Source organism: Adiantum capillus-veneris, chromosome 17 (assembly GCF_014529385.1).
Source record: "Adiantum capillus-veneris isolate H3 chromosome 17, ASM1452938v2, whole genome shotgun sequence".
In the NCBI taxonomy this organism is placed as follows: domain Eukaryota; kingdom Viridiplantae; phylum Streptophyta; class Polypodiopsida; order Polypodiales; family Pteridaceae; genus Adiantum; species Adiantum capillus-veneris.
Window position 1 is genome coordinate 80,790,662 of NC_140947.1, and position 144,179 is coordinate 80,934,840.

Below are 144,179 nucleotides of genomic sequence, written 5' to 3' on the forward strand. Positions count from 1 at the left end.
CTCAAGTTTGGCCTCGTGATAGTCAAGTAGATTAGACTACCCACAATCTTCCTGTACATCTTGACATCCTCAACAACATCACCCTTCTCTGCACTCAACTTTGCATTCACATCCAAGGGAATAGAAATTGGCTTACAACCAGCCATACCATACTTTGACCACATGTCCAAAGCATACTGTCTCTGTGACAGCCATACACCCTCTGGAGTCTTGATCACCTCAATGCCAAGAAAGTAGCGCAACTCGCCCAAATATTTCATTTCAAACTCCTGTTTGAGAAGACCCTTCACATGGTCAATCTCCATAGGATTGTCACCCACAATAATAAGGTCATCTACATATATGGTAATGACCACAATCCCCACATCACTCTCATGTACATAGAGTGAATGATCAGCATGAGCTCTCCTAAACCCAATACTAACAAGATACTTGGCAATCCTGTCATACCATGCTCTAGAGCCCTGCTTCAAACCATACAAAGCTTTGAGAAGTCTACATACATAATCTAGGTAACCTGGATCGACATAACCAGGTGGTTGATCCATATACACTTCCTCTTGCAACTCACCATTCAAGAAGGCATTCTTTACATCTAGTTGATGCATAATCCATCCTCTAGATGCAGCCACTGCTATGACAGCTCTCACAGTCGTCATCTTTGCCACTGGAGCAAAGGTCTCCTCATAGTCTATGCCATACGTCTGTGCATAAACCTTTGCGACCAGCCTTGCCTTGTAACGCTCAATGTTACCATCAGCCTTATGCTTGGTTTTATACACCCATTTACAACCAATATCTTTCTTGCCACTTGGCAATGGCACCAACTCCCATGTGTCGTTTGCTTCCAATGCAGCCATCTCTTCATTCATTGCATCATCCCAATGCACATTTCCAACTGCATCCTCAAAATATGTGGGCCCCACATCTTGTATCACCTTAGCCATGTAGGCTTGGTGATGTGCTAGATACCCATCATAAGTCAATTTTTGAACTGGATTTCTGACTCTGTTAGATCTGCGGGGTCACTCCTTTGCTCTCTAGCATCTTCTTGTACTTTCCTTACACCAGGTGTCCTGACAGCCGGAATTCCAAATTCCTCATCAAGACTTTGTTCAGAACCATCTGAATCCATGTCTACATGTGAAAAACCTGATGATGGATCAACCATAAAGGGAGGTTCATCAACCTTTCCTTTCCTTTTCGTGATACATTCCCTGTACCTGTTGGTGGACTAACCTGCGTACGTAGTCTACCATTCCATGGATTCTCAATAGAGCCACGAGAAGACGACTCTTGTGGTCCACTCAAAACCTGTGACTGTGGCCTCACATTTTGTACAACCACATCATCTTTTACATCAGCCCCAATAGTGCCATGTGCATTACTGTACCAGCTGCTCATCTCATCAAAGACTACATCTCTGCTCACTCGTAATTCTCGTGTAGTAGGATTGTAGCACCTGTACCCCTTTTGTTCAAGGGAATATCCCACTCTGCTTTAGGATCCAATTTCCTACGCAACTCATCTGGTACGTGCACGTAAGCTATGCAGCCAAACACTTTCAAGTGTGTCAACTAAGGCTTTGTAACTGTAAACTTTTCCGCAGGTGTTACATCATGCACCGCAACTGTAGGTTTCCTGTTCATAATGTACACAGCTGTATTTACAGCTTCAGCCCAGAAATGATGAGGCATGTTCTTCTCATTCATCAATGCACGTGCAACCTCTGCAATGTGCCTGTTTTTCCTTTCTGCGACCCCATTCTATTGTGGAGTATATCTGCATGTAAACTGCCTGCGTATACCATGCATTCGCAGAAAATCTGAAAAATCGTTGGAGAAGTACTCTCCCCCTCCATCTGACCTCAATGTCTTGATTTGCATATCTGTCTCCTTCTCAATCATGACTTTGAAGTCCTGAAAGTGACCAAACACTTCACTTTTGTTACGCATGAAGTAGACCCATACTTTCCTTGTATGGTCATCAATGAAAGAGACATAATACCTGCAACCATGTATACTTGCAGTATCGGTTGGACCCCAAACATTTGTGTGCACCACCTCAAGTGGCTTTTTACATACATTGCGCTCATGTGGAAATGAGCCCTTTGACTGTTTTCCAAACTAGCATGCTGCACACACTTTATGCATACCATCCACCTTGAATTTGGGCAAACCTTTTACAATCTGTTTTGATTGCATGCTGCGCAATCTCTGCTCATTGACATGGCCAATGCGTTTGTGCCAAATGTCAACATCAGCCACAACACCTGTGCCCTATGAAAATAATGCAGCTTTTACCTCAGGCATGTCTACATTCAGCGTAAACATTCTGCCCACACATTTTCCCTCTGTGATCAGCTTACAGCCATTCTGGAAATCTTCTACATAATAGCCATTTGGATTGAAGCGAACCTGCAAACCCTGCTCAACCATTTTTCCAACAGAAAAAAGATTCTTTTTAATGTTTGCGACATGAAGTACATTTGCTAAGTACTTTGATTTCTCACTCTTCGTATTTAGAGGTATGTCCCCGACTCCCCCTGCCTTGAGACTGGTTTCCCCTGCCACCTGTATTGTTTTGATTTGATTGACCTTTTTGAAATTGGCCCCTGCAACCACTTGGGCCTCGACCACGACCTCTACCTCTACCTGTGTTGGAGTTAGAATAGAAGGCATGTTCAGACCTATTTCTGCACGAGAAGTAGATGTGTCAAGACCAAGGTTCTTCTCCTCAAGAATAAGCATAGAAATCAAATCTTGGAACACGGGGATGTCGTTTCTTGTATTCATGGAAGACCTGAAATGTACATACTCATCTCATATACCATCCAAGCATGCACGGACAATGTCATCGTCTTCCACTGAGACTTTAATAGATCCAAGAGCCTCAATGATACTCTTGATCTTCAAAGCATAATCATTGATGGAGAGGTTGTTCCTCTTAACGTGATTTAGCTCCGACTTTAGTTGAAGATTCCTGGCCTTGGTGTTCACCTCGAACACTCTGCCTAAGTTTTTCCATGCAATGGCGGGGGTTTCAGCATCTTGTAGATAGCCCATCATGCCATCTATGATGCTCATAGAAAGCCAATACATCACTTTGCTCTGGCCTTGTTGCCAGTCCCTCAAATCTTTCCTTTGTTCTGCTGTAGCATTTGCCTCGGGAATCCCTGATTCCTTTTCATTGTCTCCTTCTACATAGTCCCAATAACCTTTTCCGTTTAGGAAATTTGTTATTCTGAACTTCCATGCAGGGTAGTTATTTTTCTCAAGCTTCTCAGTGACAATCTGACTGAAACCGTCAAACATCTTGAAGCACTAAGACAAAATAGCTGCAATCTGCAAAAACCTGCAAATCTGTTGAACCTGCTATCGTGGTACCTGTAACGCTTTCTACACTCAACGAGTGTCCACAATCAAGCGTACATACAACCACTGTACTTGTACAGTAAATCTCTGTGTACTGCACTTTGGAGACCTGTTCAGAAACTTGTCGTGGATTGCGAACGAAGGGATTGTGATGCTCTTGCTCTCTTAGCCTCTCTTGCCTGCACCAGGATCTGATACCATGTAAAGAATGAGGATGCAAGAGAGCTACACAAGACAAGCACAAAGCACACAGAGATGGAAAGCTTCTTCTTCTTCTTTTGCACAGAAAAGAGAGTACAAAATGACTAAATGCTAAAACTGAAAAGTAGCACATATGTACATGCGGTCACTAAGTGTGAACTCGCTAGAAGCGTACTAGGCTGGCACTATAAGTGTAGTCCAGCTGTAGAATCACTGGCAGAGATCCTCCGTGTCAGTCACCTAACGCGCCAGTGAGTAAATATCGTAAGCGGCCAAGACCCGTAGTGGATGCCAGCTCAAGATGTAGAGCTCGACATCTCAACAAAAATGACACATGGACTTTATGTGATTTGCCTCTTGGCAAAAAGGCCATTGGTACAAAGTGGATTTACAAGTTGAAACACAAGCCAGATGGTGAGATTGATCGCTATAAGGCTCGACTTGTTGCAAAGGGTTATACACAACAAAAAGGCATAGATTATGAAGAGACTTTTTCTCCCACTTGTCATATGACGATTGTGCATTTTCTATGTGCATTGGCATCTCATTTTGGTTGGAATGTACATCAACCAGAAATTGTTACTGCTTTCTTGAATGGTGACATATTTGAGGAAGTTTATGTAACGCAGCCTTGTAACTTTGTCAAGAAAGGACAAGAGGATAAGGTGTGTAAATGTAACAAAGCTTTGTATGGGTTGAAGCAATCTCCTCGTGCTTGGTATGAGAAGACTGACACTCATTTGGTCAAACAAGGATTTTGTAACATTCCAACAGAAAGCACATTGTATGTCAAGCGTGAGGGTTATGTACTTCTCATTGAGGTTCTTTATGTAGATGATTTGTTGATCACTGGACCAAATGAGAGACATATTTCTGAATTTAAGGCTGATTTGAATGCTACTTTCAAGGTGAAATATTTGGGGGTGTTGCATCATTACTTGGGCATACAGTTTAAGCAGTGTGATGGTGGTATTGTCTTGTGTCAGAATAGTTACATAGAGACATTGCTATGTAAGTTTGGACTTAAGGATTGAAAACCCATTGCCACTCCCGTGGAAACAGGTTTGAAGTTGAGTCTACATGATGCTGGTGATCCTAGTGATGTCACTCTTTACCACACTGCTGTTGACTGCCTCATTTATGTATGCAACACGAGGCCGGATATTGAGTTTGTAGTCTCACAGGTTAGCAAATTTATGCATAGCCCAGGGTCTAATCAGTGGTAGGCAGTCAAGACGATTTTTCACTACTTGAGTTGCACTTTACATCTTGGCTTGTTTTAGGGCCCAGGGGGGATCATTGCCACCAGCCTTACATGCTTTTTCGGACTCAGATTGGGCTGGTTGTTTTAACACACGAGTGTCCACAAGTGGTTTTTGTTTCATGCTTGGTAGTTCATGTATATCATGTTTGAGCAAGAAGCAACCTATTGTGGCCACTTCTAGTTGTGAGGTTGAGTACAGGGCAGTCTTCACAGCTACAATTGACTGTGTATGGCTCAAACGCCTTATGGCTGATTTGGGTGTTGGACAAGACACTACCAACACTATCTACACTGACAACCAAAGTGCATTGGCAGTTGCAAGGAACCTAATTTTTCATGCTCGCACAACGCACATTGAGGTGCATTACCACTATGTCAAGGAGAGGCTCTTAGCAGGAGATATGAGCTTGGCTTATGTGTCAACCCAGGACAACCTTGCAAATCTTTTCACAAAGGCATTGTCTCATGAGAAGTTTGAAGATTTCCGCAAAGCTTTGGGCTTACTCCCCTTTGTGGAATGATCATGTCCTCAGGGCATGGCACTTCCCTTTACTCATGTGCCAGCTGTCGTTCACCGCATCACTCTAGGGGGGATTGGTTACCATAAACATGTGGTAGTGATGTGTGTGAGCACACTTAGGACCGCCAGGGCATTTTTTCCCTCTTTAGGAGGTTTTTTCCCACGAGCATTGTATATACGTCCATTCATTCTAGGGCTATCGATCTTTCCATTGCACACTAAGTAATACACTCTCTGTTGTGTGCCTTGAGCTTCCTTCATCTTCTCCAAGATTTTTGTGTTTTCTTGCAACCCTAATTCCAAAAACCTCTTGCTGCCACTTCTTCCAACATAGCAATAAGAGGGTGGGTGTGGCAGCAAACCAAAGAGGAGCTAAGGGGCAACCTTGACGAATAGATCTCTTGACTTCAAAACAACCAACTATTCTTGAGTTGAATAGAAATTCTGAAGAGATCCCTTCTCCAAGGGTACTAACAGCTTGACAAATTCGTGGACCAAACCCCAAAGTCCATAGTGTTTCTTGCACAAAAGACCAGGTTATCCTATCATATGCCTTGTCCAGGTCCAATTGGAGCAAGACAGACACGTTCCTATATCTTGAACCTAGCATATTCCATACCAAACATGGCCGCCACAATGTTTTTTGTAAATTGATCTTCCTTTAATAAACCCATGCTGATGAGGAGAGATAGCATCAACCAAAATCGGAGACATTCTTTCCGCAATGAGTTTAAACAACACCTTGTAGACCACATTCATCATTGTAATTGGTCTCTAATGTTTGAGTTGAGAGCAAGCAAGTTTCTTGGGGATGAGTTTAATCAATCCTTTCTTCACCCTTGATTCAAGCGAACCTTCTATAAAGGTTCTGAATACAGGAGCCAAGAAAATCCCAGAATTCTTGACAAAACTTAACCGTGATCCCATTCCACCCTAGCGCCTTCTCTTCACCCAGTTTTTTAAGGGTCCTCCAGCATTCATACAAGGTAAATGGCCTTTCCATAAAGTTCACTCAATCAGGGTCTACTAAAGTTGGGGTGGCCGAGATTATGGGAGAGGGGGAGTCCTCATTTCCAATGATTTCGCTAAGGTGATCTAACATGACTTTTCCCATCTGATCAAGGTTATTAATATGAGCTCCTTGTTGGTCGATCAAGGAGGAGATGGTAGTCTGATGTTTTCTCACCTTGATCGCTCTGAGTAAGGTGTTTTTGTCAACATCCTCGGTTTTGATGTGACTTTCCTTGGCTTGAAGTCTAAGGAGATACGTCGCCTCCATATCCCTTTCGCGCAGGGTCTACTTGAGCTTCAATCATTTAGTGTGCTTTTGATTCGAAGCCTTTTCTTACATTTTTTTCTAGCCAAGCTCTTCAAACCTTGATTTGCAGATTGATATTGTGTGGTTATTACTTCTTTTCAGCATTGGACCCACTCTCTTGATTGCTAATTGGATTATTTTACTAAAACTCTTCCATGAGTCGGTCCTTTCCTTAACTATGTCTTGGTTAAGCTCTTTCGAATGGCGAGACATCAGAGCCTTGAAGTGAGCATTTTTAAATAGATTAGGGTAGGTGATAAGAATTCTATTGCCACCCTGTGATTGATGTGATTTTTGTGAAGAAAATATCAAGGTTCTAAGCAGAGGAAAATGAACAAAGAGATTTTCACTCACAAGGACTTGCATAAGTAAAGAAGACGGCACCCAATCTCCACCGTGAGAAAAATAGAGTCTATCAAGTCCGGCGTTTGATTGGGCGGCTTGGAGACACTCGTAAGTGAACCCCGTGTCATCCTTCCAAGGGCCAGCTTTCTAGGCATCCACTAGAGCCCATTTTTCTTCCAAGGAAGACCACTTCTTACCCTCCTCCCCAACAAAAATGTGGGGAGGCCCCTATCTATCTTGTCTGAAACAAACCATGTTAAAATCCCCCATCAAACAAAATTCTCCTTCTATTTGTATTTGTGAGAGGTCATACCATAACATCTTCCTACCCTTGGAGTCATTAGGCTAGATTTTGCACCATACTCAATGTTAAGAAAATAGGCCCATTGAGTATGGGCCTACTTTTCATCAAGTCGATGATTAGAAAAATCACGTTTAAGACCAATCCAATTATTTTATGCAATCAACACACATAGTTGAGAACATAAGTCGTGTTTATGAGAATCATCAAAGCAATACTTAATACTCAAATAGTATCGGACAATATTCTCTAAATACTATACTCCAATACGAGTTTTAAGGCTTTGTGAACTAGTATAGAATTGTGTGGATGACTTTCATGCGAGTAGTTCAAAAAGAACAAGTCCTTGCCTAAAATAAAAAACTTCAATATTAGATACAAATTGGCATCGCCTACTTCTTGAAACCAGCCAAGTCAAGGGACCAAAATGACTATGAATAGGAACCCCAGTCCAAGGTCAGGGTCTAGACCACCTAACACCTATCAACCAAAAAGGAAATAACAATAGTGGGCTTGTCAAAGACCTAACACCAAACAGTATTCCAAGTCATCATGGTAGCCACCCGCCTTGCCTGGGAAGGCCTTGTGTTTAGGAGGTGTGTGTTTCTGCTTTAAAAATAATACTTATACATAAAAGAACACATTATTCAAAAGAAAACGGACTTGAGACATTAAGAAGAAGATTAGTACAAAAACTTTTCTGCCTTTGAATCGTTTTTGTACAATATGGTCAGAATGAGATATCATTCCCAATATCAAGAGAAATAACTAGTCTATAGGTGAAATACACCATTATCATCAAGGTTGCATTGCAACAAACCTAATTCTCTTTAAGCAAGGATAGCATTCTCACCATAAATAGAAGAAGAGATCAGTGTCAACTTCTAGCATCCGCATCCACATCCACATTCACCAATCCAAGTCCATCATGTCCAGCTATAGAATTTGGAATGGGGAGAAGTGTGGCAAATGGCATGACCTTCAATGCAATACCTTGTGTTTCAGATCAAGCAGAGGAAAAGGCTTGACCATGACCCCACATAGAGCAGATTTTCATGCAGAGTAATTATGAGGGCAAGTTATGCAAGGAAATAGTACAAGAGAAGAAATTCAAGGGGAGGTCAAATTCACCCAAACCTATAGGCAATCTTCTAAGAAAATTTTGATGAGGGACAGGCATTAGTAAAAAACTACAAAGTACAGGGTGGAGAGACTACTTTCCTAGCCATGAGGAGCACTGCACATTAGATAGACTCCCAAAACTAAGGCAAATTCAAGACCAAATGTTGTAAGGACAATGAAAAAAGAGTCAATTTGGAAATGCCTCTGTGTGTGTGTGTGTGTGTGTGTGTGTGTGTGTGTGTGTGTGTGTGTGTGTGTGTGTTGTTGTTGTTGTTTTAAGTTATATAATAAGACATAAATGAACTTTTACATTCAAAAGACAACTGACTTCAGAGAAAAGGCAAAAATTAGTACAAAAACAACTCAGTCTTAAAATTATCTTTGTACATGGCATATGAGAATGAACCCTCATTCTAGTATACAATGATAGTGATCCAATATAGAATTACTTTCCAAGTGGTAAGAGCAAGTGTACTATGTGATAGACAATAGCTTTAGCCAAAAAAAGAAATTCCAAGAAAGGATAGACTCAGTCTTAAAATTATCTTTGTACATGGCATATGAGAATGAACCCTCATTCTAGTATACAATGATAGTGATCCAATATAGAATTACTTTCCAAGTGGTAAGAGCAAGTGTACTATGTGATAGACAATAGCTTTAGCCAAAAAAAGAAATTCCAAGAAAGGATAGAGTCCTCAGCTCCATCCATCCAAACAAGACAACAGATTCATTAGCCTTGGATGTGTATTACAGGTGTCAATGGACTATATGAGTTACTATCCATGTCCAAATTACAACCCTTTTTAAATTAAAACCACTGTCCAAAATGTTTGTCTTTTAGTTCGTTTTAGTGAAAAAACAATTCATTTATCTCATTTAATGTCAGTAATTGTATGGTTTCTTTATAGCCCAATGTTTTGAGAAACCTTCAAACAGATACTTAACATATATATCATTTTGATCAAAAGGCCATTACCCCTTTTGATCCAAGTATCCTATTTTAACCCATAGGTTAGTTTTTTAGATAATGTTTTGCCAATTTGTCAGGCCCAGATTCCTAAGTACCATAAAGCATAAAGTAACCTACTTATCATCTTGAGATATGTACCAATACCAGAACAACTTTGCCAATTTTGTCAGGCTCTAGTTTCACTAGATTTACTAAGTAGGTCATGAAGCCATAAAGTGTCCTCAATGCCATCTATAGATTCCTTCCATTTTTTTTTTTGAAAAAAAACTCTCGGCTTTTGTCAAGCCAAATCAACATTCTCATATTCATTTGGGCTTACGAATATCAACGTACCATAGTTTGTAAGTTTAATGAGAAGGAAACACACTAAAAGAGCCCAAGTTAAGAAGATAAGTAAGGAGAAAAAACCCATATATGTTACCAGTACTGTCAACGTCATGCAATATAACCTAACATGTGAGATCCTTTGCAAATGTAACAATCCCAAAAGTGGCATAAGGGAGGACAAAACCCCTTACACTACGCAACAGTATGCAGATATTTCCATGCGTCTGATACAGAGTCCCAATAGCCCCGACTCTAGGGCAAAAAAACAACAGTATCAAGTATAAGGTCTTCCATTTTTCATTGTCCGAGTATTGCCACATTAAGCAGCACTATACTGGTTTGTACATTGGTTACAAAATAATCCAAAATGAGTTACAGGCGATGTACAAGCTTTAAAAAAACAACCTTTTGTTCACAAGAAACTAAACCCCTTTATAGTATGCAGTAGTATGCAGATAATTCCATGTGTCTGATATAGTGTAAAACAACCGCGACACTAGGCTAGACAAACGACAGTATCACGTATAAGATCCCCAATATTTTGTCTGAATAGTGCCACATCAAGCACCACTTCATTGTTTGTGTATGAGTTATCAAAATACCCTCATAAAAAATGATTTACAGGCATTGTACAAGCTAAAAAGGCCAGAAACTAATTACCCTAAAATAGCCAAAAAACCCTACAGTAATCAGTATGATCATCAAACAATCATGCAAGCCATCTTCAATTGCCTAGTTATGCAGTTGCAAAAAAAATATCAAAGGAAAAAACCAAGTACAGTCAGTTTGGTAACTGCATGTTTTAGCGGGAAAGACCATTCATGTATGTCATCAAGGTATCAAGGTGGCACCTACCTGAGATGGTAGCTCAACAACTTCCATAGCTGCTTAGCATCAAAAAAGCCCTCACACCTCTCCTTGAAATACACACGTAGAGGAAAATAAACCCATAGACTAAGTGAGGAGCCAGAGCACCCTCACCTTATATAGCACTTCCTGGCATGAAGACGCCCACGATCAAGTACTCAGTAGCTATAGCCTCCCAATCCACCTTTATGGCCACTCCTGCTTATATACGAGGAGTTGAGAGGGAGAGAGACCCAGTGTAGGAGGTATCATAGGCATCGCACTGTAGTTAAGTGAGACAGACAGAGCGCGGGCGTGAGGTTTAAGGTAATGAAAGCAACTACCTCAAAAACTCCCCCAAGGGATGGGTTCCCATGGGGTGTTTGGAAGGAGGAGGGTTACCCCCCATTTTTTTTTAAAAAAACCACACCAACTAATTCCTTTTTTAAAATGAATAAGAATTTTCACAAGAGATCTGTGTATGAAAAAACTATATGTTTTTTTGTTCTATATAGATAATCAAACTACTGTATAGGTATGCATGTGTGTGTGTGTGTGTGTGTGTGTGTGTGTGTGTGTGTGTGTTGGAGGGGGGGGGGGGGGGGGGGGGGGGGGGGGGGGGGGGCAAATGATGTGGGTCAATCGATCAATGTGCAATTGGGATCATGTGGTACTACAAATGGTCTACATTATTCTCCTCAATTTAATGAGGTCATATGCTCACGCCACAATTTAAGCAAAAGCTTATGGAACAATCCCAACAAGTGTTTTTTGGCACACAAATGAAATGTATCATGGACACCCATTGGGAACTCTCACAGTGTGATTCATTCAGATGCCTAGTATGGATTATAGTTGTTGTTTTTCCTACATGTCTGGGTGTTGCCTTGCCCCAAATTGCTTCTAATTTATTTTCTACCCTACCCTAATCTATTGTAGATAGAATTTTGAGATTTGTCTCATAGGGATATTAGCCCTCTGCCTTTGACGATGTTTGATGTTGATGAGATTCCCAATTTTGGACATCGTATTTTCATCCAAAATAGGGAGTTTTTGTGGTGCATGTTTGACTTGTAAGAAACTTGGACAAATGTATTATGAGCATCCTCAAACAATGTTGCAGCCCATTCCTTCTCTCATACCCTCTGAACCATCTCAAAAGGAAAACAAGTTGCTCTAGATATATTTCTTGCGATACAGGGAAAGGTAAGGCATTGGCAAATCCATTGTACCTCCTCCTCCCATACAAGAGGTGGTGAAAGAATGCAACGAGGGTTGGTACCATCCCAAACATTCCTTTATATGAAGCGATGCACAATCCCCAATCATGGTTGGACTACTTTTGTTGCTTTTAATGGGAAATATAGTACCATTTCATCGCTTGTTGAACTTGGATTGTTTTTTGGTTAAAAAAGGTTCTTTTCTTGTGAGTTCTTTTCTTGATAATACAAATTCTTCTATGTTACATGGTGCTATAGAGTAGCCCCTTGGTGATGGAGGAAACCAAACTTCTATGTGGTACTTGAGAATGCCTCCTCTTCTTTTTCCTTTTATCATGTGCATACCTCTTACCTGCTTTAGTTTTAATATTCGAGGGTTGTGTGACCTTGCAAAATGGCGTTTGTTTTGGGAATGTGTGTGTGTGTGTGTGTGTGTGTGTGTGTGTGTGTGTGTGTGTGTGTGTGTGTGTGTGTGTGTGTGTGTGTGTGTGTGTGTGTGTGTGTGTGTGTGTGTGTGAGAGAGAGAGAGAGAGAGAGAGAGAGAACAACCAATCAAATCCATATTCGGCCAGTCGAGAAACGAACATCCAAGAGCAGTGCCAAGGTGAGGCTCACAATATATGCCAAGAGTTCATGCCCATTATAGGTTCCAAAAGTTCTAGGCCAATTCAGTTGCCACCCTATCCTATATGGTGAAATAACCAGGCTCATAGAGAGCAGCATTGATGTAGCTCAGCTCCACTCATTGATGCAGCTCAGCCCTCCAAACAAAACTGTACATGTCAAACATTAACCTCAAGAGCACTATTTTATGAGCGGCCATAAATGGCCGATACTATCAAAAACCAATTCATAAAGCATGACTCATCTACCACATTCAAGTCAAAATATGAGTGTTGAACCAACACCCTATTTAAGTAGGGCAATGTGTGCTTTCCAAATGACTCATCCGTATTAGAGACAATATGGGGCAAAGGAAATACTCATCACCTAAGACAAAGTCTTAGCACCACAATACCTTGCCAATCAATGCCCTTGTATATAGTATTAGTCATACTAGTCAGCTCATAACACTACAGATAAACAAAAGCTATTACAAACGAGGCCAGGAATCTCAAATCCACCAACCCTGTCAGTCAAGCCATAATGAGGGGGAGCAATAGATAAAACAAACCAAAACCCTATCAAAGACCAAGGCTACCAATAGGAATGCATGTGTAACCTAATTAATCATTGTAAGTAGATTGATGTGATTGCAGACATTAAAAGCATCAAACAGCTCTAGCCTTATCCGGCCATACAGAACTCACAGTCAGACATATCCGGCCCCAAGAGAGAACCACAATCTTAACTATAGCACAGTAAAGTAGACAAAGGTCCGCCATGAACGGCCTTTCAGGACATATGAATCCAAATATACCCTTTAGCCATGACATGATTAAGTGGAATAGCAGCAAACCCTACCACACAAAGCCTTGTCAAAGCAGATAGTTACCAATATGTTCTCAACACATTATACCATACACAGTCGAGACTGTAAGCAAAAAGGATTTGAATCATCCTGCATAGAGGCACAAATTACATGAGACTAAGTTGGAACAGCCAGCTCCACAATAGCATATTTCTCTTTCCCTTTAGCCATAGTACTGATAGCGGGAAAAAGAGCAGTGCAATCGGGTGGCCTTTGTACTCGTGCACACTCCACAAACCACGCCTCATGAAAACAAGCAAAGAACAAAACAACGGGGGCACCACCCTAAATTAAGAGGTTTAGGGACCTCACACATAGTGCACATAGGCAAATGAGACTTCTGGCATTATGATGGCATCAAAAAATATGGCAAAACACATAGAAGCGAAGCTTAGGGACCTTATGTAGCATATATATACACAAGACATCAGCTTAACAAAACAACGGCATCTGATCATACATAACAAGGATATAGAGAAGCAAGCCAAGGATGGCATAATCCCTTGTCAAAAACAATCAACCCAGCAAGTAGGTATGATCCTACTAGCAGCACATCAATACCTTAGAGAATGATGGCGAGGATGGTGGCCATGGAGCATGAGAGAAGACTCCTTATTTAGGTTTTAGGGCTAGTAATGTAGCATACTAGAGGGAGAGAGAGAGAGGGAGAGAGAGTAGAGCTCCATCCATAGCTCCTCGTTGTGAGCAATGTCGTCATAGCTTCATTGCTTGGTGAAGGGGGTGAAGTGTTGTTTTGAGTGAGAGAAGGCCTCCTTATATAGGTTTCTGAGAGGGTTTAGGATTAGGGATAAACATGCTTAAATCCGCTGATTGGGGTTACTTTTTGCTTAGGGTGGTCAACAGATTGAGGTCACCTGATATGTCACCATCAAGATATTCTCTAGAGTGATGTGAGAGGGGAGGGTAAATGCTGATTTTTCTGATTGTGACACATGGGGATAAGGCCTTGACCAGCATTTAAGAGCAGGTAAGGTGGTTGTTGAAACTGGAGGTTCTGCACATGTCAGGGGGGGACCTGCTGGGTCCTCCTGAATATCAAACTCTCAAAAAATCCTCAACCATGGCTTCTTTTGACATGTGTTCTTTGAAAAAATCAGCATGTCTCTTTTCAACTCAAAAGTCTTTATCCCTGTTGACTCACCTTTACCATAAGATTTTCCCCTTTTCTCCTCCTGTAACTGCATTGTTGATGCCCAATCACTGCTTCTAGTAACAGTGAACTGTTACCTACCAAATACTTATGGTGCAGTAAAAAATATTTACCATGGGTAAAAAAAGTTACTATAGGTAAAAAGTGATTTGTATTTACCATGTAGGTGAAAAATATTTACTGTAGGTAAAAAATATTTACTGTCGGTAAAAAAGTGAAAACGGAGTATGCTGTGCTGTGAGTCCACACGAACATCCTCGTGTAAATTTCACTAGAAATTCACACCTAGAATGGGCTATTCTGTAAGATATAGGTTGTAGGCATGCATAAGAGCTCGTTCCCACGTATCTTCTGTCCATGGCACTTTTTACTCTTTGGTGCTTGTGAAGTAGATTTTTCTTCTCTTTCGAGATCCCTTGGACTAGAGTATCCTCATCTCCCCAACAACTGACTGTGCCTTTATTGCATCTTCAGAAGGGGTCCTAAAAACCATGCATCATATAGCCCTCTCCCTTAAGCTAGAGGTATTTGATGCCTCTAGCTGTAGGTTGTGCTACAATAGGGTTCTCTTGAATACTTACCCACCTGGTACCAATTGAATTCGCCATGTTACTGCTTTCTTGGTTGATGCACCCTGTTTAGTCCTTTCTGATGAATAATTGTATCCATCCATGACTAACAACTGGTCTCCTAGACCCTTGAAAGCCATACCCCATCCATTGTCAATATCCGCTTTCACTGGTAGCATTCTCTTTTTTTCTTTTTTTCTTCTCTTTTTTCCTCTTTTTTTTTTTTTTTTTTGCCCAACCCCTCGTTGAGCATTCATGCTCAACCATAGTATTATTTAGGTAAAAGATGACTGTATAGAGAGAATTATATAACATAGAGCTATAGACTGCATAAGAAAAATGATAGTATAGTGGCTATATAGATAGGATAGAGATAGAGAAAAAAGCATCTGCTACTGCATCACCCTCCAGGGTCAAATGGAAAGCTCAAAGCTCCCCCACGCATGGTGTAGAATCCACCTGGATCAAAAGTAAAGCATTGCTCATTGCCATCAACCTGTAAAACATGTATATCCAAGCCTTCCTTTGCACTTGTAGGCCAATAGACAGGCCACCCTTCCAGCTCTTTATAGCACGGAGCTTCGTCACCCTGCATCCATAATCCTTCGTGTCCACTATAAGCATACTTGCCATCACTTGAGAAACCTGAATCATAAGCAGCTATCCTACCATCTGCTACAGAACCCTCCATGGTATAGTCCACTTCAAAAAAACCTCGCCATTGACACAAAAATATATGTAAAACAACCTCCAATAACACATGTATCCATAGCATCACATAACATAGCAAGACCCTGCCATTTGCCTCCACTTGCTGCATAGCCAAGCAAACCTGATCACTTTTCAAACCTGTATCCAAACCCTCTGTAAACGTCTCCACAACCATCTCTTTATACTCAGAAACATGACCTACTAGAGCTTCAACCTGTGCAAATACCTCATCACCAACAAGGTTGACGGCACCTTCCTTTAATTGGATATGGTGTTGGGTTACCGTCACTTCTTTAATGTGCTCGTAATCAGTTATAAAGAGGCCAGCATGCTTCTTTAGTACCTGCAAATAGGGTTCTCTCTCTTCTTCTAGTAGGTCCTTAGCTAGCATCTCCTCTAAGCCTGTGGCTTCTTCCTTGTTTAGAGAGTCTTGACCACCTACTCCTTCTGGGTTTCGCAGTATTATACCCATGACTTCCAAAGAGCTAGCATCCTCCTCAGATGACTCTTCCTCAGATGAAGAGCAGCTGCTTGTGCTCCATTCATCCATAGAAGTCTCCATCTCTAGGTCTTGTTGTCTACCCTGCTTCATGTCATACACAATTTTTTGTTGCTTGCCATCTACCTTATGATTTGGTCGCAACTCAAGGGAACCTGTCTCCCAATCTTGCCTAGCTTTCATAGCCATAAGCCAAGGTCTTCCAAGGATTAGCGGATAGCCCTCCCCCTTAGTTGGGATCACATAAGCATCAATTGAGATTGCCACACCAAAAGCTGAAACCTTCACTCCATTAACCTTTCCCACACAAGCCACCCTTACATTATTTTCCATCTTAGCTTGTAAGGAAGTTTGCTCGTTTACTTCCAAACCCAACCTGTGCATTAATTTCTCTGTCATAACACAAATCTCGGCTCCACCATCTACGTACACATTGGAGACTCGCTGACTCTTAATCTCTGCATCAATGACTGGCACGATATCCTTCATGCCTCTTGCACTAATAGACCCAACTGACTTTGCCTTAGCCCTCCTGGTGCTGACCATCTTAGACCAGGTTCTACGCATCTTTGGGGAAAGGTGGAGGAGTTGTTGCCATGAAATCTTTGGTCCTTGCTTACTCACATCTGCTACCAGGTCGTAAGGTATGGATCCTACCCAAGTGGAAAGTCTTCTACTCCTATGTGCCTCCTTGACCTACTCTTCCTTTTCTTGTCTCCTATCACTTGGGAGGAACCCTCATTCCCTTTATCCGGCTCTGAAGCTTCCATTTCATCAGTTCTTTGTCTCCTAACTCTCTTTATTGGCATGGCAACAGCTTCCTCCATTTTTTCTTTCCCTTTATCCTTACCATTGTCAAGACTTATGACAGAGACAACCCTGTCCTCCCCTCCCGATGGTAGTGGAGGGATCTCTGCTGGTGCTTGTGGTGGTGGAGGAGGGGGTCTCAATATTTGGATTGGTGGAGCCACGTGTGCATTTTGTCCATTTAGTGGCTTAGCTCGAGGAGGAGTGACTTGCTGGCGAGGAGGCCGACTTTGATTACCATTTCCTTGATAGCATCGTGGATGGGGGCAATAATACATGCCGTGACCTACCTCTCCACAGTTGTAGCAAATGTACTCACGTGCTTGCCTTTGTCCTTCTTGTCTATTTCGTTCATTTCCTGGCTGGGGAGCCCTTACACCTTGAACCAGATTGATGGACAGGCTCTCTAGTTGATTGGTGATTTGTTGAAGTAATTCTTGTTGAGAGGACTCTTGGTCTATTGCTCCTGTCCCTGCTACTACCCTTGCCGTAGGTTGAGCTAGCGGTGGAGGCTCCATTACCCCTTGTAGTTGAGCTTGGAATTTTAACTTCCTATCCTTCTCCCTTGCATAAGTCATAGCTTTATCAAAGGTATCTGGGAATTTACCTTTTACCTTTTCTCGAAGGATGGGGTAAAGCCCTGCCAGGAAACAGTCCTTCTTTAGGCATTCTGGCGCCCTTTCTCCTTCACCTAGTGATGCACACCATTTCTCCCACAGGTTGGAAAACTTTCCTTCATAGCTTCTATAGTCATTGGGTGATGTTTGGCGTAGCTCTAAGAGCTGTCTCCATATCTCCTCTGGAGGCTCATGGCGGCGAAATTCTTCGATGAAGGCCATCTTTAAGGACTCCCAGTCTCTTCTTTCTTCAGGTGCCAAAGTTTGATACCATAATTTTGCACCTTCCCTCAAGACCAAAGGAAAGGCCCTTAACTTAGTAGCTTCGTCATCCCTTCCGATACAGAAAGGCCATTTCCAAATTATCCAAAAAGTCTGGAGCAACCTCCCCAGGCTTACCATAAAAATTAGGGAAGGCCATAAGTGAGAGAGTAAACAATTACACAAACAGCTCCAATTTATTTTAAAATAGAGTATGGTAATTACAATTTGGAGCTTTAGCACAACTTAGCTCAAAATAGGATGAAGATCGACACATCAAAGGAATGGTAATAGTCTAGTAAGGGTAGAATGACAGGATGAGGAGAGCGCAAGATGGTTATCTTCTACATGGCAATAGGCTATGTGTTACAAATTCCCTTCGTGAGAAAGTTATGTATGAATCTCATGCTCCTCCCTATGCGGGGCATAGAGGCATTTGACCTACTCTTCAAGGAGTTGAGACGTACTTCTATTGGCCTACCATGAAAGTGGATATCACAAGAGTATGTTTCAAAATGTGTGGTATACCAACAACTAAGTATAATAGAGGGAAGCAACCTGGATTACTTCAGCCATTATCAATCCCTAGTTCACCATGGGAGAGTATATCCATGGATTTTATCTTTGGATTACTCAAGTCTATCCATGGGAATATGGGAATATGGACAATAGTAGATAGGTTTAGAAAGCAAGCACACTTTATTCCTGTCAAAAAGACTATTAAGGTACACCAAATGGCAACTGTCTTCATATCTCAAATTTCCAAACACCATGGATTGCCAACATCCATCGTGTGAGATAGAGATCCTAGAATGACTAGTAATTCTTGGAATGGTCTCTTTGAAAATCTAGGTACAAGATTGAATTTCTCTTTGGCCTATCACCCACAAACGGATGACCAAAGTGAGCTAGCCAATCTTAGGATTCTTGATCTACTAAAGATTTATGTTACAAAAGTAGACCAACGCTCATAATGGGAAAAGTACTTATCTCTTGTAGAGTATGCATACAATAATACTTTCCATACTTCTACGGGAAAAGCACCTTTTGAAATCATAGAGGGAAGACATAAAAGTCCCTTGCTACTTAAAGTACATGGGAAGATCTTCACTACCGATGAGTATAGCCATGACCTACAAGAATCTTTGCAAAAGATTAATGAGGCTATATCCATCTCTCAACAAAGGCAATAAGTTGTTGCTGACAAGCACAGAAGGACCTTAACATTGAAAATGATTGGGTCTTACTTAAGTTTCCCAAGGCTCGATTGACGCAAACCACAGGCAAAATCGTACGGGCCATCAAAATTATTATGCTAAACTAGCAAAAAGATACTATGGTCCTTTTCAAATTTTGAAGCCAATCAATGAGGTGGCTTATCAACTCAATTTTCCCAACCATTGGCTCATATACAATGCTTTTTATGTGAGCCTACTTAAGACAAAGGAGAGCCACCAAGTAAACCAATTATTGAAGACCCTCGCAAAATCGAAGACCAAGAAGAGGTGCTACAACCCGAAGCTATCCTTCGGCATGAAGACAAGGTACTACAACATGGTAAGATTATCCGACGGTATCTTATTAAGTTCAAAAATTATCCTTTTAAAGATGCTAGATGGATGCAAGGAATCCAACTTAAGGATAGTATGAACCTTGTCAATGCTACATTAGAGTAAGCAAATATACATGTTTCTTTTAAATGATCAATGTTTTTGTCTTATAAGACTAATTCTCTTTTTATTGTGCACAAATTTAAGTAGTATGCATGCTTAGAATCATGTTTGTGATGACGACGTCTCTCAAACACTAAGTAGAATTTGTCACTCTACTTGGGAGAATGAAATGGACTAAAGAGCAGACATGCTTGCGGCAGCTATGTCTCCCGAGTACCAAATGGATTAATCATCTATCTTGGAATGATGTTGTAGGGTAAAAAGGGATCCTCTACCCGCTAAGAAACATTTACTAAGGACTAAGGCTTTATCTCTTCTACCTTATAGTCGAAGACGACTATGATTTCAAGGGAGAGGTAATGTCATAAAATCTAATATCTAACCAACCCAAATGATTTTCTCATATTAAACTGATCATTTAATGTGGAAGAATAAACGAGAACAAGGGTTATAATATAGACATGTGCTTACAGATCTATCTCAACACGGGGCCAATGGTAAAGGAGTCTTGTCAAAGAGAAAGGCTAGCTAATGGAGCTTAAAGACCTTAGGGTTAGGTTCATTAAAGACCAACAAAGGTTAGTGTTAAAAGTCCTTTGACCTTAGGTAAGCTAGGGCTGTGCTTGAGGTGGGAACCCGGCCCAAGCTTGAGGTGCTTATCGTGCTTGCTGACTAAGGTGCTTGAGGTGCTTAATGACTAAGGTGATAAGGTGCTCCATGACTAAGGTGCTTGAGGGGCTAAGGTGTTCCAAAAGTCAATGCACCACCTTGGGACCAATGAGCCTGATCAGCCACAGAAGGTCAGCACCTCGGATCACTTCGACTCTTCCTGATGCATCTGTGAAGACGTAAGGCGTGATGGCAACACTTTGTACAATGCTGAGCCTTTTAGCAAGCAACAATTGGATGCTATTACCATAATCAGCATGACGAATGAAAGTGACACCATTAATGTGCAGCACATCATCAACTAAGATAGTTTCCTTAGATTGAGATAACTTCTTGAAAATTAGCAGCAAAGGTAGGGCAGGGAGGCTTTTCACCCGGTCTCCAAAGCACTTTGGACAATATCCAAAGTGATCTTCACCTGGACAAGAGGTTGGCTTGGGATTGGTGGTGTCTGGATTCACAAAGTGCACTCGGAGCACTCGCAGACGGGCGGCAATCTTGTAGGCAAGCCTTCGCCTCTTTGCTTCAGGAGGATTTAGGGGTGAGAGTCGTGGTTGCAAGTTGGAGGTTGAAGTTGGTTGCTCACTAGCGTTTTTCTTGCCTGTAGTGCTCATGTAATCCCTTATTAATGAGATTAATCCAAATGTTACCTTACGCTTGAGCATGCGCTGCGGCCTTGGGCCACTTAGGTGTAGAGGTGATCTTCCTCCTCTTAGTCGGCTCCTCAGGAAAGAGAGGTCTGGTGATGCTTTCTCTTCCCTTAATGTGTGTCACAGCACCTTCGTGTATGTTGATGTAGAATATTTCAAGCTCGTGTGCGTTGGAGGTTTATTGAGCACTCATAGGTTGAGAGGAGAGGTATATCAAGCTCTTCTTCTTACTCTCCTTCGTTGGCGACGATCACGAACAAGGCATGTAGAAGAACTTACTTCTTGAATTTCAATGACACTGCAACCTGGTAACAAGACCTCGATGAAAGCTTTTAAGGCCTCTAAAGCCTCCTCCTCTTCTGTTCTCCAATTTGCAAACTCCTCACGCCATTCCTCCATGTTGTAGATTGCACATCTTCATTGCTTGTGGACTGAAGGTCTGTGTAGCCCTCCTCAGTGGGGGCACCAAAATGATAGCGGGAAAAAGAGCAATGCAATCGGGTGGCCTCTGTACTCGTGCACACTCCACAAACCACGCCTCATGAAAACAAGCAAAGAACAAAACAAAGGGGGCACCACCCTAAATTAAGAGGTTTAGGGACCTCACACATAGTGCACATAGGCAAATGAGACTTCTGGCATTATGATGGCATCAAAAAATACGGCAAAACACATAGAAGCGAAGCTTAGGGACCTTATGTAGCATATATATACACAAGACATCAGCTTAACAATACAACGGCATCTGATCATACATAACAAGGATATAGAGAAGCAAGCCAAGGATGGCATAATCCCTTGTCAAAAACAATCAACCCAGCAAGTAGGTATGATCCTACTAGCAGCACATCAATACCTTAGAGAATGATGGCAAGGATGGTGGCCATGGAGCATGAGAGAAGACTCCTTATTTAGGTTTTAGGGCTAGTAATGTAGCATACTAGAGGGAGAGAGAGAGAGAGAGAGAGAGAGAGGGAGAGAGAGTAGAGATCCATCCATAGCTCCTCGTTGTGAGCAATGTCGTCATAGCTTCATTGCTTGGTGAAGGGGGTGAAGTGTTGTTTTGAGTGAGAGAAGGCCTCCTTATATAGGTTTCTGAGAGGGTTTAGGATTAGGGATAAACATGCTTAAATCCGCTGATTGGGGTTACTTTTTGCTTAGGGTGGTCAACAGATTGAGGTCACCTGATATGTCACCATCAAGATATTCTCTAGAGTGATATGAGAGGGGAGGGTAAATGCTGATTTTTCTGATTGTGACACATAGGGATAAGGCCTTGACCAGCATTTAAGAGCAGGTAAGGTGGCTGTTGAAACTGGAGGTTCTGCACATGTCAAGGGGGGACCTGCTGGGTCCTCCTGAATATCAAACTCTCAAAAAATCCTCAACCATGGCTTCTTTTGACATGTGTTCTTTGAAAAAATCAGCATGTCTCTTTTCAACTCAAAAGTCTTTATCCCTGTTGACTCACCTTTACCATAAGATTTTCCCCTTTTCTCCTCCTGTAACTGCATTGTTGATGCCCAATCACTGCTTCTAGTAACAGTGAACTGTTACCTACCAAATACTTATGGTGCAGTAAAAAATATTTACCATGGGTAAAAAAAGTTACTATAGGTAAAAAGTGATTTGTATTTACCATGTAGGTGAAAAATATTTACTGTAGGTAAAAAATATTTACTGTCGGTAAAAAAGTGAAAACGGAGTATGCTGTGCTGTGAGTCCACACGAACATCCTCGTGTAAATTTCACTAGAAATTCACACCTAGAATGGGCTATTCTGTAAGATATAGGTTGTAGGCATGCATAAGAGCTCGTTCCCACGTATCTTCTGTCCATGGCACTTTTTACTCTTTGGTGCTTGTGAAGTAGATTTTTCTTCTCTTTCGAGATCCCTTGGACTAGAGTATCCTCATCTCCCCAACAATTGATTGTGCCTTTATTGCATCTTCAGAAGGGGTCCTAAAAACCATGCATCAAGTACCACACCACACTAACACCTCACACTATACACACGCAAACAAGTGCAAGGATGCCAATGCTAAGTGAGTAACAAGACTCACCGTTTAAATAGGGGATGGAAAGTTCTTGTTGAGTAAGCTTCATCACTTGGTAGGGTAGGTCCAGAGCCATGAAGAGGTGCTGAATAGGCGCCGCCTCCAGCCAGGTTGAAGCCATCGGGTGTAGCCCGTCTGCAAAGAGAAATAGAGAGGTTTCGTTGTGCCCAGAGGCATATGCCAAGAGATAGACAGAGTGCACGGCCACGAGTGAGAAGCACCAGCCCCAATTGTGTATGGCTACCAACCAAGGAATGGGTCCCTTTCTTGACGGCATTTAAAAGCCATACCTACCCTCCACTTACTAGGCAGAATTAATGAAGGAAAAACTTATATATAAATACATCCTATGAAATTCACAAATCGTATTTAGGATACTGGTGTATCCAAGGGCAATTGTCCAAGGTAGCTTAGACACAATAGAAAGTGTGTGTGTGTGTGTGTGTGTGTGTGTGTGTGTGTCTGTGTGTGTGCGTGTGTGCGTGCATGCGCACGCGCGTGTGCGCGTGCATGTCCACCCTTACCCAAGGAGGACCCACTAAGGTCGATAGTTGAATGTGTGCACGTAGGTAGGACTGTGTGTGGGTATATCCAAGGAGGACCCACCAAGGTAACTAGAGCAACTTAGAGATGTGTGTGTGTGTGTGTGTGTGTGTGTGTGTGTGTGTGTGTGTGTGTGTGTGTGTGTGTGTGTGTGTGTGTGTGTGTGTGTGTGTGCGTGCGCGTGTGCACCCACCCTTACCCAGGCACCATATCAAACGAGACAATAGGCCCATTAGATATGGGCCTACTTCCTTAGTAATAATTAAGTAAAGTGACATCAAACTTAACACCATGCCATTCCTTCATACCCAAAACTGTTGTTAAGGTATAAATTAGATCTTTTTTATGGAAGCCATTAGCTTGAAACTTCCTAATGAGCACCCCAATTTCTTCAAGAGCTGAAAATACATTAGAGAATGAATAGATAATCAGATCCAAAATACTTAAACAAGTTTTAATTGCCATCTTGAAAGGTCTGCTACTTTTCTTCACGACAAACTCGGTAGCAGTTAGCTGTAGGTGATCTCGTTTCCAAAAAAATCTAGTGGAAATTTCACCCCCATAGGGATTTAGAATAGATAATTCAAATGATAAATAATTGATACGTTTAGTGATAGGACTACCCTCAAAGGAATATTGTTCTAGAAAGGTTGTCTCAATAGTTAGATATATCCAGAACTGTTTGAGAAAAGCTAGGATTGTTAATACTCAAGATGTCATCCATAAATCGAAATGTGTGATAAAATCGTATAAGTGTATGAAGTCCTTCTACCTGAGAGGCTTGTCTAAGAATCCATTTATACTCAAAAAATAGTAAGTGAAGGTTACACATTGTCGGGGAGCAGGAGAAACCCATCAGGATTCCACACATTTTCCGGAGCAGTTGTTTCCTAGTAGGATATAGCAGTGGTTAAGAACCCATTGAATAGCTTCTTGAAATTGAATGTGACTCATGTGAAGAGGTGTCTTGCATAATTTTTTGACCCATCTGGCAGAGTTAACAAAGGAAAGGCCTGAGAACCCATCTTTGGCCTTGTTAGCAAAGGCCAGATCTACAAGAGAATCCAACACATTTATAAGGCCAACTTCACCAATAAGTGGGATATTTTCATAGCATCGGGTAATATCAACTGTAAAAACAGAGTAAACCATAGAAGGGAGATTTAAATAAACTTCGGTTGAGTTACCCACAAGCCAAAAGGTATGTATCTCAACCCCAAAAAATTGTCTTACGTCTTCCTGTTTAAGAGGAAAAATATTTTTAAGCTCTCTAGACACCAAATTAAGTCCCTCAGTCACATTATTAGTGATATCATAGAAAATACAATTAGAAGCATCCAAAATCCATCAGAACTTGTTTTATGACTCTTAAAAGTAGGGAATAGGATAGGAAGTTTGATTGTGCTAACCTGATATCCCAAAGTAGTTAAACTTTCACATGTTCTTTGAATGACAAGATCTAGATTTTCACCAATACATTGAAACTCACTTCCTTTGAGCCGAGTTTCTACTGCATCAAAGGACAGCCCCTTGCAGATGACAGAAGCCATATTAGAGGCTTTGTCCAGACTGACAATGAACCATTTTGTCTTAAGCCTGCAAAAGGCAAGGGAGAGTTAGGAGGTGAGCCATGTTGACTCTATTGATAACCATTCATGTGGAAAGCATGAGACCGGTTTGGAAAAGACCGTATTCAAGGTGTTGCTTAACTCAAGATGAGTTGTCCACTCCAGTTGGAGTTTACTGACCAAGTCGGCCAGACAATCAGTAAGTGCTTTTAAGGAAATTTGAGGGTTAAGTTGGTGAGGTGGTATGTGATTGAGCCCTTTTAAAAGAAGGAATCTTATAGCTCTATTCTTAATAATGGAGAGGTCTATGGTACACACATGATTACCGAGATCACCAAATTCCCTTGTGAAGCTTTCCCACTGATGACTTTCACATGTTAGTGGTTTTGTCTTTCAAAGGAACCCATTAGAGTAGACAAACTGTAGGATGGGATCAGTAAACTTCTAGCCTTTCAAATGAGCCATACTCGGCAATGCAGAGATGAATTTAGGAGTAGTAACTAAATGGGTTACATTATGTAAGCCTTAGTCTTAAGGCATTCATAAAGTATCTAAACATATATCTAATAGTCAGCATTAGTCCTTCTGTAATCTAATAAACAAAAAAGTAAGTCTGGTCTGAACTGTTGATAGTCACGAGCCAGCAAACACGAAGCCCTGAACCATATATTAGAGGAAATGTGCCAAAAATTAGTGTATCATCTTCAAAAAAAGTTGTCAGCCAAAGATACCCAAAAGACCAAGTGAAGAATCCTCATCATATCAAAGACCTTCAGTCATGACAGCAGATTGCATGTTACCTTAAGCCCAACCATACCATCTCTAGCTACAAGTCATAGCCTTATTCCTCTTGTAAGAGTGTAATGAAAAAAAGTTCATGACATGTGATGTATCAGTCAAGCCAAATCATTCAAAAAGTGCATTCCAAATGAGCCATACACAGCAATACAGAGATGAATTTAGGAGTAGTAACTAAATGGGGTTCATTATGTAAGCTTTAGTCTCAAGGCTTTCAAAAAACATATAAACCATATATCTAACAGTAAGCATTAGTCCTTCTGTAATCCAATAATCAAAAAAGTCAATCCGATCTGGACTATTGATTAGACATGAGCTAGCCAGTACGAAAGCCATGAACCATATATTAGAGGAAATGAGCCAAAAGAGGTAACATAATCCATCATGAACCAGGCACAACGAGAACATATCATAAACAGCAAAGGACTAAGTGAGTATAATCCAATAGAGTCAGGGTATTTCAGTAGAGAGTACCCAGAAATATGATTGGCTAGTTTAGCAGATTCTCATGCCCAAAACATAAATGTAAGCGAAGTAAGGCAGGGGATAATTTCTCCAATTAAACCAATTTTAGTTTTAAAAGCCAATCAAATCCATATTCGGCCAGTCGAGAAACCTCAAGAGAACTATTTTATAAGCGGTAAATGGCCGATACTATCAAAAACCATTTCATAAAGCATGACTCATCTACCACATTCAAGTCAGAATATGATTTTTGAGCCAACACCCTATTTAAGTAGGGCAATGTGTGCTTTCCAGTTGAGTCATCCGTATTAGAGACAATATGGGGCAAAGGAAACACTCATCACCTAAGACAAATTCTTAGCACCACAATACCCTGCCAATCAATGCCCTTGTATATAGTATTAGTCATACTAATCAGCTCATAACACTACAGATAAACAAAAGCTATTACAAACGAGGCCAGGAATCTCAAATCCACCAACCCTGTCAGTCAAGCCATAATGAGGGGGAGCAGTAGATAAAACAAACCAAAACCCTATCAAAGACCAAGGCTACCAATAGGAATGCATGTGTAACCTAATTAATCATTGTAGGTAGATTAATGTGATTGCACTTTAAAAGCATCAAATAGCTCTAGCCTTATCCGGCCATACAGAGCTCACAGTCAAACATATCTGGCCCCAAGAGAGAACCACAATCTTAATTGTAGCACAGTAAAGAAGACAAAGGTCCGCCATAAACGGCCTTTCAGGACATATGAATCCAAATATACCCTTTAGCCATGACATGATTAAGTGGAGCAGCAGCAAACCGCACCATACGAAGCCTTGTCAAAGTAGATAGTTACCAATATGTTCTCAACACATACCATACACAGTCGAGACTGTAAGCAAAAAAGATTTGAATCATCCTGCATAGAGGCACAAATTACCTGAGACTGAGTTGGAACAGCCAGCTCCACAATAGCATATTTTTCTTTCCCTTTCGCCATAGTACCACACCACACTAACACCTCACACTGTTACACACGCAAACAGACACAAGGATGCCAATGCCAAGTGAGTAAGAAGACTCACCGTTTAAATAGGGGATGGACAGTTCTTGCTAAGTAAGCTTCATCACTTGGTAGGGTAGGTCCAGATCCATGAAGAGGTATAGGATACACGCCGCCTCTAGCCAGGTTGAAGCCATCGGGTGGAGCCCGTCTGCACAGAGAAATAGAGAGGTTCCATCGTGCCCAGAGGCATACGCCAAGAGATAGACAGAGTGCGGGCCACAGGTCAGAAGCACCATACCCAATTGTATACAGCTACCAACCAAGGAATGGGTTCCTTTCTTAAGGGCATTTAAAAGCCATACCTACCCTCCACTTAGTAGGCAAAATTAATGAAGGAAAAACTTATAAATAAATACATCCTATGAAATTCACAGATCGTGGCAAGGCTACTGGTGTATACAAGGGGAATTGTCCAAGGTAGCTTAGACACAGTAGAAAGTGTGTGTGTGTGTGTGTGTGTGTGTGTGTGTGTGTGTGTGTGTGTGTGTGTGTGTGTGTGTGTGTGTGTGTGTGTGTGTGTGTGTGTGTGTGTGTGTGTGTGTGTGTGTGTGTGCACGCGCGCGCGTGTCCATCCTTTACCCAAGGAGGACCCACTAAGGTCGATAGTTGAATGTGTGTGCGTAGGTAGGACTATGTGTGGATATATCCAAGGAGGACCTACCAAGGTAACTAGAGCAACTTAGAGATTTGTGTGTGTGTGTGTGTGTGTGTGTGTGTGTGTGTGTGTGTGTGTGTGTGTGTGTGTGTGTGTGTGTGTTCAAAAACAAATTTACCTCTCTTTGTGAGTTTGAGTGGTATGTTTGCAGTCTCTTTATTGAGGTATCTTTCATGGGCTTTGTGTCATGATATGTAGTGAATTGTGGCCATGTGTTTCTTACAACAATCCTCATGGGTATTGGATAGTAGTGCAATGTTTGATTGAGGGAGAGATTGCTTGTATATATTCCTCTTATCTTCACATTACTGAGCTTAGTTGTGGAATTCTTTGAGGCATTATCCTTGGGTGGCCAATGCTTTCTGAAATCGTGATATTAATAACTCCTCTATTCCCACTAACAATTCCTCATGTTGATCGAACATGTTGATGAGGAATGCATGGATTAGAAGTGTTTTCTTTTTGTTTTTATATGCAACTAATCTTTGAGATATACTTATGTCTTCTCCTTGATTTCACATTTCAGGTGAATGCACAACATCATTACTTTACTTGCTTGGATCGATGGTATTTGCTAAATGCACATCAATATGGTGCATATACATCAGTTATGGATTGACCATTCATTGTCTTTCTTATCATGCTCCTCTATGTTATAATTACATTTTGGTGTATCCGCTCATGATCTCTTGTTGCCCCAAAAATGATTGCTTCTTGTATGTTATCAATAGCATGATTCTTTAATTGCAATCGTTCATCGAGTAGTGCATCCTTTCTTCTCACAAATTTATCAGTGTCTTGACTTTAGATGGCACATAGTTTTTGCTAATGTAAATAATCATACTTAAGTACTATAAATGGTATTTCATGCATCTTAGAGAAATAGTGGTGACTGCAAAACATCTTAGAGAAATAGTGGCGACTGCAAAACATTTGGTGTAAAGTTACATTGAACATAATCATCTGAGATCCTATATATAAGAACAACATGAAGCTTTTATGGATGTTAAATCCTATAATATCAATGATGACTTGCATAAACTTGATAAATGGCCATTCTGGGCTCATCATACTATTGGTTCACATAAGGGTTCTTCATCTGGATCATTTTTCAAAGGACTCCATGCTTCTAGATATATGCAAGGTATTGCATGTGTCAAAATTCATGGGGTACATGGACAAGCACTAAGCCACAGCCAGCTAACATGTGCTTCAAGTATCATCAATTTGTATGTTTCTCCTTCTTTTCCTTACCTCAGAGGCTCAGCATGTGCACAATGTATTTCTTGCAAAATTCTACCTCTTTGTTTCCTTTATTGAAGATCAATATTTGGATAATTCATTTCCTAAATCAGAATTGAATGTGGTACTTTGCAGTTTAGGTAAAGGTTTTAAAGATAAGCTTCATTCAAGTTTACATTTTTCTCATTAAGGTTGTGTACCTAGGATTCAAATTTTGGTTTGTGTACATGGGGATTGAATATAGAAAATACCCTAAGAAGGATGTTTTGATCATACAAATTGACATTGCTAAGCCTTTGATACAATCAATTGGGACTTTGTTACAGCTATTATGAAAAAAGGTGAGGTTGCGGCGCTTGAACTTTGTGATGTTATCCATCGGCTTTATGGTGGGGCAGCACTATGCATTCATTGTGTGACTTCCAAAGTCTTGGAATTTGGGATCCTTGGTGCATAAAGGTTGTCCACATAGTGCATTTTTTTCTGCCATTGCAACGCAGTTGATGTTATTATATGTGGATAAATTCGCTTGGCAAGATAGTTTATAAGGTCATTTTATGCCACATGGCTCATGTTTTGTGGCTGGGACTTATAAAAAAGATTCATTAGTTTTTTCACAAAATTCACTCAGGGATGTACAAGCAATTATGGATACATTATCACTTTATGCTCTTGCTTCTGGTGTAAATTTTTCCTCCTAATCAATGAATTTAGTATCTTGGTTACCCAATTATTTGGGATGTTTCATTGAAAGAGGAAATTTCTAAAGTTTTGACTCATTTTGACAAGATCAATTATTACATGCATGTACGATTATAGATAGTTCTATCTATTATCATGGTTACATACAATTTCATCTTAGTGTTATTGGGTTGGGATGCAAAGCATAATGATTGCTTTATGTCCAAGGCCATATAATGTTTATGGAAAACCCAATGTGATAGCTGTTGGAATTAGGGTTGCAGAGAAACACACACAGCTTGGAGAAGACGAAGGAAGCTCAAGGCACACAATAGAGAGTGTGTTACTTAGTGTGCAATGGAAAGATAGATAGCCCTAGAGTGATGGGCGTATGTACAATGCACGGGGGAAAAAACCTCCTAAAGAGGGAAAAAATGCCCCGGCGGTCCTAGTGTGTTCACACACATCACTACCACATGTATATGGTAACAAATCCCCCCTCGAGTGATGCGGTGAACGAGAGCTGGCACATGAGTAAAGGGAAGTGCCATGCCCTGAGGACAGGATCAGTCCACAAAGGGGAGTAAGCCCAAAGCTTTGCGGAAAGCTTCAAGCTTCTCACGAGACAATGCCTTTGTGAAAAGATCTGCAAGGTTGTCCTGTGTTGGCACATAAGCCAAGCTGATCTCTCCTGCTGAGAGCCTCTCCCTGACATAGTGGTAATGCACCTCAATGTGCTTTGTGCGAGCATGAAAAACTGGGTTCCTCGCAACTCCCAATGCGCTCTGACTCTCAGTGTAGATAGTGTTGGCAGTGTCCTGTCCAACACCCAAATCAGCCATAAGGCGTCTGAGCCATACACACTCAACCATAGCTATGAAGATTGCCCTGTACTGAGCCTCACAACTCGAAGTGGCCACAGTAGCTTGCTTCTTGCTCAACCATGATATACATGAACTGCCAAGCATGAAACAAAAACCACTTGTGGACACTCACGTGTCAAAACAACTAGCCCAATCTGAGTCTGAAAAAGCATGTAAGTCTGGCGGCAATGATCCCCCCTTGGGATAAAACAAGCCAAGATGTAAAGTGCCACTAAGGTAGCGGAAAATCCTCTTGACAGCCTGCCAATGCTTAGACCCTGGGCTATGCATAAATCTGCTGACCTATGAGACTGCAAACTGAATATCCGGCCTCATGTTGCATACAGCAGCCAACAGCAGTTTGGTAAAGAGTGACATCAGCAGGATCGCCAACATCATGTAGACTCAACTTCAAACCTGTTTCCATGGGAGTGGCAATAGGTTTGCAATCCTCAAGTCCAAACTTACATAGCAATGTCTCTATGTAACTTTTCTGACACAAGGCAATACCACCATCACACTGCTTAAACTGTATACCCAAGTAATGATGCAACAGCCCCAAATCTTTCATCTTGAAAGTAGCATTCAAATCAGCCTTAAATTCAGCAATATGTCTCTCATTTGGTCCAGTGATCAGCAAATCATCAACATAAAGAACCACGATGAGAAATACATCACCCTCATGCTTTACATACAATGTGGTTTCTGTTGGACTGTTACGAAAGCCTTGTTTGACCAAATGAGTGTCAGCTTTCTCATACCAAGCACAAGGAGATTGCTTCAACCCATATAAAGCCTTGTTACATTTGCACACTTTGTCCTTTTATGACATAACCGCGAGGCTACGTTACATAAACTTCCTCAAATATGTCACCATTCAAGAAAGCAGTAACAATGTCGGATTGATGTACATCCCAACCAAAATGAGCTGCCAATGCACATAGAAAACGTACAGTAGTCATACGACAAGTGGGAGAAAAAGTCTCTTCATAATCTATGCCTTTTTGCTGTGCATAACCCTTTGCAACAAGTCGAGCCTTATGGCGATCGATCTCACCATCCGGTTTGCGTTTCAACTTGTAAACCCACTTTGTACCAATGGCCTTTTTGCCAGGAGGCAAATCACATAAAGTCCATGTGTCATTTTCTATAAGTGCATCATATTCTGATTGCATGGCAGCCATCCAATTTTTTGAATTTTGTGCTTCATCAAAAGTCAGAGGCTCCTCAACATCATGTAAGCTAGACACAGCCAAAGCATAACAATCTGATGCATAAGATGCATGGCGAGAGCCTGAACGAGTACGACTAGACAAAGGTGCATCCAATTTACTGTCACGCAAAGTGTGCACCAGCCATTTTGGCATACCTCTAGCCTGCTCATTTTCAACCCTTTCCTCATCAAGTACATCATGTACATATGCATCAGTAATAGGCTGATCTAAAACATTTTCAGAAACCCTCATAGGCTATACATTTGCCTCATTGGAACTTACATTCGTATTTCCACCACTGAAAAGAGGCAACAAAGTGCATAAATGTCATGTGAGCTTACATTATTGTCTCTAGTACATGACAGCAAGGGCTGAACAGAATCTTCCACAAACACTACATCCCGAGAAACCAGAATACGTTTTGTTTGCGGATGATACAACCTGTAACCTTTGCTTTCAGCACTATAACCAACAAAAATACATTTGACAGCCTTATCATCCAATTTTCTGCGCTACACTTGTGGCACCAAAGCATATGCCAAACAGCCAAAAACACGCATGTGCTCAATAGAAGGCTTTCTATCATGCCATGCTTCATATGGAGTAATAGACTGCAAAGCTTTCGTAGGACACCTGTTAAGTACATAAGTGGCACACATGATGGCCTCAAGCAAAAAAGAATGCCGTAAAGCTTGACTTTTGACCATACATCGTGTCATTTTCGTCAGTGACCTGTTTTTCCTCTTAGCAACACCATTTTGCTAAGGCGTATAAGGCACTGTACATTGGTGTTTTATCCCACGACTAGCCAGAAATGCATTAAATTCATGAGACATATACTCCCCCCCTCGATCGGAACGGAGGGTGTCCATAGTACATTTCGAGACATTTTCAGCCGTAGCTAGAAATTGTTTGAAGCACATAAAAACTTCGGACTTTGCTTTAAGCGGAAATACCCATGCATGCCTGGAGTAATCATCAATGAAAGTCACGAAGTACAGGTAATTGCCCAAGGACGGAGTTTGCATGGGCCCACAAACATCACTATGCACAAGCTGCAACCTGCATGTGGCCCGAACTGAACCATCCTTTGGAAATTTAGAACGCTGCATCTTACCCAAAATACAGCCTTCACAAACATGTTTGACAGGTGCTTCAAGAGGTGGCAAAGAAGCAACCATATCAGAGTTTTGCAAACGCAGCAAACTTGCAAAATTCAGATGACCAAAACGTGCATGCCAAAGTTTTGCATCTGAAATAGCCCTTGAATCTGCAACAGCATTTGCAAAATTTTGTCCACACTTGTCATACAAAGTGAGCTTATACAGCCCACAGCACAAAAGGCCAGATGCAACAATTTCATCACCAAAACTGAGATCATGAACTGTACATCTGTCATCCACAAATTTGACTACAAGTCCAAGTCTAGCAAGTGCGGATACAGACAAGAGATTCTTCTTGATCCCAGGTACATAAACTGCATCAACAAGTGTGAAGGAGCTGCCATTAGCAGCAGTGAGCACAATCTTTCCAACTCCCTGAACTGGATAAGAGGCGTTGTTGGCACAAGTGACTGAATTCCCATGAGAGACAGACTCGAGAGAGGTAAACAATTCACGATGTGAGGTAATGTGCTTTGTAGCACCACTATCGAAATACCACACATGTGAATCTACAGCAACTGACAAGCATGCATCATGGACAACAGGATTGTAAGTGCACTCTGCGCTAAAAGCCCATTCTGCATCAACATCAGCAACGCAGTCTCCTTTCACAGAAGACTCAACAATGGCTGCATTTGTAGTGGAACTAGCATTTGCAGTGGAACCACCCTCTTTCTTCTTAGCCTCTTTGGCCTTCAACTTAGGACATGACTTGATCAAGTGATCATTGTCTTTACAATAATGGCAACGCATCTTCTTTTTGCCCTTATCACCAGAATTGCCAGACGAAGTGCTGCCAGCAGAAGCATTAGGAACATAATTTTTGCCACTCGCAGCAGAACCATAAGAAGTGGCTGCATTACTGTTACCACCCTTTCTTTGAGAAGCAATAAAGGCCTGTTCAACTGCACACTGCCTAGTCCTGTTTTTTCTAGAAAGTGACTCTTGCAACAGCAATGTGCATAATGCATCAAACTTGACAACTTCAGGATTTCCTTGGGTCATCAGTCTCCAAGTACTGGCAAAAGTCTGGTAGGAATCTGGTAAGGCATCAAGAACAGTCTGCACAAGGGAACTGTCTGAAATGACTTCACCTTCAGAAATAAGTTGCTCATTGATATCCTTGACACTAGCAAGGAAAGTGTCCATATCATCTTCCTCATGCATAATCTTCGACTCCAGCTCTTTACGCAGCAAAGCAATTTTAGCCTCATTGTGGCTTGCATAAAGACCTGCTAAAATATCCCAAGCCTGTTTTGCAGATTTTGCTGAACGGATGTGAGGAACAATGGTGCGCTTCACAGACAACGCAATCAATGCATGAGCCTGCGCATCCTTAACATCCCAACGAGCTTGTTCTGTCGTAGGCAAAACAACTCTAACAGATGCAATCCTTGCAGCAAGACCTGCAACATCCTCAACATCGCCTACATCCTCAGACCCAGGACTTACATCAATGCCCTGCACAATGTTCCAGACACCCTTTGACACAAGAACATGTTGCATCATATAAGCCCACATAGGGTAGTTGTCCCCATCCAACCTGTCCTCAGCAGCAAACATCTTGAACACATCTGTGTTGTTGTTGTCAGCCATGGTAAATGCTCCACCTGATGTGAAAACTGCCCAAAAATAGGAGAAACGGAGCGGGAACAACTTGTGCTATATAGCACAAACCGTAGAAGACTATAAGGCACCTGTTATGCAGAAAACGGCACTGACAGAAATTCTGCACAAAATGACGAAATAGCCTGTGCAGTACTGTCTGTAGTGGAAACAGAGGCCGAAATGAGCCCAAATATTTGTCGACCTACGAACGCTCGCCAAAGCTCACTAAAATCGAAGAAAGTGAGCAGGCGTGTGTTGGAGCAGTTGGCGACTAAGCCCGGGAGGACGTGACCTGCTCTGATACCAATTGTTGGAATTAGGGTTGCAGAGAAACACACACAGCTTGGAGAAGACGAAGGAAGCTCAAGGCACACAATAGAGAGTGTGTTACTTAGTGTGCAATGGAAAGATAGATAGCCCTAGAGTGATGGGCGTATATACAATGCACGGGGGAAAAAACCTCCTAAAGAGGGAAAAAATGCCCCGGCAGTCCTAGTGTGTTCACACACATCACTACCACATGTATATGGTAACAATAGCAAGGTTTTGTATTTTCTTAAAGAACTTTAGAGTGTTCACCAATGATGCATGTCAGTCTCATTATTTTTTATTAACTTTCCCATGCTTGCTTGAAAGGCCTCTTTGGTGCCTACATTTCTTCAAGAACCACCACAGTGGACTGAGATGCTAGCAGCTTTGTCTAGGCACATGAAAGTTTGCGCTTATAGTCATTGGACACAATGTCTCATGTATGGGCATGCTTCTGGTAACATCCTTGGTTGTTTACATGCCACCTTTTGATTTTTGACCCAGCAACAAATATACATTGGTTTGGACATTGTGCTCTTGAGTATACATTGGAGCAAATATACATTGGCACATGAAAAATTGTGCTTATAGTCATTGGACACAATGTCTCATGTATGGGCATGCTTCTGGTAACATCCTTGGTTGTTTACATGCCACCTTTTGATTTTTGACCCAGCAGCAAATATACATTGGTTTGGACATTGTGCTCTCGAGTATACATTGGAGTAGAGACTTTCTACTAAAATTAAATGTGGCCTATCCATGAAAATTGTATAATCTCTCTATGTCTGACATACCTCAGGTTGATGATGTCCTTGATGTGTATGGTATGGTTCTTTCCTTGGCATTTGGGAATGCATCATCGCCCAATGTGAGACCTATTAGTTATAGCTTCTTACACCTTTTAAGTCGATTCCACCAATTGAGATTATTGAGAGTCTATAGGATTGTGTTTTGATTGCTTGGGCTATTTTGGTTTCATGCACTTACAACTTCCAATACAATTTTCTTGCTCATTCCTCCCCTTTGGATTTCATACCATGGTAATCGATTATGGAATTTGCCCAAACCTATTCATTGATAGGAAAGTACTCTACAAAAGACTTGGAATTGCAAATTGCCTTTCAAAATAAGGTTTAATTTTAGTGCTCTCTTATAGGTAACCTTGTTTTTGGGTGCCTTCTAGTACATCAGCACATTGCTTCCTCTTTATATTGTGCTTATCACCACATTGCTTAGCAATGCTTAATATGTCTTGGGAGTTGCTCTCATGCGCAAGAAACTTTATGTGAGGTTACATGAAGGATGCAATATCGTTTACCTGATTGCTATTTTGGAAGACGCAATTGGCATTCTGATCTATTGAATCTACCATTGTCTTACTTAGCTTGATCCTCTTCTTACTTTTGTACTCAATTCCTTCATAATCTGCGTAATTGTTTCCATTTGGGAGACATTTCACTTGAGCACTATAAGGTTCAATTAATTTTTCTAGCCATTTAACATGGCTTCATCCAATTTATGCATGCCCATGTCTTGTACACTAATATGTAATCAATGGCAACTTAGTTTCACCACACAAAAAAAGTGTAGGCTTGCGCGCATCAACTAAGTGTGGTCAATCGGAAATCTCATGTTCGCATGAGTAACACAACTTGAGTTCTATAATCAATGGATTCTTTGATGTCTATAATCCATTCCATAGTGTTAAAACTTCTTCTCTCTACTTTTTTTCTCGTGTGGACACTTCATGAAATGTTGGGATTCCTCTCACATTCACTCACAGAAGCCCCCCTAACCCTAGCCATTGAAATCCTTTAATCCCAGTTGTGGCAGAGCGTCCTTATATCTCTCTATATAGTAAAGAACGGTCAACCACCAAAAAACATGTAGGGGAGAGAGAGAGAGAGAGAGAGAGAGAGAGATTTCTTTTGGAAGTTTTGTCCTGGTCGCGGGGTGTCTGTAGGAGGATAAGTTTGCAGTATAACCTGATAAAATATCCCTATGTACATTTGCCTATGCCACATAGATAGATTCAGAGGCCCTCAGCTTCCTACAATTCGAAAGCTTGAAAACTTGTGAGAAACTCATAAGGTCTTGCTTGCGTGCAGGGGATTGTGCACCTACGTGCAATGTGTGTAGCTATTTTAACTTATAAAATAAGACATAATTGAACTTTTACATTCAAAAGACAACTGGCTTCAAAGAAAAGACAAAAATTAGTACAAAAATAACTCAGTCTTAGAATTATCTTTGTACATGGCATATGAGAATGAAGCTTCATTCTAGTATACAATGATAGTGATCCAATCTAGAATTACTTCTCAAGTGGTAAGAGCAGGTGTATTATCTTGACTGACAATAGCTTTAAGCCAAAAAAAAAATCTATGAAAGGATAAAGTCCTCACCTGCATTCATCCAAACAAGACAACAGATTCATTAGCCTTGGATGCATATTACAGGTGTCAATGGACTTATTATCCATGTCCAACTTACGACCCTTTTAACAGAAAACCACTGTCAAAAAATGTTTATTTTATTGTATGTTCTCTTTATATCCCAATGTTTCAAAAAAGACCCCATAAGTTAGTTTGTTTTTAGAAAATTGTTATGCCAATTTGTTTTTAAGCCCAAAATTCCCAAGTATCATAAAGCATAAAAGAACCTAATTATCAACTTGAGATATGTATCAATTCCAGAACATCCTTTGCCAATTTTGTCAGGCTCCAATTATAGTGGCTTAACTAATTACCATGAAGCCATAAAGTGTTTCTTAAAACCAACTCTAGATATCTTCAAAAAAACTTTTTAGCTTTTGTCAAGCCTCCTTAACAATCACATATTCATTTTCAATTGTCAACCTACTAGAGTTTTTATCGTAATAAAGCCCCACTAGTTAAGAGGATTAGTAAGGAGAAAAAACCCATATATGTCACCAGTATTATCAACTTCATGCTATAACTAGTATGCCGATCCCTTATAAGTGTATCCCAAGGAGAAAAAACCCATATATGTTACCAATACTGTCAACTTAAGCGATATAATTTAGTACCCGGGATCCTTTGTAAGTGTAGCAGACCCAAACATGGCCTGAGGGAAAGAAACCCCTTTACACTACGTAGTAGTATGCAAAAAATTTCCATGTCTCTGATACAAAGTCTCAACATCCCTAACTTCTGGCCAAAAAAACGACAGTATTAAGTAGAAGATCCCCCATTTTTCACTATCCGAGTACTACCACATTGAAGCACCACTATACCGGTTGTGCATTGGTTACCATATCATCTAAGATGAGTTACAGGTGTTGTTCAAGCTGAAAAAACACCAACCTTTTGCTCAAAAGAAACCAAACCCCTTCTCACTACCGAGTAGTATGCAGAACTTCCCATGTATCTGATACAGAGTCTTTACTAGTAGGCCAAAAAAATGACAATTTCAAGTATAAGGTCCCCCATTTTTTACTGTCCGAGTACTACCCCATTAAAGCACCACTATACTGGTACTGCATTGGTTACCATACCATCTAAAAAGAGTTATTGGTGTTTGATTAAATAGAAAAAATAAACTTTTTGCTCAAAAGGAACCAAGCCCTTTCTTACCGCGCAGTAATATTGCAAAAATTTCCATAAATGTGATAGAATGACAAATAGCCTCGATATTGATAGTATCTCGTATAAGATTCCCATATCCTTATCCAAAAATTACCATGTCAAGCACCATTTATATGGTTTAAACAAATACCCTTATCAAAAAAACGATTTACAGGCACTTATACAAAGGCAAAAACTAATTCCTCGTCCATGGTCAAGAAACCAAATAATACGTAATATAATCATCATGTATTTCAGGCCATCTTTTAATTATCTAGTTATGCAATCTTAAAAGAAAATTTAAAAAAAAAACAGACCCCGTTAGTTTGTAACTGCGTGTTTTAGCAGAAAAAAACATAATGTATCTCATCAAGGTATCAAGGTGGGTACCAACTGGAGATGGTAGCTCAACAACTTCCATATCTGCTGAGTTAAAAAAACACCCTCACACCTCTTCTTGAAAAACACACACAGAAGAGAATAAACCCATAGACTAAGTGAGGGCACAGAGCACCCTCACCTTATATAACGCCTTCGAGCAAGTTTAAGGTGAAGATGCCCACGATCATGTACTCAGTAGCTATTGTTTCCCAAGCTGCCTATGTGATCATTCCTGCTTATATTCAGGGAGCTGAGAAAGAGAGAGAGAGAGAGAGAGAGAGAGAGAGAGAGAGAGAGAGAGAGAGATCCCGTCTAGGGGGTATCATATGCATTGCAGTGTAGTTAAGTGAGACAAACAGAGCCAACGGCCGTGAGGTTTAAGGTATTGAAAGACGCTACCTCAAGATATCCCCCAAGGGGTGGGTTCCCATGTTGTGTTAGGGAGGAAGAAGATTAACCCCCCATTGTTTATTTAATTCCTTTTCCAACAAATATTACCCTAAGGGAAAGAATACCTGCTTTTTAAGTCTCTATTTAATCAAACTATTGTATAGGTAAACGTACGTGTGTGTGTGTGCGTGTGTGTGTGTGTGTGTGTGTGAGAGAGAGAGAGAGAGAGAGAGAGAGAGAGGTCATTATCGTCCTCGGAGGTCAAATATGACCCATGGGACCAAAACATGCGTACAAACTGTCTCATCAAGGAGACGGTAATGGTTGTTACATTAGCATCTGCAACCAAAAAAGGGTTGGTAGGGCTAGGGTAAGATCTAGTGAATAGGTGGACAACCTTAGGATGCAATACAAAATACAATACAAAATAAAGTAGAGTAAATGAGAACTATGGGGCTAGGGGGTGGTATCTGGCAGTGTAATAGGAGGCTTGGGAGACCGAAACTCCTGTATGAGAGCCTTTCCTCCGCGATATACTGCCCACTTCCCTTAGGCTCTTGCTGCGTACACTTTCTTGAGTTCGTTACCTTTGTGTTTTAGTTGTGTCGTGGTGAGCTCCTTGGCAATCCAAAAGCTGGTGCCTTCGAGGAGGCACGATTGTTGGAGTAGCCAGAGTCGTCCTTTGTTCTCAAACTCGAGGATGGCATGTCCGCTTGGTGTATTTTTGTGGTTTAGCTTGTTGGTGATGCTTTCGACCATGTCGTAGTCCACATGGATCAGCTTAAGGGTTTCGTTGAGGAAGTTGATGCGTTCAGAGAAGTCATCTTCACACTTGTCCCATGCTTGGGGTAGGCCCCCAATGCGGACCTTGAGCGTGTTTTCTTCTTGAAGGTGTCGTTCTCGGAGCTCTGCCTTCACACAGGTTTCGACCTTGGTCAATGTAACTATGTGAGCTTGGGTAACCTTGGATTCAACTTCCTTGACTTTGTTAGTGGCGAGCCCGACCATGGTGTCAAAACGCCCCTCAAGCACACCGAGACGTGCTTTGAGGGCACGGTTTTCTTCCATCACCCTGTCAAGGTTTGTCTGGAGTTGCCCGATGCGATCCGCTTTGCTCGGTGCCGCCAAGACGGTGGCAAAGCTCGGGCGGGGGTCGCCGCAGTGTCAAAAAATTTGAGTTACTTATATTGTCTGGTTTTGCAGGCATACCTTGAACAATGTAGCAGAAAAACGAGGTTGTTGGAAAAGTGGCACGAGGGGGACTCTACCACGTTTGCAACAAAGACAAGAGGCCCGTTCTCTGGCTAGAAGACAGCGAGCAGAATGGCCAGGTTCTGTCGAGCTCACAGCTCGGCACCTGTTCTGTGGCTAGACAGCAACGAGCAGTGGAAAAGGTCGGCAGTGACGTGCGACCACGAGCTGAGGAGGAAAGTCGGGCAGGGCTGAGGGATTAACCCTCCCCCTCGGGCACTGCCCTGCACTTGGGGAGAGGAGACAGCTGCAGCTTAGGCTTAGGGCTGTCGCGCTAGGGCAGAGAGAGAGAGAAGCAAATACTTTTGAAGAAAACAAAATCTACCATTGTCATCCCCAAAGAATTGGTCTAACGGTAAGCCTTTGATCAAATTCCCCATTGGGGTGGGTCACCCGAGGAGGAGGCCCCTAGCTCGTTGCTAAGAGTTCTCTGTGTCACTCCCAACACATGGTGCATCAATTAGGTGGGCATGGTGATGCCTGGAATGGCTCTTGCCCAATGGGAAGCAGCCCTTGCCCGACCATGTTTTTCAAGGCTAATATTTGGAGGGGTATTCTCACCCTGTGGGCCCTCTGGTGCGTCGGGAAAAAAAAAAACTGTGGATTTCAGCAGCAAATAATTTTAAAGGGAAAAAGAAAACCTGCCAACTTTTACGAAACAACTTTGTATAGTTTACTATATGAAGCAAATCTAGCAGTTGCCTGAGAAAATAGGGGTACACAAGACATTTATGAAGAAGGAAGAGAGAACTTATAAAAAATTTAAGGAAGAGCGATGCCTTGCCTTTAAACATATCCCATAAACCTTGGCAACAGCAGGCAAAAAAGCTCCCATGAATAGTTTTTAATAGGAATGAAAATAGAGCTCTCTGTTGGAAAAACAACCTGGAGGGTGCATAGATGGAATTTTTTTATCTTTTCAAGTATATTTCTTCTCTTTTTCCAAAAAAAAACTCTAGGGTAAGACCATGTTGAAAGCCACGTAGCAAAGGAAAGCAACATACCGTACCGGTAAAAACAAACAATTTGATTGGATTGAAGGCTAAGATAATTCACAAATTAAAAAAATTTATTAATTGCCTTGATGTTTTGCCCCTCCAAAATTGTTTTACGTCGATACTCCTTCAATCACTTTCCACTTCCAAAAGATTTTGTGAGAATTCTATGTGAAAAGGATAAGAACAGGTTTTTAGACAGTTAAAATTATGTAGTGCACAGCAAGGGGATACCATCCAGCTTGAACAAACTGCACAAACTCCCTAGTAAGGTTCTGGCAAAACTAGAGTTCAATGGTTTCTATTGCTTGTAGCATTTACAACGACGACTGCCATCACCTTCTATAAAGACAAAAGACCGTCTGCGTAGTTGCCGAAAACTCTTGTTTTGGAAGTATTTGTCTCCAGACAGTGAATCTCTATCAAGGGATACCATACCATACAAATTCTCAAAAATTATGATAGCTCAAAAAGTCTCAACGACTAGCCAAATGCTTTTTTATTCTCATATAACAAGACACCACCAATTGAAGCTTCGCCAGCAAATACCGAGCTTCAAATCAAGCTGGCCCTCGCAAGTTTTGCAACATTTCCCCGGAAAAACTCTAGTCCTTCTCCAGTTTTGGAGCTAACCATAATCTGGAAGAGAAAAAATTTCCAGGGTTTAAATAAAAAAGGCTCTACAGCTATTTGATGACAAGGAATGGTGTTTTAGGGAAGATTTTAAGTAGTACAAAAAATAAGTAATTCTCCTTAAAGACTCGGTTATCCTTTCAAAATTTCTTTGTACTTATTTCATTATGCTCTGAAGAAGATCTGTTCCACAAAGGCACATTTAATTTCACAGCCTCAAGAAAAATAGCCTACAACATTGACTAGGGGAGCTAGGTGTGTAGATTAAATCAGGCACAGGCCAAGCTGGCAAGCATAAGAAGCCCTGACACTCAACGTTATGTCCTCAACTGCCATGTGCAGACAGGATGTCAAATAGGTGTCCCAGTTCATCAAATATGTTTAGTACTGCTTTATTCAGAAGGCTAAGGCTCATGAGTAGCACTCGGCAGTACTTGCATGTGCCATGCCTAGGAAGCAATAGGCTGGAAAGGCCCTTAATGTGAAGCCTACCTGGCTTGAAGCTTAACTCCGGAGCGTTGCCGGATGCCAAAATTTCCACCAAAGTGCTTACGTTATCCTTAGCTCAACAACTAAATCTGGAGTGTGTGCGCAGTACACTAACCACTGGGCTTTTGGAGTTCTATGAAATACGAGTGCAAATTTGTCAGCTTGAGCCCTAGATTTGCTATGTTTCTGAGACCATTAGATCAGTGGAGTAAAATAAATGCAACCCTTGAACAAACTCAACACCTCTCAGCATGAGACCTCTTTAAATTCACCAGCTTTAGATTAAAGTTTATTGGCCAGTCACAAAACTCTCTTGAGAAAATCTCTCCCTACAAAGTTCTCCATCAACAAGAGAACTAACTCCTATGATAAAACCTCCAACTTCCTCCCCAATTGCATAAATCTCCCAATTATTCCCAACATACTCTGTTGCCTCCCCACAAGCTCAAAATTCTAGAGTGGGAGGAGCCAGGCATAGCGCAACCCACTTCTAGGTCCACCTAATCTACTCTAAAGGCCTCCTCTTCCCCAATCTTTGGAACCCCCCCCCCCCCTTCAAAACCAAAATCCCCCTTTTGTTTTTCCCCCCTCATAACAATTTCCACCCCTCCATCGGAATCCCACTTTTGGCTTCCCTATAGTTAACCAATCTCCCTTCAAGCTCTGAGCTACGGGCAATCAAACTGTTCTCCCCCCAAAACACAAGGTCCCCAACCTTCCATCCATAATCTCTCCAATTGTTCTCTATCTAAAATCCTACTACGCTAAGCAGCAATCTCTTGCTCACCAATCTTTCAGATCCCTAATCCTACTTGCTACCCTTCCTATTCCTCCCTCATTTTTGCCCAAGCTTTGGCCCCTTCTTCAAACTCTTTAGTTTCTCCTTTCTACTCTTCAGCCCTTTCTTAAAAGTCTTGTTCTCCCTTAAAATGGACCCTAGCATGATTATCAAAACCCACCCATCATCCTCTGAAAATCTTGATACATCAAAGAAGCCACCCATCAACTTTTGGATCATAACACCTCTGCTCCATTGTCACCCCTCCCCTTTCTTTGCCCCAAACTTTGGTACTCTCAATCCGTCAAAATCTCTTTTCCTCTCCCAATTAAAAAACACATTATCCTTGCACCCCAAACTCCCTAAAATCCACAAGGCGACTCTAGTTGCCCAAATTGTTCTCACAAAGGATGCACTCCAGAGAATGCTTCCATGTTGTTACCTCACTGACACTATCCCATTCTCCTCTCGACGAAACCACGCATCAAAGACTCACATGCCCTCATCTTTGACCTGGCTTCACTTCCCCGCGTATGTCAAAATTCTTCTAATGTTGAATCCTTCTATCCTAGCATACCTATTAGAAGGTCTCATAGCGCTCATTTACCATACCCAAACTAAACTTGATCCTCTTCTTAGCCTCCCTAGTCCTCAACCACCAGTGCCTCAACTTCATGGAAAATTTTGATGTCAAATGAAGGGCACAACCATAAACTGTAAGTTCACACTACCTTATGTTTGCAGTCTATTTACACTCCTACCCTCTCTTCTTGATTTGCACCCATGCAAGCACAATTCACATCTCATAGAAATAAGTGTGTAGAGTAGTTACCATTGGCAGCATCAAACATTTATTCCCCTTGAAAATCTGCCAAACAAAAAAAAGACAACATGAGAGTGAGGCAAAATGTATTTGAAGAACACCAACATTGTTGACTCAAAAAGGAAAAAGCACTACACACAAGAGACCACACTAATTTTTTCTATTGTCTACTACCCCCTACAAACTTTAACATAACCCTACTAAACTTAACATCCTCCTATATGTGTGTGTGTGTGCACCAATGTGTCACTGTGTGTGTAAGCAATAGACAACACTAAGAACAACATTAATAAGATAATGTAGATCATGCAAAGGAAAAAAGGGGGTTTTATTATCATTGATTGCTTGATACAAAAGATTTTGAAGAACCATCACTTGGACATAGCTTTTAGGTGCCTTCCTACCACATAGGCCAAAACTATGCGAGCAATATAATTGTTAGCTGCATCCATCATAAACCAAAAGCTCAATTAGCAATTGATCTTTGGAGTACAGGTGTCAATGAAATAATGCACTTGCCATTGATGTACATATAGGTTAATCAAGAGGTTAGGTTAGCCATGTTGGCATTAATCAAGTTGATGAAGTATGAGCCTATTAGTGGGTCGTCCAACTGCATGTTGTGTGTGTTCCATGTAGTAGACTGAAGGTGGGGCCATCACTGCAAGAACGATGTGGGGGGGAAGGTGGCAGTTTTACCGAGTAGTGGGAGTTGTGGGGATGACCACTGATGGTAATTAGCAAAAACAGGATGCAAAGATTCGCCATGCAAGTGGTGGTACGTTTCATCCCATGTGACGTGTAGGATTTCAACACAAATTGGATTACGCGCTTAACCATGCATAATGGCCCCAATCCATTTTAATTCATAATGAAAAAAACGTCTTAATCCATGCTTACAATAGGCCAATTCCTAATGCTTATCTTTATGTGACACAGACTAGTCTACAAAGGCTTTAGGGAAGGGTCCCATGAACCCATTTTTAGATGAATCCCTCTATTGCCCTTATGTGTGATATGACCCTCCATCCATCCCGCACTAGGTTTGAATATGATTGGATATTCTTGAGGCAGCACTAGGTCCCAAAGGGGGCCTAGTGCCTACCATTGCGCATGGTTCATTAGTTGGGATATCATGGTATTCTGATTAGTACCCCATGTGGGCACTCCAGCCTTCCACATGGTCCAAAGCGTGAAGTTGCATATCGTGTCTCTATGGCAAAACTCCAATTGGTGACTTGCATCTGGGATCATTTTAGAGTGCCCAGTCTATAACCCAAGGGAGTAAGTAGGAAGACCGGATCTGTTGGCAAGCCCTGAAAAAAAGTGTGAGACGCTAGAAATTGCAAAAGCCATGCAATTGTCCCCTACGTCACAAACCCATCATGAATGCCCACTCTAATCAGTAAACAACAAATTGCCATTCACACTGACTGTGCATAAGGACAAACCAGAAACAGTATCTCAATTACTCTGAAGTACATCTCTGACAAGTCAGATCATGACTAGTGATTACCGACCAAGTACCAACAGGAAATCCTGCATGTGCTATCATCCACATTAAAAAGCATATCCTGCCGCTGATCCAGAGGGTCCAGATGCACGACCAAAATTGTCAGTGGAAAGCAAGGAGGATGCGTTGATCTTGCCATACCTCTGACTAGCATGGACGATGTGTGTCACGTGCACATCTAACCCTATGTGCGTATGGACAAGCTATCTTAGGTCCAGGGTTCAGGTCAGCTAAGGAAGTGTTCTAGCACCCTTGTGAGCCTGTGCGCACGCCGTGCATGTCCAAGCACTAAGATTAGTTGCATATCCTCTGATTGCACATAGCATGATCATTAGTATGACATTCAATACCCATCATGAGCATTTTACAGAACATAGAACCCTTTTTCCCAAAACACACTTATTTATTAATAAGTTACTTTCGTTGGAAAAGTAAGTAGGGCAAATTGCTTAGGAATTATAAAAGAAACCCAATGGTCACTTAGTAGAAGCAGAAGAGGCAGAAGAAGTTCCAACAACTTGCAGTGCACCTTCTCAGCAAGACCGGCAGAGAGCCCTAGCATTTTCAGCCAACAAGATCAGCTTGGCGTTTTTTGTAGCAGATCAGCCCCAGCGTTTTCTGTAGCAGATCAGGCCTAGCGTTTTGCACTTTCACGACGCCAAATCAGCCAAGACCATCAGCGTTTTCAGTTTTCAGCACTTGTCCTTTGCAGATCTAGCCCCTAGCCTCGCGGATCTCACCTACCCGCAGCAAATCCTCGCCGTACCATCGAGTCAGCCAGTGTTTACAATTTCAGCCCGCTGATTTCAGATTTCAGCATCTGCAATTTCAGCGCATCATCGTCGAGTCATCCAACACAGTGTCAGTATTCAACAGAAAGTCAGTGTTTTTGCAGATTTCAATATTTCAGCCCTAGCGTTTTCAGTTTTCAGCCCGTCCTCGTCGTCGACATCATCGGCAAGTCCATTGCATCTAGACCATTGTACCAGATTTGTGCAATCTATAGCATAGACCTCTCTCGCCATAGAGAGGGGGGCCCTTGGAGGAGGGTTTGAGAATCGTCTGGTGTCGTATTCTTCTCTCTTTCTCTCAGTCTCAGCACTTTCATTCACAGTAGCATTCACTTTGTTTGTGATCATTGTACTCTCTCTCTAAAGGAACGGAAGGCTCTCCCTTCTGTAAGTAAAAGGAACCCTTGAGCACAATTCAGAGCACGCATCTTGAGCAATATCAACATTCACTTTCGTTGCACCTTACAATGTGGAGGGTACCTAGTCTGCAAAAGAAGCCTCCTCCCAAGGGAGACAAAGTACTCAAAAAAGGATAGAGGGGCTCCATCATCGCTCAACGAAGGCCACTGCAACTCACAATGATCCCAATCCAATTGAACAAGTGGCTTTCCCTACCAAATCCACAGTCTCCAAAGTAGTGCCTCCTCACTAGTGAAAGCAGAGTCAACACATGACCTACTCTAGAAAGAGCCTACCACGCTAACAGGTTGCCAATGGCCAGTCAATTCTTGATCAATCGAAACCTCACCCTGAGACTCCAATCTGACGTGACATCCATGATAGCCAGTCTCTGCAATGCTAAAGACGAGAGTCCCCTGTTGCGCAACAATTGGGTGTACTTCGATCACCTCTCAAATCTATCTCTCTCTCTCTCTCTCTCTCTCTCTCTCTCTCTCTCTCTCTCTCTCTCTCTCTCTCTCTCTCTCTCTCTCTCATAGATACTTCGCTTGGAGGTGATGAGCATGAGAGAGGCGAAGAAGAATTTTCCCCACCAGGAGGTTTTTCCGACCCTCCCCCTTCCACGTCTACGCCAAGGATTGCACCAAATCCTATGGCAGCCTTTGACAACATGATGATGGACAGTAAGTTAGAAAGTGAAGAAAGAATTGCAGCCATAGAGCGTAAATACGAAGAACGAATGGCAGCCGTAGCACGTGTATGCAAAGAAAGATTGGTAGCCATCGAGTGTAAGTACGAGCAAGCACGCTTGGAAGACAAAGCAAGAGAAGCAGACTTTGATCGCGAGAACAAAGCAAGAAAAGAGGAGAGCGACCAACACACGAAAGAGTTCTTGCGACTCTTTTCAATTGTGTAGGCGCAGTTTGAACAGAATCAGGAGAAGGAGACTCTCTCAGTCTCGTCTTCTCCAAAGCATGAAGCACAGGATTTGCATGATGATAAGCATGATGATTTGAATGATAATGATTTGCATGATGATAAGCATGATAATTGGAATGATAATGATGAGCATTATGTGTCACGTGACACATCCAACCCTATGTGCCCGTGGACAAGCTACAGCATAACAAGGGTTCCCTCAGTCCAGTCTGTCTAGATTAGAAGTGATCTGGCACTTTTGTGAGTATGTTCGCAGACCGTGCATGCCCAGACACTTAGTGTAGATGCATATCCTCTGGTTGCACACGGCATGATCATAAGCATTCCCATCAGAATCCTTCAGGGGAATTTTCCAGTGCATTTAGCCTATTTTCCCTATTTTTGACATTTTTCACTTATTATTTTTAAGTGACTTTTGTTGGAAAGTAGGTATGGCAAATTGAGTAAGTTTTATAAAAGCAAACCTAGGCTAGCACTAATTGGCAGAAGAGGCAGCAGGAGCACCGCTCAACAGGCAACTTCTCAGCAAGACAACCCCCCCCCCCCCCCCCCCCCCCCCCCCCGCCCCATCAGCAACGCTAGCATTTTTGCATCTGCAAGGACCTAGCGTTTTCACCTACAGGCAGCCGGGTGGTTGTTGCACAGCAGATCAGCCCCGACAGCAGCAAGACTCAACAAGAAGCCTAGCATTTTGCATTTGCAGGACATCCGCCGACAGCAGAACAGTTTTCAGCCCTAGCGTTTTTGGTTTGCAAATCAGCCCCGGCGTTTTGCAGATTCACCGCGACGGAACACCAAGAAGCATCAGCATTTGCAGATTTCAGCCATTAGCGTTTTCATAGCCATTTCAGCCCCAACACAGTAGCAGATTTTCAGCGACAAAGACCAGCAAATTCAGCGTTTTCAGCAGTAGCAGAATTCAGCCAACAGCGTTTTTGGACAGCAGTAAAAGAACGGCCGAATTCAGCCCTTAGATCGGTCTCGCCATCCCCATGTCGACATCGACCTAGCCTAAACTTACATCAGTCACATGCATCCAATTTGTACCAGTTTGTGCAATCAATAGTAGACCACTCTCGCCGACGAGAGTAGGGCCTTCGGAGGAGGGTTTTACAACGTCTTGGTGTCGTATTTCTCTTTTCTCTCTATCTCTCAGTCTCATACACTTGCACGCACAGTGTCCATTCACTTTGTTTGTGATCATAGCACTCTCCATTTAGAACAGAAGGCTCTCCCTTCCATAAAAACAAAAAGGAACCTTGAGCACGTTACGGAGCACTCATCTTGAGAAAGAACAACATTCATTCCGCTCCACCTAACATTGGTATCAAAGCTTTGGCAGTGTTCTGTATCACTCAAGGAAAGAACCACAAGAATCATAAGGATTTTTTTTGCTTGTTGCGGTCGCACGAACCCAAGTTCACTTGGGCGTGTCGATTCCTAATCGTGTTTTTGAAGAGTGACAGGAATCCTAGGAAAGAAGGGCTTGTCCAGCCTCCCCTTGTGTCTCTTTTCACTCATTGAGAGCGGACCGTGCACTTAGCGGTCGGCCAATCGACGTGAGGTGGGAAAAAGCAACCTTGGTGTGAGCGCAAGGCCGCCAAGGGGTGTGCCCGCGGAAAAGAGCAGAACTCGTGTGAAGAAAAGATCCTTCTCGAACACAGATTGCAAGCAAAAGAAGACCCTAAAGAACCTCAAGAACTCAAGACCCACAAGAACCCAAGAACCCCAAGACCCACAAGAACCCAAGTTCCTCGTGAACTTAAGAACCCAAGACCACAAGAACCCTCGACTTCAGTGGATGGTCCTCACTCGAAGCGGAATGGATACTTCGCTTGGAGGTGATGAGCATGAGAGAGGCGAAGAAGAAATTTCCCCACCAGGAGGTTTTTCCGACCCTCTGCCTTCCCCATCTACGCCAAGGATTGCACTAACTCCTATGGAGGAGTTGGAGGAATTGGTTATGGAAAGACGGTTAGAACGCGAAGAAAGAAAAGCAGAAGGAAAAAGGCCTACGAAGAACGAAGGGCAACCATAGATCGTGAATACAAAGAAGGAAGGGCAGCCATAGAGCGTGAGCACGGGCAAGCACGCTCGGAAGCCATAGAAAGACAAGCAAAATTTGATCGCGAGAACAACGAAAGACAAGCAGAATATGATCGCGAGAACAAAGTAAGACAAGAGAAGGGCGACCAACACATGAAAGAGTTGTGGTGATTTTTTTCTCAAGTGCAGGCATACTTTGCACAGAATCACGAAAAGGAGCCTCTCACTCCCTTCTTCTCTCAAGCATGACACACAGGATTTGCATGATGATAAGCATGATGATTTGAATGATAATGATAAGCATGATGACTTGGATGACACTGACAAGCATGGTGATTTACATGATGATCAAGGTGTGATTTCTCACAAGCATGATGATTTGCATAAAGATAATGTCATTGTTCACAAGAATGATGTGTTAGTTGATGCTTTTTCTAGTGAAGCTAACCTCATTGCAAATTCGATCAGTCACGAAAAACCGATCTTGGCTCTCGAGCCTAGGTCCAAAGAACCCCTTCAGGAAGAACCGATCTTGGCTCTTGAGCCTAGGTCCAAAGAACCCTCTCAGGAAGTATTTTGTGTTCGAATGATTCGTAAGCATGCATTGTTCAAGTGTTTCATTCGTGATCGTTTCCTGTATTTTAGTCAGCGTCTTTATGTGATCCCTTTTCCTAGGCATGACATATTGTACGTCGAGCACGTTTCACTCATGAATGAGCACGAATGTATGTGGATTGTTCATGAAAAGTTGAAAAGTATGTATGTAAGGAAGTCACATTCCATGTCTCTTCCTTGGCACGACACATTCGTAGAGAGAGCACATGAAAGTATGAGCACCAAGCATGGGCATTTCTGTTGTGAATTGCCACAGTTGATTGGTTTAGATCAGCAGAGAAAGATTCGATCTCATTGTTTGCGTGTGTGTGGTGAACGGTTTGGCACTCCGTCTATTTGTTCATCTACATTGCATGCACAGTCTTTAGAGAAGACGAGATTTTTTCCAGTTACTTTACATGGAATGGGAATGTTCATGTTTTTGTGTTGGAAGTGGTTTCAGGAATTCTCAGTCTCGGAGATTCTTGAAGAAGGTAGACGCATCACTCTAACTGAAGTTGAAGCATTGAAGGAGCTACAGATGACTTTGTGTCGCTTTCGGTGTGGCCCAAAGAAGCAAGCGTTGCAATCCTTTATGAAGTTCAAGTACCGCACGACCCACACATCAGAGTGGGCCGGCGAAGAGTCCCTTCCAGGATTCCGGATGCTATTGGCGATCTCCCTCGACGCCATACAGTTCCGTACCAGTACCTCACTTTGAAAAGGAGGGGATGTCACGTACCACATCCAACCCTATGTGTCCGTGGACAAGCTACAGCATAACAAGGGTTCCGTCAGTCCAGTCTGTCTAGATTAGAAGTGATCTGGCACTTTTGTGAGTATGTTCGCAGACCGTGCATGCCCAGACACTTAGTGTAGATGCATATCCTCTGGTTGCACACAGCATGATCATAAGCATTCCCATCAAAATCCTTCAGGGGAATTTTCCAGTGCATTTAGCCTATTTTCCCTATTTTTGGCATTTTTCACTTATTATTTTTAAGTGACTTTTGTTGGAAAGTAGGTAGGGCAAATTGAGTAAGTTTTATATAGGCAAACCTAGGCTAGCACTAATTGGCAGAAGAGGCAGCAGGAGCACCGCTCAACAAGCAACTTCTCAGCAAGACACCTCCCCCCCCCCCCCATCAGCAACACTAGCGTTTTTGCATCTGCAAGGACCTAGCGTTTTCACCTACAGGCAGCCGGGTGGTTGTTGCACAGCAGATCAGCCCCGGCAGTAGCAAGACTCAACAAGAAGCCTAGCGTTTTGCATTTGCAGGACACCCTACGACAACAGAACAGTTTTCAGCCCTAGCGTTTTTGGTTTGCAGATCAGCCCCGGCGTTTCGCAAATTCACCGCGACGGAACACCAAGAAGCATCAGCATTTGCAGATTTCAGCCATTAGTGTTTTCATAGCCAATTCAGCCCCAACACAGTAGCAGATTTTCAGCGACAAAGACCAGCAAATTCAGCGTTTTTTCTAGCGTTTTCAGCAGTAGCAGAATTCACCCAACAGCGTTTTTGAACAGCAGTAAAAGAATGGCCGAATTCAGCTCTTAGATCGGTCTCGCCATCCCCATCGTCGACATCGACCTAGCCTAGACTTACATCAGTCACATGCATCCAATTTGTACCAGTTTGTGCAATCAATAGTAGACCACTCTCGCCGACGAGAGTGGGGCCTTCGGAGGAGGGTTTTACAACGTCTTGGTGTCGTATTTCTCTTCTCTCTCTATCTCTCAGTCTCATACACTTGCATGCACAGTGTCCATTTACTTTGTTTGTGATCATAGCACTCTCTCATTTAGAAGGGAAGGCTCATAGCACTCTCTCATTTAGAACGGAAGGCTCTCCCTTCCATAAGAACAAAAAGGAACCTTGAGCACGTTATGGAGCACTCATCTTGAGAAAGAACAACATTCATTCCGCTGCACCTTACATGATGATTTGGATAATAAGGACAAGCATGATGATTTGCCTGATGTTGAAGATATGATTTTTCACGAGCATGATGATTTGCATGAAGATGATGTGATTGTTCACAAGAATGATGGTTTACTTGATGCTTTTTCTAGCGAAGCTGACCTCGTTGCAGATTCGATCAATCACGAAGAATCGATCTTGGCTTTCAAATCAAAATCCACAGCACACACCCCCCCCCCCAAGGCAGATTCAATCAAACACGACAAACCGATCTTGGCTCTCGAGCCTAGGTCCAAAGAACCCTCACAGGAAGTATTATGTGTTCGCATGATTAGTCAACACACATTGTACGAGTGTTTCATTCGTCATCGTTTCCTGTATTTCAGTCAGCATCTTTATGTGATCCCTTTTCCTAGGCATGACATATTGTACGTTGAGCACGTTTCACTCATGGATGAGCACGCATGTATAAGGATTATTCATGAAAAGCTGAAAGTATGCATTCAAGGAAGTCACATTCCATGTCTCTTTCTTGGCACGACACAGTTGTAGAAAGAGCACAAGAAAGTATCAGCACCGAGTATGGGCATTTCCGTTGTGAATTGCCACAGTTGATTGATTTAGATCCGAAGAGAAAGATTCGATCTCATTGTTTGCGTGTGTGTGGTGAACGGTTTGGCACTCCGTCTCTTTGTTCATCTACATTGCATGCACAGTCTCTTAGGAAGACGAGATTTTTTCCAGTCACCTTACATGGAATAGGTATGTTCATGTTTTTGTGTTAGAAGTGGTTTCAGAAATTTTCAGCCATGGAGATTCTTGAAGAAGGAAGAAGCATGACTCAAGACGAAGTTGAAGCATCGAAGGAGCCATAGAAGACTTTGTGTCGCTTTCGGCGCGGCCCAAAGAAGCAAGTGTTGCAGACCTTTATGAAGTTCAAGTACCACACGACCCACACATCAGAGTGGGCCTGCGAAGAGTCCCTTCCAGGATTCCGGATGCTATTGGCGATCTCCCTCGACGCCATACAGTTCGGTACCAGTACCTCACTTTGAAAAGCAGGAGATGTCACGTGACACATCCAACCCTATGTGTCCGTGGACAAGCTACAGCATGACCAGGGTTCAGTCAGTCAAGTCAATCTAGAATAGAAAGTGATCTCGCACTTTTGTGAGTCTGTTCGCAAACCGTGCATGACCAGACACTTAGATTAGATGCATATTCTCTGGTTGCACACAGCATGATCATCAGATTTCCATCACAACCCATCATGAGCATTTTTACATTGCATAGACCTATTTTCCCTATTTTTGACATTTTTCACTTGTTATTTTTAAGTGACTTTTGTTGGAAAGTAAGTAGGGAAAATCTACTAAGTTTGTATAAATAGAAACCTAGCGCTAGTACTTTCTGGTAGAAGAGGCAGCAAGAGCACCTTGCTCAACACGCAACTTCTCAGCAAGACCAACCACCGCGACAACTCTAGCGTTTTCAGCATTACAGAAGGCCTAGCGTTTTTGCATCAGATCAGCCAGCGTTTTTGCATTTGCCAATTCACGGTGACAGTAGACAGCAAATCAGCCCTAGCGTTAGCAGATTCCCCCACAACAGCAGATCGGCTCTAGCGTTAGCAGAATTCAGCCCTAGCGTTTTTGAAGCAGCAGACAACCTAGCGTTTTGCAGTTCCTTCGCAACGGAATCCACGGTAGCACCAGCGGTTTTCAGCAGTCAGATCCCGCAGTAGAACCCCCAAACCTCGCAGATCTCACCTTCCCGCAGTAGATCCTCACCGCACGGTTAGATCCAGTGCAGTTTGCAGATTCAGCCCGGAAAACGCAGATTTCAGCATCTGCGTTTTCAGCACGTCGTCGTCGCATCGTCACCATCGACATCGTCACCGACATAAGAGTTAGAATTCAGTAAATAAAGATTTGCACATTTCAGCCATTAGTGTTTTCAGATTTCAGTCCATCTCGTCGTCCTCCTTATCGTCGTCGACATCGTCGGCAAGTCCAAGCATTGTAGAGATTTGTGCAATCATAAGTAGACCGCTCTCGTCAAAGAGAGTGGGGCCCTTGGAAGAGGGTTTGACAACTTTCCGGTGTCGTATTCTCTTCTCTCACTATCTCTCAGCACCTTCATTCACAGTGTTCATCACTTTGTTTGTGTCCATTGCACTCTCTCACTAAAGGAACGGAAGGCTCTCCCTTCCGTAAGTAAAAGGAACCTTGAGCACAGTTCGCAAAACTCATCTTGAGCAAAGTTCAACATTCACTTCCGCTGCACCTTACATTGGTATCAGAGCTTTGGCAGTGTTCTGTATCACTCAAGGAAAGAACCACAGAATTTTTTTTGCTTGTTGCAGTCACACGTAACCCAAGCTCTCTTGGGCGTGTCAATTCCTAATCGTGTTTTTGAAGAGTGACAGGAATCCCAAGAAAGAAGGGCTTGTCCAACCTCCCCTTGTGCCTATTTTCACTCATTGAGAGCGGACCGTGCACTTAGTGGCTGGCCAATCGACGTGAAGTGGGAAAAAGCAACCTTGGTGTGAGCGCAAGGCCGCCAAGGGGTGCGCCCACAGGGAAGAGTATAGCTCGGGTGAAGAGAAGATCCTTCTCTAACACAGATTGCAAGCAAAAGAAGAACCCAAGAACCTCAAGACCCGAAAGAACCTCAAGAACCAAGACCCTCAAGAACCCAAGTTCCTCGTGAACTTAAGAACCCAAGACCACAAGAACCCACGACTTCAGTGGATGCTCATCACTCGAAGCGAAATGGATACTTCGCTTGGAGGTGATGAGCATGAGAGAGGCGAAGAAGAATTTTCCCCACCATGAGGTTTTCCGACCCTCCCCCTTCCCCATCTACGCCAAGGATTGCACTAGATCCTATGGCAGCTTTTGACAAGATGATGATGGACAGTAAGTTAGAAAGCGAAGAAAGAATCGCAACCATAGAGCGTAAATACGAAGAATGAATGGCAGCCATAGCACGTGAACGTGAGGAAAGATTGGCACCCATCGAGCGTAAGTACGAGCAAGCACGCTAGGAAGACAAAGCAAGAGAAGCACACTTTGATCGCAAGAACAAAGCAAGAAAAGAGGAGAGCAACCAACAGATCAAAGAGTTCTTGCGACTCTTTTCAATTGTGCAGGCGTAGTTTGAACAAAATCAGGAGAAGAAGACTCTCTCACTCTCGTCTTCTCCAAAGCATGACGCACAAGATTTGCATGATGATAAGCATGATGATTTGAATGATAATGATTTGCATGATGATAAGCATGATGATTGGAATGATAATGACGAGCATGATGATTTGGATAATAAGGACAAGCATGATGATCAAGATGTGATTTCTCACCAGCATGATGATTTGCCTGTTGATCAAGATGTGATTTCTCACCAGCATGATGATTTATTTGATGCTTTTTCTAGCGAAGCTAACCTCGTTGCAGATTCGATCAATCACGAAGAATCGATCCTGGCTTTCGAGACAAGATGATGATGGACAGTAAGTTAGAAAGCGAAGAAAGAATCGCAACCATAGAGCGTAAATACGAAGAACGAATGGCAGCCATAGCACGTGAACGCGAGGAAAGATTGGCACCCATCGAGCGTAAGTACGAGCAAGCACGCTAGGAAGACAAAGCAAGAGAAGCACACTTTGATTGCAAGAACAAAGCAAGAAAAGAGGAGAGCAACCAACAGATCAAAGAGTTCTTGCGACTCTTTTCAATTGTGCAGGCGTAGTTTGAACAGAATTAGGAGAAGGAGACTCTCTCACTCTCGTCTTCTCCAAAGCATGACGCACAAGATTTGCATGATGATAAGCATGATGATTTGAATGATAATGATTTGCATGATGATAAGCATGATGATTTTAATGATAATGATTTGCATGATGATAAGCATGATGATTTGAATGATAATGATTTGCATGATGATAAGCATGATGATTGGAATGATAATGACGAGCATGATGATTTGGATAATAAGGACAAGCATGATGATCAAGATGTGATTTCTCACTAGCATGATGATTTGCCTGATGATCAAGATGTGATTTCTCACCAGCATGATGATTTAGTTGATGCTTTTTCTAGCGAAGCTAACCTCGTTGCAGATTCGATCAATCACGAAGAATCGATCCTGGCTTTCGAGTCAAGGTCCACAGCACCCCCGGAGGTAGATTCGATCAAACACAACGAACCGATCTTGGCTCTCAAGCCCAGGTCCAAAGAACCCTCATAGGAAGTATTATGTGTTCGCATGATTAGTCAGCACGCATTGTACGAGAGTTTCATTCGTGATCGTTTCCTGTATTTTCGTCAGCATCTTTATGTGATCCCTTTTCCTAGGCATGACATATTGTACGGTGAGCACGTTTCACTCATGGATGAGCACGGATGTATGCGGATTATTCATGAAAAGCTGAAAAGTATGCATTCAAGGAAGTCACATTCCATGTCTCTTCCTTGGCACGACGCGGTCGTAGAAAGAGCACAAGCAAGTATAAGTACCAAGCATGGGCATTTCCATTGTGTTTTGCCTCAGTTGATTGATTTAGATCAACACGACAAGATTCGATCTCATTGTTTGCGGGTGTGTGGTGAACGGTTTGGCACTCCGTCTCTTTGTTCATCTACATTGCAAGCATAGTCTGTTTTTCAATCACCTTACATGGAATAGGTATGTTCATGTTTTTGTGTTGGAAGTGGTTTCAGGAATTTTCAGCCATGGAGATTCTTGAAGAAGGAAGAAGCAAGACTCAGGACGAAGTTGAAGCATCGAAGGAGCCACAGAAGACTTTGTGTCGCTTTCGGCGCGGTCCAAAGAAGCAAGCGTTGCAGACCTTTATGAAGTTCAAATACCGCACGACCCACACATCAGAGTGGGCCGGCGAAGAGTCCTTCCAGGATTCCAGATGCTATTGGCGATCTCCCTCAACGCCATACAGTTCGGTACCAATACCTCACTTTGAAAAGGAGGGGATGTCACGTGACACATCCAACCCTAAGTGTCGATGGACAAGGTACAGCATGACCAAGGTTCAGTCAATCAAGTCAGTCTAGAATAGGAAGTGATCTCTCACTTTTGTGAGTCTGTTCGCAAACCGTGCATGACAAGACACTTAGATTAGATGCATATCCTCTGGTTGCACACAGCATGATCATCAGATTTTCATCAGAACCCATCACGAGGATTTTTACAGTGCATAGACCTATTTTCCCTATTTTTGACATTTTTCACTTGTTATTTTTAAGTGACTTTTGTTGGAAAGTAGGTAGGGCAATTTTGCTAAGTTGTATAAATAGAAACCTAGCGCTAGCACTTTCTGGCAGAAGAGGCAACAGGAGCACCTTCCTCAACAGGTAACTTCTCAGCAAGACCAACCCCCGTGACAACTCTAACGTTTTCAGCATTGCAAAAGGCCTAGCGTTTTTGCATCAGATCAGCCAGCGTTTTTGCATTTGCAGATTCACGGCGACAGTAGACAGTAGATCAGCCCTAGCGTTAGCAGATTACCCCACAACAGCAGATCAGCCCTAGCGTTTTTGGAGCAACAGGCGACCTAGCATTTTGCAGTTCCTTCGCGACGGAATCCACAGTAGCACCAGCGTTTTCAGTTTTCGGCAGTCAGATCCCGCAGTAGAACCCCCGAACCTCGCAAATCTCACCTTTCCGTAGTTGATCCTCACTGCACGGTTAGATCCAGCGCAGTTTGAAGGTTCAGCCCGGAAAATGCAGATTTCAGCATCTGCGTTTTCAGCACGTCGTCATTGCATCATTGCCATCGACATCGTCACTGACATAAGAGTCAGAATTCAGCAGATAAAGATTTGCAGATTTCAGCCATTAGCGTCCTCAGATTTCAGCCCGTCTCGTCATCGTCCTCGTCATCGTCGACATTGTCGGCAAGCATTGTAGAGATTTGTGCAATCATAATTAGACCGCTCTCGCCATAGAGAGTGGGGGCTTCAGAGGAGGGTTTGACAACATTTCTGGTGTCGTATTCTTCTCTTTCTATCTCTCAGTCTCAGCACCCTCATTCACAGTGTCATTCACTTTGTTTGTGTCCATTGCACTCTCTTACTTAAGGAACGGAAGGCTCTCCCTTCCGTAAGTAAAAGGAACCCTTGAGCACAATTCGGAGCACTCATCTTGAGCAAAGTTCAACATTCACTTCCACTGCACCTTACACTGGTATCAGAGCTTTGGCAGTGTTCTGTATCACTCCAAAAAAGAACCACAAGAACCACAGAATTTTTTTGCTTGTTGGGTCGCACGTAACCCAAGCCCTCTTGGGCGTGTCGATTCCTAATCGTGTTTTTGAAAGAGTGACAGGAATCCTCCAAGCGAAGCGAACTCTATCGTGCTCGCCCACGTACCTTTGCCATGCCAGCGAGATCCGGTTAACAACCCCAGCCAAGATCTGCTGCCGGCTCACTAATGAGTTTGAATGTGTTTTGCTAACTGACAGTCGCGGGCTCTACTGTGGTGCTCGCCCACACACCCTGTCACACTAATGGGACCCGTCAACAGCCCTGCCAGTCCAGTGTGGCCTTGTGGCAATCGAAGAAAAGAAATCGAAGGCATTTACTGAACCAAGCAGCAAATAAAAACAGGGGCATCTCTCGAGCACAAGGGCTGTAGCACCACCTCGGAAACCTCTCTTGGGTGCGTCTTTCATGCAACAATCATGGCCACTCGGGCCTCGTCCCGAGGGAAGCTGACTTTTGCCGAGGTTGTGGCAACACCCCTGAAGATGGACAACAGCACCACCCGCCTTCAAAATGAAGTCGAAAGACTCCGCAAGGAGAACGATGAGCTGAAACAAAGATTGGTGGTCATCGAGGCTAGGCTCCCCGTAGCGGAGAACTCCAAGTCGAAAGACTCCGCAAGGAAAACGATGAGCTGAAACAAAGATTGGTGGTCATCGAGGCTAGGCTCCCCGCAGCGGAGAACTCCAAGACGGAAGAGAGGGAACAGATGGAATTCAAGATCAACAACACAAAAGCAGAGGTGGAGACCTCTCTCACCAAGATAGTCAAGAATCAAGTGCAAGAGGTCATCCTCCACAAGGTCGACAACCGTGTAGCGTCTACGCTACTTGAACAACGACGACAAGATGGTATAGCTCTCAATGTTCGCATTGGGGGGCTCCCAAGCAACTGGCAAGGTTAGGGGGATCTCAATCACGAGTGCTTTGTCCGTATCCAATCAACAACCCACATGATACAGTGGGATCCAGCCACAATCAACTCCATTGCGCACAAACATCGCACTAACCATGCAATCATCACTTTCAAGTCCAAGGCAAGACCGAATCAAACTCCCAGAGCAATTGAGGCTTCTTAAAGACACCAAAATCTGGTTTGCAAAAGATCTCACTCCCGCCCAACTCAAGCAGAAGAAGGCAGAACTACAAAAGATGCGCCAGGCGCGCACAGCAAGAAAATGGGCAGTTTACAACGGAGGCAAAGCCATTATCCAGGAGTTTCGAACTCCCAAACCAGCTCCCTCCCTATCTACCCCTATGTAGGCTTTCTTCATTTTACCTTCTCTTTTTGTTCACTCCTCGCCAGACCCTCAATCCATAACTGAGATGTATCTTGACAATCTACTGTTTTTGTGTTTCGGTCCCATAGGTCATATCTGACCTCCGTTGGACGATAACTCTCTCTCTCTCTCTCTCTCTCTCTCTCTCTCTCTCTCTCTCTCTCTCTCTCTCTCTCTCTCTCTCTCTCTCTCTCTCTCTCTCTCTCTCTCTCTCTCTCTCTCTCTGTGTGTGTGTGTGTGTGTGTGTCTGTCTGGATGGTGATATCATTCTGCTAGGAGACTTCAATGCCCGAACGGGCAACTCTCAGACAGTCTTCTACAACACTTCAGATGAGATGCTTAGAGAGCTGGATGTGGGTGAGTTGGGGCTTGATAGATGCTCACATGACAGAGAGCAGACGGAGTATGGGAGATACCTCACGGAGATGACCACTAAACATGGGTTATTTATACTTAATGGCTTACAGCGATTTCCCAGAGCAGCATGCTTTCCACATACACGGGGCCAGTACGATAGATTATGTTATGACACATCCGAGCTTTATTCCTTGTAATCAGGATTCCACAATAGGTGTCCGACCAGTGGGAGTGGCAGTGGATCATGCTCTCTTAACACTGTCCGTCTCATTTCAATATAGCACAGTCCAGACATCAGGAGTCAGGTCACATACCCGTCATGCACTTACACGAGAGACGGACTCGCTTTATACAGAGGAGATCTCGGATCGTCTATGCACAGTTGGTTCAGGCCTCTCAGTGGAGGAGTGCACCACTTTACTGACCGAGACACTGCATGGTGCAGCATCAGAGGCATACCCGATAAGAGGCGACATTCTGGGAGCATGCCCCAAAATAGTTGGTATGATGAGGAGTGCAGAGAGATGAGAGCCCGGCTTCAGAGGGATCTTCTTTTAGGAGTCATCACTTACAGACAGGCTCTCGGATTGCTTTCCGCGCTTTGTGCGATGAAACGCGCTTACTTGGCTCAGATCGAGCGAGACTTATATCGATTGTTCTTGAGTAGAGACTCGGGAGAGGCATAGCAGCTCTTTTATGAGCACTCCCCTCCCCCAGTGATTACTTCTCCTGATGTGTGGGGCCAATAAGCGACATCGTTATATACGGTTCTTGGACAGAAACACCTTCCAAATCCTACAGAGCCATGCCCACCTATGAGCACCTTCTTTACCACTAAGATGGTAAAGAGAGCCATTGACAGGATGAAGACAGGGAGGGCATATGATCACGATGGTCTGGTAGCGAAGCACTTCATACATGCTAGGGATATGTTGGTAGAGGTTCTTGCAGTGTTGTTCAATCGTGTCATGTGTGAGGGATTACCTGAGACTTGGAGGTTGTCTACTATTGTGCCTATCTTCAAGCAGGTGATCCTACAAAACCTGGGAATTACCGCACTATTAAGGTTGGACACCCATTGGCACGGTTGTATGCATCCATTCTTGAGTTGTGTTGATCTGTGACTCACCAGAGGATATGTAGCGACATTTGGATGCATTACACAGTTTTGCAGAGGATAGTGGATTGTCTCACCACAGTCGCTCAAGAGATCAGCACCTACTTTCACATAGGGTCAGGATATTATGGAGTATACAGATGCATACACTTACCTTCACTAGACCGAGGTTTTCTTTGGTGAGAGCAACAGAGACTAGATTGATTAGAGCTTATGCGGCCTTGGGAGGCTTGGAGAGAATGTCTTCGCAGGTTCAGTTCCAAGAACCTCGCACAAAGTTATGGATCTTTAATACTTTAGTAGCCTTAGCTATGTTGTATAGGGTGCAGGTATGGGGAGCTTCGGTAGGCCAGGATGGTTGTAGACGTATGGAGAGGCCCTTGGTATCTATGATCTCTCGACTGATTAGAGCCAAGGCCTCCGTACCTCACGCTATCATTCGAGCAGAGCTAGCTGCTCCCCCTATAGAGATTGAGGCGCTTACCAGATTAGTCTTCTTTGTGCACAGCCTATGGGATACTACTAGAGACAGATATGCTAGACTGGCCCTTGAGTCTTCCAGACAGTTAGCTCTACAAGGGGACACTTCATGCTGGTATGCACAGATGACATAATGGTTTCAGACGCATGGCTTCACCATGGACAGGCTGCCTCCTTTCCAGTACTCTGTTCAGGCACCCTCGCAGTCTCTTACACGGGTGGAGATTACTAGACTCATTCGTCAGGACCTTATCCAACTTGACACCAAGAGTACATGGATAAATCCGCCTCAGGAGTTGGGCACGAAGATGGCTTTCTATAGAGAGCATCTTCTCCACCTCACAGGAGATGGGTTTGTGTCTCTCTCTAGCTCTCCCCAGTAAAGTGTCTCTATGTCTGTGTAACTCGAGTAGGTATAGTCCAAGACATCTCTGATCCTCGTAACTCATGACCCTAGATAAAGGACCGAAACCCTCTCTGAATCGGCAGTGGAAACGGCCCCGTATCTCATAGTACACTGTGCAGTGACATATGTAATGTAACTCTATCTCTTGCTCTATCTGGCAGAAGCGGCATATCCTGCTGTTTGTCGGTATCCCTCTAAATCTACCAATCGCAATCTCGAGTTCATGTGAGGATGTTTGTATCTGACCAATGGCACAACACAAACCATGAGACATATGTGTGTAGCTGGGTCGAATCAATCCCAAAGACAGATTACATATTTCTTTTCACTAGATACAAGACAGCCAGAGGAGCAACCACCACCGCACAGCTCTCGGCCCACACTCACTCGACCAGTACTGGCAGTCTGGCACTCTTATCGACCGAGCACTAGAGCTACGGAGATCCAGACATCAACCACTGAGGAGAGGAGCTACACAGCATCGACAGAGACTACAGGAGAGGATCCGAGCTATACTCTCTCGACACCCAGAGTGCAGACGAGGATGGATCCTCACCATTTCTCCCCCCCCATTCTGTCATTCTGTCATTACATCCAGTTTACAAGGAACCTATTGAATCGATTGTCACATCCACACAATTGCAGCCAGTAGCAGTAGTTTTTTTGTTCTAGTTCTTTTGTACCCAGACATGGTATCAGATTCACTATTTTGTAACAGATAGGTCTCGTAGGTCATTTTGGCATTTTGAAGACGTTAATATAACATTTCATTTCATTTCTCTCTCTCCTCTCTCACACTGTTTTTAGGGTTTCATCACCTCTTTTTTGTTGTTTTTTGGGTTTTGGAAATGTTCTTTTCCTTGTTTTTTAGGTTTTCACCACTGTTTTTCATTGTTTTCTAGGGTTTCGAAACTGTTTTGTCGCCGTTATTTAGGGTTTTTCCACTATTTTTTGGTTTTTTAAGGGTTTCAAAGATGTGTTTTGCTTTTTTTTTAAGTTTCGAAGCTGATTTTCTCTGTTTTTTAGGGTTTCACAAGAGTTTCTTGCTTTTTTTGGAGTTTCTTGTATTTATTTGGTTGTTTTACTCTCTCTCATGGTCTCTCTCCATTGGGCTACCCATTAACCCCCTTTCACATGGCCTCCCCACTGGCTATAGCCCGCCTCCCTCTCAACATGAAGTTCTCAATCACCAACAAGCGGATATCAACACTTGAAGTTGAACTGAAGGAGTGGAAGAAAGAGATGGAGGCAACCTTTCTTCAAAAGATTAAAGGAATGGAAAAAGGAGAAGAAGAACCTATGCGAAAGGATTCCTCGCGTCGAAGAGCAAGCGGCTTCACACAATCCGAACTCTCCAAGGTGAACTTCTTGTAGCAAAAAGTGGGCGGCTCGAAGAAGGCGAAATTCGGCGATCCATGATGGAAGAATTGAATACCATGAGAGAAGAAATACGGGTTATCAAGGAAGGTGAGGAGAAGAAGTCATGGGCTACGATCATTTCCGCAACACAAGAGAAAGTAGAGGAGGCTGAAAAATGGATTGAGGTTGCCAAGAAAGGGAAAGGCACGGAAGCTCCTTGTACACGCACTCTTATTAACATGACCCTCAAAGAGGAACAAAGTAGGAGGATGCGGGCTCTATATGTGAGGGTAACCAGCCTCACAGACATAAACATTGTGGAAAAAGAGGTCACAATCCTCACATCCATGATGGGGGTGGACAAGCCTTTACACACAAAGGCATGGAGAGTGGGCAAGAAGAGTGAAGGCCCGGGAGAATCTTCGAAAGGAAGAGCGCTCATACTACGCTTCCCCTCCTTGGAAGAGAAGAAGGAATTCCTGAGAAAGAGGCCTACTCTAAAGAAGACATGTATCTTTCTCGGTGATAAATCACTCTACAGCTTGCGCATATGAGAGACGTAATGCCACAGATTACGGCGGCAAGGGAGAAGGGAAAGACGGCCTTTTACAGAGATGGTCGGGTAGTGATTGTAGAGCGGCGTGGCGCTCTACATGACGGTGTGAGACATATGGGACCACACTGAAGATGGCTACTTGGAATTATAATGGATCTATGAGGTTGGACGTTGGTGCCTTTGAGGACAGTTTCAGAGACAAGGACATTGTTTTCTTCTCAGAGACGCATCAGGCCCCCGGACAACTTATGCCACATATGGTGGGATGCAAATGGGAGACAGCCCACAGGACAGTCACAAGATCTGAGCATGGGAGTAGAGGTTCAGGAGGAGTAGCAGTGCTATTAAGGGAGGAGTTACAGCCACTACTACATATTGTACGGAGAGATGATCATGCTAGATACATGTGGGTGAGGTTGAGAGCTGACACAGGCCGATTTCTATACATTGCAATATGTTACTCCCCCCCCCCCCCCCCCCCCCCCCCCCCAGTACGTTAGTATATGCTCCATCCAGAGGACAGTCTCCTTTCTCTATACTAGATGATGATATAAGGGAGTTTTCTAGGGATGGTGATATCATCTTGGCAACTCTCAGACAGCCTTGTTAGGTGCAACGGAATGAATGTTGTATTTTCTCAACATTAGTGATCTTTATTGCTCAAGGTTCCTTTTAGTTCTTAGGGAAAGAGAGAGCTTTCCGTCTTGTAGAGTGCTATAGTCACGAACAAAGTGAGTGGATATTGTGCGTGCAAGTGAATGAGACTGAGAGAAGGAGAGAGAAGAGATACGACACCCGAGAGGTTGTAAAACCCTCCTCCGAAGGCCCCACTCTCGTCCGCGAGAGTGGTCTACTTTGATTGCACATAGGTGTACAATGCGTATGCAATGGACTAATGCAATGGGACTATGCCGATCACGACGACGATGATGACGACGGCGACTTGATGGCTGAAATCTGGGATCTTCTAACTGCTGAATTTCGGGACTGTTTCGGTGGCTGAAAATGACTGTTTTGGCTGCGTTTTCGAGGGCTGAAAATGGCTATCTTCTGCAAATGATCTATCTGTTGAATTCTGACTCTATGTCGATGACGATGTCGATGACGACGACGCGCTGAAAACACAGATGCTGAAATCTGCGTTTTCCGGGATGAAACTATAAACCTTGCGGAAACTGATCGTGCGGCGAGGAACTGCTGCGGGAAGGTGAGATCTGTGAGGTTCGGGACTTGATCTGCGGGTACTAAGGGCTGAAAACTGAAAACGCTGATGTTCTTTGACCTTCCGTCGTGGAGAATCTGCAAAACGCTAGGGTTTGTAGCAAATGCAAAAGCGCTAGGGCTAAAAATCTGTAAATCTGACGCCGATTGTCTGCAAAGGCAAAACACTAGGCTGATCTGTTGTCTGCTGTAGTCGCCGGGGCTGATCTGCTGTGCAAAACGCCAAGGCTGGTTCTTCATGCAAAAACGCTAGGTTGATGGATCTGCTCCAAAAACGCTAGGCCTCTTGGGGGGGAGGGTTTTGCTGAGAAGTTGCCTGTTGAGCATGTGCTCCTGCTGCCTCTTGTGCCAGAAAGTGTGAACTTGGGTTTGCTTATATATTAACTTAGCAAAATTGCCCTACCTACTTTTGTAGGAAAGTCACTTAAAAATAATAAGTGAAAATAACCAATAAATAGGAAAATAGGCTAAATGCACTGGAAAATTCCCCTAACTGATGCTATTGGATTCAGATGGGAATTCCAATGATCATGCTGTGTGCAACCGAAGGATATGCATCTATGCTAAGTGACTGGGCATGCACGGTCTACGAATAGACTCACAAAAGTGCCAGATCACTGCTAATCTAAACTTGACTTGACTGACTGAACCATGCTGTGGTGTAGCTTGTCACGGACACATAGGGTTGGGATGTGTCACGTGACATCCCCTCCTTTTCAAAGTGAGGTATTGGTACCGAATTGTACTGCGTCGAGGGAGATCGCCAACAGCATCCAGAATCCTGAAAGGGACTCTTCGCCGACCCACTCTGCTGTGTGGGTCGTGCAGTACTTGAACTTCATAAAGGTCTGCAACGCTTGCTTCTTTGGGCCGCGCCGAAAGCGACTCAAAGTCTTCTGTGGCTCCTTTGCTGCTTCAACTTCGTTTAGAGTCATGCTTCTTCCATCTTCAAGAATCTCCATGGCTGAAAATTCTTGAAACAATCTCCAACACAAAACCATGAGCATACCCATTCCATGTAAAGTGAAGGAAAAAAATCTAGTCTTCTCTAAAGATTGTGTATGCAATGTAGACGAACATAGAGACGGAGTGACAACCCGTTCATCAAACACATGCAAACAATGAGGTCGAATCTTTTGTGTTTGATCAAAATCAATCAACAGTGGCAAATCACAAAGGAAATGCCCATGCTTGGTACTCATCCTGAAACCGGCCCGTAGGGCGGTAGGCGTTGGCTTTCACCCGAAATTCTTTACTTTTGACACACACAGAGCACTTTGCAAAAGTAACCTGTAACGGGAATTAACACATAATCACACACACGGCTCGGAAGCTAGAATGCTCCGAGCAGACGCCGACAACCTGTAGGCCCCAAAATTGGCGCCCCTTTCGGTATTTCTTTATTCCTTGGGAGGGTCAAGTACAAAGAAGAGTCCTGGGAATCCCTTGACTGTATCCCACTAGATACCGCCTGTTTTGGCCAAATTTTGGTAGCATAACAGCCCCAAAACTTGCGCGAAACCAATTCCCCTGCTGGAACTCGCTTCTCTTGGCGTATACCCTCTGATTCCTGCCCAAAAACAGTAAATTCAGTACGCTGTATTTACTGGTTTTTGCCCTGTTTTCAGCCCCGAACAGTCCCCTAACTGTCCTCTGCCAATGGGGCACGATTCCCAAAGGTTCTGGCATCCGTATGGCTGAAAAACAGTAAAATTACAGCGCATACACAGCGCTGATTTTGCACCTGTATGGTGAGGTTGACCCTCACCAGTGCCTGCTTTGGAGTAGCAACTAGCTACCCCTGTTCGTGCTCAAGGAGGCTCTTGCCTCAGCACAAAAGCATGAACCCACACAACTGTACATCAGTCAAATGAGGAGCCCTCTTGTGGGGCATCACATAACTGCACGAAGGGGGGGGAAGAGCAGTGTGTAGTGTGCAGGGCATCACTCCTAGCACCACATTGTACATGAGAGGGAAAGGAAGCACTCCATAGCTCTTAACCTGTGACCAATGCTGAAATGAGGCCTCTCCCAGCTTAAAAATCAGCGCCCATTTTTCTGCAAGAGGCAAGTGCATGAGAATTTGCCACTTGGCGCATTTTCCCGTTTCGGGTTCGCCGCTTAAAAATATCCTGACCGGTTGCCCAGTTGATTTCGCGGCAGAGTTGTAGAATGCTCCCCTAGTCATACCGGAGGTAATGATGCGAACACATTTCACGGCCCAAAATAGCAGTTCCCTAAATTTTAGGAGATGCTTCCGTTGGGCTCCCACTGGTCTTCTGACCATCTATCCTCATTGGGACCGCATCCAAAAGTGCAATGTGGCCCAACTGTCGGATACTTTTTGTCGGTAATCCCACCTTGACTTTACGCCTTAATTGAGTTCACTTCCTAGTATCCACCAACTTGCTAAGTGCGACGGGGGGACCTATATGATCTTGCTATGAGCCTAGACATCCTCTTTCCATACGAATTCCAGTGCCGACCACTTCCCGTCTGCGGATGAAACTACCGTTCACATTGGCCATACAATGTCCGACCGTTTGCTACTTCAAAAAGAGGGTCTCAAAACAAATAAAATAAACCCCATTGGAAAGAAACCAACAACCAAGGTTAACAGTTGCCACATCTCTGTGACATGGTTAATAACTGCCACGTCCTCGTGACACATACAATCATGTGCTCGTTCAGAAACTGTGTCATGCCAAGGAAGAGACCTGAAATGTGACTTCTTGACGTACAAACTTTTCAGCTTTTCATGCACAATCCGCATACATTCGTGCTCATCCATGAGAGAAACGTGCTCAACATACAATATGTCATGCCTAGAAGAGGGATCACATAACGATGCTGACTAAAATACAGGAAACCTTCACGAATGAAACACTCGAACAATGCGTACGTATCAATCATGCGAACACATAATACTTCCTGTGAGGGTTCTTTGGACTAAGGCTCGAGCGCCAAGATCGCTTCTTCGAGGTCTATCGAGTCGTCTTGTGGGGGATCTGTGGACCTCGACTCAAAAGCCAAGATCGATTCTTGGTGATGGATCGAATCTACGACGAGGTTAGCTTCGCTAGAAAAAGCATCAACTAACACATCATCCTTGTGAACAATCACATCATCTTCATGCAACTCATCATGCTTGTGAGAAATCACATCTTGATCATGCAAATCATCATGCTTGTGAAAAATCACATCTTGATCATGCAAATCATCATGCTTGTCATTGTCATCCAAATCATTATGCAAATCATTGGCATCCAAATCATCATGCTTATCATTGTGCTTCAAATCATCATGCAAGTCATTATCATTCAATTCATCATGCTTCTCATCTTGCAAATCCTGTGTATCCTGCTTTGGAGAAGAAGAGACTGAGAGAGTCTCTTTTCCGTGATTTTGTGCAAAGTACGCCTGTACTTGAGAAAGAACTCTTTGTTTCGTCGGTCGCTCTGTTTTTGTAGTGCTTTAGTCTCACGCGCTATGGCTGCCATTCTGTCTTGGTACTTACGCTCGATGGTTGCCATATCTTCTTCGTAGGCTTTTCTTTCTGCTTCTCTTTCTTGGTCCAACTCCTCCATAGGAGTTAGTGCAATCTTTGTCGTAGATGGAAAAGGGGGAGGGTCGGAAAAACCTCCTGGTGGGGAAAATTCTTCTTCGCCTCTCTGATGCTCATCACCTCCAAGCGAAGTATCCATTCCGCTTCGAGTGATGACCATCTACAGTCGTGGGTTCTTGTGGGTTCTTGAGGTCTTGGGTTCTTGCGGGTCTTGGTTCTTGAGGTTCTTGAGTTGCTTGAGGTTTTCTTTCGCTTGCAAACCGCGTTTGAGAAGGATCTTCTCTTCACCCGAGTTCTACTCCTTTCTGCGGACGCACCCCTTCGGCCTTGCGCTCACACCAAGGTTGCTTTTTCCCACCTCACGTCGATTGGCCGGCCGCTAAGTGCACGGTCCGCTCTTAATGAGTGAAAAGAGACACAAGGGGAGGCTGGACAAGCCCTTCTTTCTTGGGATTCCTGTCACTCTTCAGCAAAACACGATTAGGAAACGCCATGCCCAAGTAAACTTGGGTTCGTGCGATCGCAACCAGCAAAAAAAAATCTTGTGGTTCTTTCCTTGAGTAATGCAGAACACTTTCAAAGCTCTGATACCAATGTTAGGTGCAGCGGAATGAATGTTGTATTTTCTCAAGATTAGTTATCTTTATTGCTCAAGGTTCCTTTTAGTTCTTAGGGAAAGAGAGAGCTTTCCGTCTTGTAGAGTGCTATAGTCACGAACAAAGTGAGTGGATATTGTGCGTGCAAGTGAATGAGACTGAGAGAAGGAGAGAGAAGAGATACGACACCCGAGAGGTTGTAAAACCCTCCTCCGAAGGCCCCACTCTCGTCGGCGAGAGTGGTCTACTTTGATTGCACATAGGTGTACAATGCGTATGCAATGGACTGATGCAATGGGACTATGCCGATGACGACAACGATGATGACGACGGCGACTTGATGGCTGAAATCTGGGATCTTCTAACTGCTGAATTTCGGGACTGTTTCGGTGGCTGAAAATGACTGTTTTGGCTGTGTTTTCGAGGGCTGAAAATGGCTATCTTCTGCAAATGATCTATCTGTTGAATTCTGACTCTATGTCGATGACGATGTCGATGACGACGACGCGCTGAAAATGCAGATGCTGAAATCTGCGTTTTCCGGGCTGAAACTGTAAACATTGCGGAAACTGACCGTGCGGCAAGGAACTGCTGCAGGAAGGTGAGATCTGCAAGGTTCGGGACTTGATCTGTGGGTACTAAGGGCTGAAAACTGAAAACGCTGATGTTCTTTGACCTTCCGTCGCGGAAAATCTGCAAAACGCTAGGGTTTGTAGCAGATGCAAAAACGCTAGGGCTAAAAATCTGTAAATCTGACGCCAATTGTCTGCAAAGGCAAAACGCTAGGCTGATCTGCTGTCTGCAGTAGTCGTCGGGGCTGATCTGCTGTGCAAAATGCCACGGCTGGTTCTTCATGCAAAAACGCTAGGTTGATGGATCTGCTCCAAAAACGCTAGGCCTCTTGGGGGGGAGGGTTTTGCTGAGAAGTTGCCTGTTGAGCATGTGCTCCTGCTGCATCTTCTGCCAGAAAGTGTGAACTTGGGTTTGCTTATATATTAACTTAGCAAAATTGCCCTACCTACTTTTGTAGGAAAGTCACTTAAAAATAATAAGTGAAAATAACCAATAAATAGGAAAATAGGCTAAATGCACTGGAAAATTCCCCTAACTGATGCTAATGAATTCTGATGGGAATTCCGATGATCATGTTGTGTGCAACCGAAGGATATGCATCTATGCTAAGTGACTGGGCATGCACGGTCTACGAATAGACTCACAAAAGTGCCAGATCACTGCTAATCTAAACTTGACTTGACTGACTGAACCCTACTGTGGTGTAGCTTGTCCACGGACACACAGGGTTGGGATGTGTCACATGACAGCCTTCTACGACACTTCACATGTTTCAGGAGGGGTTTCTCCACTCTTGATCATATTCTGACACTCAGAGCCATCATTGAGGAGGGCAGGTCACATGGGAGACGGACTTATTGTAGCTTTGTGGATTTCCGCAAAGCATTTGACATGGTACCGAGAGCTCGATTGATGCGCAGACTGGTGCCATAGTGTTGATTTGGGGGATTATGGCTCTATACAGATCATTGATGGGACATGTACGCATTCCGGAGGGAATATCTGATTTAGTTCACTCCACCATTGGGGTGAAACAGGGCTGCCCATTGTCTCCTACTCTATTTGGTATGTATGTTGATGAGGTGTCTGATTACAATGACAGGGGGTGATAGAGGTGCCCAGCTGGTAGGGACGTGGATCCCATTGTTGTTATATGCTGATGATATTATGTTGATCTCTGACTCACCAGAGGGTATGCAACGATAGTTGGATGCATTACACAAATTTACAGAGGATAGTGGATTGTCTGTAAACCTTGGTAAAACCAACATTATAGTGTTTAACACCACACCACAGTGGATCAGGAGATCAGCACTGACTTTCACATCTGGTCGAGAGATTGTAGAGTATACAGATCAGAGTTACCCGGAACGCGGAACGCGGAACGCGGAACCTTGCGGAACGGGGGAACGGCCAGGGGTCCGGAACGGGAACGGCGCGGAACAGGAGGCATAAAAAACACCCAAATAATGCTTGAGAAGGGAATGGGTGTGAGGGGGTGCATTTTAATTTTTGAGTCCTTGCACACTAAAAAAACACCTAATGTTCATTGCAAATTTGCAAAAAACTGCCTATTTCTTCCCATTTTTGAGAGTTGGCCGTTCCGGGCCGTTCCGAGGCCGTTCCGGCCGACCGTTCCGGTATCAGGTGGTCACCAGGAACGCAAACGTTCCGGGGCATTCCAGCTTGGCAGAGGGGGAGGGAACAGCGTTCCGGCCTTCTAGGGCCTGCGGAACGCGTTCCCCGGTAACTATGATACAGATGCATGCACTTACGTTGGGTTTGTCTTCACTGGGCTGAGGTTTTCTTTGGGGAGAGCAGGAGAGACTAGATTGACTAGAGCTTTTGCGGCCTTGGGAGGCTTGGAGAGGATGTGTTCGCAAGTTCCGTTCCAGGAACCTCGGACAAAGTTATGGCTCTTTGATACCTTAGTAGCCTCAGCTATGTTGTATGGGGTGCAGACATGGGGACCTTCTGTAGGCCAGGATGGTTGGAGACGTATGGAGAGGCCCTTGGTATCTATGATCTCTCGACTAACCAAAGCCAAGGCCTTCGTACCCCACACTATCATTCAAGCAGAGCTAGCTGTGTCACCAGCGTGTGACTACTATCTATCCTTTTTGTTGATTTCTTTCTTATTATTTATTTACTCACTTTTTGGAAACACCCCTCGGGAAATCTAACTGCCTTGCGTTGCATAGCTAGTGTGGAACTGTCCAGAGGTAGTCCAAGCCTGAGGGCAAGAGAGCACTAAGGTTGGACAAAGACTATGGTTAGCCAAAGTGGGGTCATTGAATAGCCAAAGTGAAATCCTTTTCTACAAATGCTACATTTCAATTCTGGGTGTGGCTGCAGTGTACAAAGGGGGTCAGATAACCTCGAAAGATACAATGGCAGCATCTCCTAAAATTTAGGGAACTGCTATTTTGGGACCTGAAAATGTGTTTCCGTCATTACCTCCGGAATGACAAGGAGAACATTTTCTTACTCTGCCGTGAAGTCAACAGGGCAACCGGTTGGGAGATTTTTAGGCGGCAACCCCGAAATGGGAAAATGCTTGTAAATGCACCAAGTGGCACATTCTGGTGCACTTTCCTCATGCAAGAGAAGGTGGCGCTGAATTTTAAGCTGGGAGAGGCTCATTTGCTGATTTTGTCACAGGTTAAGAGCTATGGAGTGCTTCCTTTCCCTCCTATGTACAGTGTAGTGCCAGGAGTGATGCCCTGTACGCTACGCACTGCCCTCTCTCTCCCCTATGGCAGTAAGTTATGCCCCTCTAGTGGGCTTTTCAATTGACCAATGTACAGTTGTGTTGGTTCATGCGCAATTGCCGAGGCAAGAGCCTCTTGCACAGGTACTGGATTAGCTAGCGGCTAATCCCCCGCAGGTACAAGTGAATTCGGAGAGGTTTCATGCCAAAAATCTCGTCCGATTCAAAGGGCAAGTAGCCCTACAGGTGCGGGAGCTCGAGGACTTGTTACGGATGCGACCGGCACGCGAAACGGAGCCCGAAACAGTAAATTACAGCCTGCTGACCCTAATACCCCCAAGAGGTTCGGGGACGCAAGGGGACCGCTGTACAGGTGATCTGGCGCATTTTCGGGGCTGAAAACAGAGAATTCAGCGTGCTGCAGATTCTCGCCAGGTCTTGCAAAGTGCCCGTATGCGTCGGGAAAGTCAGTCAATGCGTGGGAATACTGATTGTGAAGTGTCCTAGTACAGTTATGCTGCCGAAATCGGGCTGGAACAGTTGAAATTCAGCCAAGTTTGTGCGGGGCAGCTTGTAGGGAACCACAGCGTTTATTCCCTCTTTTAAACAATAAAGAAATACCGAAAGGGGCGCCTAAGTTAGGGGCCAATCTGGTGTCGGTCTTCTCATACAGGTGCATTCTAGCAGCCTGTATCCCTTTCCCCTTTGTTGTGACTTGAAAGTACAAGTAAAGTGGGCGACAAATTAAATGGGTGAGGCAGATAAGGTTTAAGTCTAAAGTCTACCGCCCTTTTTGAAAGTACAGGCCGGTTTCAAGCTTCCCCTCCTATGGAGATTGAGGCGCTTACCCGATCATTCTCCTATGTGCACAACTTGTGGGATACTACTAGAGACAGATATGCTAGACTGGCCCTTGAGTCTTCCAGACAGTTATCTCTTCAGGGGGACACTTCATGCTGGTATGCACAGATGACATCATGGTTTCAGACGCATGGTTTCACCATGGTCAAGTTGCCCCCTTTCCAGTACTCTCTTAAGGCACCCTCGATGTCTCTTACACGGGTGGAGATTACTAGACTCATTCATCAGGACCTGATCCAACTGGTACCATGAGGACATGGATAGAGCCACCACAAGAGTTGGGCACGAAGATGGCTTTCTATAGAGAGCATCTTCTCCACCTCACAGGAGATGGGTTTGTGATTCGACCCAGCTACATGGACACACATATGTCTCATGGTTTGCGGTGTGCCATTGGTCAGATACGCACATCCTCACATCAGCTGGAAATTGAGACTGGTAGATTTAGAGGGATCTAGTATTAGTATCTAGTTCTTTTGTACCCAGACATGGTATTAGATTCACCATTTTGTAACGGATTGGTCTCATATGTCATTTTGGCCTTTTGAAGCATAGTTACCAAGAACGGAAACCTAGAACGGAAATGGGGAACGGGAACGTGGAACAAAATGCCATTCCCTGTTCCAGGTACTCACATTTGAAACACGGAACGGGGATTCGGAACGGGAACTTGGAATGGGAACGGGGAACGGAGACCTGAAAACGGCCATTCCCTGTTACTATGTTTTGAAGACGTTAATATAACATTTCATTTCATCTCTCTCTCTCTCTCTCTCTCTCTCTCTCTCTCTCTCTCTCTCTCTCTCTCTCTCTCTCTCTCTCTCTCTCTCTCTCTCTCTCTCTCTCTCTCTCTCTCTCTCTCTCTCTGCGCGTGCGTGCGTGCGTGCGTGCGTGTGTGTGTGTGTGTGTGTGTGTGTGTGTGTGTGTGTGTGTGTGTGTGTGTGTGTGTGTGTGTTGTGTTTGTTAATTTGTTACTCTTGACTTTGTATCAGATCCACCACATTGTAACTTTCTGGCCTCATAGGTCACTTTGGCCTTTTGACAGCACGCAATCCCTATGCATTATAATGCTAAACCACCAAGGCAAAGGCCATATACCTATAATGGGACCTTTGCTAAGAAGATAAAAGAAGAGATAGAAAGAGCTGAAAGATGCAGAGTTCATCTATGAGATTGAGCATACCTTATGGTAAATTAGGCTTTCCCTTAAGCCTCGAAGTGTCAAAGTTAAGCCTAAGGACTTACAAATTCGAGGCACATATGTTGCAAATTCGATGGTATTTCTCTTGAGACAAAGCAGGTTACATTACGCCTATGGCCATTGGATCACAAATCTATGGAAGGTAGTTATGGACATAGTAGTAGCCATGGAATTTCAAAATGAGAATGTAAGGAAAACAATATTCAATGCCCCTCTTTAAGGAAAGAGGTACACAAATGTCAACACCCTCTCACAAGGGGCCAAGGCCAAAAATTCGTTATTAGATTGCCATGTGACACTAATCAAAAAGCTTCCTCCAATGGTCCACAATTGCACTTAAAATGCAATGCTTTACTAAAACCTTATAAAGTCCAAAAATGTCTTTGGGAACATTGATCTGGTACACAACCCAAATAAAGGGGGAGAAAGTAGCAAATTGCTCCCATATCTTTTGAAGATCCAAAATGGGATCCGACTCCCACTGCACTCACTCACTTGTATGGATGTCAAAAGCCTCCAAACTCCAGAAATTCATACTATAACCCCCTCTCAACAGCTTGAACCCGTGCAATCAAGGTCCTGACCATAGTTACCCGGAACGCGGAACGGGAACGGCAACGGGATCCCCCACAGAACAGGGGAACGGTGAGGGGTCCAGAACAGAAACGGCACGGGACGGGAGGCATAAAAACACCCAAATAATGCAATTTTAAGCTCTGTGTGATTGAATAATAGTAGTGTCAGAGTCCTTTGACTCTAATACTCACAAAAAACTTAATTTGAAGACCATTCAACCTTACTATGGCCAACGTGTGTCGTATAGACTAGAAAGCTTGAGGGGAGAGAGAGAGAGAGAGAGAAAGAGAGAGAGAGAGAGAGAGATTAAAAGCTGAGAGAGATTAAAAGCTGAGAGAGAGGGAGACTAGACTCTCGAGAGAGCTTGAGAGAGAGGGGGAGAGGGAGAGAGCCTTGTCGACTCTAGAGTCTAGAGTCTAGACTAACGAGGCTAGAGCTTGAGAGTCAAGACTCGAGACTCGAGAGGGTAGAGCTTGAGCTTTGACCCTTGAAAGCTTGTGTGCACTGTGAAGGTAAGGGGTGGGGGGAAGGGCATTTAAGAAGGGGGAGCCTCACAAGATAAAGCTCAAAAATCTGAAAATCTACCATTCCCAGCCGTTCCGGACCGTTTCAGGCTCGCCGTTCCGGTACCAAATCCCCCTCCGGAACGTCTGGCCGTTCCGGGCCATGAAAACCCTCCGCAACGCCGTTCCGGCGTTCCCAGCCCACAGGGGGGCGTTCCCTGGTAACTCTGGTCCTGACTCCTCATGATGAAAATAGCATTGAAGTTGTTTTTGCAAGAACGAGATGACCCTAAGTTCCAATGTCCCCTCTGTTTCCTGCACAGCTGAGCAGTTCTTGTAAGAGCCTGCCTGACCCAGGGAACCCTCTCAATTCTCCGGTACAGTTGTGACAAAGGACTGATCCACACAAATTGGTCAAGATGTGACAAAGCATAACTATCTTACGTTTTACTGAATCTAGCACCCCAATAAGGAGATGCAGTTTCCTGCTTAGAGATTCTCGGGGAGTAAACTAATCAAGCTGCACCCTTAAAGACAGCAGCTTCCACAACCAAGCCGCACTACATCTCGCTACCTTGTTCCAGCCATCTAGTGTTGGGGCATCCTTCGAGGTCCTCTTAACGCAGCCTCAAGTCACTTAGAAACATAAGAAGATTTCATTTAACTGCCAGAAAAGAGAGACCAGATAGAGCCAAGGGCTACAATCCAAATTAATGTCCACATCCACTACTCGTTACCGAGTCAGCCCTACCAAATCACGGAGACACGAGAAAAGTGACAGGACTGACATTGACACAGCACAGGTAGGGAGATATTTTGCTCCTCAGCAGATGTAGGATAACCTTCATCCAGTCCTTATGCCACATGGAGGTAGACGCTCTCTCCACCTAGTCTTCTCTATACATGACCTATGACGAGGATATGATAGTGGGGATCTCCAGCAACCTAATGTAACTCCCATGAAACTAGCCCGTCAGCGCACACAGAATGTTAGGTATTTTCCCTGTAGATATCTATTTGCAATAGTGTCATCCTTTGTACTTGTGGGTATTAACATTTACAACATTGTCTAAACTCAATGTGACAATGTCTACTCTTCCCTTAAACTGTGTTAATGTATAACTAACGACCATATATACATATATTAAGCAGACTATATACATGAATATTGGGGCTATACATTAAAACGGACACCTGATTACCCTATAAAGCTACTGTTGACAAAAGACACGTCATCACGTACCTCTAGGATCTGTGTCGCACGCCGACCCAGATCCACTGGCGTTACAATATCACTCTTTGTCAGTACAATTTGATATTTTGTGCCCATCCTGACAAAAAAGACAGTTTAAAGTCACATAAATGCTACCATGCTTCTGAAGGAAGCTTTCACTGACGATGCGCAAGTAGGTTCATCATAGAAACTCACTTCTCCATCAACTGAACAAGCTCTTCATCTTTGAGCTTTAACCCCCACTTAGCATCTACAAGAATATATACCCTCTTCAGCCCAGCTCTTGTTGTAACAAATTCTTTGACCTGCAAGAACGCATTATGCATCAGACAGTAAGAACTTGAATAGTATCAGTCAAAACAGTGGCAAGAAAGGGATAGACATAAAACTCACAAACTCCTCCCATGCCTCCTTCTTCTCTTCAGCAGCATATGCAAAACCATATCCAGGAAGGTCAACCAAACACAACCTTCCTCCAAGGCGGAAAAAATTGATACTCTGAACAGCAAACCAGACAGTTATTGGGCTGGCAGATTAGAATTACCTTTGCTTGACAGCACCCTGCAGAGAAGTACTTCAAACTGGGTAACAATATACTCAGGAACAACTGGAGTGATGTAGATTTTGAGAATAATGAAGTGCCTAAATCAAGACACAGTTTGAATTTGCAAAAGGAAGAACCAGATTGACCGCACCATCCTCTGGAAACTGAGAAAGAGCGTTGATGCAGTCCTGGACTCAATCTGCACATTTTCAAGAAAACTAAGGGATCCCATGTTGGATCGGAGTCTACTTTCCTGGCTTGTTTCCCCTACCATCTTCTCGACTACAAGTAGCTCCCAAAGGTTGTCATTCAGCTCACCCCTCACCACCACCTCTCAACTCGCGAATCGAGCCAGCTGTGAAGCATGTGTAAATGAAATCATATGCATGCGTGTGCGTAAATGAAATCACATGCATGCGTGTGTGTAAATGAAATCATATGCATGCGTGTGTGTATGTGAAAAGTGTTGCAGATGGGAGGGGTCATGTTGGTAGCTTACCCGTAGGCACCCCTCCCTGCTTGACAATGTCTACACTTGGCAAGCAATTCACAAATCTATAGTAGATGGAGACTCTGGAATCCATCTAGTGCTGCAATTTACGATGCTAACTCTTGGTCTGAAGCCTACCAACCTGCTCCTTTCACAGTTACCTGGGCCAACCAAATAAAGATATTTCCCTTGGACATAATGGAGTATGGCCCTCTGCAGGATGTTACGTTCCACTTAAAACTTGTAGTGGTGCACCTTCCACAACTGAAGAGCATCTTTCCTCTTATCATTCGGTCAGCCTTAGATAAAGCATACTAAGGCACTTCATGACTGGGGCAGCGATGCCATATGAAAGTCTACTCCTGGCTTCCCGAAGAGGCCATCGACACCTCCCAATCTTAGCTTTAACACTCCACCTGAACATTGTGAGGTTACAGAAATACCAACATACTGACACCACGTCCACGTCATATCAACACCCACACCTATACCGATTACACCCACTTCCGAATTCCAATAGACCCAGCCATCCTGTAACCAACTCTAGTCTCTTACTCCCAACCCAGTGTTGACAACCCATCTACGGTTCCATGCTCCATTGAGCCACTAGGTATTGGCAAGGCCAATACTAATCACCACCAGGGAAAGACATTGCCACTCACGCAACTCCCCATTGTTCCCTTCAACCTCCACCCACATGGAATCTTTGCCACCCAAGGAGCCTGCCCTTGCCACCCTCCCGGCTGCCTCCAGCATGCAGGAAAAGTTGGTGAGATTCAAATTGACAAGACACCAGCTCATGATGTCTATGCACCAGCTAAAGACACTGCTACTCCAGAGGAAAACATATCCTGATCCAGTGAGAGAGGTCAACCTTGGTACAGCTGCTGCTAGTTCAGAGGAGCTCTTGCCTCCCTCACCAACCTTAGTACTTCTAGACACAAGAAGCCACCTCGAAAATCACGGAGGAGCTTCAAAAATCATGTGGAAGCCAAGGCACCAAGCACCACCAACCACTACCAAAGACAGCCAAAAACAAGTCGGTCCACTTGCTCACGGTGACTCCTGCCAGAACAGCTCACAGCAGCGGAATAGAGCAAATTCGCACTTCATAATAGAGGAAAGGTGCCGTACATTCTGTACGTGTTTGGAACGTAGTTTCCATGCGACGTTTAGACTTTTTGATTTCTTTCAAAAATGCTTTGCCATATCTTTTTGATATGTCTTCGCTTAAGCTGCAAAATATTTTGTGATGGTCTTGGTGACAAGGTTACAGAACATAAGTTAATGTTATTCACACGAGCTTCACAGATTGAAGCTTGAGTCACAGAAACTGTTGTGACAAATGACCGTACGGACATAGCTATTATGGATAAAGTTAAGACTCTTAGTTAAATAAATGTGGATTTACCACTCATATCAACATCAATTCCACCCACTGAAGTCGTCATCAGGTTAATTCTAAGCCCAAACAATCAAATGTACTGAGCCTCTGCAATCTATGATGGCACACTCTTGCATAAACTGGTAGTAATTGACCAGTTCAGCTATTCAAAAGATTTCTGGCTTGTAATCTGTTCAGCGAGCATAAATTCAGGGACACATCCCCACACGACTTAGCCAAAAGGATTGGCAGGAATAGTTGTGAAAAATTTGCTTGTCCACTGTACCTGGGTCAGCCCTGGCTTGTCTGATGTGCGAGCCACACCCCACTGTCTTGTCAAAGCATTGATAAGCGATGATTTTCCAACATTCGACCTTCCTGCAACAAGATACTCAAAATAAGATTTGGATCTCAAGCCAAGCCAAATAATATTGTGTTGAAAGTCAACAAAATGTTGTTTTGAAGAGAAACCTGCAAAGGCCACTTCTGGGAGATCAACCGGTGGAAGAGACGTCGCAGATTTTGCAGCAGCTATGAACCTTAATTTGTGCCTGAAAGCCTTCACATAAATAGCCACCAGTTCCATGAATAACCAGAGATCCTGCCTCCTTAAAAATCAAGTTGACAGCAAATATGAATATAATTTAACATAGGATCTGTCAAACAAAGACCTTGTAAGCGTTGGAGTGTGAGGTTTTCAAAAGACCAAAATAAAGAAAGGCACAACAGCACATATCCTAGCAGCCACTTGCCCATGATCAAAAGGAAGTTGGATTACAAACACCTGTTCACAATGAACCCATCCAAACTTCTAAGGAGAAAATTCATCCATTCCAAGCATGGAACCACCATTATCTTAGACCAACTCGAGAGGAAGACAGTAACACCCTTCTCCCCCATAGACTTTGTTAGAACTAAAAATTAAGTGTCACAAGTTGGTGAGATGCCCAACTGCAAGGAAACTGGCTGAGAGGACAAGAAGATTTGAACCCTGAAGAAGTGACCAAGAGGCCTACGGGGTTAGGATATAAAAACCTAACCCCTTGACAACTTGAAGAACTTACAGAGCACCGGCCGAGGGGCCTAAACCCTGAATACAAAAGCTTGACATCTGGGCTGAATTTCCGTACATTGCACTGACATGCTCACGTGGCAGCTATACGGATTTCCCCGTTTAGCGCTAGGCTGAAAAGCTGGCAGATTTGCGCATGCTTTTGGGTGCAAATGCTTTTAAATCAAGTGCTTTTGGGACTCTGCTTTTGGGCATCCCTTGTACGTTTATAAGTGCCTAGAGGGCCTCACTCTAGAGAGCATATGGACATAGAGTCTCAGAGAAGAGGACCTTGTGAAGCATAATAATAAAGAAATACCAAAAGGGGCGGCCAGTGCATCTTGGCTCGGAACTCTACCGTGCCATGTCGACTCTCTCTCTCTCTCTCTCTCTCTCTCTCTCTCTCTCTCTCTCTCTCTCTCTCTCTCTCTCTCTCTCTGCCTTTGCCATGCCCCCTGCTCTGCACCCGCATCCCTGCCCGCGTGCGCTGCGCCCCCCCCCCCCCCCCAATGCTCGCTCGCGCGCTCCCTTTAACCCTGCCCGCACGCGCTGCACCCCACCCCCCCCCCCCCGCTCGCTCGCAGCCCCCCCCCTGCCCCAGCTCGCTCGCAGCCCCAGGCCACCGCCCCACCCACTGCTCATTGCCCCTTTCCCGCAACCCTCGCGTAGAGAGAGAATGAGCTTTCTTTCCCAGCGTAGAGAGAGATTTTGGTCCAGGAGCGTAGAGAGAGAGAGAGAGAGAGAGAGAGAGAGAGAGAGAGAGAGAGAGAGAGAGAGAGTGGTCCCAGAGCGTAGAGAGAGAAAGGAGTTTTTTAGGCGTAGAGAGAGAAAGAGGCATTTAAGGTGTAGAGAGAGAGAAAGAGAGTTTTTCCAAGCGTAGAGAGAGAGAGAGAGAGAGAGAGAGAGAGAGAGAGAGAGAGAGAGAGAGAGAGAGAGAGAGAGAGGGAAAAAAAACTGTGAGCATAGAGAGAGAACGAGCCTGCACGCGTAGAGAGAGAGGGGGGGAGGAAAAAAATTGCTTCGCCTCTATCCCCCCCCCCCCCCCCCCTTTCCCTTCCCCTCTCTTGCTGCGGCCTCTCAATCATGAGAAAGCAAAATAGCAAGGATGACCCGGTGGAGGATGCCATCCAAAAGTGCAAAGAAGAATTTAGCGAGTCCATCAACCAGATCAACCGCCACCTCTTAGGTACTATTAACGAACTCGAGGCAAGAGTGGCAATACAGGAAAGCACGATACAGACTCTCGAGGCTCGCGTGAAGGCCCAAGATGAGGAAATCGCAATACTCAAGAAAGAGCTTGCAGAGGTGCGATCACAGAATGTCCTCGCAGAGGGAGAGCTTCAACCCTCTGTCATTGAAGAGCTTAACACGATTAAGGAACAAGTACGGGCCATCAAAGAAGGTGGGGAGCAACAAAAAGAAATGACGACCTCGTGGGTAGATGTCATCACAAAGACCCAGCAAAAAGCTGAAAAGGCCGAAAAATGGATCGAGATTGTCAAAAAAGGGAAAGGCAAGGAAATAACTCCCACCCCCACACCAACCATCATCAACTTGACACTAGAAGAGCAACAAAGGAGACGTGTGCGGGCCTTACATGTAAGGATATGTGACCTCAGAGACCAAGATAATGTAGACAAAGAGGTGACAGAACTCATGACCTTGGTGGGGGTAAACGAGCATATGCATACGAGGGCTTGGAGAGTGGGCACTAAGAAAAGTGGGAGCAACGGAGAAACCTCGAAAGAAAGGGCACTCATTCTCCGCTTCCCCTCCATGGAAGCGAAGAAAGACTTCTTGAAGAAGAGACCGACTCTAAAGAAGACGGGCATCTTTCTTGGAGATGACCTCACCCTCTCGCAGATTGCTCATATGCAAGAAGTAATGCCGGAAATAAGAGCAGCACAGGAAAAGGGGAAGACTGCTTTTTACAGGGATGGAAAGGTGGTGATATTGGAGCGACGCCTCGCATGACGGTGCGAGACCTATGGGACCACATTAAAGATGGCAACCTGGAATTGTAACGGGTCACTCCGTCTTGATGTAGGGGCCTTTGAGGATAGCTTCACGGGGAGAGAAATCATTTTCTACTCTGAGACGCATCAAGCACCGGGACAATCCATGCCACAGGTGTGCAGATATAGATGGGAAACAGCCTATAGATAGGAGACCAGATCGGAGCATCGAGGACGGGGCTCAGGGGGAGTGGCAGTTCTATTCAGGGAGGAACTGCAGCCAATGATATATATAGCACGCAAGGATGAACAGGCTAGGTACATGTGGGTGAGGCTCAGGGCAGAGACGGGCAGATACCTTTACATTGTTGTTTGTTCTTTCCTCCTAGTACGTCAGTATATGCATCACCTAGAGGACAATCCCCCTTTGTTATTTTGGATAATGACATATGGGAGTTTTCCAACGATGGCGACATTATCATACTAGGGGATTTCAATGCTAGGACTGCCCACCACCAGACAATATTTTATGATACTTCTAAAGAGATGCTCAAGGAGTTGGACGTCACAGAGATGGGTCTATCCAGACTATCACAAGATGAGGAATACACTGAATATTGCAGATACTTCATAGATATGGGAACCGCACACAAATTGGCCATTATGAATGGCCTACAAAGATTTTCGACAGCTGGAGGTTTTACTTGCTTTCCACACCGACATGGTGCCAGCACAGTGGATTATGTTATGGCCCAGCCAGGTCTCATTCCATTCTTTCAAGATTTCATGGTGGGCACTAGGCCAGTTGGAGTAGCAGTTGATCATGCTATCGTGTCTTTCACCCTGACCTTTCAGTTCAGCACAGCTCCATTAGGAGAGGTCCCCACACACACTCAGTATACCTTCATGAGGGAGACGGATTCTGTGTATATGGATGAGATATACAAGCAGCTATGCACCCAAGAGCCGGGACGGCCACTAGATGAACTCACTCAGATATTGACAAAGACGCTCCATGATGCAGCATCAGAGGCATACCCCCACAGCCAGCCCACATGGAGACGATCTGGAAACATGCCCCAGAACAGTTGGTATGATGATGAGTGCAGAGAGACAAGGATCAAACTACAGAGGGAAGTGCTCACGGGTATCACCACACATAGACAGTCACGGATTATCTTTCGCCGCCTAGTGCGATGAAAGAAAAGGGCCTATCTATCTCAGCTAGAGCGGGATCTATATCAGCTATTTATAAGCTAGGACTCAGGCGAAGCATGGAGGCTATTCCACGAGCATTCACCACCGCCCGCGGTCACCTCCACTGAGACAAGGGGGGAATATGCCACATCTCTCTACACAGCATCAGGGCAACCACCTCTGCCGGACCCACTAGAGACATGCCCAGAGACATGCTCTTTCTTTACTACCGAGAGGGCAAGGAAAGCCATTGATAGGATGAAGACAAGGAGAGCGCATGATCATGACGGTCTAGTAGCAGAGCACTTCATACATGCCAGGGATATGCTTGCAGAGCTCCTGGCTATGATGTTTAATCGAGCCATGTATAAAGGCTTCCCGGAGACCTGGAGTATGTCTACGATTGTGCCTATTTTCAATTCAGGAGATCCCATGATTCTCGCGAATTATCGCACCATCATGGTTGGCCACACATTAGCTAGGTTGTATGCATCCGTTCTTGAGCAGGAGCTGAGTAGATGGGCAGAGCGAGAGGGAATAAGAGTACGAGGGCAAGCACGTTTCAGGAGAGGTTTCTCCACTCTTGACTAGTTTCTGACACTCAGAGCTATTATTGAGGAGGGTAGACACCATGGCAAGAGAATCTATTGTAGCTTTGTGGATTTCCGCAAAGCTTTTGACACAGTGCCGAGAGCCAGACTTATACACAGACTACAAGACATGGGTGTGCCTACAGAGCTGATATGGGGTATTCTAGCTCTATACAGGACAGTGATGGGGCGGGTACGCACCACTGAGGGAATGTCTGACATGGTCCACTCCACTATTGGAGTAAAAGCAGGGATGCCCACTATCCTCGACTCTTTTTGGGATGTATGTGGATGAGTTTTCAAACTATGTAGAGCAACATGGATTCAATTGTTACTATATGCTGATGATAATGTGTTGATTTCAGACTCCACGGAGGGGATGCAGCGTTATTTGGATGCTCTGCATACATTTGCTCGTGACAGTGGATTGTCGGTCAATCTGGGGAAAACCAACGTTATGGTGTTCAACACCACACCACAGTGGGTCAGAAGGTCGGCACCCACATTTATGTATGGCCAGGAGACTGTGGAGTACACAGATGCATATACCTATCTTGGGGTAGTATTCGGTGGACCCGTGTTTTCACTAAGGAGAGCATGAGAGACTAGACTGACGAGAGCATATGCAGCTTTGGGAGGACTGGAGAGGATGTGTTCGCAGGTTCAGTTTCAAAAACCGCGAACAAAGCTTTGGCTCTTTGACACTCTAGTGACTCCAGCTATGCTCTATGGAGTTCACGTATGGGGACCCTAAGTAGACCACCATGGGAGATCTGGCAACACAGATGGATGGAGATGTATGGAGAGGCCTCTGGTCTCTATGATCGCTCGGATGATTCGGGCTAAGGCCTCAGTACCACATGAGATTATCCGAGCCGAGCTAGCCGCCTCCCCCCCCCCCCCCCCCCCCCCCCCCCCCCCCCCTTGTGGTGGAGACACTGACGAGATCAGTTTCCTTTATGCACGGTCTATGGGATCTCCCCAGAGACAGATACGCTCGGCAACTCGACAACTAGCTCTACAAGGCGATACAGCATGTTGGTATGGACAGATGGCATCATGGTTCCAGTCGCATTGTCTCAACATGGATAGATTACCTCCGTTTCAATACTCCTTGGATGCACCCTCCTTGTCTCTCACACGGACAGAGATCACCAGGCTCATACGTCAGGATCTGATTACCAGGAGCACATGGTTACATCCGACGCAGGAGTTGGGCACGAAGATGGCCTTCTACATAGAGCATCTTCTCCAACTCACGGAGGACGGCTTTGTGACTAGGCCAGCTTACATGGATACACACTTATCTCATGGGATAAGATGCGCTATTGGACAAATACGCACATCCTCACATCAGCTCCAGATGGAGACTAGCCAATTTCGAGGGGTGCCGGCAAGAGCCAGGATATGTCACCTATGTAACTTAGAGCCAGAGACAGAGCTGCACTACACCTGCCACTACACGGCATACTATGAGATACACGGACACTTCCACTGCCTGTTCAGAGAAGGGTTCGGACCTTTTTCTAGAGTCATGAGATACAAGGATCAGAAGTGTCTCGGATTGTTCCTGCTAGAGCTGCGTAGACTTAGGGAGAGCTTGCTGAGGACATCAAGGGAAAGACAATCTCAGAGACGAATCACTGAGTTCTTTACACCAGACAGAGGAGAGCAAACGGAGCAGTCATTATAGCAGATCTCAGAGCTTACTCATACTAGAGGTACACTGCTTGACAGAGCCACTGAATTTGGCAGATCCAGACATCCACGACCTCGGGGGGTCTCCCACCACCGACGAAGGTTGCAACAAAAGATACAGATCACTCTAGCTCGACATGCAAGACGCCAACCAGAATTCTGACCATGGAGGAGGTCGATGAGATCCGACAGCGACCGATGAGAGATTTCATATGAACCCACAAACCCCCCTCCCCCCCCCCCCTTATTTCCTTTCTCCTTAGTGTTTTAGTGTTAGTCCTTTGTAACTTGGTAACTTTGTAATTCTGTAATTTCCGTACTCAAGAATTGTAACTTTTTGGTCTCATAGGTCATTTTGGCCTTTTGTAGACGTTAATATAACATTTCATTTCATTTCATTTCATCATCTCTCTCTCTCTCTCTCTCTCTCTCTCTCTCTCTCTCTCTCTCTCTCTCTCTCTCTCTCTCTCTCTCTCTCTCTCTCTCTCTCTCTCTCTCTCTCTCTCTCTCTCTCTAAGTTCAATGATTTTGCAGTTTCTATTCGCGTATTGCAATTGATTTCTCGCTTGGAGAGTCCAAGCCTGTAACATTAAAAGTAGAGGAAACATGACTATTTTGAGGACACGCATCCGAGTATAAGAAACCGGTATGGAAGTGCATTCTACACACCTATCCAGATCTCAAGAGTATAGCCATGTCATCCAAACTCTCGAGGACAATAATTGACCATGGAGGTGCATACTACCATCTACACCAATCCTTGTCTCTAAAAAATTGTGAGAGTGCGCATGTGCCGAAGCGTGAGAGAGGAGATGAAAAAGAGAGAGAGTAGACACCAAAATGCTATGTGTAGGAAGAGGGCGCAATCAGTCCCCCCCATGACTACCATGAGCAGAAGACCCTCGGTACAACAACCAGATAGTGTAGAAGTGGGTACCCCCCTGACCCCATATATAGGTGCCCAAGGGGAGGTAGGGCAAGGCTTGATAAAAATCCCCACGACCCAACAGAAAAATGATATATGGAAATATATGAGGGCGCCCGACAAAAGTGGGTGGCCGGCCCCAAACTCGAGTGCCCGGACCACGTACAACCTCGACTATGGGTGGCCAACCAGGAGGCACGCTAGCCGTACATGCATGCCCTAGACCTGTGAAGCAGCACAATGGTGTAAATGTAACAAAAATAGCCTTGTTAAGATGTCATCTCTCTATCTGCGTGACGGGGACGGTAGGGTTGTGCTCCTCTGGAATAAGTATGTAACCTCTGACTGTAAGCCACCCTCTAGCACTGCCACCTTCTAGCATTGCTACACATGCTAGCAAGGTCTCTCTTTGTCTATGTACCTTTACTAGAAAACCGCCAAACTCGTGCTAATTTACACTCTATCCTATGAAAAGAGCCTCATATCTGTCTTTGATACTCTCGTATTCTCATTTACAAACAAAGTGCTCCCCGTCCTTAGTCACCCTCTCGGAGCAAAGCTGGCAGAACCTCTCAGCTCAGGAGGCATGAGCAACTGTCACGTGCAACGGAAGGTTTTAAGGATTTAAACGCGAATCTAGTACTTCGCACAAACACAAGGTTACTGTACTTCACTTGAGAGAGAACTTGAACTAAACACAATCAAGAGAGAGAGAGAGACGACCCCGCACGTCTGGTCCCAACCACCCTCAAGGGCCCCCTTGCTCAGTTACCAAAGCAAATACTTGCTTTGATTACTTGCACAATGCTGATACAATGGCCAAATGTTGAATACCGAACGCTTCATGCCGATGCTCATCTATTGCAAAAACGTTGGTACTGATATGGTGCAAAAACGTTGGGCTGAGCTGATGCAAAACGTTGATGATGTTGGGGTTTTGGCGATGCAAACGCTAGGTATTGAGGTGCAGTGGGCGTTAGATGCCCCTGCAGGTACTAGGTTCTGGTCTGATTAAAATTGAAGGCCTAGTGACTCTTTTATAGGTATCCAAGCCATAGGGATGAAGACAAGAGCGCACCCGATGCGCGATGGACTAAGGGTGAAGTGTCTAATAAGTCTGGGGTAGGGGCACGAAACTTCTTTGAGAAAAAGATATCTCAAAAAGGTTCTTGATTCTTTCCTTGAGTTCGCGAAGCCAAAGCACGTCCAAAGCTTTGATAGCAATGTCACGTGCGGTGAAAGGGTTTACGGATTTTAACTCAGATCTAGTACTTCGCACAAACACAAGGTTACTTTACTTCACTTGAGAAAAACTAAATTGAACACAATGAAAGAGAAAGGCGGCGGGGGGGGAAGAAGAAGAAGAGAATTTTAACGTCGTAGGAAACTATCCCGAGAGACCTTGAAGATCTATCCGGGACGAGGAGAGTTGAACTCAAGACCTGTTATTCAAGAGGGAAATGGCATAACTGATCAGAGAGAGAGAGAGAGAGAGAGAGAGAGAGAGAGAGAGAGAGAGAGAGAGAGAGAGAGTCTATTAACGGATATTAGAGGTCGAAGTTGACCTGTGGGACAAATCAGATATATCTTTGGTTACAATCCACTTCGGGTACGAGAAAATTAAAAAAAAGTGCATGTGCTCCCTAACCTCAAAACTCTCATGACTCATGAGAGATAAATATCACAATGGTATAGATCACCAGGTGCTTAAAGTGGCTAGATGTTACAAGTGTCACGTTCATGTCTTTGAGGCGGGTGGTGGACTCTTGAAATCTCTAATGATAGCTTTCCCTCCCCTGTAAACTGCCCATTTCCCTTGCTTCCTTGCTTCGGAAATGGCACGATGTATGGTCAAAAGTCAAGCTTTAGCACACTTGTTTTGGCTTGATGCTATATGTGTGCTACTTATGTACTAAACAGGTGTCCTACGAAAGCTTTACAATCTATGACTCCATATGAAGCACGGCTTGATAGAAAGCCTTCTATCGAGCACATACGTGTTTTGGTTGTTTGGCGTATGCTTTGGTGCCACAAACGCAGCACAGAAAATTGGATGATAATGCTGTCAAATGTATTTTTGTTGGTTATAGTGCTGAAAGTAAAGGTTACAGGTTGTATCATCTGCAAACAAAGTGTACCTTGGTTTCAAGGAATGTTGTGTTTGTGGAAGATTCTGTTCAGCCCTGGTTGTCATGTACTAGAAACAGTAATGTAAGCTCACAAGACATTTATGACACTTTGTTGCCTCTTTTCAGTGGTGGAAGTTCGAATGTAAATTTCAATGAAGCAAATGTACAGCTTATGGGGGTTTTGAAAATGTTACAGATCAGCCTATTACTAAGGTAGATGTACATGATGTACTTGATGAGGAAAGGGCTCAGATGAGCAAGCTAGAGGTATGCCAAAATGGTTGGTGCAAACTTTGCGTGACAGTAAATTGGATGCACCTTTGTCTAGTCGTACTCGTTCAGGTTCTCGCCATGCATTTTATGCATCAGATTGTTATGCTTTAGCTGTGTCTAGCTTATGTTATGTTGAAGAACCTCTATCTTTTGATGAAGCACAAAATTCAAAAAATTGGATGGTTGCCATGCAATCAAAATATGATGCACATTGCACTGACAGAAAATGACACATTGACTTTAGGAAGACCTAAAAGGTCGTCACCTGAGGATCATGTTTGCCAAAGAAGCCATCGAACACTGCAAGGGAAGAACCTCCTCTACTTGCCAACTGTGGCCAAATTTGCAAACCACCTGAAGAAGGGCTGCCCCCAAGGTTGGAGCTCTCCAAAAGGATATATGGAAGGAGCATCCAAATGTTGCTGACTACGGGAGTAGGAACTAGATGTCCCCACCAACTGTCGACACTACATGCAAACCTGTCATCCAAAGGATCTCAACAAATCTGATGTCAATCGTCAAAAAACTGCCCACTGAAAGTGGTAAACCTCTCCCAAGATTGGTGTTGACAAGCTCACTAGAAGTCGTAAATTGTTTCACAACTGGTATTGACAAGCTCACAAGAGGGCAAAGAAGTGACCAAATCTGTAGGGCTACACTACCGTTGGGGAAAGGAGAGAACATGGAGAAAGGAAGGGTCCACTCTCCAACAAAACCTCCTCGAACTGTTGTCATTGTTGGCTAGCACCACATGCTCCACCTCTAAACCACATCCAGGGAATTCGGATGATCAAACAAGAAGTGGTTCTAGAGATAAAAGTATCCCCTCTGCCTGTCAAAGCCAATTCCAACACATGCAGTGTAACATGCACCAGAACTGCTGAATACCGGATAAACAAGAGTCCACTAAAGTTGGAACTGAAACTTCCATCCTCAAATGGAAAATGAAAAATCAAAGAACATCCTCTGCTTCAAAACGGGAAGATAGCCCCCTCGGTCATCCTCTATCCGCAATCTGGTACAAGGGTGCAACTGAATCATCAACCTACTACCCATCGGATAGGTAGCTCTGTCGACAATTCCAAGAAAGACGTGCATTTGCAAAAGGCAAAGCAAACTGCTAATCCATCTCCTCGAAGAAAACACAGCCATAGAAAACTCCTCCACAAGGGATGAAGAAGATCTTATTGTTGTCCAAACACTCTTCTCTCTGAAGAAGAAGCTTGAAATGAGTAGCTCCCACTCTGGATCCAACAACCGCATGCTTGTTCTCCTTGCGGGAAAGCACGGTAACATGACTCCATCTGGTATAACCAAGACAATCCATCACTGCTACACATCCTGAAGTCTCCGTAGGGTTCCCCTCGATGAAGAGAGGTCGGAGTAATCAAGGGTAAAGACGGGGAAGTCGTAGACGAGGATCCAACGCCTCCACATACCCAAAGCTGCCCCAAACTTGCAGAAAACCAGAAAAAAAAAGCAAGCTTCTTCTCTCAATCATGTCCAAAACCGCACCGGATCAACCACAATCGAGCACTCAGGTGGTCATATCACCATAGGACTCTAGCGGAAGATGCAATGAAGACAAAACTTGGCTCGTGATCCGGTGGGTACCTCAACTCCGATCTAGAACATTAAACACCTACAAAGCCAAACACATGAACAAGGCACACCTTTGGAGAAGAGAGATCACTTAGGTAGTGAAAGACAGGACATCTGAGAATGAGAGAGAGAGAGAGAGAGAGAGAGAGAGATCTGCGAAAGGCTCTCCATGCTAATAACAATCCGCTCATACAAGTGACCAAGGGTGGTCCGGCATAGAACTGACATGCCCAATGGGTAGACCCGAGGACACACAACTGTGACTGCTACTGACACTGCCAACTACTCATGCACATGAGATCACTGGCACGGTCTCGTCATGGGCTGCCCTAGCCTCCTGTGGAACCGAGGCTCTGGCGGGATCTCCTCCTTGTAGAAAGGCTGATCTGAAGGGAAAAGGAGCCGGATCAGGGCTGCCCTATGATGTGGCTGCCCCATGACGAACATGGATCTGCTCCTCTTGTATGCCTGCACCATGATGGAGGTGCTCTACGTCTGCCAGATCATAGTGCCTCCATCCATCTACCTCTGAAATAAGAACCGCAAGGAAAAGACCTGCTGGCAGCCCATGACCATATGCTGCCCTGCCTCATGCCACAAACGCTGGGCTGCTACTTGGCAAAAACGCTAGAGGGCTGCCCTGCTGCATGACCAACGCAAGGGAAAGGGGGAGCAGAAACGCTGGCCCTCCCCTCTCCTCTGGCTGCAAAAACGCTGGCTAAAAGGGTTGCCCATGAGGGCGCCCTGCCTGGGCTGCACACAACACACTGAAAGTGACCTCCCCCTGCCTGCCTATATAGGGCTGACCTCGGCCTGCTGCCCGACCCACTCCTCCAGCCCCACGACCATAATAAATATGGGAAAATAGGGGAAGGGTGGAAAGTGGCACAAGATGCACAAAGGTCCAGGGAAAGAATTTACCAAGGCTAGGGAATAATATTCCCAGCCTGCAGGACCACAAAGGACCATGAAACCAAGCCAAAACCCGAGCTAAACATGGCTAGACACGACCCAACATGAAAGAACAACCTTACATTGTCCGGGCACAGCCTCAAAACATCCCTCACTCCCTAATTTGCTCCTGGGAGATACCGGAGCTACCATCGGACAAGAATATGAACTCTAACACTAAGGTCGCTGCATTGACAACTATTTATCATGAGGAACTAGAACCTCTTGGTGAGATGTATCCTCAAGATCCAAATTTTGCTACAATCTAGGCCGATCTTCAAGCAAGACATTCAAGGCTTCCTTACTCTATGAAAGATAATACACACTATCATCAACAAGTTATATGCATAGCTCAGTCCTTATGACATAAGGTGATGGAAAAAGCACATAATTATCCCTATGCAGGCCATCGAGTTCTACTACTACTGCTGCTCTCGAAAGGTTTTTCTTTTGGCCAACACTACGGACGAACATTGAAAAATATGTTCGTGAGTGTTTAGTATGTCAAAAAGTGAAATATACCTTCATAAGTTCGGAATAGTCTAAACTCACGAATTATAAGAGGGAATAAAGCACTCATAAAGCTATAAAAGCAAGAGACACAAGAAAAGAAAAGAAAAAACAAAAACAAACAAACAAACAAACTAAATCACTTTGTTTGTGTCACGTGACACATCCCAACCCTATGTGTCCGTGGACAAGCTACACCACAACAGGGTTCAGTCAGTCCGATCAAGTTAGATTAGCAGTGATCTAGCACTTTTGTGAGTCTATTCGTAGACCGTGCATGCCCAGTCACTTAGCATAGATGCATATCCTCCGGTTGCACACAGCATGATCATCAGAATTCCCATCAGAATGCATTGGCATCAGTTAGGGGAATTTTCCAGTGCATTTAGCCTATTTTCCTATTTATTGTGATTTTCACTTATTATTTTTAAGTGACTTTCCTACAAAAGTAGGTAGGGCAATTTTGCTAAGTTGATATATAAGCAAACCAAAGTTCACACTTTCTGGCAAAAGAGGCAACAGGAGCACCTTGCTCAACAGGCAACTTCTTAGCAAGACCAACCCCCGCGACTACTCTGGCGTTTTCTCCACAGAAGACCTAGATCAGACTTGGCGATTTGTGAACAGCAGATCAGCCCCGACGTAATCATGACACAGCAGATCAGCCTAGCGTTTCTGCATTTGCAGAACCCCGGCGACAAAAGGACCAATTTCAGCCCTTGGCGTTTTTGGATTTCAATAGCAAATTAAGACCAGCATCATTCACCTAAAGTGTAGCAAATTCAGCCCGTAAAGACCATCAGTTTTCAGCCCTAAGAAACCTCATTTTTCAGCCAAGAAAACGCAGCCAAAACAGTCATTTTCAGCCACCGAAACAGTCCCGAAATTCAGTGATTAGCAGATCTCAGATTTCAGCCATCGTCGTCGTCGTCGTCGTCATCGGCATAGACCAAGTTGCATAGTCCATTGCATACGCATTGTACACCTCTGTGCAATCAAAGAATAGACCACTCTCGCCGACGAGAGTGGGACCTTCTGAGGAGGGTTTTACAACCTCTCGGGTGTCGTATCTCTTCTCTCTCCTTCTCAGTCTCATTCACTTGCACGCACAATCCACTCACTTTGTTCGTGACCACAGTATTCTACAAGACGGGAAGCTCTCTCTTTCCCTAAAGAACTAAAAGGAACCTTGAGCAATATAGATCACTAATCTTGAGAAAATACAACATTCATTCCGCTTCACCTAACATTGGTATCAGAGCTTTGAGAGTGTTCTGCATTACTCAAGGAAAGAACCACAAGAACCACAAGAATTTTTTTGCTTGTTGCGATCGCACGAACCCAAGTTTACTTGGGCGTGGCGATTCCTAATCGTGTTTTGTTGAAGAGTGACAAGAATCCCAAGAAAGAAGGGCTTGTCCAGCCTCCCCTTGTGTCTCTTTTCACTCATTGAGAGAGGACCGTGTACTTAGCGACCGGCCAATCGACGTGAGGTGGGAAAAAGCAACCTTGGTGTGAGCACAAGGCCGCCAAGGGGTGCGCCCGCAGAAAGGAGTAGAACTCGGGTGAAGAGAAGATCCTTCTCCAACGCGATTTGCAAGCAAAAGAAAACCTCAAGAACCCAAGATTCTCACGAGTCAAGGACCTCAAGAACCTCAAGACCCCCAAGAACCCAAGTTCCTCATGAACTTAAGAACCCAAGACCCGCAAGAACCCAAGTCCCTCGTGGACTTAAGAACACAAGAACCCACAAGAACCCACGATTGCAGAATGATCATCACTTGAAGCGGATTGGATACTTCGCTTGGAAGTGATGAGCATGAGAGAGGCGAAGAAGAATTTTCCCCACAAGGAGGTTTTTCCGACCCTTCCCCATCTACGACAAAGATTGCACTAACTCCTATGGAGGAGTTGGACCAAGAAAGAGAAGCAGACAGAAAAGCCTACGAAGAAGATATGGCAGCCATCGAGCGTAAGTACCAAGAAAGAAGGGCAGCCATAGAAGCAGAATTTTATCGCGAGAACAAAGCACAAATGCAAGAATTATTGCGACTCTTTTCTCAAGCTCAGGCACAGATGTAACAGAATCGGAAAAAGGAGACTCTCTCAATCTCTTCTTCTCCGAAGCAGGATACACAGGATTTGTATGATTGTGTGAAGCATGATGATGATTTGATTGACAATGACTTGCATGATGAATTGAATGATAATGACTTGCATGATGATTTGAAGCACAATGATAAGCATGATGATTTGGATGCCAATGATTTGGATGATAAAGACAAGCATGATGATTTGCATCATCAAGACGTGATTTCTCACAATCATGATGAGCTGCATGAAGATGATGTGATTGTTCCCAAGGATGATGTGTTAGTGGATGCTTCTCCTAGCGAAGCTAACCTCGTTGTAGATTTGATCAATCACGAAGATTCGATCTTGGCTTTCGAGTCGAGGTCCACAGATCCCCCACAACAAGATTCGATAGATCCCGAAGAAGCGATCTTGGCTCTCGAGCCTTGGTCCAAAGAACCCTCACAGGAAGTATTATGTGTTCGCATGATTGATACGCACGCATTATTCGGGTGTTTCATTCGTGAAGGTTTCATGTATTTTAGTCAGCATCGTTATGTGATCCCTTTTACTAGGCATGACATATTGTATGTTGAGCACGTTTCTATCATGGATGAGCACGAATGTATGCAGATTGTTCATGAAAAGCTGAAAAGTTTGTATGTCAGGAAGTAACATTCCATGTCTCTTCTTTGGCATGACACAGTTTCCGAAAAAGCACATGATTGTAAGAGCACCAAGCATGGGCATTCCCATTGTGATTTGCCACAGTTGATTGATTTCGATCAAACAGAAAAGATTTGAGCGCATTGTTTGCATGTGTTTGATGAACGGGTTGTCACTCCGTCTCTATGTTCATCTACATTGCATACACAGTCTTTAGAGAAGACAAGATTCTTTTCCTTCACTTAACATGGAATAGGTATGTTCATGGTTTTGTGTTGGAGATGGTTTCAGGAATTTTCAGCCATGGAGATTCTTGAAGACGAAAGAAGCAAAACTCTAGACGAAGTTGAAGCAAGGAAGAAGCCACAAAAGACTTTGGGTCGCTTTCGGCGCGGCCCAAAGAAGCAAGCGTTGCAGACCTTTATGAAGTTCAAGTACCGCTCGACCCACACAGCAGAGTGGGCCCGCGAAGAGTCCCTTCCAGGATTCCGGCTGCTGTTGGCGATCTCCCTCGATGCCATACAGTGATGAGCGCGCAGCGATGTGTGCAAGTGATAGAGCACGCGAAGATGTGCAAGCCTTGAGGCTTGAAGCGGAGGCACTGTGCTGCAGAAGGGAAGCGCTAGCAGAACGAAGAGGGAGAGAGAGAGCTCACGTTTTTTGGGAAAACTCAATAAGTGAGTTTTGGGTTTTCCCACTTTTATTATAAGTGACCTTTAAAAAATGTGTCCACAAAGTATAAAAATGTACAAAAAGGGGTTATTTAGGCCTTTAACCCAACAACCTCCCACTTAAAAGCATAAATGACACCTTTAAGTTAACCAACTCCAACCAGCTGTATGCAATGCTCATGTTGAGCCTTAGCAAGACTCTTGGTGAGAACATCTGCAGGGTTATCCTGTGTATGGATCTTAGTCAAGCTGACTAGACCATCCTCCAATACTTGTTGTATGAAGTGGTACCGCACATTTATGTGTTTGGTACATGCATGAAACATGGCATTTTTGGCTAAATAGACACCACTCTGGCTATCACAACCCAACACGGGTGTATGAGCAGGCATGCCAAGTTCTTTTGCAAGTCTGCCCAACCAAATGGCCTCTTTTGAAGCCTCTGTGGCTGAAATATATTCAGCCTCAGTAGTACTCAATGCCACAATTTTCTGTAACCTAGAACACCAAGAGACTGCACCACCAGCAATGGCAAATACATATCCACTGGTAGATTTCCTGGTATCGATGAAAACCAATGCTTCCACCCTCTTTGCTTAGTGACAATCGCAACGAAGAAATAGTAAATGACTTTAGCTTTCTTAACAGCCTAAAAACAGCAATTTCAGCTTTCTATCTCTTTTAATACGCATGCCCAAAATATGCTCTGCATCACCCAAATCCTTCATAGCAAATGTTGAATTTAGTTTACGTTTCAGAGCATCAAGATTAGTCTTATGTTTCCCGGCAAGCAACATGTCATCAACATAGAGAACAAGTATGATGAGACTACCATCTTCATCCCTTTTTGTATACAAACAATGATCTGCATGGCTGCGTTTAAAGCCTTGAGACAGCATAAAAGTGTCAAACTTCTTATACCACTGCCGTGATGATTGTCTCAAACCATACAAAGCCCTTTTCAGTTTGCATACAAGTTCCTCACGTGTAGAAACTACAAAACCTTCAGGTTCTTTCATGTATATGTCCTCTTCAATGTCACCGTGCAAAAACGCTATCTTTACATCCATTTGATTCAATTCCAAATCAAGCACCGCAACGAGAGCAAAAAGGACACGTAAAGTTGTAAGCTTTACAACGGGAGAAAAGATTTCTTGAAAATCAATTCCTTCTTTCTGTGCATATCCTTTTGCAACCAATCTTGCCTTGTACTTTGGTTTTTCATCCACAATCTTAATCTTGGCTTAAAACAAGTACTCAACTTTAAGCAAAAAAGGATAAGACATCTTAAAAACTTAATCCTAGAAATCAAACTTCCCACAACAACTTCTAAAGGAACAACTTCTAAAGGAACACATTCTTAAGTCCAGATAAGCTAAATACGAAATCGAAAAATGAATACTACTACAAACCTACGAAGAGTAAAGATCCAAACTTGACAATATATGAAAGTGAAATATGACAGACATAAAGTTTATGGCAAGCCCATTCCCTGTGCTTGACACGCCATGGGAAAGCATTGCCATGGATTTTATTACAAAACTTCCTAAATCAAAGAATGGAAAGATGCAATCTGGACTATTATAGACGGATTCAGTAAGCAAGCACATTTCCTTCCAATTAAGAAAACCATCAAAGCTGATCACATGGCTAGAAACTTTCTAGCTCAAATTTTTAAACATCATTGACTGCCAAAAACTATTGTCAGCAATAGAGATCCTCACATGAGTAGTTTATTTTGGCGAGTACTATTCGAGAATTTGGGAACTAAGCTTGATTTTTCGTCAGCTTATCATCCTCAAACATATGGTCAAAGCGAAATCGCTAATGCCACTATTTTAGACCTTCTCAAGTGCTATGTTTCGGAAAGACAATCCGAATGGGAACAGTACTTACCATTAATTGAGTTTGCGTATTATAATGACATACATTCCTCAACTAGTAAAGCTCCATTCGAAATTATTTATGAGAAGCCACTTTTACTTCCTATTATGGTTACCAAAGAAAACATCTCTGTCGCAAACGAATTTGTACGCGATATTGATACTACCTATCAACAAGTAAAACAAGTAATTTTTCGCACTCAAGAGCAGCAAAAGAGAAAAGCAGCCAAGCACAGAAGGAACCTCAAACTTGAAAGGACAATATGCCCTGCTTAAGTTTGAGAAAGCTAGATTGAAAAAATGGGTCAGAAAAGGAAAAGTTGTTATTTTTAGATTGGATTTGCCCTCTTATTGGCGCATCCATAATGCTTTTCATGTAAGTCTCCTCCAACCATATGTTGGTTCTCCTCCCGTGGTTCCAGTACACGAAGACCCTCCAGAAGTCGAAGAGACTGAGAAGATCCTTCAACCAGAACAAATAATACACCACTCCGAGCGACAACTAAAGTCCAAGAGACTACATTGAAAGTATTTAGTCAAGTTTAAAAATTACACCCCTTCAGATGCAAAGAGGATGATTGAATTAGATCTCAAGGATTACCCAGACATCTTACACAATTAAGTTGACGCTCTGAAGTTGAGGTCAACTGTTTAGAACCAAGAGGGATGTAACTATGTCAATTTCATTTATTTACTAAAAAATAATTACTTAAATAGTTGTGTGCACGCCAGAATAGAACTAGTAGTCCTAGGGCCTTAGGTGCGCCTAAACATAGGCCAGAGCATCTCACGGAGACCCTAGAAGAAAAATACCATGAAGCCCTAGAGATTGGGAAATCGGGCCTTCAAAAGGGGTAGACAGTAGCCTCAGATTTCTGTCTACCTCAGATTTTAGACTCAGAAAATTACGCGCATCAGTGCAAGCACAGGAATGAGTTGGGGTCCTTAGAACAATGATCCTAAGGCCTGGATTATTTTTTATAAGGCCTTAGGGTGACTAAAATTAATTATTTGTGCCCGGGCCAAATGGCTAGACAAGTGCATAAAGGTGATGCACGAGCAGTGCCGGTACCAAATTTATAGGGAATAGCCATTTTCAGGTCCCCGTTCCCCGCTCCCATCCCAATATCCCATTCCGGATCCCCGTTCCGTGTTTCAAACGTGAGTATCCGAAACAAGGAATGGCATTTCATCCATGTTGTCATTCCCCGTTCTTTGTTCCCATTTCCCGTTCCGGGTAACTATGGCCGGTACGGCATTGTGCAAAGAAGCATCTGATGTTTTCATAATAGCATTCATGTGACCAATTGTGAGTTAATTGCACATTTTAATAATGGTCTAGTGAACTTTTAAAGCTAAAAGTTGAATGGTTTTTTAAGTTATTAAGTGTGCCACTTGGCACACTTACCCATGCAAGACTCTCTCTCTCTCTCTCTCTCAGCTTGTGGGATACTACTAGAGACAGATATGCTAGACTGGCCCTTGAGTCTTCCAAACAGTTGGCTCTTCATGGGGACACTTCATGCTGGTATGCACAGATGACATCATGGTTTCACCGTGGACAGGCTGCCCCCTTTCCAGTACTCTCTTTAGGCACCCTCGATGTCTCTTAGACGGGTGGAGATTACTAGACTCATTCGTCAGGACCTGATCCAACTGGATACCAGGAGGACATGGATAGAGCCGCTACAGGAGTTGGGCACGAAGATGGCTTTCTATAGAGAGCATCTTCTCCACCTCACAGGAGATGGGTTTGTGATTCGACCCAGCTACATGGACACACATATGTCTCATGGTTTGCGGTGTGCCATTGGTTAGATACGCACATCCTCACATCAGCTGGAAATTGAGACTGGCAGATTTAGAGGGATACCAGCAGACAGCAGGATATGCCGCTTATGCCAGTTAGAGCCAAAGACAGAGTTACATTACATATGTCATGGCACAGTGTACTATGAGATACGGGGCCGTTTCCATTGCTTATTCAAAGAGGGTTTCGATCCTTTCTCTGGGTCATGAGTTGTGAGGATCAGAGATGTCTTGGGCTATATCTACTTTGAGTTACATAGATATAGACACTTTATTGGGGAGAGATAGAGAGAGACAGTCCCACAAACAGATTACAGATTTCTTTTCACTAGATATGGGATAGCCAGAGAAGCAATCATCATTGCAAAGGCTCTGCCCACACTCATTCGACCATTACGAGCACTCTCATCGACCGAGCACTGGAGCTACGGAGATCCAGACGGCCACGATTGAGGAGAGGGGCTACACAGCATCTACGGAGACTACAGCAGAGGATTCGAGCCATACTCTTGATATCTAGAGTGCAGATGAGGATGGATTCTAGTAGTAGTATCTAGTTCTTTTGTACCCAGACGTGGTATTAGATTCACCATTTTGTAACAAATTAGTCTCATAGGTCATTTTGGCCTTTTGAAGACGTTAATATAACATTTCATTTCATTTCTCTCTCTCTCTCTCTCTCTCTCTCTCTCTCTCTCCCCCCCCCCCCCCCCCCCCCCCCCCCCCCCCCCCCCCCCCCCCCCCCCCCCCCGCCCCCTCTTCCTGCAGGCTATATGAGAGCAGCCCCTCTCTCACTCAAGAGGTTGGCACCCCCCCAAATGTGAGTATGCTCTATGCGATGGAGCTCTCTATTGAAGCTTGAGAGCAACCCCTTGGACGTATGTGGTAGCTTTGAGCTCCCATAGTCTAGAACAAGGGCTCTCACAGCCATTGCCACGTTCTCTAGAAGTTCCATCGCGAAAAGTTGCAACCTACGCTCTCTTTCTCGAGTGTAGTGGCTGTAAATTCTTTGTTTTCAATCCCTAATCACCTCCACTAGGGTGAATTTCAGCAAAGCATTCATAGATTCTCATTCTTCTCTACCGACCCTACGTATATGCAAAGTTTGGTGCAATTTCATCACAAAAAAGGCCTCCATTTCCGCATTGAAACGTGCACAGGTATCAATTTCAGGTTATGTGCAGAAAATTACAGCAAGCATATGTCTGTGTGTTTTGTGTGTTTCTCCCTTGTGTTTATTGCAGGAATGACTAAGTATGAAGGTGACCAAGTAGCGGAAGATAAGACTCTCTTCTTTGAGAGCTTCCGAGGAGGTTTGTGGAAGATAGACTCTCGCTTACAAGAGCTTCCAAAAATCTCACAGAAGAGGGGAAGAATCCTCTTAGCAGTTAGAGAGTAGTTCCCTCACTCTCTCTGATCTCAATCAGAAGCAGAAAAAGAACAAGAAAAAATGGAGGACGGGCGTTTGCCCCGTTCCTATGCTTGTAAAGATTCTCCCTTAGTAAAAAAGATATTCTCTTTATTTGGGGGGGGGGGGGGGGGGATATTCTCTTTATGGGGGGGGGGGGACCAGCCCATCTTCTCGTCCCCAATGATGTGTCAAGCTTTCTCTCTCTCCCCAATTCTCTAGAGTATATGAATTGCATTGAAAAGTCAGTTTACGCTTCCGTCTTTTGTGACAATGGTGGCCCAACATTTGCTGCCCTAGTGGTCTGCACTGGTTAGTCGAGGAAGTTTCATGTCTTGGCAGAGGTGTATCACCTGGGGCTGTAGGGGGTCCTGAGTTAGTTGAGAAAGTTTCAAAGCATGATGTTTTAGCAGTGTTGTATCACCTTGGGCTGTAGGAGGTCTTGGGCAGATTTATACAGCCTTGTCCTGGAGTTTTAAGTCTTTTCAGCTTCCTGTTCTCACCCTATGTCAACATACGCTTTGTACTTATGCTGATCCTTCACTTTTTCCCCTTCGCTTTGTGCTTCCTAGAGATCTTGAGGGCTTTTTTCACCCATCGGTTGTATCTTGTGATTTGGCTACACATATATTGCAATGGCAGAGTCTGCCTTTGTAATATCTTGTAATATTAAGGGTTCAAGGCATAGTTACCCGGAACGGGAAATCGGAACGGGAACGGGAACGGGGAACGGCAACATGCATGAAATGCCATTCCATGTTTCGAATACTCACGTCTAAAACACGGAATGGGAATCCGGAACGGGAGATTTGGATGGGAACGGAGAACGGAGACCTGAAAATGGCCATTCCCTGTTACTATGGTTCAAGGACCGTGTGGCATCTGGATCATATCAGGAAGGAGGTAAGCTGTCCAGATCATAGCCATATTGTTGCGGCCATCTCCTCACCAAAACACTCTCTCTGATCTCCTGATTCTGCCGACTGAGCTTTCCACCCTCTAGTCTCAAAGGAAACATGTACAACCTTGACATCAGTGTTTGTCAAAGAAAAACATTTTAAGTTCATTGCAGTTTGATCTCACTTTTGCAGCAAATAAACAAATCCATAACATCATTAAAAATAAAAAACAACAAGCACGACCCAGGAGAACATCCTTAAGGCTGCCATTGCAAGTTGCAGAACTAAATATTGAGTCAATACTATCCATTTTGTCAAAAATACTGAGACTTGATAAGCCTCAACCTTGCAGACTAGAAAATGGGGATCCTAATCTTTTGAGAAAAAACAGAGGCAGACAATCTAAGCCATCTAGCTATCAGAAATCATTACACCACGGAAGTTACACAGGTCTTGACAGAGAATATTTAAATTGTTAAGCTCGGGACTAATGGGCCTTGTGTAAACTACAAGGGATTCTAACCAATCAACACACTACTTTGAATCACAAAAGGTTGCAAAGACCTACTTACAAAACATAAGTGCCAAGCTAGAAACCTGAAACATGAACTTACTTCTTCTTGTATTGGTTGCCTTTCCCCCTTCTTTGAATAAGGGATATTGTCGAGAGGAGCCGGTGTTATTCTCATATCATAGCCTGCCTTTTGCAACTCAGATGGGCGCCTACGTCCAAGCATCTATGTGTGTTGATTACAGCAAAGCCCAAGAATTATTTCAGAGAACGTGTTATTGACGGAAAACACAAAAATAGTCCTTGCTTAAAATAGAAAAGAGAGGTGAAATGAGAGTTCTTAAAATACATATTTTTCTATATGTTGCATTAACTTTGGCTGTGGTACGATCTGTCGAAATTGCACGCGGCCTGAAAGTGCTGCAGGTGTATCCTCTTTTACTGCAAAGCACAAACAAAAAACTCATCCCTCATCAAAAAAGATAAGCACAACCACAAGAAATTGCTGAAAAATGACTCGTATGTTGTTAATTTTTTCAGACAATGTCTGGTACAAACATACAAGCCTCTTGCCAGAATGAGCAGTACATGTCAAACCATTGCCAAAAGCTATAGATGTGTGCCAAACATTTGATTGCTTATGCAGCATCCTAATCCTTATGGATCCACAATCTTACCCAACATCTCTCATGAACTACCTCACAAGCCCTCTCCTGCCCATAAGAAGAGCACAGTGAGAGTGCTCCCCTGTACATACCTGGATGAACCAAGTAATGAGACACACAAAACATAAGAGAGCTCTCCTATACATAAAAACCGCATAGGGGCTTGTCAAGCCTACCAAACACAATACATATTTTTTATACACAGGAAATCAAGTTCTATTCATGAATATCATAGCTACACAACCAGCAAAAAGGCCAAAAATGAAGTTTGAACCAATCTTGACATTATTCTCTGCTTTTGGCATAGAATCTGGATGCAAATAGCACACCTACAGAAGTACCTAGCAAAACGATAAAGACATGAGATTTTGTATCAACTGCATCACCTTCTCAGGAACTTCCTTTTTGGAGGTTCGATAGGACCATTACCAGGGCCAGAGTTCCTGGCACTTGTTCACAATCTGTTCCTAGGCAATGAGCCTTGGAAAATATTTCTGCATCATGCGGTGGCAAGCATGTTCCTAGACATGGTGCAATGGGTTCAGATAGCTGGCACCAGTCCATTCGATTTATCTTCACAGATGTTCCTTTGTCAAAGCCTTATCAAAAAGATGCCACGGATTAAGAGGAGTTAAAGCATCAGCCATTGATATGGAGCTCATATGTTCGTGATTCTGAGGGGTGCCAATTGGGTGAGAGGACGTATATTGATTAGGCAGGATGGTATAGATAGCCTGCTACATCTTTCACTCATTGGCTACGGTATTGTTGTTTGTATGTGCAGTTTTTTGCTGATGAGATCTCGTGCTAGGATTATAGAGATTGAGGATGTGATTCCCCTTGCCTCGAGAGAGGTAAGAAAGGGCACTACCAATACCCCTGCCTGTGAAGGTTGGTGGGGCCTTTTATATGCTAACCGCACTCCTACTCATGCTCGCTTTGATCCCATGTTGTTCACAGCAGACTCACATCCAGCTCCAGATGGCACTCATGGCACATGCTCGGCTTGTCTTTGTTAATAAGGCATCTTGTTCTCTGGATGGTTGGGACTCTATTCGGGTAGTGGGATCCTGAAGGAAATGCCAAGAATCCACCCAATGATGTCCAGGGTTGGCACTTACGGGCCAACTGTGCCTCTGACCACAACAACCTCCCCATGCCATCATCAATCAATTGAAATATCCATGCACCAGACTTCACACATCTAGCACTTGCACAAAGACACCAGTCACTAAACAATCACATCACATTTACGTCGAGATCTTGAATACAAATTATGATCATTGTAACTTATTTAGCAATCCCATCAAAACGCATTGATCTTTGATCTACTAAATCTTGTTACTATCATATTCACATCCTTTCTCAAATTGCATGCAAGCATGCCAACGACCATCCCCAAAAGACAGTACATTCATGAAGCTATCACACAAATCAGTCACACAGTTCAAATTAAACACTCAAATGCAAACACTCAATCTAGTCATCTCATCTAGTTCAGAACTATTGACACACATAGATCACTACCCAACCATCTCATCCTTTTAGAACTCTTGATGCACTAAGATCAGTATAGTCATCTCATCCAGATAGAACTCTTGATGCACTAGGATCACATTCATGAATTTATGAAGGTATATAATTATTTAGCCCTCACATCGAGATTTCTAGCAGATCTCTATCTCTACATGCACTAAATTCATCATATCAATCATCAAACAAAATGCTACATACATTGCATCTTTTCAACACATACTCAAACAATATACACACAAAAGAGCTCATGTAACAAGTTCTTTCTAGGAATTCCCATTTCAATGTACATCTTTTCATAAAGTCATTCCGAAGAATATTGTCACCTTGTCAGTACCCCTAAAATCTCATGGAGAAATTAGTGACTTAATTCCATCTAGGCAATCTACGACAAGCAGTCGAGAGGCTCCCCTCCTGTACAGCACGGCCCATATTCACGTGCACTTACGGAATAGACGGTGCTAAAAGCCTCTACGTACAGCTCTAGTAAGAATTTGCTAGGTCCTCCTCCTCCATCTACTTTGCATCAAGAGCCAGATAGTTCTGTTCTTGACCAAATTACCCTTCTATTTCTTTTCTTTGTGCCCTAGGACCTAGTGGTTCTTGCTCTGGATCCCTGTTCACACGCACATCACTCTACGTCTTTAAAACTTTCTGATTTATCATCAGTTGTTTCCTTTGTTTCTTTCTTGGGACACTTGGCGAAGATGTGCCCCTATTCACTAGAGCCATGACACTTGCCCTGTCACCAGGAGGTGTATTTTTCTTGTTGCCTTCTTTAAATATGTACTACATATTTTTATTTATTTTCTTTTTACTTCTTTTCCTCGGAACCTTAGAAAAGGTGCAAGTGGACATTGCATGGCCAGTGTGAAACGGATGTGGCCGAACGGGTTTCTCACATCGGGAGTCTAGGTCGCTCAGTCTGGGAGTGAATTTGGAGAGTTTTCTCGCGTGAAAACTCCTCCAAATCACAGGGCAACTGACCCAATTGCGTGCAGGAGGTCTTGGGGAGCTTCGTGTTGATGCGTTAGCTCCGTCCGAAACGACCCAAAACAGAGAAATACAGCCTGCTGTGTAAAATTGCAGGTTTAGGGTTTTGTTCCTAAAGTGCACTAGAACTTCACAGAAGCTTCGGGGAAGCTAGAGTGTGGTTGTACAGGTGTTTGGGAACTTTTTAGAGGCGGTAACAGTGAAAAACAGCTCTCTGTGTTTTCTCGCCAGCCCACAGAAAAGCTCCAGAATCGCATGAGAAGTCACCACGGACTTGTACGTTTGGTCTATACAAGTTATACAGCCGTTATGTTGTCGAAATTGAGCCAAATTCTTAAATTACAGCCCTAGAAAAGTTTGGACAGATTTAAAGTTGCTTGGGGATTTCCCATCTCAATCCAATAAAGAAATACCGCAAGGGGCGTCAATTTTTGGGGCAACACGGTGTCGTTCATCGTTGCACACGGCATTCTAGCCGCTGGACGCAAGTGTTGAGTCTCTCTCTTTTCCGTCAGTACTCTGTGTGTAATTAACAGGTTGTAAATTTGGTACCGCCCTTTATTGTGTACAGGCCGGTTATATGGTTCCATCGAGGGGATAAGACACTTTTTCCTCAAAGAGTGCGTCGTGGATTGTTGTGGGTAAAAGGATACACAATTAAGCACTATGGCAGAAAGAAGAGACGAGGGTTCTGAAAAGGAAGCATCCTCTTACAATGGGCAGGAAGAGCAAAGGGTGGTTGATAAAGCGAAGCAACCCATGGAGCCGGAGGATGAGGATCTTATGTTCAAAGCTCAATTCTGGAAGATCATGGATATCTTCGAGCAAATGGCTCCGAGTCCGGAGTTACCAAAGTACTTACAGGCTCCTAAACGGGACGTCTCTTCCCTACCACCTGAAAAAGAGGGTTCACATGCAGAGGGGTCTCATGACACTCATGGAAATGCTCCTGTGGAAGAGCAGCAACAAGTGGTGAAGACACCCAATGTGTCTACAGGTCCAAAGGAACATATGGTATCTGGACATGAGACTGTAAATGGTCAAGGCACTAATGAACAAGCCGTTCGACAGACCATTCCACCGTTTACTTCATATCCTGGTTACTTTGGTGGTGGTTCAGTGTTTCATGCTATGGTTGGACCATCCACAGGTTTACAAGGGTACATACCAGGAAATGTGTTTGGGGCAATGCAACCAGGCCTGGTTAACCCTATGTACGGGAACATAGGTGTTCAACCACGCTTTCAGGGTGCCTATGGAGATTTTGGGATGCCTGGAACTCATTTTGGCATGGCTGGTTTTTCACAGCAAAATACTCAGAATCCGAATTACCCTAGCAAAACACGTAATATGAGTGCTAGAATGCTTAATCGAGAAGTACCACTTCTTAAAGCACTTGTTGAGGATAATGTGGTTACTACGAGCCAGCCAAAGGAATACAAGGAAGGCGGGGCAGCCGTGAAGTTTGACACTTTTAATGGCACACAGGACAAAATCAAGGCCTTGACCTTCATACAGCAGTTTGATGCGGCATATGCACGTGGAAACTTCACAGAGTCTTCCAAGATACACAAGGTTGCCACCTTTTTGAAGGGTAATGCGTTGAGATGGTGGACCACATTGTTAAATCGGGGCCAAGCACCTACAACATGGGTCCAGTTTAAACAAATATTTGCTCTTGCATGGCTCACAAACACTTTTGAGGTGGATGTGATCACGGCATGGTAGGATTTGAATGCGTCAAATTGTGCAAATCTGGAAGAGTACAATCAGAAATTTTGGGATGCTTTGTTACCCATAAGCTCTTACAGGTTTGTACCATTGACAGAACAGATTGAAAGGTATTGTTGTGGATTGCCAAAGGAGATCAGGGACTACTGTACGAAGACCAATGTCATCAACATTATGTAGTAGATTGAGAATGCAACAATGGCCAATAACTTGTTGCAGGGTAAATTCAATGGATTTAAAGCCAAAAACAAGGAGTCCAGGGCAAGCAATTTTCAGCCAAGGGCAATGTCACAACAACTCTCATTGTACCACCTTTCAAGAAGAAGCCTTTCGGAGGACAGAGGCAGTTTAAACCTTCTTTTGGGCAAAGCCAAGGGAAGAAAAGGCATTTTTTTGGCAAGACATTTGAGGAAAGGAAAGCTCTAAGAGAGGCCAAGAAATGCTACATTTGTGAAGAGAAGGGACATTTTGCTAATGAATGCCTGCAGAGGAAGTCACAGGATAAAGATGACAAGTCAGACCATAAAGGGAGGAAGCCAAAGCCAAGTGCAGGACTTGTCCCATATTTGGTTGGTGATCAACCAAACATAGATGCCACGGAAATGTGCAGAGCTTGGGGCAAAGTTAGAGACCAGACAGTGCTGGTTTTCTTTGATCCAGGAGCCCGTGCAAATTTTATATCACCAGAATTGGCATCAAAGTTGGGCATTCGTGCAGGTTTAGCATGCCCAGGTCATTTAGAGCTTGTTACTCCCATTTTGGGGAAGCTCCGTCTGCACATTCAGAGTTATGTGGATGCAGAAGAATTCCATATTATGCCACTTGAGGGTTGTGATGTGTTATTGGCTATCCCATGGTGTTACAGGTTGCATACTATGGTGGATACTATGGTGTTACAGGTTGCATACTATGGTGGATACTTACAACAAAAAAATTACCCTTGTACATAGAGGAAAGACTCGTGTCCTTGATGTAAAGCTTAAAGGCGAGTCTGTTCCAATTGTTTCTGCTTTTGCTATTTCATCTGTAATAAAGAATCATCTTTCTGCGTACTTGATCTTTGCAAAAGAAGTACATGAAGTTGTATCTAATTTGTCTACTTTAGATAAAGATAGGTCACCTTTTTTGTGTGGTTTTGGTGATTGTTTTTCAGACTCTTGGCCAGGGGAGTTACCTCCTGAGAGACCTGAGGATCATACCATAGATCTTGTGGGAGGTTCTAGTCCACCGAATAGGCCACCATATAGGGTTAGTGTAGCCCAGCAGAAAGAGATTATGAGTCAGGTCAACGAGCTTTTAGAGAAGGGCTGATTCAGCCCAGTTCATCCCCTTTTTGTTCACCTATACTCCTAGTGCAGAAGAAGGATGATTCATGGCGCATGTGAATTGACTATCGCGCCTTGAATAAAAATACCATCAAAAACAGGTTCCCCATACCGAGGATAGATGACATTCTTGATCGGCTTGAGGGAGCGTCATTGTTTACAAGGATAGACCTAAAGAGTGGGTACCACCAGATACGCATTAGGCCAGAAGATGTCCATAGGACTGCGTTAAGGACAACATTTGGTCTCTATGAGTTTCTTGTCATGCCATTTGGTCTCACAAATGCTCCTACCACATTTAATAGAATGATGGACAAAATTTTTAGACCACATAGAAACTTCGTAGGTATTTTCTTTAATGACATGATTGTCTACTCAAAGTCTGAAGAGGAGCATAGAGACCACTTGACCACAGTTTCAATGAGCTAACAAGAACAGGCTACTCATTAATGCGAAAAAGAGTGAATTCTTTCTGGAAAAAATTCACTTCCTTGGGCACATTGTTTCAAAGGATGGGGTACGCATGGATCCTCGCTAAAGTAGGTCATGGCCAGACTTGAAGTCCGTACATGACATTCGAAGCTTTCTAGGCTTATGTTCCTACTACAGGAGGTTCATCCAAAATTTCGTTGAGATTGCTTCTCCACTCCATGCACTGCAAGGAAAAGGAGTTACTTTCAAGTGGACAGCCAAGGAAACTTTAGCTTAAAACACTTGAAAGAGAAGCTGACTTCAAATCCGGTAATCATTTTGCCACATCTTTCGAAACCTTTTGTGGTTAACTGTGATGCATGTGGCCATAGTCTTGGTGCAGTTCTAATGCAGAATGGCCGAGTAGTCGCATATGAGAGCAAAATTCTTTTGAAGACCGAAAGGAACTTGCAAGTTTATGAGAAAGAATTGTTGGCAGTAATTCATGCTCTCACTAGTTGGAAACACTATCTGCTAGGGGCTGATTTTGTTGTGCAAACAGATCATCAAACCTTGCGATATTTTCTCACACAAACGAAGTTGTCTGAGAAACACATGCGGTGGGCAAACATCTTGTCAATGTTCCATTTTCAGATTGTGCATGTGCAAGGGAAAAAGAACGTGGCGGCTTACGCGATCACGAAAGCCCCAAAATTTCAGCAGTGTCAATTCCGTATCATTGTGAACTAGACGAAATGAAGACACAATATGCTGAAGATTCACATTTGGCAAGGATCTATGATCAGCTTGTTGACGGGCAACATCATGAGCACTATATGCTTCACAATGACTTTCTCATGATGCATGGAAAGTTATGCGTTACTAAACAGTTACAGCCAAAGGTCTTGATGGAAAGTCATGCTCCACCTTATGCTAGGCATCGTGGAATTGATGCGACAGTGAAAGGGGTTGAGGCATTCTTCTATTGGCCAGCTTTGCGTCAAGATGTTGACACATTTGTACGATCATGCTTAGTTTGCCAAAAAGTCACATTTGACACGCAAAAGCAACCGGGATTGTTGCAACCATTGCCGATCCCTAACAAGCCATGGGAAAGCATAGCGATGGACTTTATCTTTGATCTTCCAAGAACGCAAACAGGCAATGATGGAATTTGGACAATCATTGGTAGGTTCAATAAGCATGTACATTTCATTCCTGTTAGAAAGAAGACAAAGCCTGAACACATGGTCAAGATATTCATGAGCAATATCTTTAAGTATCACGGGATGCCTCAGTCAATTGTCAGTGACAGGGATCCACGTATGACTAGTCTTTTCTGGAAGGCATTGTTCAAGAACATGGGCATTTCGCTAAAGTTCTCTTCTTCGTTTCATCCACAAACTGATGGACAATCAGAAGAGGCAAATTCTACTATCCTGGATCTGCTCAAATGTTATGTGTCAGAGCACAAGGCAACTTGGGAACACCATCTCCCATTGGTTGAATATGCTTACAATAACACTGTGCATACGTCAACAGGTAAGGCACCATTTGAGATAGTGGAAGGAGGGAAGAAAGTCCCACCCATTTTGCACACTAAGGACAAGATATTTGAGGCAGACAAGTATGTGCAAGATATGGATGAAACATACAAGAAGATAAAGATTGCTCTTGAGAAGACTCAGGCTAAGCCAAAGAAAGCTGCTGATCATCACCGTCGTGAACTTGTATTTTCACTTGGTGATTGGTTGCTTTTGCGCTTTGAAAAGGCTAGGTTAAGGAAAAGGAAAGGTGTCACGTGCATATCTAACCCTATGTGCATGTGGACAAGCTACTTCATGACAAGGATTCAGTTAGCCTAGCTTAGGAAGTGTTCTGGCACTTTTGTGAGTCTGTTCACAGACCGTGCATGTCCAGGCACTTAGAGTAGATGCATATCCTTTGGTTGCACACAACATGATCATCAGCAGTACCATCAGATTCCATCAAGAGCATTTTACAGTGCAGAAAACCTATTTTCCCTATTTTAACCATTTTTCACTTATTATTAATAAGTGACTTTGTTGGGAAACTGGGTAGGGCAATCTGGCTATGGATCTATAAATAAAAAGCTAGCGCTAGTGATTTCTGGCAGAAGAGGCAGGAGACCACAATCGAAGTGCACCTTCTCAGCAAGACCGGCAAGAAGACATAGCATTTTCAGCCACCAAAGACAGCCAGGGTTTATCAACAACTGCAGAATAAGCCTAGCGTTTTCCGTAGTTGCAGACAGCCTGGCGACAGCAGATACCACAGCGTTTTTGCAGCAGGACATCAAATCAGCCCTAGTGTTTTTGCACCAACAGCTCAGCCTAGCGTTTTGCAGTTTCCGGCGACAGTTCAGCCTTTCTATATCAACGTTTTCAAATTTCAGCATTACGACTCCATACCACAGCCAGCCTCCAAACCTTGCAGATCTCACCTTCTCGTAGCAGATTACTCGCCGCACGGTCAGATCAGCAAGCGTTTGTAGATTCAGCCCGCTATTCGCAGATTTCAGCATATGCGTTTTCAACGCATCATCGTCGCGTCGTCGTCATCGCCGTCGTCATCAACATAGAGTCAAAATTCAGCAGATACAAGATTTGCAGAATTCAGCCCATAGCGTTTTCAGTTTTCAGCCCGTCCCGTCGTCGTCCTCATCTTCTCAACATCGTCGGCAAGTCCATTGCATTGTAGAGATTTGTGCAATCAATAGTAGACCGCTCTCGCCATAGAGAGTGGGGCCTTCGAAGGAGGGTTTGACAACAATCTGGTGTCGTATTCTTCTCTCTCTATCTCTCAGTCTCAACACCTTCATTCACAGTGTTTTTCCACTTTGTTTGTGATCATTTGCACTCTCTCACTAAAGGAACGGAAGGCTCTCCCTTCCGTAAGTAAAAGGAACCCTTGAGCGCAGTTCGGAGCACTCGTCTTGAGCAAAGTTCAACGTTCACATCCACTGCACTTTACAAAAGGCAAGGAACGTTTGTTTCCTAAGCTCAGTATGCGATATTATGGTCCTTTTTATATTTCAGAAAAGATCAGCGATGTAGCTTACAGGTTGAAGCTACGAAAAGGCTGGAAAACACGATGTTTTTCATGTCAGCCTTTTAAGGCCCTTTGTTGGTGATGTGCTAGAGAATATGCCTGATGAGGAACAGCCCGAGGTGGAAGAATTGGATGAGATTCTTGTTCCTGAACAGATATTGGCACATAAGGAAAAGAAGGTTAGAGGAAAGGTTGCAAGACACTACTTGGTGAAGTTCAAGAACTATCCATCATTGGATGCTAAATGGATGGAAGAGTCTGAATTGGTTGATTCACCTCAACTGTTGCAACTATATCTTGAAGCCTTTCAAATGGAACCCTCAATGACTTGATGTAGCTCTATGGCGCAGTGTGAGAGCATGGTTCATGACGCTCAAATGAGTAGTTAAGCAAATGTATCTACTCTTTCTATACAAAATTTGGCTAGAGAAGTTTGTGCTTAAGAGTACACTAGAAGACTTCTATGCTTGATATATGTGTGGTAGCTGGGTTGGTGGGATTGTTTAATCATCCAACGCTACATTTCCGGAGGCATGTGTATCTTGGATTCCCATCATAGAATATAAATGTTATTAGGAGATAACAGCATGTATTATTGGCATGCAAGCAAGGTCGCTCGCAGTATTTCAAGGGTGGGGTGTGTCACCAAGAGGTGTATTTTTCCTGTTGCCTTCTTTAAATATGTACTACATATTTTATTTATTTTATTTTTACTTGTTTTCCCGGAACCTTCAAAAAGGTGCAAGTGGACATTGCATGGCCAGTGTGAAACGGCTACGGCCGAACGGGTTTCTCACATCAGGAGTCTAGGTCGGTCGGTCTGGGACTGGTAAGGCCAATTAGCACTGAATTCTGAAGACTATGGAAGCTTGTGTGCGCCAGATGGAATTTGACCACTCGGCAAGTCACTTATAACTTTATAAGTCAGTGGGAACTAGAGAATTAACTCAAAAAGGGCAAACTGGACACATGGCGGCTCTAGGTGAATTTGCCAGATCCAGCATGAAGAGGGGGCGCCCAATTTGAGAAAGGAGGCTGATTTGACTCAGAAGTGAACTTACAGTGTGTGTGTCAGTAGTGGGTGCAGGTTTACAGCTTTAATGAAAAGCTTGCCTTCTCCTTTGCTCTATATAGCGCGACGATTTGCTCTCGCGCATCTCTATCCCCCCTTTGCACATATTGTAATGCCCCACTAGTTGGGCTATTCAGATGATCATGTACAGTCGTGTGGGTTTTATGCGCGTTTGCTAAGGCAAGAGCCTTCTGAACAGGAACCGGATTAGCTAATTGCTAATCCCCACAACCCCATTGTGAAGGAAGGGGAATTTGGAGAGTTTTCTCCCATGAAAACTCCACCAAATCACAAGGCAACTGACCCAATTGCATGCGGGAGGTCTTGGGGAGCGTGTTGATGCGTCAGCTCCGTCCGAAACGACCCAAAACAGAGAAATACAACTTGCTGTGTAAAATTGCAGGTTTAGGGTTTTGTTCCTAAAGTGTACCAGAACTTCACAGAAGCTTCGGGGAAGCTAGAGTGTGGTTGTATAGGTGTTTGGGAACTTTTTAGAGGTTGTAACAGTGAAAAACAGCGCTCTCTACGTTTTCTCGCCAGCCCACAGAAAAGCTCCAAAATCGCATGGGAAGTCACCCCGGACTTGTACGTTTGGTCTATACAAGTTATGCAGCCGTGCAGCCGTTATGCTATCGAAATTGAGCCAAACTCTTAAATTACAGCCCTAGACAAGTTTGGACAGCTTGTAAAGTTGCTTGGGGATTTCCCATCTCAATCCAATAAAGAAATACCGTAAGGGGCGCCAATTTTTGGGGCCAACGGGGTGTCGGTCATCGTTGCGCACGGCATTCTAGCTATTGGACGCAAGTGTTCAGTCTCTCTCTTTTCCGTCAGTACTCTGTGTGTAATTAACAGGTTGTAGATTTGGGACCGCCCTTCACTATGTACAGGCCGCTTATATGCCCTCCTAGAAGTACTCTACATGCTGCTCTACTAGCAATTTAGGCTGTACCCAAAGCATCGTCTTCCACATCTTCAGCTGGTTCCAGGCCGTAATCACATCTTGTTCATACTCCTGTGTCAACCATACCGAAGTAAAAAATTTATTGAAATTCGCCCACATTATAGGAGCTTTGCTGTAAAGAAGAAGGGTCGACCACCATGTTTGAGCATCACCCTTTAGAAAACATGCCGCCTTTCGTACTTTGGAGGCTTTAGAGAAGTTGCCCCCAGAGAAAGCGGTGTAAAACATCTAAATGTCAAAAGGGAATCCTTGTAGCCCGAAAAAGTATCAAACCTTACTGCTTGACCCCATCCTTGAACTCTTTGGTCTTCTTTTCAAGGTTATCTGTCACATGCACATCTAACCCTATGTGCATGTGGACAAGCTACTTCAAGTCCAGGGTTCAGATCACTTTAGGAAGTGTTCTGGCACCTTTGTGAGCATGTGCACAGGCCGTGCATGTCCAAGCACTTAAGAGTAGTTGCTTATCCTTTGGTTGCACACAACATGATCATCAGCATTACAGTCAGTAGCCATCAGGAGCATTTTACAGTGCACAGAACCCATTTTTCCTATTTTAGCCATTTTTAACTTATTATTAATAAGTGACTTTGTTGAGAAACTCGGTAGGGCAAATTAGCTAAGTTAATATAAAAGAAACCTGGCTATCACTCAGTAGAGCAGAAGAAACAAAGAGAGCACAAGCAACCTCTTGTAGCACACCCTCTAGCATTTCTTCTTGAGCAAGAACCCTCAGCAAGGCCTGGCGTTTTTTCAACAAGTACCATCAGTTTTCAGCGCCAACGTTTTCAGCAGGTCTGCACCAGCGTTTGTACCTCAATTGTACTAGTGTTTTCAGCAGACAAAATCAGCCTCCTATCTCTCAGTCTCAGTACCTTCATTCACAGTGTCATTCACTTTGTTTGTGATCATTTGCACTCTCTCACTAAAGGAACGGAAGGCTCTCCCTTCAGTGAGTAAAAAGAACCCTTGAGCACAGTTCGGACCACTCATCTTGAGCAAAGTTCAATGTTCACTTCCACTGCACCTTACATTATCATACTGAGTGGCTCCTAGCAGATGATTCTCTGATAGTACCAAAAGTGTGGGTATCTCTGTTCAAATTGTCAAAAGAGGACAAGGTCTCCTTCTCTGACCTGCTAGATTGCTTTTTGTGATTTCCAGACTTTGGATATGCTTTTCTTGTTCTTTTTGTTCTTAGTTCGTTCCTTTTGCCTCTTCTCATCCTCATTGTAACTAGAGGAAGCGGAGCTTTTCAAGCTATCTAAAGACGAAGAGAAACTGGGATCATCCTCAAAGCAAACATGCTTCTTGGATCCACTGGCGCCTCGAAAATTGATCTCCCGACCAAGTAACCGGAATAATCTTCTAACTTGCTTTTCTTGCAAGGGTGCTTGTTGGCTTTCATCATCTTGCTTACCTTCTGCTCAAGAGCTTCACCAAACTCTTCTTGGAGGTACAGTTTCTGCTTTTCTACACCCTTCTTTGCTTTGGTCTTCATGGCCAACTTGATAGGAGAGTGGATGGCCTTTTGCCATTAGGTGTGTACCTCATCAAGCGGATGGTTCTTCAAATATTTCACATAGTTCAGGTCCTTAAGAGTACTAAATCAAACGCTTTGCAGAGGTGTCACCCAACACTTGGCGCTTGTACTCCACTCTGTCAAGATCCCCCACCGAAAACTTGTCGTTGTCCTCTCCCAATTGCTCGAAAGGAGGTTTGCTTCCATTTAAATCTTCGTTGGTTCTTTCAATTTCTCCGCTCTTCATCCTCCCGCGAATGTGTAAATCTTCGCTGGTTCTTTCAATTTCTCCTCAAACTCTATAGTATGGTGTTAATTAGTGGTTGAAAAACACTTGAAAGCATTGCAAGAAATTGAATGTGAAAGAGGATGAAAAGGATTATGTATGTTTAACCCAATCCTGAATGTTAAAAAGAGAGGTAGTTTAAAGAGAAGTACACAATTGTCAACACCCTCTCACAAGGGCCTACATAAAATAATGCTTACTTAATGCCCTTCCCACAAGAAATAATAAAAAAGAAAGTTTGTCATTATTAGCTTGCCATGTGGCATTACTCAACAAGATTTATCCAATGGTCCACGATTGCTCCCAAGACACAACGATGCTTATAATATGTGCTTGTGTTGCATGTATATAAAGCAACCATTAAATGTGTTCGCCCAAAGCTTCTTTGCCAAGAAAAGGTAGATGATAGGTCAATTCTCACTAATAGGTATAACAAGGCTAAGGTGAAGCAAAGCTTCATATAGCCCCAATTGCCCAATACCGTAACATCTCTTCCACTAGGGATAGCAACTATGCTTAGTTGCTCATTAAAGAATCAAGTGGACCCTGAGTGATGGAAAGTGTGGAAAATCTGAAAAATATTTCAAGTATTCATTTGGCATCTTCTCTAGGGTGATCTTTAAAAGTCAAAAGATAGCCGTTGTAAACCATGCCAGTGCGTGTGGTGGTGGTCTCATGATTAACTATTTGTGCAAAAATGACTTGTTCTTCTTGATCTACAAGTGAAGATGGATCCTCATAAATGTGATGTGTTGGTAGGGATCCTCGAACGGGTCATAAAAGACTAATGTGAAATGCATTATGAATATGCCAGTTTGAGGATAAATCTAAACGAAATGAAACAATATTAAAAGAAGGTAAGTCTAAACAAAATAAAACATTATTTTATAACATCAAAAATCTTGAATGGATCATAAAAACGACTAGGGGTGGAGTGCTCTTCATCCTCCCGCAAACGTCTAGTCGGTGGGAGGATGTCCTCTCTATCGGATTCACTTCTACAACCATGAGCTGCACAAAAAGGTATGGTCCTTCGTAGGAAAAGAATCGTTTGAGCTCTGATACCACTATAGCAAACTTGGACATCCAAGTGAGAAATCAATAGCAACACACGAACAGAACTACAACTAAAACTTATATATATATATATATATATATATATATATATATATATATATAGAGAGAGAGAGAGAGAGAGAGAGAGAGAGGAGTCGACACGAAGCGGTAGAGTTCCACTTCTTGATGTATTGGCCCCAAAGTCTGGTGTCCCTTTCAGTATTTCTTTATTGATTGATGATCACAAAAGTACCACAGCCAATAGACTCCTCTCTACAGTGCTCCGAGGCTAATATGCCAAAGAGAGCCTAGGCACTCTTTTATAGGTTACATGGGGCCCCTAAATTGGGCGCTCTGGTTGCGTATCAAGTGGCTCAAGAGCTAAGCCCAACTACATTTGCAAATAGCCCTACTAAAAGCTGTTGACTTTATGTCGTACGGACTGCCACGTGGCAGCCCGTAAATTGCGGCACAAATTACACTAGGCTGCAGTCTCCCTTTCGGCGTCAATTTTTTATGAGCCAAGCTTTAGGATTTTCGTCCGCCTTCTTTCTGGTCACTTTCGGTCGGCTTAGGACATGCCCCATCATCACACTTAAGACAAACCGCCTCTTAGGACGCCAGTATGTCATCGTCCCCTAGTAGTTACTGCTACCTCAAATCCTCTCCCCTTTACACAAGGCCTTTCCAACGTCCATCACTTGGTATGTTTATTGATTGATGATTGATATATGGGCCACTTTCCTGGGAAGCTATATCATCATCCTAGTTCCACCTTCGATCCATTCTAAGCTCGTAGTGTGCATACTCCAATGAGTCTGAGTCCATGTTTTATAACATCAAAACCGCTCTACTAGAGCTCGGATTCGTGTTTGTCTCAACTATGTGAAAGAGCTAGTAAGCAGATGCTAGATCCAAGCTTAGGATCCTCCTTGGGCTGTATTCAACCAATGAGGGCAAGAAGAAAACAAATCCATTGACCCACTCAATGTGAATGCCTAAACCTATGCGCTCAACTTGGTGCTCAACCATCCTCTCATCAATAGCTCATTTCCAAGGTGCCTTCAATTTCATCAAACCTCCCACATTTTGCATCATATTGAGCTTGCATAAAAATAAACAGATAACAGTTTCCCAAACCCCCATACAATGAACCAGCATCACTTAATCAAGAATATTCTATTCTATGTATCTTTAAGCGCAACAACCACCAGCAAAAGTTTAACCCTTTAAAACTCTTGCAAAGTTGAATAGTGCGGCGAAACATCTAGTCCCTAGCATAAGTAAAGTCAAGATTTGTACCTTCCTCCCCTGGAAGAGGATAGCCTTCGTAAATTCTCTTTGATGTTGTATCTTTGGGATCCAATCTCATTACCCGTTTGCCCTTCTTTTGCGACCCTTTGTCTTGAGTGGTGGACTTCGTCTTTGTAGTTTTTTTCCTATCTTCTTGGCTCCTCTTCAATTTCTCAATTGCCAAGGAACCCTTCCTTGACAAGCTTACTGCTGCCGTTTCCTTCGATCTTGAAGTCCTGATTTCTGTTTGATTCTGTGTATTACCAGAACGACTGCCATCTCTTGAATCTGTGTGCAACTCCAACTTCGCTTGACTTCTCACAATTGTCCTCGTTGGAACACCTCCCTTTTGGAACCTGGCAGAACGCTTTTTGTTACTCCTACCTTCAGTAGAACTTGTCACACTCTGCCTCGAAGATGCAGAAACAGATACTGATCTTCTTGTTGTGCTACCTTGCTTTCGTAGCTTACCTAAACAAATCAATGGTACATCTTCACACAGGCAGGCATATCAAGTCGCATAGAAAATTAACAAAAGGCCAAGCTCACTTAATATTTCACTATTTTAAACTGGGAGCAAATGTAGTTGGACTGTGAGTGAGGAGTACAAGCACTTCCATGTAAGTAAACTACACAAGTTCCTAAATGCACCAGAAATACAAGATTGAATTGCACATGCGAAATTGCCGTCCGCAGAAAACCAGAATTTTTAAATAGAAGGAACTGCACCCTAGACAGGAGGCACTTGCAACAATAATCTAGCATTCATAAATTTCGGCAATAAACATAAATTGAAGCATGCGACAGTAGGGTGTACACTCACACCCAAGAAGTAGGGTATAGACTCACTGTTAAGAAAGCCACTATAGCACACAAATATTGTATGATGAGACATTGCATACGTCCGGAAAATAAAACAGCAGACCTGGGCCGCGGCTTCTTAATTTGGAACTCGAAGTAGATTTTGTAAAAGCTTTGCGAGAGACTTCGGTGCTGTACAATCGTTTACTGAAGAGAGGGGAGGAAGAGGATGCGGAGATGGGTACAACGGGCGAGCAATGGTAAGAGAGAGCACCCCAATCGTAGCAATGAGGCCGGGATATGCTGAGAGAGCTATGGAAGGGACTTCTGTACAGGGCCGAGATGGGCGCTTTCTTCTTGTGCCCCAATGCTGGTGATGACGCGGGAGAAATTGCGGACCTGCCAAGTAGCACAGCACCAGCTGCTTCCCGGAGTACAACCAGCCTTGGACGCATTGTCCGCATAGGCAAGATTCCAACGAGCCCCTCCGCTGGTTTCCCCTCAGGCTATTGCGTCCATTGGAGTGTGGGGTTTAAGCCTCCCCCCTCCGAAGTAAGCAACTCCATCTTTCCTAGTGACTCAGACCGTGAGGCCAACTTAAGGCCACCTAAGGTGGGCGGCAAATTGTCACCGGCAGGCTACATTGTTTTTGGATTGGATGGGCGCAATCCAAAGAGCGCAACACCGCTTACCTCCCGTCAAAATCTCGCTCCGAACAAAGCTCCATTGGTGAAAAAAAATTTGGGTGTAACAAAAGTGGTCATGAATGGGAGGCCACACCAAGCAGATGAAATGGGACAATACGGCCAACGAGGCTTGGACGCAAATCAAACGGCTTGCACTCACCTAACCACATCACCTAGAGGCTTTTTGTGTCTCACTTTTCGACCTTTTCATAAAGCTAGGGGGCCAAGGGTCCCTTTACAGGAACCCAGTTTTTTATTGATCCCTTTACCCTAGAGATTCTAAGATCCTAAGCCAACACACGACAATCTAAGATTGTGTACCCAAGGGAGGTCAACAAGCAGCACAACAGTCTAAGGTTGTGTACTCGAGGGAGGTCAACAAGCAACACCCAATGCAAAGGGCGTGAACGGGAGGTTGTTGTGAGGAGAAGATGGCTGACCATCGGCAAAAGGTTGATGCAAGCAGGAGACTAGCTATATGCAGCCTTGGCAAAATCGTCGTAGCTTGGCCTGTGTACAGCATCATCGATCGAAACGCCAGACACCGAGAGGCACTGAGAGAGCGAGAGAGCCTGAAATATGGATGATGCGTGCACACACACACACACACACACACACACACACACAGAGAAAGAACGCAAAATTTGTAACAGATCGTGGCAGGGAGAACATGAAGGCCTCCTTTGCATGGACCAAAATGTGGAGGGAGAACATGCAAATCACGTCATTGAACTGCACTCCCAAAATAGCACCTATTTTTTATTGAGAGAGAGAGTGTCTGTGTTTATTGTCCTCTCATATTCTTGTTGAAAATCATAGGCACGTACTCAAGTGTTTAGTTTTAAACAAGTAACAAAGTCACAAGGCTTGCCTATTGTGAAATGTACTAACAATCTATAAGAGAACAATCAAAGAAGTCAAAAGTGAAATGTTACTAACTAATGCATGTTATGAAATTGTCATTGCATACAAAAGAGAGAGACAAGAATTGTGCAAAGAGAGAGTTTGAATCTCAAATAATGATTTTTCGTACATCCTGAGATGGATTGGGTTAATGATGGTTAAGATGGAGCATTGGGGTGTTATTGATCTTTGTGGGGGGGGGGGGGGGGGGGGGGGGGGGGGGGGGGGTTTAGAGGGGTTGAGACCTCTTTTAAGTGGTTGCTTATTTTGGGAGGAGTATGTGTGTTGATGAGTAATCAGACCAAAAGAAAAATCTTGTGGCGCTCATGGAATGTGATTTGATGAGTAATTAGACCAAAAGAAAAATCTTGTGGCGCTCATGGAATGTGATTTGATGAGTAATTAGACCAGAAGCAAAATCTTGTGGCGCTCATGGAATGCGGTCTTGAGTTTCTCACCCAAGTATGATCAAGAATTGAATTGTACATATTTGTTGTTTGTTGGGTTTTCTAGTGTAGTTGTTTCCGTGGAAAAAACCATGCAAATTCTTGTTTGTGTGATTGATGTCAGTATCAATAGCTTCTATCAAGTTTTACAATTGCAAAAGGAGTGATTGTATGGGTGTCTTGGGTGATTTGTATATGTTACCAATGTGAAGAAGAAGGTTCCTATTATTTCGATCCTTGGCAATGACAAAACATTCTTCTTGTGCAACTTGATATTGATTTTTGGTACCTTGATAGACCATACCGATTGTGATGGAGGATGCGATGAAAGTTTGGTGCAAGCAAGTTTCTTTCATTTTGTTGTCTTGTTTCTTGCAAACAAAGGATTGTTGATGAGGTGAAGTTGAGATCATTTTTCATGTGTGGTTGATGTGTTTCTGGATTGAGACCACATTCAATGATTGAATTATGTGATGGCTATCCTACAGTAGATTGAGTGGCTCATTTAAGCGTTCCCACCTTGTACTTATTCAAAGATGCTCGAGGTCTTTGAGTATTGCAAGGTCAATTCAAATGTGGGTGTTGGCTATTGGGCTCATAATGTGCAAATTAGTAATGGTCCTTTATACATAATAGTATAGCGTAAACCAAATTGTTGGCTTGTATATCAAAAAAAAGTCAAAATGCTATAGAGGCCATTGTTAGGCCTTGCAATCTATATGGATGTACAATGTGGCTATTGAGCATATGTTGATTTTGAGTTCTTTGTTTCTCCCATATTGTTTTGTGAAAGAAAGTTATCCATGCCACTTGAGAATGTCCCTTGTTGTTTATTGTTTTGAGAATCCCACTTGCCCTATTCACTAGACCATCCAAAATGTCGATATTCCCAGACCATATTTCAACTGTCATCTCTAGCTTCAATTCAAGAATTGTGGCCAGTCTTGCAATTATTCATGGGTTGTTTCGAATGAAAAGGTTTTTGGAGCATGTTTTGTGTGGTTTATCACGTGCCTTGATAACATATGTTGTAACATTTAATGGCCTGGTAACTTGTGTGTAGCGGAAATAGCATGAACATAGTGAGCATTTCATTAGAATAGATTCCTAATGAGAATAACAAGAGTGCTTGGGTGGAAAGAGCAACAAAGAGCATAACACCTAGTTAGAATAGCATGAACAATACTTCAAAAGAGAGAGGAATTAAGCTATTGACAACAATTGAGGACCGAATTTACATGGACCCGGTTCCCCCTCCAAAAGGCTTTGTATTATGGTTTCTCCCATCAAGAGCGACATTTTACAATACAATTCTTCGTGTTCCTTCAATGCTAGCTAGTGCAATGAAGATGGGAACTTCAAGCACTAAGCAAAACACTTATTAAACACAACATCAATTCCCTCACGGGTCTCGGACCGAAGACCTCACACACCTTTGAAGATGGTGAGAGCTAGCGGGGTATGAGAGTAGATTGAGAGGAAGAAGGAGTAGTCTTACGAGAAAGATGTACATCTCCTCACATAATCACTCATATTAGCATACCTTAGCTTAGTAATTAGCATGGTAGAGGATATGAGCATGCATTGAAGCATCACAAAGCCAAGAGTTGTTGGTGTAGGCCTCCCTTCTCACAAGCTTGGAGTAGGTGATAAGCTTTCCATTAAAGCTTGAGAAGGAGAGAGAGAGAGAGAGAGAGAGAGAGAGAGAGAGAGAGAGAGAGAGAGTCTTCTTACTCCACACATGGAATAGTGTGAGTGTGTGCAATAATGCCCTGAGAAAATCAGCCCCCTCTCTCTCTTGGTCGACCCCTCTTGCCAATTAGTCTTGCTAGCACCTCATTGGACCCCTCTAGGCTTAGCCAATGAAAATTGAGAGGCATAAGTGATAGCCTTCTGACATGTGTACCCCTTTCCCCTTTTTGTGAGAGCTATAGGTAATTAATTAATGCAACTAAACTCTCATTGGACCCCTTTGTCTCTTGGCCAATAGGAATTAGGCAAGCCATTGGGCTGATCAATGCTCATTGGACCCCTTGGGAAACTGTCCAATAGTCTTCTAGAGAGCTTAATTCTTATTGGTTCTTGTATTAAGTGTTTTTAAATTAATTAAACTAGATTTACTCTAGCCTAATTCTCATTGGTCCACCTCCATGGCCATCCAATAGGATTTGAGTACACCTTGTGGGCATCTGGGCTAGGGAGTTGACATGTGTCCCTCTTTCCCTTTGTGTAAAGGAAGCTTGTGAGTGAGTGAGTGTGTGTGTGTGTGTGTGTGTGTTTCTCTCTCATCCCCTACTTCAAGGGCTCGCCCCCTCCTATGTAGGGATTATGAACTTTTTTTACACACACTAAGCATCCAATTTTCCTAGTGTTTGACCTTTGGACTCAACCTTTGAATTTTGGAACCTTAGCATTTTGGAAGTCTTAATGGGCTGAACCTTAGGGTCTTTTAAGCCCATTGTTGCACATTGCTCTTTTGCAGATGCCCCCCCCTTTGGATCCTTATTTTCCCTCCTTTGGATCCCTATTGTGGGCGGTCTGCCAGCTTAACCAATATTCTAGCTTTTTCTCCCCTAGCACTTCCCCATATTAAATGATCAGTTTAACATGCGAAAATCATATTAGTTATTATGACATGTGTACTCATATGGAGCTTCTCAAAAACCCTATGGTTATGATGATTCTTCAATGTGTTAGAGAAAAAAAGATAGGGGGTTGGTACAATGGCAAGCTCTTGTTTGTGTGTGGTGTTGATGAATGACAAGTCATGCTCGATGTGCCTTCAACTCTGGTTCAATTCGAGGTCTCTGTGAGCATTTTATTTGATTGGCATTTGGGTTTCATGAGCTCACAACACTTTTTGTGGTTGTTCCAAAATAAAGGCACAAGGATATCCAATGTGTTGCTTGAGTCATTGAATATCCAGCGGTTGTGCACAGGGCTTGCTTTGTTAGTGCACAAATGTGATGCGTGTGCGGGGAGGGAGAGAGAGAGAGAGAGAGAGAGAGAGAGAGAGAACACAAGATGTGGGTGGAGCAGCTCACCACAATATGTGTGAGAGAGAGCCCCTTATTATTCTATCTACTAAAAAAAAGGTGTGTACAAGTGATGGGCGATCGGAGACCTTTGGCATGTCCTACCGAGGTAAGATGCACACCGCCTTTATCCCAACAATCTCCCACTTAAAGGTGAATGTGCTAATAAGTTGTAATACTATAGGACCTAGTAGTATGTACCTAATGTATAGGGAGGAATCCATCTCAACCTATACCCATTGGCTCTCTCAAAGTCGATGAATGCCACCATATAGGCTCTAGCAGTGTGTGAAAGTGTATATCCCTACTAGAATCAACATGCATACCCTACAAGTATCTTGTAATGACCTACACTACTCCATGATGCATCATGCTGGTGTCATTCATTGTACAACTGACAATCCCAACTGCAAACGCTCCCATTGCAGCTGGTAAATCGGGTCTCGACACTAAGAGGTCGTACACGAGAGTCCCGAAGGTTGATGGCAAATGTGTAATCTTTGTCATCATATCTATGGCAAACGCATCAATGCCATGTGGAGTGACCTACTGCTAATATATTTGTAGTAGCTATCTCAACGCTCATTGCATCACCACCAAAACTAGTCACTCATGGACGCATCAATCCTAGCTCTAGGTTAGTTGTCACTCCCTCATCGTCCCATAGGGACTCTATCCACATGTTCTAGCATCACCATATCAGCCTCTAGAACGAGCATGTCAAAGAACTCCATATCACTCATCTCGATGATAGGAGGCATCTCTGTCCCAAGAGGATCAATTTGTTGTGTCTCTCTAGAGCATGGCCACTCTAACTCTGCATCTATAAACATGTCATGCACAACACTCTAGAGCTCATCAGCGAAAGATATGTGTCTAGTCTCTCCCTGACATGACTATAATGTAATCGGGACTATGTTGTCTGGCACCTCATACACATGCATAGGGTAGACCAAGCGCCAATCCTGGCTCCTCTCGCAATGATTAGTGAACTACAACACATCTGGAAGAACTGCTCTCTAATCAATACTTGACATCCACTATTTCTCAAATGTCTCACCGAGCTCAAACTCTGTACAATCTCAAGAACAACTCATGTGTCGTAGCATATAAGATGCACCACTACGTAATGACAAGCATACATCTCCTACACCTTCTATTCATATGTTGATCCGTTAGCTAGAGGCACACGACCAAGGGTCCCACTAGCAAAAGTGTTAAACCACTCACAACATGATGTGATGTGGAACGATGCATACTTATCTACTAGCAGCCATCGAGAGCAAGTGGCATCTCTATCATACATAAAATCAAGAGGAACACTAGAGGTAAACGTGACATTATCATCACTAGCATATGAAGCCACCTCTCTAGGTTATGTCAAAACTGCATCACACATACTTCTGTGTCGCCGCCTCATGCATCTAGAAAAATGACGTTTAATATGCCCTGTGTGACCACAATGCCAAAATCTCAAGTGTCAACATGAATGAGACCATTGTCTCACACAAGTCGTTGTTACGGTCTCATAATTGGCACACATATCAACTTCCATAGGTGAAGCTATGACTCTACATCATGTACAAGGGCAAAGTGCATAAACCAAAGCCAAAGAGATGTGCACCAATCAGAATGAAAGGAGCTCCCTGCGAGGGAAAAACACTCTCAAAACAGCTCACTAGCACTTGTAGTGTTAAGCGCATATACGCATAAAATCTTGTGTAGTAGTGTAACCACACTATGCTCTATAACCGCACGGATGCAAGTCTCAAATGCCAAAAGTACATGGGACCTATAACCAGTGACTACTTGTAAATGATATGCAGTAGACTCACGATCAGAATATTCACCGATAAAAAATGATGCATAGCATTGGTCTACCTATAGCCACTGCGAGCATACACAAAGCTCACTCTTGTGAGAGTGGATACAAGAACAATAATCTATGAACAAAAACAGCCATATGCCAATCAATGTGGGAGCAAAATCAACCAACAAGAGAGAATCACCGTCTCAATCCACTGACTGCAAATACAGTTAAAAAAAGTGTACGGAAAACAAGCCAAAACTATGGCAAGAAATCTAGGGAAAATCGGACAAAGTCTCACCTGCAAAATGAGCAAAATCTCAAACCATAAACTGCATCCAAGATGCTAAAACAAATTCACAATGTGCATACAATGGCAATCGGCACTCGACATACACAAATGGAGTGACCGTTCATAAACAAGCACCAAAATAGTTGCAATCCAGAAAACTGATCAATGCGGAAACAGTGCTCTCAAGAGAGCTCATTGGCACTCAAAAATGCCGCCAAAATGCATGGACAATGGGCATCAACCATGTGTCATAACCATATGCAAATCCGTTCGCAAAGAGTATGAACCAAAGTATAAAATCGGTGCCAAAGTGTCCTATGAAAGAAGATCCACATGTAGTGCCAATGCCAGCAACTTTCTTCGTTGGTCAAATCTACCCGCTTCTTCTTTACCCAAATCTACCAAAAAACCTCAAACATCAGGCTCTACACAAGCTAAAATTGCATCTTCAACTTCATAATTTATGCACCTAACTTTGAACGTCTGCCATGCTTTCAAAAGTGCATCACACTCGAACATTGCGCAAAAATAGAAAACCAAAAATTTCCTGTATGTAGTCAGTCAATCTGAATATCAGCAAAATGGTGAGAAATTTGCAAAAAGTTTTTTATGCAAAGTTGTATACCACATCAAAAACAAAGGGACGTAATGGAGAGAATATTCAGAGCTGAATTCTACAATGCGATAAATGATCTACAAAATAGTGTTGCTATGCACACAGTTTTTATGGGAGCACCTTCACCTACACACTATCTTCCACATTGTCTTCTAAGCTTCCACGAGAGCATACACCACTCTGAGCTGAGCTCACAAACTCCCATTGTGTTCTTACAAAGCTTCCAAGATTTCTTGATCTCTCCACCATCAAGAGCGAGCAAGTTATCGCCTCAAAGCTCTTGACAACGTCGTTCTCCCTACGATCACCATGCGATCTGATACCAATTGTGAGTGCATGAATATGGTGTGTGTGCATGTGGGGAGAGAGAGAGAGAGAGAGAGAGAGAGAGAGAGAGAGAGAGAGAGAGAGAGAGAGAACATAGGATGTGGGTGGAGTAGCTCATCACAATATGTGTGAGAGAGAGCCCCTTATTCTTCTATCTAGTAAAGAATAAGATGTGCAAAGGTGATGGACGATTGGACACCTCTAGCACTTCTGATTGGGGTAAGAGGCACAACATCCTTACCCAAACATGATTCATAGAGATTGCCGCATTACTTCTAGTCCATCAAGTGGTTGAGTGTGATTATGCTTGATAGCTTGAAGCTTTGTATCAATAATATGAAGCAATTTATTCCCTATAAAAGAGGCCCTGGAAAAAACAACTAGTTTGAGATTCGTGTACATTTGTTAGAGGTTGTTTAAGGTTTCATTGGAGAGAGCAATGTTGTTGGTCAACAACAATGGAAGCCACAAAGCTGATTAAATGGTTGTGCCACCAAAATTATAAGTTGTTTTGCTAGTGTAAGCAATTAACAATGTTGTTGGAAGCTCAATGTTGCTTGCAATAAATGTATTTGGAAGCTTAATGTCGCTTGCAATCAATGTGTTGTAGTGTCAAACCAAAACCTTGCACAATGGCATGTAGTGTAAATATCTTCTTAATGCTAAGCACCGCCTATAAAAAAAACATAGATATTGTAATCTTTTCTTTGTCATGATGTTGTTGTAAAGTTGTCTTTGTTCTATTTTAAGTTCATCACAAGTGAGTGATACTCTTTATTTGGGATTCCAAGAAGTCTTGACAATGTTGCAATGTTTGTGTTGTGAGGTCTAGTTGTAGGCAAGTCATGACCGATGTTTCATAATTTAATGCCTCTTGATGATCCTCTATCGGGGAAGAATTAGATGAGGATTGTTTTTTCTACTTGTCACGACCTCAAGTTTTGTGTTTTTTTTCTTATTTTTAAGAATTGTGCTAATGTTGGACTCAAACTTATTTTTGCACATTGTCAAGCATGTGTCAAATTCATTCTCAATGTAGGTGAAAGGGAGAAAGGACAAACAAAGTTTCATAGTGTCGATTTCTTCATTGAAGTTTGTGTACTTAATCATACGAGACTTATTCGGCCTACATTGAGTACCATATGAGTTGCTAAATTGGCTTGCAAATCCGACCAACCATAGGTGCGCTACATGTGTTGGTGTTTTGGTATACTTAGTGACAAGATCATTAAAAAAAATTGTGTGTCATCATAATCAAATGTGTCTCTAGAGAAGCTTGTATTTTTAGCCGTCGTGGTCTTTGAGATTGAAAGTCTATGTTTATGAAAACAAATTCTCTATTGGTGCTATGCAATGGCAAGAATAATTCAATATATGCCTCTTACTCAGTTGAGATTTCTTGACTATTGATCAAGGCACTCTGAATTCTTTTTAGCCTCTCCAATGTGGGGAGGTTGTGTTTCTTGCAGCCGTTGATAACATTTTTTACTGCTTTGCTTGTTGTTGAGTCATCTTTTGTCATGAGAGATGTGCAATAAGCTATAGGTCCAGAGGATTGAAAATAAATTGGATGTAAATATTTAACAACAAAATATTCATTGAAAGGTTGTTCTTTAAAATTTGGACAATACATGCTTCCTTTAACACTCGACTCACAAGAGAAACCAAGTGAATGAAAAATAGGGAAGATGTACTTCTCGTGCTCAAACAAGTGTGCAAATCAGTGAAACTTTATCCCAAGGTTGAGTCATGAAATCTTATCCCAAACTTTCCACCATACATTCAAAGTCTCTTCATTATGCCTCTCAATATCTTCCATAACAAGTTGAAAGATAGTTTCTTGCAACATTTTCAAGGACCAGTCATGACCAAACATGAAGAGCAGAGCACACGACTCATCTTGATTTTGAAAATATTTCTTTTAAAAAAGAGGATCAATTTGAAGACCACTATTTAATTCAAAAGTAACCTTTGAATCAAAGAGTCTCAAAAAACAAGGTACAAAATGTTGTTGATCACTCGTTATGCTAGCTACAAAGTTTGAGAGATAAATATCACCAATGCTAGGCTCCAAAAGGAGATGGGGGGCAAAGAAGGATGAGATATACAAAAAGGAATTGAAAAAGGCTATCAACTTCTACACCTTAGGTTTATAGCTAGTCACATAACCTTGTTTGTCAATGGTTGATGTACCAACCATTTTGAGACTAACAAAAGAGCACTTTAATTCAACGAGATTTCTCTCATACAATTGCAAGAAACTATGGAAGACAAAGCACCTCATTAGCCACTTTACCATACAACACAACAAAAATTGGTTTTTCATCACCATCTATCACCCAAGCTTCAAGAGGGGAAAGTTGCACTATCTCAACAATTTTGTCACAAACAAAACAATAAAGATTAAAGCTTTGGTGGCTAGCTTGGCTACTCTTGCACTTGCCACAAATGTACTCAAGACCAAAGCTATTCACATTCACCACCTTGAGAGTACCAAAAACCTAAATATAAGAAAACCTTAATCATAAATAGTGGAGAATATAACAAAACCTAAGTACCAAAAACCCCACAGGGCTTGTAGAATGGGGGATTACAGCACGTGGCTATGAACCACGGTATTGGGGGTTCGAATCCTCCCTCACCCATCTCTTTTTAAAACAAAGCCTTTTGTTTCAAAGCAAAGAATTTGTGTGGCTAGCACCATGTGGTCCTTATTCCGTTAATGCTCAGGTGAAAGAACTGAAGCTCTAGAAAAGGTCGGCATGTATAAATAGACTAATTGATTTTCTCCAAACGAATCCAAAAGAAAGGACTATCCAAACTTTTGAATAGATAGGCATCATCAAATGCCAGCAAGGATAATCTGTTATAGATAGATAGATAAGGACGTGATAAAGGGAGGAATCCTTGGGCTTGATGTAACCTCATAGTCATAGTAATCGCTAGCTTCTACATCAAATGATTAATTTCACAATACAACATTCGTGCAACAACTTTTCGACACCTCCTCTCAATTACCTACCCAATGAGCTCAACTGGTCTAATTGCATACTCTTGGATTGATTTTTTTAAAAAAACTAGCATCTCTCGATCATTCTGTTGTGATTTGTCCCAGATGACTAGTTGGTGAAAAAGGCCGCTAAACTTTTGATCCGATTGGCTTCAATTTTTTATTTTACTCTTTACTTGAACTTTGAGACTTGGTGTTTGAAGTCGGAATCCAATTTTGACATTGTTGCTTACTTTATTTTATTTATTTTGGATTTTATTAGCTTTTACAAGCAATTTTAAAAAAAAAAAGCTAAACCACTAAAAAAAATCATATTCAATACTCAAAAAACTCTAAAACAACTCCACTCTTATTATTCATCCATATTTTTGTGGATAGCTCCATTTTTTTCATGTTTTCGGCCGAATTACACACCAACAAATGAAAATTATACTATATTATAATTATTAGAAGATATGTACAATATATACACACACACCTAGGGATTATCATATGGCAATCCCCATTCATCTCATTATTAGGGCAATCACTTTATTGGTTCAACAAAAATCAGACATTAACACACAATTACGTCAAATCATTGCCCTTTTACTTTCCAGATTCATATTCTTCTGTTCTTTGCAGATGTCTCCCCCCTCCCGGCTTCAATTTATCCTGGGTTTGTAGTGTAGAGGGTAGAAAGTTGTGTCTATGCTGCATGGCCCTATTATGCTATGGAGGTCAATGCAAATGAATGTGCAAGAAGTGGGTCTTGAGTATGGCACTCAAGGGTTTTCGATGTCAAAGTATCCTGTTGCTTGAATCTTTTGAAGAGAAAATTTTGCAACAACTGAGCTCTTTCTTTGATAGTACAATATGCATTGTCCGCTGTGTTGCTTGGATACAATGGCCTTTGTAATTGTGAGTGCCTTGACTTTAGGTACCCACTTATACATGAGTGTATCCCGCTTGACTTGTTGTGGGGTTTTCGTACCCATTGTTGACCTTGTTTGTTGCTTGCTTCTTCGGTTGCCATATCCCATGTCCTCTTGAGTAGCAGTGTCTTCTATTGAGCAGGTGGATGTAATTTTTGTTCTTTAAAGTTGTCAACAATGTGTAGTAGTCTTTTTGAAGCCCATACTTGGTGAGGTTGGTTCTTGAGCTGGCTCTTGGGTACCCAAATTTGCTTCAATCCTTTCATAGGCTGCTAGAAGCAGTCGCAATGGTCGTAGTTGTGACTGATGACTCTTACTTCCTTGATGGGAGATTATCGAGAGATCCTTTCCATTCTTCCTTACTATATGCAAACAATATTCTTAGGTTTCTGTCTTTAAGTGTGAGTTCCAGCATTTGGGCATCCCAATCTTGTACTACTTTGTAGGTTCTCATCCATGGAACCCCTAGTATTAGGTCTTCATTCATGTGTTCATCCGCAATACATATGAAGGTATGCGGACAAGAAAATCCATGAACCATAATATTCAAGTTAATTTTTCCTAGTGTTGGAGTGATCCATTTGTTACAGCCTTTACTCAAGTGTTTGAGTAGTTGCCTTGAGATAAGTTGAGTAACTGACAACATTGGATCGAGCTCCCATGTCCGCTAAAGCTTTCACTTTGTATCCCTCTTTCATATTCACGTTCATCCACATATCAAGATCATCCATCTACTCGTCATCAATCTCTCCCTCATCCTCAGCTATGGGCTGAACTTGGAGAGTATTGCACTTGGAAAGTATTGTGTGGTACAACTTGTAGAACAAGTTGCCTTGCAGCTTTTTGTTTTAGAATCCGAATGCGAGCCTCCTCCCGAGCCTCATCTATTACTTGTTGTCATTTAAGTTTTCTTTCATTGGCTGCGTGCATTCTCTGCAAAAGCTCATTAGTCAAGGGAAGATTGTATTTACGGAGCCGACATCCACTAATCCAATTTGCCATAATTTCTTCATCTAATGTAGCTAACTTGACTGCACCGCTCAGTGAAACATCTTCAATGAAGAAATGACCATGTCCTTTTCTCTTGAATTTGGGTACATGTTGTTTTCATTTAATATACTAAGACTAAGTCCCCTGGTTAGAAAACGTTGGTCAACAATTGTGAGTCAAAGGATTGTTTCTATTTTTGTTTTTGTGTGTAGATGTAAGCAATGGCTGCTAATTGTTGCTCATCTAATCGTTCCAAATCTTCAAGTTGTTACGACAATTCATGTCCTTTCCATTCTAACTTTGTAGCAACTCTGAGAGTGGGTAATAAAAATTCCATTGGCAAGATCGCATCCAGGCCATAGACCAAATTAAAAGGAGTCGTGTTCAAAGTTGTTTTGAAGGAAACTCAATAAGCCCATACGGTAAAATGAAGATGCATTTCCTAGTCTGTTCTACCTAAACTAACAATTTTAGTTAGTAGAGATATTATAGTTTGTTTGTATTGTTCTGCTTGACTATTCACTTGAGGATGATAGGGAGCATATTTGTTATGGATTATCATGAACTCATCTAACAGATATCTATCATGTCATTAAGGAAATGCGGTCCACGATCACCCACAAGCTCAATAGGAAGTCCATACATAGTGAATACACATTCATACAAGAATGCACCAGTGGTTCTAGCATCGTTCTTCCTGGTGGCCCGTTCCTCGGCCCACTTGGTTAAGTAATCAGTGGCCACAATAATGTATTGTGCCTGAGTCTTATAAAGTGGTGGTTGTATTCGCCCTACAAAGTCTATACCCCACTTAGCAAAGACTCGTGCTCTGATCATAGGTCGCAATGACATATTATCGACCCTTGTCGACATTTTTTCTCTTTGACATGCATTGCATCGTCAAAAAAACTCTTTTGCGTTTGTAAAATGGTTGGCCACTAGATACCTGCCATCAATATAGCTTTGTCCGTGGTTTCATAAGAGAAGTGACCTTCCACTAGACCTGCATGTGCTTGTTCTAAAATAGGAAGATATTCCTCCTCATTTGTGCACAGTCTAAGATGTTGGTCTTTCCCTTGTCTTCGATAGAGCTGGTTTCCAATCAAGATGTAGTTGGGGGCTTCCGTTTCTATTGCCCTCCTTCGTCTTGTATTCATGTTTTTCGAAAAGATTTTGTTGGTTAGATATTCTACCAAGTAACAGCTCCACTGTGGTGTGGCTGCAATGTGGAATAATATGGCATGGGGTATGGTAGCTTTTACCTTACACTGAGAGCACTCATTCACATATTGATGAACGTCCTTCTTCATAGTAAGCCAATAAACCCCCAACCAAGTTAATCGTTGTAAGCTTTGGTCTTGTGCAAAGTGTAGTCCTACTACTGTGGTATGTGTTGGACTCAAGTAGGCTTCTTGTTCCTAAATATTAATTCACAAGAGCAGGATTCCATCTTTCTTTTTTTTATACAACCGTCCAACCAACAATTGATACAATGCGGATTGCTCAATCAGTCGTGGTGTAATGGGAATCGATATTCGAGAATCTACTTGCATGATGGTCATTAGGGTCACAAGGTCTTCTACCATATTGGAACCATTTCCATAGAGAACAGATATGCATTTGGCAAATCATTGTCTACCCCCTTAGGTGCTTCCCATGTTGTCAATTTTGATAGATGATCTGCTCTTTGGTGTGTGGTGTCTTTTTTAACCACCACTCTGAAGTCAAATTCAAGTAGGATGATGAACCATCTTACTATCCTTCTAGTATTTCAGGGCCCTTTCAGGGTTTGTTTACCAAATTGAGTAAGGCTTGATGTTCTCCGAAAAAGACAAACTTGTTGGCTAACAAGTAGTGTCGGAATTTCTTGACCATATACACCATACCAAGGCCTTCTCTTTCCGTAGTTGTATAATTATTTTCTGCCAGGTTTAATTGTTGGCTAGCATAGGAGATAGGAAAATCCATGGCCCCCTCTCTTGGCTGAGCTAAGATACAACCTACAGCAAAACTTGAAGCATCAACGTGTACATGAAATACTTTGTCCCAATAGGGAGCTCTTAGTATTTGTGCTGAGGTCAAAGCTTTCTTAAGCTTTTGAAATGACTCTTCACATTCGTTAGTCCATTCAAAATGTAATGGAAATGGCCTATGAACTTTGAGAATAGCGGAATTAGGAGAATTAAAGAGAGCATTTTTGTGAGACTACTTTGAGAACATAGAGGGTGAACTTAATTGATGGTAGCAACATAATCATAGTACTTAATTAACTTGGCATGAACAATAATTTTGCAAGAGAGAGAGTTTAGAGAACTTAACAACAATTGAGGACCGGATTTATGTGGAGCCGGTCCCCCCTCCAATAGGCTTTTGTATTATAGATTCTCCCATCAAGAGAGACTTGGTACAATACAATATTTTTGTTCCTTGTGACCTAAGTGATGCAATGACGATGGAAAGCTTCATGCATCACGAGCATAACATAGACTTTTGTAAAAAGCATTAACTATCCCCAACCTTAGTCCTAAGGCCTCAAACACCTTCAAAGGTGGAGAGAGCTACGGGGAATGAGGGTAGGGAAGAGGAAGAAGAAACATTCACAGGAGAAAGAAATAGTTCCTCACTTATCATCACTCTTCTTGCTAGCATACATAATAGCATAGTAATGAAGATGGAGAAGATGGAAAGCTTAAGCATTGAAGCATGGCTCTTGGTTGGATTTGCATTCCATAGCCAAGAGTGTTGGTGTAGGCTCTCAATTTCTCTACTAGCTTGGAGAAGGAGATGGAGCTCTTACACTTGCAACTCACACAATGAGTGTGTGTGTGTGTGTGTGTGTGTGTGTGAGTGAGAGAGAGAGAGAGAGAGAGAGAGAGAGAGAGAGAGAGAGAGAGTGAGGGAGAGTATACCCCCCAAGCTAGCCCCCTCCTTGCTTTGGTCACGATCCCCTCTTATAGCACTATCTTGCACACGATTGGACCTCCTCAAGCTTGGCCAATCACAGGCTTAGTGCATATCAAGCAGCAAGGGTAGCCTTGGGACAAGTGTCCCCCTTTCCCCTTTGAGAGAGAGGACTTGATAAATGCATAGACAATTAATTAAATTAGCTAAATTATCACTAGACCCATTGTGAGGCCAACCAATAGGCTTAAGGCACAACATGAGGACAACATGGAGAGGAGGTTGACAAGTGTCCTAGATGCTTTTTTTGTACCAAGCTTACCTCGTGTGAGGGTCTGTGTGTTCTCGCTCTAGCTCCTACAATGAGGGCTTGCCCCCCCTTGTGAAGAGATATACATTGACTTTTGGAACACCTTACCCCCTCAAGCACCTTAGTCATGGAGCACATTGGCACCTTAGTCATTAAGACCTCAAGCACCTTAGTCAGCAAGCACGACAAGCACCTCAAGGACCTTATCCAACAAGCAACAACACCTCAAGCTTGGGCCAGGTTCCCACCTCAAGCACAACCCTAGCTTACCTAAGGGCAAAGGACTTTTAACACTAACCTTTGGAGGTCTTTAATGAAGCTAACCCTAAGGTATTTAAGCTCTATTTGCTAGCCTTGCCTTTGACAAACCATCTCTCATTTGGACTCCTTTACCATTGGCCTCGTGTTAAGATAGATCTGTAAGCACATGTCTATAATCTAACCCTTGTTCCTGTTTATTCTCCCACATTAAATGATCACTTTAATATGAGAAATTTGGGTTGGTTAAATATTAGATTTTATGACACAAAATGAGTGATAAGGCTATAAATGGGCTTAGCAATCACAACATACATGTTAATAAATCTAGGATAGTAACCACAATGCCCCATAAATGCTTGAACCCCTCTGACTGTTGTTGGTCTAGCCATCTCAATAATAAGTGCTACTTTTTTCATGTCTGCGTTAAAAAAAACAAACAAACTAAAAACTAAAAATAAATAAATAAATAAATAAAATAATTTGTTTTAAGGTAAAACCGGGATCGAGAATATCTCTCAAACCCGAGCCCAAGCTCACGCTCAGGCCTAGGCCTCAGTCGCCTTTAAAAAAAATGAATTCTAGCTTCACACGTAGCTAAAAATCGATTTTTTGAGGACCAACGGAACTTCAGATGCCCGAAAATTGTGCTGATTACGCTCGTTTCAAGCTATCACAACACTTTAATATAAAAAAATCAAACATTAAAAAACATTAAAAACGTAAAAAACATGAGTGAAAACGGGCACTTAAAAAAGGTAAGCGGTTAACCTTCGAGGTTAATCGTCGACGCTTGAAGGGTGCCAAAGGCACATGCATCTGCGCTCTGGTCATGTGCTAGAGACGGAGCAACTAGAGAGAATTTCGACTTACGCGAGTTCTCAATATCCACGTACCTTAGGTTCTGGACCCTTGGCGGGGACCCAAGGTAGTAGAAACGAGGACCCGAACATAGCGGCTAGTGACTCTTCCTCTGACTACGACGTCATGGAGGGTTTCCCAATGCCTAATCCCGATAGCTCGAGCCAAGACATGCATGCCATGGGTCCTCGATCCGGGCCGAGCATGCTTAGCCGCCTGAAGGAAACCTTTAGTAGAGCCACTCTCTCTGAACATGGAGCTAATGATGTAAATGAGGGGGGTGGGGAAGTAAATTCTCCATTCGTGACAAATGTAGACCCTATACCATCAGAGAATGTGCACGTGAATACTTCATTCACTGCACCTCCTGACTCTTCAGAGTTATTTCCCTCCGAGGTCATATTACCCGATGGTAGAAGCCTTGCCGAAGTGCAAGAGGTTGAGCGATATATCCTTGCAGTGAGGGAAAAGGAAGTCGAGAGCTTACGCAAGGCGGAGCAACGAAGAGAGTTAAAAGTGAAAGCTCCTATGTCAATATCCTTGCTAAGAGAGCAATCAAGTGCTCCTGATTTAGCAACCGCTAAGGGCCAACCCCTAGAAAGCAACATTGTATCTAGCTCAAAGGACACCCCTAGCACCTCAATCCTAGATGGAGCGTTCTTAAATGAGAACTGGGAGTACAAATTACAAACAGAGACTCTGACCGACCTATACACAGGTCACACCTATCATGTGGTTGGTTAGATGTCCTACAATCCACAATGGGTGCTACTAGTGTGGAGGATCAACAACAAAGAGTTTGTGAGGTCATCCATAGGGTCATTGAGTTAGAGAGACAGAACAAGGGGATCAATATACCTTCAACGGGTCTCATGAGATTCTTGGATACAGGGAAGGCTAAACAACCGACCTTATCGCAAATGGAGACTCCCTCGGTCAGTCCGATGGATCCCCAATATGTTGTTTCTCCAGGGGTCTCAGTGCAATCTGAGCCCACAAGTGATAGCTTCACCTCTCCAAGTCTAGCTCATCTTTCCCTTGATGACACCACGACTACCATGCCTACCCCAATGATGGGCATGCCGAGAAACACGCCATGGACCTCATTTGTTAGTAAAGCACCGCTACATGGTAGCTCAATGCCTGCAATAGTACCTACAAGTGTATACCAATCGTATACACCCATGGGTCCTCGTACTCATGTAGTCCCTACCTCTCCCATTGTTTCAACTACCTATGCTCCACAACCACAATACACAAGTTCTTATTTCCATGGGACTATACCGGCTAGCATTAGCATGTCACATCCGTAGACACACCTCGAGTGCCTGCATTGATGCCGGCCCCACCCTTAGCACGAACAGACACACCTCAAGTGCCTGCATTGATGCCGGCCCCACCTCTTGAACAAACAACACAACACATGGTCCCTAGGGCCCAAAATGTTGTTGAAACAACACCCTTACCGCCTCCAGTGCTAGGACCGCAACCACCACATCCGAGAATCACTTCTGTGAATCAAGTGGGTTGTGAGTCATCTATTTCTTGTTTGGAAGGATGTGAGGAAGATATAGATCCTAATATCGCCTATGGGATGGATGTGCTTGAAGAAAGTCCACAATACTACATGGAGGACTATTGGGGACAAGTCAAACCTGTATATCAAGTAGCTGATCTTGCGGCAAGAGGCCAAAATATCAATTACACTGCTAAGAGACCACCTCTTCAATGCTATGAGTGTGGAGGTCCACATCGTGTAGCCGAGTGTCCTATTAGGCTACAAAAGAACGCCACACTAATGCAAACCAATCAAGCGAGCATGTCTACAATGCCGATACTCATGTGTTATCGATGTGGCATAGATCATTTGATTGCCCAATGTCCAAATAATCCAAATGCACCGAAGATCACGCCATTAAACTTGATTGAAGTTACCGAGGAGCCATCACCAAGTACACCCGTGGTACCAGTAAACGTACTCACACGAACGATGCTCCAAAAACAAAATTATATTCTTGAGGAAAGAGACACGGCATCAATTGCCCAATCTCAGAAAAAGAAGAAAACACGAAGAAAGATATCGCACAAAGCAGCGAAGTCAGACCCCAGTTCAAAGACCAACATAGGGACTGGTGACGACCCCGTATATATGAACGACGCTGAAGAAGATTCTGATTCAGGTGAAACCATGGAGACCAAAACGACCACTAACATAGAAACCAACAAGGAAGATCTTCATGAGCCACAATGGCCAGGATCCAAAAAGAAGATAGGAACTTATCCAAACCCTACAGAGGAGATCGAGCGAGTCAAGCAATTAAGGAGTTTGGTAGAAGATACCCAAAGCGATCTAGAACCAGCACCTAGGAAGATCCAGATTACAGACACCCTATTCCCTACGCAACAACAACCTCACCAAGTCCATAGACCCTTGGACATACCTAGTGTCATCCAAGAAGAAAGTGACTTAAAGTCATGGGAAAGTGGGCGTGCTCACTTCTTGATGGAAATAATGTTTACAGAGGGACAACCTGATCCTATCGAAGAAATGGAGATCCCATCTTCCCCACGTCAAGGGACTCAAGGCCAAAAGGTGCCGTTAAACATTCCCAAATTGATGGATTTCATGTCTTCAGAAGTTAGAACCACCATTATGTCCAAACTATATAAAGACCCCGAGCTAGTCTCAGCTCTTCGAGCCCTCCTCAATGGAGAACTGAAGTTTGGGCTACCACAATTTGCACAGATGGATGGAGTTGGGGAGATGCCAATAGAGGAGGAACACTTCGATCCACAACCCAACCTAGATGAGAACCTTGTTATAGAAATACCTGTTAACAAGTTGGGCGAATACTTTGAGGGTGATGAATCCAATGTGACCATACCAATCACTATTAAGGGATTAACTGTGAAGGGAATCCTTGATGGTGGTGCTGGGGTTAGCATTGTGACTAAAAATTGTTGGGAAACTATGGGGAGACCTCACCTTGCGACCACAACCATAGTAGTGAAGATGGTCAATGGGTCTATTGTTAAACCTATTGGGATGCTAGAAGATCTCAAGATCAAATTCTTTGGACATAAAATAAGGATTACCTTCATTGTTATGGATTTCTCCAAACACACTATGGCATCGGAGATGATCTTAGGACGTCCTTTCATGAGGGAAGCAAAAATGGTACATGACTGGTCTAAAAACCATGTCTACTTGCAGTTCCAAGATTCTGTCATTCGAGTGGATCTTGTGATGGGTCGAGCACATCCTCTAGGAAACAGGTTTATAATTGATCATAGATCTGACACCACAGTTCACTCGGCCCCATTGCAGTATTGTTACACGTGTAAAGTGGACACTGATGTTGGGGAAGATTCTCCTTATATGGATGTACTACCTGGGATGACTGAGTCGGACAATGTGGATTGGGTCCACCTAGCAGCAACCATAGACACTTGGGGAAATACGGGGACGACCTGGGTAACACCTGAGGGGATGAAATGCCACCACTCGTACCCTTAAATATGCTACAAGCAATGCATATAGCTTTTGACAAGACTCATCCTAATATAACGAAGAAAACATACGAGTGGGTCCCTAAAGCTTCTTTAGCGACCATGGCTAGTACTAAAAAACAGAAGCCTTGTAAGAAACGTACTACTCGCTCCAAGAAAAGTAAGAAAATGTGGCGTTGGATTCCTAAACGACTATTGGAAGCCCAAGGCTACTATGAAGGAAATGATCAAATCTGGGTACCAAAACGTAGATTGTGTTCTTACTTGTCACCTGACCCATGTGAGCCCAATCCAGTAGCTCCAAAACGAATGGACGATCGCGAAAAGAAAAAAATCAATGAATGCTACACACCCGCTCTAGAGCTAGTTTGGGTACCAAATAAAGAACGATTTGTTCCACCTAGCTCAACAAGGGGGGAGTCCCATGAAGCTTCTAGCTCCTCATATAATGCATCCATAGAGGTAAAAGCTTCTCCACATCGTCGACCTACAATAGTGGACCTCCATAAAGCTACAAAGAAATCCACACCTCCTAGTGTTCAAGAATCACATGATGAACCACTTCAAGTTCGATCATGAGAGAGTACCTTACCACCCTTGCAACTCGATGAGGCACCTAAGGTAATAGAAAACTACTGGCAGAAATCCTCACCTATTATCGACGACTGGAACAATTGGTTTCAAAGGGTGACGAGCACATTTCAAACGATATGATCTACCCAAGGAAGGGGGGAATGTCTGCTGACAGTCATCATTCACTCACTCCCCTCTCAACCTTGTTTCCCTGACCTCTCAATCACCAATCTTAGGGAATGTATATATATAAAGCCTTATACTCATAAAAAAGAAAAAGAATAAAGAGCAAGAGCAATTAGCAAACGAGTATGCACAATAAAACTCAAAACATTGACTCAGACCTACACATTCGCATCCGGTACATTGAAACAGAAACTTATGCCAGAAAACACCTTTGATCCTCATCACTCGAGTGATGGAGGGTAGGTAGAATTAGTATGATAGGAGTGTTTCTGTTTTAGAGTTGAGTGATTAGCAAAGTTCCTTTTTCCCATTGATGTGCCTCCTAGAGGTATTCTTTGTGTTTCCTCGTGTGTACAGGAACGTGTTGTAGTTGTTAGGATTTGGACCTTCATGGAATGTTTATCTTGACTCACTCTTCAAATCAAGCGCGACCATCAACACAAACAAGTGTTTCTTGTCCATTAGCATTGCCCCTTATCTTTTTTGCATCTATGATTGTCTGCTTTGATTGTGATTGGTAGCATAATATTCAACACATTTGCTTATTATCAAACATTAAATTCAATGTAATTATTTGTCATAATCACTTGTCTAGGTTTAAAAATCAAGCTAGTTTGACCAAGTTAGGTGTTAGAGATCTTCTCTTAATACCATGGGGAATGCCTTCCTAATAATCAATGGTTACTTAGGTTCTTAATCCGATTTAGGTAGCATTGTGTGAAATGTACTAGGGCTTTCTAGTGGGCTTGACCCTATTGACCTTTAGCTTAAGTATTATAAATGGAGTTTACTAGTGTGATGAGCCTGGGGAGGTGTATCAGTGTTATATGACTCCCCAAAGTTACAAAATTAAAATGCTGAAAATGAACAAACAAAAAATCAAAGTGCCACATTATAAAATCTTAAGCTGAAAGAGAAATCTCAGCTTGATTGGGTACTTCACTCACATGTCTCGCCTATGGTACTAGAGCCCTAGAGGTTCCCAATGTGGGCGCTTTTTCTTGAAAAGCAAAAAAGCCAAGGCATACAAAATAAACACACACATCAAAATTGAATCACTGTGAAAAGACTTTGGGGGGTCAAAGGAAAGGTAATCAGTCAGGCGATGATTTCATGAGAAATTCCTTTTATCATAGCTTAACTACAAGGTCTTCTAGGTATAGCCTCTAGTCAGTCCTCGAACATGAAATACTTGGCTCTCGCGATTAAACAACTTAATTGACCAGAGAAAATTAAGAAGCTTACCCATGGATTAATAGTCGATCTCTAGTGCCTTTCGACCGTTAAATTAGCGACCCCAGACTTGTTTAATTTTTTACCTTTACATCTGTTTATGCATTTGATTACATTGCAATTTAATGTTTATTGTTGACAAATTATTTAAAATTCTGTAACCAATCAATTTGTCTGCCTAAAACTGCATATGCTTTTTAATCGCTTATGAGAACGCAATTACTGTGCCAATGTTGTTTGATTTTCCAGTGACTGAAGAAGGCTAAGCACATTCATCTCAAATGCTCTTCCACCTCGACGAATGAGCTTCAACTCAATAGCTTCCGAGGACAGAATCTTCATCAGGAAGGGGGGCATGTTAACCCTCACGGCTCACGGACACCCTATCACTTACGAGACGGACGTTGTAACCTACGACGGACATTGTATTATTTATTTGGTAGAGTCAGGTACCGGGCTTGTCGGTCCAATAAGAAAAGGGTAAGAGTGATCACCGATGAGAGGCGCACTCTAACTGGAACATTCAAGGGATTAGTTGGCTAAGCATGGGCGCCCACGTGTGAATGGGGTGAGATCATATAAAAGTCAACTAAACCTATAATTCACTCATTCTCTCATTTGTGCAATAGAACAGTGCTCTTGCTCCATCTCCATCTTCTTCTTCTTCATCTCCTTGTGTGTGTATGTATGCGTGACACACACACACACACACACACACACACACACACACACACACACACACACACAGAGAGAGCGACCGAGCATTGCGACGACGGAACGACGGCGGCGAAGCGGTTGAGCGTAGTGAAGCGGTGGCTTCTTCTTCTTCGCGGCGAGGAATCCTCCACGAAGCAAGCGTAGAGCAGTGAGTGACACACCATCGCCTTCTTTGAGCTTACTAGTTTAGGCTTGTTGTGTGCTTGGAGCCATTTGTGGCTCGCACACGGTGTATCGGCAAGTTCCTTGCATTGACACGTGCGACATAAGCACACATTTTTGGCGCCGTTGCACAGAGAAGCAGCAAAGAGAAGCACAGAGTGCTACTCGAGCTGAATGCACGGCATTCCCCGACAAGGGTGCCAAAAATGTGTGCGTATGTCGCATGTGTCAATGCAAGGAACTCGCCGATATACCGTGTGCGAGCCACAAATGGCTCCAAGCACACAACAAGCCTAAACTAGTAAGCTCAAAGAAGGCGATGGTGTGTCACTCACTGCTCTACGCTTGCTTCGTGGAGGATTCCTCACCGCGAAGAAGAAGGAGCCGCCGCTTCGCCGCGCTCAACGGCTTCGCCGCCGCCGTGCCGTCGTCGCAATGCTCAATCGCACACACACACACTCTCTCTCTCTCACGCATACACACACACACACAAGGAGATGAAGAAGAAGAAGATGGAGATGGAGCAAGAGCACTCTTCTATTGCACAAATGAGAGAATGAGTGAATTTTAGGTTTAGTTGACTTTTATATGAGCTCGTCCCATTCACACTTGGGCGCCCATGCTTAGCCAACTAATCCCTTGAATGTTCCAGTTAGAGTGCACCTCTCATCGGCGATCACTCTTACCCTTTTCCTATTGGACCGACAAGCCCGATACCTGACTCTACCAAGTAAATAATACAATCATCCGTCGTAGGTGATAGGGTGTCCGTGAGCCGTGAGGGTTAACATGCCCCCCTTCCTGATGTAGATTCCGTCCTTGGAAGCTATTGAGTTGAAGCTCGTTCGTCGAGGTGGAAGAGCATTTGAGATGAATGTCCTTAGCCTTCTTCAGTCACTGGAAAATCAAACAACATTGGCACAGTAATTGCGTTCTCATAAGCGATTAAAAAGCA

General features: G+C 43.4%; 1 protein-coding gene and 1 pseudogene across 2 annotated transcripts; one reads left to right on the plus strand and one right to left on the minus strand.

Annotated features, from left to right (window-relative positions):
- Window positions 1–37,302: 37,302 nt before the first annotated feature.
- On the minus strand, window positions 37,303–120,112 carry LOC147437560 (P-loop containing nucleoside triphosphate hydrolases superfamily protein). Of its 2 annotated transcripts, none has more exons than XM_086487075.1 (11): window positions 119,612–120,112; window positions 118,696–119,157; window positions 103,113–103,204; window positions 102,867–102,989; window positions 80,434–80,521; window positions 80,249–80,340; window positions 77,938–78,042; window positions 77,740–77,849; window positions 77,554–77,641; window positions 44,472–44,507; window positions 37,303–37,540 (listed from the first exon to the last, which is right to left on the minus strand). In XM_086487075.1, the coding sequence occupies exons 1-11, from the start codon at window positions 119,949–119,951 to the stop codon at window positions 37,457–37,459; spliced, it is 1,620 nt and encodes a 539-aa protein (XP_086343201.1). In that variant the 5' UTR covers window positions 119,952–120,112; the 3' UTR covers window positions 37,303–37,456. The 2 variants fall into 2 exon arrangements, with proteins under 2 accessions (XP_086343201.1, XP_086343200.1); XM_086487074.1 differs by lacking the exon at window positions 37,303–37,540 and adding an exon at window positions 41,905–42,378 and having other exon boundaries at window positions 119,612–120,109.
- Window positions 106,621–112,825, plus strand: LOC147437561 (uncharacterized; annotated as a pseudogene).
- Window positions 120,113–144,179: the final 24,067 nt, after the last annotated feature.

Bases quoted from the DNA above. Each gene is read 5' to 3' on its own strand.
- LOC147437560 (XM_086487075.1), bottom strand. From the start codon at position 119,951: ATGCGGACAATGCGTCCAAGGCTGGTTGTACTCCGGGAAGCAGCTGGT. The intron at 119,158-119,611 runs GTCTGCTGTTTT...TGATTTGTTTAG, and splicing joins ATTAAGAAGCCGCGGCCCAG to GTAAGCTACGAAAGCAAGGT. The intron at 77,642-77,739 runs GTGAGTTTCTAT...CTTTTTTGTCAG, and splicing joins CTTGTTCAGTTGATGGAGAA to GATGGGCACAAAATATCAAA.